Here is a 144,179-nt window from a genome sequence, read left to right on the forward strand (position 1 = left end):
TGGAGGAGGATTAAGAAGAGATAAGACATGTAACCTGATCTCCAACGGGGCTGAATAAAGTGTACCTTTATACTTCATATGCCTGGAGTCTCTTTGTGGAACACAACAGAAGTGGCAACAAGATTTAGCCTTGGCAGAGTACATGCGCAATGGCGTGCAACAGGGAAGTACTTTGGAGTCTATTTGGTGTCCTCAGGCCCCTGGACGAGACATCAATATCGAAATTACTGGCGAGAGGAGAATGTGGCATTGAAGCTCACTACGAGCATGGAGATTTCCCCTTTAGAGGATACAGTGAAGGCAAGTGGGGCAACCCGTGACTCAAGTGCACACTGCTCTACAGGATAGTTGCATGTGCACCTACATATATTCAAAGACCCTTAGCGGAGTGACATCACATGGAAGGGGACACTCTGTGTGACCCCAGAGGAGGCCGTATTGGAACACACGTTAGGAAACAGATGCGTCTATTAGCGGTGCAGCGAGAAAAAACAGGACAAATTGTGTCTGATTGAAAACTACGGTGAGGTATTATATGAATTTTAATATAAGCACCTATGTTTTATAGCCTCACGTATAGAGAAAAAATGTACTGAAAGTGACTGTACTTCCACATGCCTCCATGTAAACATATGGTAACATAAGTGTAACACATTTTGCATATTTATCTACAGGAGGTTTACAAGAGTTTACACTAACTGGCCTAGTCAGCTACATAATTACATAGTTACAATGTGTGTTTCTCAGATTTATTCCTTAATGCCCCCACAGCCATTCCTGCCAATACCTAGAGACAAAACCTTTGAAATGCAGGAATGGAAGGAGTACTTCTTAAACTACGGGTTGATGAATTAAGTCAAACGAAGAAAAAGAAAATACTACTACATTTTCTTGGTCCACAAGGATTAAAGGTTTACAACAGGATTGCAAAAAACAAAGGCTCTGGAAGAGGGAGATGTGTTTGTGAATGCTTTTCACTGATCTAGACAATTACTATGCACTATTGCAATAGACAGATTTCCCTTCTTTCACAGAAAACAGAGTAAATTCGAATCCATTGAGATTATGTAGCATATTTAATTTGTTTAGCTATTAGCTGCAAATTCGGTACCTTGCATGACAAAGTTATAAGAGGCCAAATTACAATGCATCTGAACAACAAAAATGTTCAAGAGAGACTGTGGGCACATGGAGATAATGTATTGGGGGAGGTGATTTCAATAATGAAGAAAGTTGAAGTATCTAATAGATGCGCTAAAGCGGCACTGCACATTTCAGGAAGTAAGAGTTCTGATGAGGTGGTGGCAAATAAAAAGCAGGAAGGAAAAAAATGGATGAAATAAATAATTACAAATAACCGATAAAGATGAGTACTAAGAGGAGTGTTGGGGGCCAACTTGAGAAGAAAAAGATATTTATAAGATGTTTTGGGTGTGAAGTGTTGAACATCATACATACAGTAAAAATTATCCTGCTGTTGATCAGAAATGCTTGGTATGTGGAATTAGAGGGCCTTTCACCAAAGTATGCAGGAGGAAAAACAGGGACCCAAAGGTGAAAGTCAGTAAGGAAAATAGCAGCTCAAATTCTGACTCAAACTCTACAGAGGAAGAAGTTGAATATAAAAAAAGGGAATGTGTATGTACTAAGGCCCATATTTATACTTTTTTAGCGCCGCAATTGCGTAATTTTTTTACGCAAAACGGCACAAACTTACAAAATGCAATTGTATTTTGTAACTTTGCGCCGCTTTTGCGTCAAAATGCGATGCAAATGAGGCGTTAAAAAATTAAAAATATGGGCCTAAGTATAGTAGGGCAAGGGAAAGTTCCTTCGGGGGTCATAAGCAGTTTAAGTAAAACATGTAGGAATAAACCTGCATGTGATATGAGGTTAGGAGGGGTACCGATTTTGATAGATTCAGACTCAGGATCCTCCTACACTATTATTGACAGTGAAGTGTGGAAGAAAAGATTTGAAGATGTGCTGGCTTCTCATTTTTTGCAAGCAGACATTGCCCTGGAGAGCTTTATGGGATAGCCCATACCTATGGTGGGCTATAGAAAGGTCAGTTTTGAGTTCACAAACAGGAAGGCTTGGAGAATTGTATGTTTCGGAGGAAGGTCCATCCGTCTTGGGGTGGATAGAACAAAGAGTTCTTGACATAATACTCCACCTCAACAGTCCCAAGCAAGTTTTAGTGTTTGAGATAGAAATAGAGAAATGTAAAGAATTCTTGAAGGAATTTCTTGAAGTATTTTCCAGACGAATAGGAGTACTAAAGGCATTCTCTTACAAGGTAATTCTTAAAAAATGATGCTAAACCCAATGTAAATGAAATGAGGAAGTTTCCTTGTAGTGTGAGAGAGGAAGTGAATACTAAAATAGAAAGAGCATTAGTGGCTGGCATTATTGAAAGTGTGGAAGCATCTAAGTGGATTGCTTCCATCGTAGTGGCAAGGAAACCCATTGGGAAGATTTGGCTATGTGTAGATCTGAGATACCTGAACGCGAAAATTGTGTTGGAAAATCAATAAAATGTTAGCAATGACTACCAGTATCAAATGGTATCTACAGTAGATATATTGTCAGCCTACAATCAGGTTTATTTGCACCAAGATAGCAATAAGTTGACAGCATTCATGACACTCTCAGGGTGTCATAGGTGTGTAAGGATGCCATTTGGCTTAGCTTCGGCAGCCACAGTACTCCAAAAAGTCATGCATAAAATGTTTAAAGGAAGTGTAAGGACCCTGCTTTTTCAAGATGATATATTGGTGATGGGAAGAGACAAGAATTAACATGGTCAGCGATTGAGAAAGTGTTAAGTGCAATTTCAAGAAAATGGGTTGTTGGCAGAATTTGCACAATGCAGTTTTAGAGTACAGCGCTGAGTTACTTGGGGCATGTGGTGAGCAAGGATGGCATAAAACTAAAGAAGGAATTACAGCCATTCAGGAAGCTCCTGTACCAATAAACAAGGATGAGCTAAGATCGTACCTAGGCCTAGTCAAGTTTTATGCAAAATTTGTAAACAGTTTTTCAGAGAAAACTTATGGTATTAGACAACTGTTAAAGTGAAAGGTCAAATTTGAATGGACAGAGGTATTTCAAAAAGAGTTGGAGACCATTAAGAATGAATTTTGCTAAACTAACCCGCTACATGGGTTAGATCCTAAAAGGGCATGCACCGTCACTACTGATGCAAGCTGCAAGGGAACTGGAGGGGTGTTATCCCAAAGGGATGGGTCTGGCAATGAAACAACTGTGGCCTTCGCATCCCGGGTGGTTTCTTCTCCTGAGGAATGTTCTCAGTGGCAGAAACTGAGGCATTAGCAGTGGTGCGGAGTTTGGAACGCTTTAAAAGTTTTGTTTGGGGTTTTAATGTACTGATAAGGTGTGATCATAAACCGTTGCTTAAATTATTTTCTACAGAAGGATTAATGTCCACACCTAGTATCCCTATGTTATTCATGGGACTTAATGCTTACAACTTTAAAGTACAGCATGTACCATGAGCAAAAAACAAAGAGGCAGACTGCCTAATTCGGTTACCCTTGCGGTTGTGTGAATAAGTGGCCATAAGTAGCTTTTGTAGAAATAGCACACCAAATATGAAGAGGTCCAAATAAGATAACTTCCTGTGTAAAATGTCAGTTTATACCGCAGTTGTGGGAGCTGAAACCGGAGGACATGGACCCAGGTCCTCCTTTTTTAAAAGTGCACTACTAAATTGCGGTAAGGTCCCACTGTAAGAGCGTGTCTTTTCAAGCAACGAATTGCGATATAAGGTATGGTTCATAAGCAAGGACTGCAAAAGGGATATTTTGTTCCCAGTTCAAAATTTATTGATGAGAAGTGGATAATTCCAAGTAAAAGTACACTAGGCTGAGTCACAAAGTACAGCAGAGTTTCAGCCAGTTTCAGCCAACACGTTTCGCCGCACAGGGAGTATGCGCCAGGGCTTTCTCAAGGCTGCAAAAGAGAAGCAACATGAGGCTAAGGATTGTACTCATAATAGAAGAAGAACACCGAAGGGTGAAAACCCAAGATGCGTGAAGGAGGACCATGTACCTCATTTACTGTTCTTAATTTCAAGAAGAATGGCACCCCGAATAAAAGGTGATCTGTAAAGGAAAGGATAGTACCAGCTAATAGTGAAACATAGTTCCATTCATTATTGGTATTCTATGTTAAAGAAGAAATGCACTTAGAGATATGAAAGTTGTTCCATGCTGCAAGGATCTGACTAAAACAGGGAGGAAGAAAGGAAGATACATAGGTGAGTTAGATAAGTATTATTAATGATATTAGTTGAGCTGGCACCAAAATATAAGATTAGTAAATGCAGACTGTACAGTATTGCTAATTAATGCTGTGCAAGAGAAAAATTGCAATGTGGGAAAGTTGTAGTCCAGAATATGACTGGTAATTATTACGTACCACGTTATTTCAAAAGCATAATTCTTCAGGCAAATTGCCGTAATTGTGTCAGACAATCTGTGTATAAAATATGCATGAAACATATAAAGTGTGTGACATAAACTAAAGTCAATACAATTAGGTGAGCAAAGGTATCAATACTATCAAACTGATTACCAATGTCTAATTCATAACCATCATGTATAATGGGACATGAGAGTAAATGGCCCGTAAAATACGAATTTACCCTAAGAATAAAGTCAACATAGCACTATAAGATTCTAGTCAAATATCTGGGGATAATATTGTGAGTAGAGTTAAATACCCCTTTCGGAAGAGTCTAAAGAAGCAAGTGTTCCCGTTTAAAGGTGCTAAAGCATAGTGCTGATGGACGGTAACACGTACAAATATCTAGGGGAAGGTACAAATGGTCAAAAAAGTCCTGAATGTACATTACATTACGGTTCTTTAATTGGTGGCGAAGTTCTCACCTGTTTTTTCGATGTCGGTAGAATTTAAGATCCTGACGCGTCCATCGCCTCTTTTCGGGGGACGCGCCGGGACAAAAACGCCACCTTTTATGTACTGAGGTTGGTCCTACCTCGATGTTATTGGTGCGAACACTGAAAAAGGACTAGAGAATCAGAGAGGATCAATGAAGCGACGGCAGCGCCATTTAATACAGTAGATCGGCGGCGCCATTTTGTTAAGATATAAAAGTCCTTCCTAGATAAGGGCCGACTGATTAAAGAGGTTATTGTATTAAACATGAATAAACTAAAGAAGACTCAAAATGTATATGGGACCATATTGTCCCAAAAATTAAAAAGAGACTGAAGCCTAAGTCATGTGAAAATAGAAGTGTCACCAGGGGCGTATGTATAACAGACCAACATTCGTAGTGTTTCAGTGTCTGTTATGGTAATACTCTTATCTTCCACCACTAAGTAATTCATTGTTACATAAAAGCAACATCAAAAGAGAAAATAAGACATACTGTTATGTTATTACTGAGAAAAACAATAATAGCATTAGGTAGATGCTAATAATAATAAGGGTCTAGAGTCTAATAGTGATAAAGGACTAGGCAGACATGAACATGCATTAATATTTGTCAAGCCTCTTTTGAACGAAAATAGAGTTTTCCTTTTGAAAAGTCGAATTAAATAAGAAGAAAACCAGGCTGGCTCTTCACATCAGCCAGTAATGCCACTCATGGTCTTTGTTAAGGCCGTGATTAACAGTGTCATAATGGATTATCAGACGACTTTCCTCCTGACGTAAACACAGGGGTAGGTTGCCACCCCTTGAGGACATAGTAATACGTCTAAGACCACAGAAAGTAAAGATACTTTCATGTGGATGACATTCATTAAAATGTTCCACTAGGGGTGCCTTGGCATCTGATTTCTGAATGTTGCGATAATGTTCTTGAGTCCTTATTTAAGTGGACGAGTAGTGCTACCAATGTAGACTTGTTGACAGGGATAACAGATTATGTACACGACGTTGGTACTGTCACAGTTGATGAAATCATTGATATGGTCGTCTTGGCCTTTGATTGTTATTATTTTGAATTTTGAAAGACCTAATTTGCAAATGGAACATTTAGTACAAGTATAGACGCCTTTTGGTTTCGGAGGTAAGAATGTTCTCGGGGTGTAGATTGAAGAAACGAAGAACATAATTTGTCCCTAAGGTTGGGGGCTCGACGGAAGCCTATTTGTGGATAGTTGGTAATGTATTTGTTGATGGAGGAATTATTTTGTAGTAAGTACCAATGTTTTCACAAGTATTTCCGAATAAGGTGGTGGCCATTATGAAATTCTGTGATCAAACGAATGGCTGTATTTTGTGTAGACTGATGAGATGTATTGACCATCCTATTACGATCCATATTACTCAACTTTTCATTTGTTGAGTTCAAGATTTTCCTATTATAACCCCTGGCTGTGAGTCTCTCAGTCATTTGAGTAGAAGTACTTTCATAATCCAGAATGTTAGTTCAGTTCAGTCTTGCTCGTCTATATTCGCCTTGTTGAATATTCCTGATGGTGCTCGGCGGATGGCAACTTGTTGCATGAAGAATTGAGTTTGCCGCTGTCATTTTTCTAAAGAACCTGGTCTGTAGTTTGCCATTGTCTACAAAAATCAAAAGATCAAGATATTCCACCCCCGAGTTGGAGATTTGATATGTGATGTCAATTCCCCATCTATTGGGTACTAGTGACTGCAGAAATTGAGTGAGTAGATTCTTCTGACCTTGCCAGATTAACAAAATGTCATCAATGTAACGTCCCCAGTAGATGATGTGTTGAGAGAAATGTTCATTTTTGTCATTCCAAAGCCAATAGCTTTCGACCGCACCCATCAGGATGCAGGCATACGGTGGTGTAAATTTTGCCCCTTTTGCTCTCCCTTGAAGTTGCAGGTAGTAATGTCTATCAAACAGAAAGTAATTGTTTTCTAAACAGAATTTCAGTTTCTCCAGTATCATTAAATTATGTGTTGTGTATGTCACTGATTTGGTTGAAAGACATTTTCTGACGGCTTCTAAGCTGTCACGATGTTTGATAGATGTATACAGTCTGACTATGTCAATAGTGACTAAAAGATAGTCCGGTTGCCAATCAATGTTTTGTAATTTTTCTATAATGTCTTTAGTGTCTCTAACAAACGAAGGTAAATTAGTCATAAAAGGTTGTAGTTCATGATCAATTAGGGCACCCAATTTGGAACATATTGAGTTTATGCCAGATATGATCGGTCTACCCTTGGGTGGGTGGCCTATTTTGTGTATTTTTGGTAAGAGATATAAAGTAGGAACGGTAGGGAAAGGCAGAAAAAGAGCAGTTTTTTCTTTGCTAGAGATGATGTGACGAGAGTGCCAGTAGTCAAGCAAATCTGACAAGTTTTGTTGAATTTCTGCTGTTGGATTGTGAGTAAGTTGTTTATAGCAATTTGTATCTTGAATTTGTCGATATGCTTCCTTTAGGTAGTCCTTGATGTTGAGTATGACTATATTCCCTGATTTATCTGCTTCTTTAATGATGATATGACGGTTGTTCCTTAGTTTTGACAGAGCTGTTACTTGTTGTCTGTTGATATTAGAAGATAGATATTTCCGTCTACCGCAGTAGCATTTATACTCTCTGTCTAGATCTCTCAGTACTGCTGTTGAAAATAAATCTATGGAGTTCCCTGCTGGGAGAATCGGGGTAAAGGTAGCTTTAGTTCGAAGATCAGAAGGATGGTATTGGTTAATTTCCAGATCTAGATCATGCGCAACGGAGGAGAGTGGAAGATCCAATTCATCAATATTGGACAGATTTCGTAATAATCTAATATCTTCCAAGTCTTGAACTGAAATATCACTTGGATTAGGTGGGAGAGGTGGTAAAAGGGGAGAAGGAGTAATTGTAGAAAAGAAGGATTTGAGTTTCAGCTGACGGATAAATTTGAAAAAATCAGTTTTGGTTTGTGTAATATTCCAGTGATTAGTGGGACAAAAGGACAGACCTCTGTTCAAGATGTATTGATCTGTTGGAGAGAGCTCGTAATCAGAGAGATTAACTACTAAGTGGTCATCAAGTTTTAAGGTCGTGAGACTTTGCTGCAAGCTCTCGTTTGTATACCTGATACGCTTGGTGTTTCTGTTGAAGTATCTGGTGGTTTGACGCGAATATCTTTTAGAGTTCCCAGACGATATCGCCTTGCTTCCTACAAAATAGCAAAAGGCAGAAAATGTCCTTGCATTTCTGGATGACCTATTCCAAAGGTAAGGATTTCCAAATAAGGTAATCACTTACAGTGGTCCCAAGTTTAAAGCAGCAGAAGTTGAGTTGCTCTTCCAATGCAATGGTGTGGAGCATAAGTGTACTACAGAATATCATCCTGAATGAAACGGAGAAGCAGAGAGATCTAACTATGTATTCAAAGGTGCTTTGCAGATGGCTAATAATAAAAAGAATAATTGGATGTTGGAGGTAAAAAGAATGGTTTGGATGTACCGAATTACTCCTGGAATTACTGGATATAGTCATTTTACTGTGATGTGAGGAAGGGTTCTGTTTGCTAAAGATACTCACGGGTGGATGGAGAGTTAAAAGCAAGTGCAATGGTCACTGGAAGTGGTCAGGAAGAACATCAAAGGGGTGCAGGATATGTATAACGGGTATACAAAAGTACAAAATCTGGTGCCAACGATTAAAAATACATGTGGGGGAGATGGTGCATTTAAAGAAACCACTAAAGGTGAGAAAGGAGGAGAGTAAGTTTTCAAAACCTTTAAAAATGTGGTGAGCCTTTATGTAAATGCTGCTAGGTTGAGTGGTGGTAGTGTGAGGCATATGAGTAGGATGGTGAGGTGGAAAGAGGTTGGAGTGGAAACTGAGAAGGAAGTAAGACTTATGCAGTATGAATGGTTGAGTGACTACAACAATGAGAAGGAGAACAGAGTGGAAGAAAGGAATGGGCAGGAGGTGATGGATGAATCGTACAGAGAAAAGCAGGACAGTGGGGAGGAAAGCCTGCAGGATGTTGGGGCAGAAAGTCGGTTGGGTGCTGGGGGTAACCTGTTATCTTATGTAATTGGGGTGGTTTCATTTTGTATTTTTAGTGGTATAAGCATGTAAATCTTGTAGTTAGTTGGGGGTGTATTTGGGGGTAAGTTGTTTTAGTTAGTTTCAGGACTGGGAACCACAGTTTTGACTTCTGCTGCCTGTCTCTTGATCTGATAAGTCACTCTGGAAATCATTGAGAAGGTTGGAAAGGTATAAATGAGCCCCAACCAGTTCTGAAGAAAGGCACCCTTTGCTAGGGCTAGTGGAGCTGGCCTTCGTCTGTAAAATATCAGTGCCTGAAAAGTCAGTCTAGAAGCCAAATGGTCTGTTTTGCAGGATCCTACTTGTCCATTAAAGTAGAAAATAACAGTGGATAATGTTTCTACTCACTGGAATTGCAGAGAAATCTTGAGTTACAAACCACAATGTAATTGTTCTTGTTAAGAAGTTAAATGGCCAGGACTGAATGTTGTTGGTCAGGAAGAACTGCCAGAACTCTTTTACAGTGTCCACCAAGACTTGAAATCCTAATCCCCCAAGTAGTTCATGTATTGAACCGCTGAAACATTGTCCATTCAGAGTAGAGTGAAACAGTGAGAGTTCTTGGAGGTGACACAGCAGAATGTAATGGATCCTGTCAGAAGCTTCAGGCAGTTCATGTGTAACTGTTTCTCTTTTGGGGACCATCTGTTTCTGGTGGAGATCTCCCCACATTTTACTCTACAACGTATCCTGCTGGCATCCAATTGGATTATTACATCTGGTGTCAATCTGAAGATAGTTTAATCATTCCAAAGTTCCATGTGGGCTAGCAGTCACTGAAGCTCTTGTTTCATGTCTTAGTCCCTATTGAAGTGGTTCTGGAAAGAACACTTGAATGGAGGATGAAAGGAGGCCCACCAAACAAACTATCCAATGTAGAGTGACTGTGTCTTTCTCAATCACTCGGTGAATCTTTTTTGTTTGGAAGAGAAAGGGTCGTTCAATTTGAGTCTATGAAGAACCCCAGAAACACAATTTGAGTGGTTGGGGTTAAGAGGTGTTTTGTTCTGATTAATCACAAATCTGAAGGCCTCTAGAAAAGACAGAAAAAGATGATGTAAGAGATCTGGGTCCTGTGTAACAGTCAAGATATCGTTCAGGTAGATTATTAGGCAAATTCCGTGTTCACTCATAAACTGAACAACCGGTTTTATCAGTCTGGCAAATCATTAGGGGGCTATCCCAACCAAAGGGGAAGCACTAAAAATTTGTAAGTAAAAATCTTCCAGTGTAGATGGACTAGAAAGAGATCTCTTAGGAGACAGACACTCTCCACCTTGAAATGTCTGTAAAGTATGTATGTGCTGAAGTCTTTGAAGCTGATGGCTCGCCTCCTTTTTTGTCTACAATAAAGATATTGCTGATAAAGCTGTTGGGAACATGTGACGTGAGAAATCACTTTCTTTTCAAGGAGACATTAAATCTACAGACCTTGAAGGTACTGTTTCTCCAGTGTTAGGTGTAATGAATGTGGGAAGGTGGTTTTTCATGGTGTGACTTAAAAAGTCTAGGTAGAACCCCTGTTCAGCCTGAAGGACCCAGGCATCCAGTGTAATTTGACACTAGTTTTGAAAGTACAGGCAAATTCTCTGTGCCTAGTTCTGCTGAGGAATAAATGTGGTGTTTCAACTGAGAACGCAGAGGTGTAAGTTCCTCCTCTAGCATGTCCATGGAATCTACATCCTTTGCAAGCGCCCCCCTAACTCTGCTGACCTTGTTAAAAAAGTTCTGGTTAAAGACCTTCTATAGTGCTGCTTGTGCTGTGTTCAACGAGGTGAAAGTCGGACAAACGTCATCTCTTTCTTCACATAGGGTTCTTCAACTGAGAGGCCACCAGCTGCCATTCATGGCTAAATCACATAATTTGGGATCAATATGTAAGAGAATTGGCCGGCTCCTCTCCGCAGTCAAGAATGCAGTGCACATTTCCTAAAAAGAAATTATCCTGTTGAGCCCAGCCGGCCAATAGATCTGGATCAATACAAGTCTCTTGCTCCTTGACCAAGAAAGCAAAAATCCATGAGTTTCAGGATGCCCTAAGAGGTCGAGAAGCTTATCTTGACATGCCCACCAGGACCTGTACATGTTCTTCTTGGGTCCTTGACATACTTTCCAAGGAAAGAGGATACCTCTGGGTCAATTTTTGGGATATTATCGGGATCGACCCTGCCTTCTAGCAAGGACATTCTGCTGTAAGCAGCTTGTGCACCTCCTTCAGGAAGGCTTGATTGCACATATGCCACAGTTTTTGCAGGAGGGAGACAATCTGCAGAACATGGGTGAATATTTTTTTCTGGATCAAAGACGTTGAGTAAAAGATTGGAAGAATGAGTTGGGTGCAAGTGATACCTTCCCCAGCCTCCTCCTGAAACCTAATACGTTTAGACAGAGGTTGCCATGGGTGCTCCAGATCCCATTCAGAGATATCAGATTCACCCGTCCTCTAGGTCATGCATGTCTGACTCATCTGAGTATTTTTCATCCTTGTCCTACAAATGTGTTATTGGGCAAAGAATCAAAATAAGATGTTTTAGGCTAAGGCAGGGTCTTTGACTTAAAATGACCTTATTTTCCAAGGGAGGTGCCTCAGTATTGGAAGGCAGAAGGATAGGGTTGTCAGGCACCGTTCAGAGTGAGAAGAAGGTCTTTAACTGGTCCGCTAATGGACCTGTGAGGAGGAGACTAATACACTCACATAATTTTGAATTGACTGGTTGAGGACTGACCAGTCCCTATCAAACACTTATTTTTCGGCTCCCTCCAGAGGAGGTCGTGTTAGGCCTGGCATCTTTAGGGTGGTCTTACTCCATACTTTTTGCCTTTACCTCCTGTTTTGTTGCTATATCTTTTTGTTGGCCTTAGGACTCTGACCACTTTACTACTGCTAACCAGTGCTAAAGTGCATGTGCCTCTCCCCTAAAACATGGCAACTTGGTGTATCCTCAATTGGCATATTTAATTTACATGCATGTCCTTTGTAAAGTAGAATACCATCTACCCAGGGCCTGTAAACTAAATGCTACCACTGGGCATGCAGCACTGCTTGTCCAACTTAGGTACCCACTGAGGTAGCCTTATAAACATGAGTTAGGCCTGACACTTCAGAGCCTGTGTGTGCAGTCTCACTTCCACTCCAACTGGGCAATTAAAACTTCTGCCAAGCTGTACACCCCCCTTTCCTTGCATATAGGTCACCCTTAAGGAAAGCCCTAGGTAGCCCATAGGGCAGGGCACCATGTAAGTAAAAGGCAGGATGTACTTTCAAGTCTTTCGTGTTCTGTCGTTTTTCATTACTGTGAGGCCTGCCCTTCTCAGAGGCCATTGTGAATTCCTTATAATACTTTTAAGCTTTACTTCCTGATCTGAGAGGAGTAGCTGCATCATGTTTAGTATCATTGGAATAGTCATGATAAATCCTCTTTACTGGTAAAGTCGAATTTATCATTACTATTTCTTAAATGGCACTTTTAGAAAGTGGGCATTTATGTGCTTTCACTGCCTTGTATGTCTATAACCTATTTCCAATATACGTCTGGCCCGGGTTAGGTGACAGCTACAATAGTGCATTCCCTTCAGGAACCCACAACACAGGATACCTAACTGCACCTGTATACTAATGGGTCTTCCTGGGGAGGAGGTTGGGAAGGGCTCCACTTGTATCTCAAAGGGTAGTGGCCGGAGCTCTCACAAAGGAGCTGATTACCCCACACAGTCTGGAGTCAGGGCTGAGCTGATTTTTCAATTCTCCCTAATTGGCCTTTTTGGATTTTCTGCTAAAGTATGTCTTGCTCTGGAGAAGCCACACCTGCACCTGCAGTAATTGACCTTGAGCTGACCAGGTTAAAGTCTTACACTGTGCAACAGCTAAATAATTTCTGCAAGGACTTTCAAGTATCTACAAGGGGTTTCACCAGGAAGGAGGAACTCAGAAGGCTTTGAGGACCTGTGCTGAGGCCCAGGTTGCAGGGGAAGACATCCCAGAGAAGAAGCAGGAAATTCCTGAGGAGAAGGATGACCTGATTCTGAATTCCAATAAGGAAAGGGCCTACAGTTTGCCAGGAGCAAGAGTGGTTTTCAGAGCAGGGAACAGTGTCTCTTCCAGAAACCTGTCAAAGAGGAGTTGGCAGACAGGAGGGAAGAAAGAAAACTTAGGCGGGATCTTGCTAGATAGAAACAGGCTCACAAGGAAAGACAACTAGCTCTTTAGGAGAAGTTGGCCCATGAGCTCAGTTTGAGCGAGCTGAACCTAAGAGCCCTGGAAGTAGGGCCCCGCAATGCAAATGGCGTCAGCATACCTGCAGTGTCTTCAAGTGAGTCTAAAATCCACACCACAAAATATGTGGTGCCCAGTTACAGAATGGGGGATGATATGGATAAATGGTTGGCAACCTATGAAGTGGCGTTAAGAGTGCACAGGGTCCCAGAGGTGTTCTGGGGAGGTAGTCTTGGCGATAGATGCTCCCTGCTAGAAATGGGGTCTCTAGTTGACAAAGGTATACACCCGTGTCCAAATAGGGACCACAGTCCTAGTCAAGATAAGTCACAACACAATCCAAATAATCCTATGCCCACCCTTTGGTAGCTTGGCACTGAGTAGTCAGGCTTAATTTAGAAGCATTGTGTGAAGTATTTGTGCAATAACTCATACAGTAACACAGTGATAACACCACAAAAATACACCACACAGGTTTAGAAAAATAGACAATATTTATCTGAATAAGATAAGATCAGAACGACAAAGATCTAAAAGCACAAGTTGAAATATCACTTTTAAAAAGTTTTAAAGAGTCTTAATCCTTAGAAATCAATAGTTGTTTCTTTGCAACATACAGTACCTGGGTTGCATCAAAAAATAACAACACAGAGGAGGAGATGCGTAGAAAAACAAGGTGTTGTGTCACGCAGTCTTGGTTCCTCACTGCCATGTAGGGGTACTTTGATGCCCAGGGATGTAGAGTTGAAAATCGCTGGTAGGAGGAGCAGGCGCTGTTTCGATCTGGTAGGTGATGCGTCAAATTTTCCATCGCAAGGCAGGCGCTACACCAAATTATCCATCGGGAAGCTGGTGCTGCATCGCTCCGGTCGTCCGTGCAGCAGTTTTCTAGCTGCGATGCAGGCTTTGTATCAATTTCTGCAGGCGTTGTGTCAATTTTCAACGCACAAGGAGTTTCTTGAAGAGGTGAAGTCTTTGTTGGCCCGGAGACTCCAGAAACAGAATGCAAACTCAATCCAAGCCCTAGGAGAGCACTTCAGGAGGAAGGCAGAGTCCTTCAAGCAGAGTCAGAGGCCAGCAGGGCAACAAGCAGGGCAGCAGTCCTTCTCAGCAAAGCAGACCAGATGAGTCCTTTAGGCAGCCAGGTAGTTCCTCTGACAGGGTGCAGGTGTAGGTCCAGAAGTGTCTGATTTAGCAGGGTCAGAGATCCAGTTTATATACCCAAAAATGCCTTTGAAGTGGGGGAAACATCAAAGAGTGGTTTTGAAGTGCACAGGTTCCCCTTTCAGCCCAGTCCTGTCCTGTCTGCCAGGATCCCTGTGTGGGGGGGGGTATCAGTCTTCTGTGTGAGGGAAGGCCACTGTCTTTTGAAATGTGTGAGCCCCTCCACCCTTCCTGCCCAGGAAGACCCACTCAGTATGCAGATGAATGCAGATGTGACTCAGTGCCCTGTGTTTATGGTTTTCTGGGTGGAATGCACAAGGGGAGATGTCACCCAGCATAGACCAGACGTGGATTGTAGACAGGCTGTAAGGCACAGATGGCAGTATGTGTAGAAAAATGCCCACTGTCTAAAAGTGGCATTTCTAAAATAGTAATATTAAATCCAACTTCACCACTAAGCAGGATTTTCTATTACCAGCCTGCAATACCAAACAAGACATAGCTACTCCTTCTAGATCAGAATCTACCACTTAAGAGTATATGAGGGCAGTTCTAATGCTAGTCTGTGAGAGGAGCAGGCCTCACAGTAGTGAAAAACAAATTTAGGAGTTTTCCATTACCAGGACATGTAGAACACATACGTACATGTCCTACCTTTTACCTACATGGAACCCTGTTCAATAGGGTACTTAGGGCCTACTTTAGGGGTGACATATATGAAGAAAAAGGTGAGTTTAAGGCTTTTCAAGTAGTTTTAAATGTCAAGTCGAAGTTGCAATGAAATGCACACACAGGCCTTGCATTGGCAGGCCTGAAACATGGTTAAGGGGCTACTTATGTGGTTTGCATAATCAGTGCTGCAGGCCCATTAGTAACATTTAACTTCCAGGCCATGGGCACAGGTAGTGCACTTTAATAGGGACTTACAGGTAAATTAAATATGCCACTTGGGTAGGAACCAATGTCACCATGTTTATGGGAGAGAGCATATGCACTTTAGTACTAGACAGCAGTGATAAAGTGTGCAAAGTCCTAAAACCAGCAAAAACAGTGTCAGAAAAGTGGAGGGAGGCAGGCAGGCAAAAAGCTGGCAGATGACCATCCTAGGGCTCTCAGGTCTAACACCCCTGGTATGGAGGACACCCATCTTACTTTAGAAGTGGAGGACCAGACCAACTACCCTGCTATGAAGACCATCTTACTCAAAAAGTTTGGTCTGACACCTCAAAAGTATAGGCAAAAGTTCAGGGCCAGCCGCAAACGCAACAGAGAAACATGGATAGATTTTCTAGACTGTGCTGGTAAGGCAAAGATGGGTTGGGTGAAGGGCAGCAATGTTTATGATTTTGATGGGCTGTACAACTTGTTTTTGAAGGAGCACATGCTTGATAGTTGTTTTTACAGAGCTGTGCCAACACCTCGTGGATAGCAAGCTGACTGAGCCCTGGAAGTTTGCTGAGGAGGTGAACATCTTGGTCAGTACCAGAGTGTCCATAAAGGTATATGGGGGGACTCCCGAAAGGGTGGCTAGGTTTCCCACCAGAAGAAAGAGGGGGGAGAGAAAAAGAAAGAGTTTTCTAGAGGCCCTAAAAACAACTCACAAGGGAAAGGGTGTGGTTCACATTCCCAATCTGGCCATCAGGAACCAAACTACCCTGACAAACTTCAGCAGCCCACAATGCCCAAGTCTTCTGAGTGCAGCAAATATGGACACTACAATGGAGACCTCAAGTGTCCAAAAAGAGCACACCCTTCCATTGCAGGTGGGAAACCAGGGGTGACTAGCACATATTGCTGGGGAGAAGTGTGTCCCAGTTAATGGGAGGGGAGTTTAGTGGGGTTGCTGTAGTGTTTCCTGTGTGACAGTGAGATGGGTTCTAAGGTCCGTGTGCCATCAAATACTACCAAGTATGTGCAGTGGGTCACCATCGATGGGCAAGGTGCTGAGAATCTAAGGGACACAGCTGCCAGTATGGCTATGGTAAGGAGCCATCTGGTGTCCCCAGAGCATGTGATTCGCAATGCATTCCACTAAGTTGTGGTGGCTGACAACAGGGAGGATCACTATCCAGTGGCCCTTGTTCCTTTTGAGTGGAAGGGTGGTCAGTACTTCTGAGGGTTGCTGTGAGCCCTGCCATGCCTATGGTTGGTTGTTAGGCAACGACCTAGAGACTTCTGCCTAGAAGGAAGTGGAGCTCAAAGCTAATGTGGAGGTGTTGGAATTACCAGAGTGGATCTGTGCTACCACAAGATCCATGGCTACCTGGGAGAGAAGTCACGAAGGGCTGGAACCTAGAACAATGGCCCAGACAGCTGCTAATAAGGGCAAAGGCAGAGGGTGTGGTAAGCCAGCCCCTCAGTGTACAGATGGATAGGGCACCTGTGGTAGCCACCCCGGAGTCCACTGAGGAGTCCACTGAGGAAGGCACTGCCTCCCTTAGTGACCTGCTTACACCTGCCAACTGGCATGTGAAAGGAGGACCAACCAAGGAGGAGTTCTGTAGGGCACAGAGGGAGTGTCCAACCCTTAAGGACATTAGGCGACAAGCCAAAGACCAAGCAGCAGGTGATGTCACTGGAAGCTATCACATTTACTGAAAGGACAACCTCCTTTCCAGTGAGCCTAAGGCTCCTGTGCATGGGACAACAGGGCTCTGATGGTCCCCCAGTGCTGTAGGGCCTTCCTACTGGAACTGGCTCGTGAGATACCCCTGGCAGGACATTTCGGTCAAGACAAGGCCTTTGCAAGGCTTCTCCTCCACTTTTTTTGGCCCAAGTTGGTGATCTCATCAGACAAGTTCTGCTGAACCTGTGTGACCTCCCAGGCCAATGGGAAGACAGGGCAGAAGCTGAAGGCTCCCATGGAACTACTGCCAGTCATTAGCACTTCCTTTGAGAGTATGGGCTTCGACATTGTTGGGCCCATGGATCCCACAACCACTTCTGGTCAAACATTTATCCTGGTTCTGGTGGATCATGGCACACGATAAACAGAGGCCATCCTACCACTGAACCTGTAGTGGCAAGGGCCCTAATGGGGATTTTTATCCGATGAGGGTTCTCCAAGAAAGTGGTGTCTGACAGGGGCATCAACTTCATGCCTGTTTATATGCAGTCCATGTGGAAGATGTGTGGAGTGACTTATAGGTTCTCCACCCCTTACCACCCCCAAACTAATGGGCTTGTTGAAAGGATCAACAAGGCCCTTAAAGCACGATCAGAAATCTCCCTGAGGGTCTGAGTAATATCCTCTTCACCTACCTGTTTTCATACAGGAAGGTACCGCACAAGAGAGTGGGCTTCAGCCCCTTTGAGCTTCTGTACAGGCACCCTCTCAGTGGACCTCTTAGTTTGGTGATGGAGGGTTTGCAGCAAGCTCCTAAGAAAATCCCCCAGGTTGTAGTGAACTACATGCTGGCCTTCCGTATCCAAATGGATAAATTGTGGAAGCAAGCTTCTGACAACTTACAAGCCAGCCAGGTGGTAATGGAGTGGTATGGCTACAATTCTACTGCTGTGGAATTCCAGCCTGGGCAAAAAGTGTGAGTGAAGGAGCCTGTGGAACCTGGGGTCCTCCTGGATTATTGGGCAGGGCCCTACGAGGTGATTGAAAATAAGCAGAAGGCCACCTATGTGGTGGACCTTAAGACCCCCAGGCAACCCCACCAGGTGCTTTATATCAATCACCTCAATCCACACTTTAAAAGGTCTGAGGTCACCATGCTGCTGGTGACTGATAGAGCTGAGGAGGAGGGGAGTGAACCTCTGCCTGTCCTCTTAGTCTCCAAGGAGAAGGATGAGTCTGTGGAAGGAGTGATCCTTACCCCCATTCTGACTCCTTAACAGCAGTGGGACTGTTGCTAAGTATTGGAACAGTCCCCCTCACTTTTTCCCCCCACTCCTGGGATTATCCACCTGTGTACCCATGATGTGGACACAGGGGAAAACCTCACTGTCAAGCACAAGTCTTACAGGTTTTCAGGTAAGGTGAGGGCCAGCATCAAGAGCGAGGTCACTAAGATGCTGGATTTGGGGGTGATAGAACCCTCAAGTAGCCCCTGGTCCAGCACCATGGTGGTCGTACCAAAAGCTGCCCCACCGGGTGCCCCAGCTGAACTGAAGTTCTGCAAAGATTACAGAGGTCTCAGTTCTGTAACCAAGTCTGATAATCATCCCATCCCCTGGGCGGATGAGCTGATTGACAGGTTAGACCCTGGTATCTTAGATCAGGGTACTGGCAGAGCACCCTAACTGAAGGAGCCAAGAAGAGGTCAGCCTTCTTCACTCCAAAGGTTCACTACCAGTTCAGAGAGTTGCCCTTTGGGTTAAAATACCCTCCAGCCACCTTCCAGACGCTCGTGAATCAGATACTTGCTGGGTTTGCGGCCTTCTCTGCTGCTTACTTGGGCGACATAGCTGTCTTCAGTAATAGTTGGGAGGTGCTTCAGGCCTTTCAACAGGCTGACCTGACTATCAAGGCCAGTAAATTCCAGATAGAGTAGGGGTCAGTGCTGTACTTGGGACACCTGCTGGGCAAAGGTAATGTGTAGCCCCTTCAGGCCAGGATTGAGACTATAATGGCCTGGAAGCCCCTCAAAACCCAGATTTGGGCCAGAGCATTCTTGAGCCTCACTAGGTACTGTAGAAGGTTTGTCAAGTGACATGGCACCATTGTTGCCACCTTGCCTAAGATCACTTCTAAGAAGCATCCCAGGAATGTGACTTGGACAGAGGCATGCCAAAAAGCATTTGTCTCCCTGAAGAAAGCAATGTGCACAGCTCCTTTGCTCAAGGCCCTGACGTCTCCAAATAATTTGTTATACAAACTGATGACTTGCAGCATGGTATAGGGGCAGTATTGTCACAGCTCAATGAAGATGGCCTGGATCAAACTATAGCCTTCATCTCTAGGAGGTTACATCCCCAGGAATAGAGTTGGAGTGCAATACAAGGGGATAGTTTTGCTGTGGTTTGGGCCCTGAAGAATTTGAGGCCATACCTGTTTGGCACTCACTTCCTGATTCAGGCTGACCACAGGCCCCTCAGGTGGCTAATACAAATGAGAAATGAAACCCCCAAACTTTTGAGGAGGTCCATTTCTCTACAGGGTATGAACTTTAGGGTGGAACACAGACCTGGAGTAAATCACGCCAATGCTGACAGTCAATCTAGGTTTTTCCACCTCAATGATGAGAACTCCCTCGAGGTAGCTTTGCTCTCCCGTCTTTCAGCTGGGGGGGGAGGGGGCATGTGTTAGATCTGGCATCCTTATGGTGGTCTTACCCCAGACTGTTTGCCTTTACCTCCTGATTTGTTGCTGTAACTTTATGTTGGCCTTATGTCTCTGAGTACTTTACCACTGCTAACCAGTGCTAAAGTGCATGTGCTTCTCCCCTAAAACATGGTAACACTGGAGTATCCAAAGTGGTATACCATATACCCAGGGCCTGTAATCTAAATGTTACTTGTGGGCCTGCATCACTGGATGTGCCACCCACTCAGGTAGCCCTTTAAACATGACATGCCTGCCACTTCAGAGCCTATGTGTGCAGCCTCACTGCCACCCCAACATGGCATTCAAAACCTCTGCCAAGGTTTGAACTCCCTTTTTCTTCATATAGGTCACTCCTGAGGTAATACCTAGGTAGCCCAAAGGGCAAGGAGCCGTGTAAGTAAAAGACATAGCCTGTACTTTCATGTCTTTCATGTCCTGGTGAAGAAAAACTCCCCAAGTTGTTTTTCATTTCTGTGAGGCCTGCCCCTCTCATAGAGCAGCATTGGGAATTTCTTAGAATGCTTAGAATGCTTTTAAGCTGTAATTCCTGATCTGAGAGGAGTAGCTGCATCATGGGTAGTATCATTGGAACGGTCATGATAAACCCTCTTTACTGGTAAAGTCATATTTATCACTACTAGTTTTAAATTGCCACTTTTAGAAAGTGGGTAGAAAGTGGGTATTTCTCTGCTCTCATTGCCCTGTATGTCTACAGCCTATCTCCAATATAAGTCTGGCCCGGGTTAGGTGACAGCTACACTTGTGCATTCCCTTGAGACACCCACAACACAGGATACTCAACTGCATCTGCATAATGATGGGTTTTCCTGGGGAGGAGGTTTGGAAGGGCTCCCACTCACATCTCAAAGGGTTTTGGCCAGAACCCTCACAAAGGGGCTGATTAACCTCCACTGATAGTCAGGAGCCGGGGCTGAGCTGAAAGGGGGACCTGTGCATTTCACAGAAAACCTTTTGAAGTCATTCCCCATATCAGAGGCACTTTTTAGTATAAGTACTGGGCCTCTGACCCACAAAAATCAGTACACTTCTGGACTCAGGGAAACTCTGCTGGAGTAAAGACTCCTGTGCTGAAGGACCACCAATTTGCTGTGTCTGACAGTTTCAAGGAACTGCTGCCCTGGCTTACTGAGTTGCCCTGCTGGTCTCTACCTTGCCACTCAAGGCTCAACCATCGCCCCCAGAGTGACTCCAAGGGGTTGTCAACTTGCCCTGGTTCTATACCAGGTTTCAAGGACAATAAGGACCTCAAGCATGTCTTTGTTGCAGTTTGCTGCTCATCTAACCAAGATTTCAATCCATCTTTGTTGGAGCTCGCCACTCATCTAACAAAATTTCATTGCGGCTTGGTTGCTGCCTACTGCTCGCCCTGTCAGGACTTCAGAGCAGCCTTGCAGCAAGCCACCACCCATCTCACCAGGAATTCGGAGCAGCTTCAGTGTGGGTGGCTGCCTGTGTTGCCAAGTGACTGAGACGGCAGATACACACTGGCCTCCCCAACCGGGTGACAGTAGTGGATGGCTTAGAGAGAATAGTTGACAAGTGCTGTGAAGAGCAACAACTGATGTAGAGTGTCGTCTATGAGCTGCAGGGCCAGAACATAGAACTTCAAATGAAGTTTGAAGATTTAGAAAATTGATCTTGGAGGAACAACATATGCATGGCAGAGGTCTGCCATGAGGTGCTGAAAAGGGGAACCCGGACCGGGAGAGTAGTAAAAAAAGGACAGCAAGTGGGTCAGCATAACCATCTTGGAGATGGCAACCCTTGCCATCAATGATCAATGTAAAGACCTCCAAAAGGATACATATCCCTTAAGAGAGCAATACATTCTCCCAAGATTCCCCTCCCTTAGGTCCTCAATGGTGTGGTACACCGGGATGCCCAAATATTTGAGAGACTTAGCCACCTGAAGACCTGAACGTATATCTCACAGGCAGGGGGTGCCTGATACGCAGGGAAACCAACATGTTTTATTACGGTTCAATCTTAGGCCAGAAACTCTCCTGAAATCCTCGAAGCGTGTAACTGATGCCTGTGCCCCTCTAGGTCCCTCCTTCAAGTAAAAAAGAATGTCACCTGCATACAGTGATATTATGTGCTGTTCTCTATCTATCACTATGCCCTCGCCTGCACCCTCCCGTCTAAAGATGTCCACCAGCAGTTCTATTGCCAGTGCGAAGAGTAAGATTGACAGCGGGAATCCTTGTCTGGTTCCACGTAAGATGTCATAGGGGGTAGATATTGTGAAGCCCGTCCTATCGCTGGCTCTTGAGGAGAAGTGTACAGAAGTGTGACCCAGGTTATCCAGCCTCTTCCTAGCCCCATCTTCATCATAACTGCCGTACGGAAGTCCCACCTTATAGAGTCAAATAATTTTTCAAGATCTACTGGCATTAGCATTGCATCCTTCTGGGCCTGCATTGCAGGGTGGTACAATACACAGAAACTTAATTTAAAATTGTGGGAGGTACTGCAGTATGGTATGAACCCGTTCTGGTCCTTATGAACAAGCTTTGACATGTAGGAGAGCTAACACGTTGCTAAGGGTTTTGAAGTCTATGTTATATATAGCGGACGAAAAGCAGTAGTGGGTGCACCTGTATTCATTGTTGTGAGGAGTGGTATCTCCAGCGCGCTTCTTGTAGAGTCTGGGAGACAACTGACAAACGTCCTAACCCATAACAGCACTCCCCTTGCAAAAGCAGAGTAAGAGGTGGCATATATTTGTCCATAGCAACACAAAAGGATGATGGACGGAGTGCTGACAATGCAAACACTCACCCCCAATCACAGATCTGGGTTTAATCCATCGTTCTTTTGCTCACCATGCCACCCCAGTTTGGACCCAGCCATATACAAATCAGTCTTGACCCTGTTCCTCATGGGAACAGTCCAGCCCGAACTGCCAGGCCAGGTCCTCCCTGGACCGGAAACAAGCATCCTGGGACCGGTTTCAGGGTTTCACCCCTCATCAGCCAGGCTAGCTTGACTCCAGTGGCACAGTGAGCAAGGGACCCACGTCTGGGCATACACTTCCCACTTAGGGTAACTTTCGCAACACAAAAGGAAGATGGGCGGAGTGCTGACAATGCAAACACTCACCCCCAGTCACAGATCTGGGTTTAATCCATCGTTCTTTTGCTCACCATGCCACCCCAGTTTGGACCCAGCCATATGCAAGTCAGTCTTGACCCTGTTCCTCATGGGAACAGTCCAGCCCGAACTGCCAGGCCAGGTCCTCCCTGGACCGGAAACAAGCATCCTGGGACCGGTTTCAGGGTTTCACCCCTCATCAGCCAAGCTAGCTTGACTCCAGTGGCACAGTGAGCAAGGGACCCACGTCTGGGCATACCCTTCCCACTTAGGGCAACTTTAGCAACACAAAAGGATGATGGACGGTTTGCTGACAATGCAAACACTCACCCCCACTCACAGATCTGGGTTTAATCCCTTGTTCTTTTGCTCACCATGCCACCCCAGTTTGGACCCAGCCATATGCAAATCAGTCTTGACCCTGTTCCTCATGGGAACAGTCCAGCCCGAACTGCCAGGCCAGGTCCTCCCTGGACCGGAAACAAGCATCCTGGGACCGGTTTCAGGGTTTCACCCCTCATCAGCCAGGCTAGCTTGACTCCAGTGGCACAGTGAGCAAGGGACCCATGTCTGGGCATACCCTTCCCACTTAGGGTAACTTTAGCAACACAAAAGGATGATGGACGGAGTGCTGACAATGCAAACACTCACCCCCAGTCACAGATCTGGGTTTAATCCATCGTTCTTTTGCTCACCATGCCACCCCAGTTTGGACCCAGCCATATGCAAGTCAGTCTTGACCCTGTTCCTCATGGGAACAGTCCAGCCCCAACTGCCAGGCCAGGTCCTCCCTGGACCGGAAACAAGCATCCTGGGACCGGTTTCAGGGTTTCACCCCTTATCAGCCAAGCTAGCTTGACTCCAGTGGCACAGTGAGCAAGGGACCCACGTATGGGAATACCCTTCCCACTTAGGGCAACTTTAGCAACACAAAAGGATGATGGACGGAGTGCTGACAATGCAAACACTCACCCCCAGTCACAGATCTGGGTTTAATCCATCATTCTTTTGCTCACCATGCTACCCCAGTTTGGACCCAGCCATATGCAAATCAGTCTTGACCCTGTTCCTCATGGGAACAGTCCAGCCCGAACTGCCAGGCCAGGTCCTCCCTGGACCGGAAACAAGCATCCTGGGACCGGTTTCAGGGTTTCACCCCTCTTCAGCCAGGCTAGCTTGACTCCAGTGGCACAGTGAGCAAGGGACCCACGTCTGGGCATACCCTTCCCACTTAGGGCAACTTTAGCAACAGAAAAGGATGATGTACGGAGTGCTGACAATGCAAACACTCACCCCCCAGTCACAGATCTGGGTTGCTCACCATGCCACCCCATTTTGGACCCAGCCATATGCAAATCAGTCTTGACCCTGTTCCTCATGGAAACAGTCCAGCCCGAACTGCCAGGCCAGGATCTCCCGGGACTGGAAACAAGCATCCTGGGACCAGTTTCAGGGTTTCACCCCTCATCAGCCAGGCTAGCTTGACTCCAGTGGCACAGTGAGCAAGGGACCCACGTCTGGGCATACCCTTCCCACTTAGGGCAACTTTAGCAACACAAAAGGATGATGGACGGAGTGCTGACAATGCAAACACTCACCCCCAGTCACAGATCTGGGTTTAATCCATCATTCTTTTGCTCACCATGCTACCCCAGTTTGGACCCAGCCATATGCAAATCAGTCTTGACCCTGTTCCTCATGGGAACAGTCCAGCCCGAACTGCCAGGCCAGGTCCTCCCTGGACCGGAAACAAGCATCCTGGGACCGGTTTCAGGGTTTCACCCCTCTTCAGCCAGGCTAGCTTGACTCCAGTGGCACAGTGAGCAAGGGACCCACGTCTGGGCATACCCTTCCCACTTAGGGCAACTTTAGCAACAGAAAAGGATGATGGACGGAGTGCTGACAATGCAAACACTCACCCCCCCAGTCACAGATCTGGGTTGCTCACCATGCCACCCCATTTTGGACCCAGCCATATGCAAATCAGTCTTGACCCTGTTCCTCATGGAAACAGTCCAGCCCGAACTGCCAGGCCAGGACCTCCCGGGACTGGAAACAAGCATCCTGGGACCAGTTTCAGGGTTTCACCCCTCATCAGCCAGGCTAGCTTGACTCCAGTGGCACAGTGAGCAAGGGACCCACGTCTGGGCATACCCTTCCCACTTAGGGCAACTTTAGCAACACAAATGGATGATGGACGGAGTCCTGACAATGCAAACACTCACCCCCCAGTCACAGATCTGGGTTTAATCCATCATTCTTTTGCTCACCATGCCACCCCAGTTTGGACCCAGCCATATGCAAATCAGTCTTGACCCTGTTCCTCATGGGAACAGTCCAGCCCGAACTGCCAGGCCAGGTCCTCCCTGGACCGGAAACAAGCATCCTGGGACCGGTTTCAGGGTTTCACCCCTCATCAGCCAGGCTAGCTTGACTCCAGTGGCACAGTGAGCAAGGGACCCACGTCTGGGCATACCCTTCCCACTTAGGACAACTTTAGCAACACAAAAGGATGATGGACGGAGTGCTGACAATGCAAACACTCACCCCCAGTCACAGATCTGGGTTTAATCCATCGTTCTTTTGCTCCCCATAATTGTCCATGCCACCTACTATGTAGGCCTTCAATCTCTACCCCTATAAGGTGGGTCACCAGCAACATTGCTATTTGTGCCCCTCTAGGTCATAGGTGTCTATGGATTTTATGATGCTTTGTAGCGGATCCCATCCCCCTGACATTCCATGTTAGACAATTGATCTCCTAGGACTTAGAGGCCATATTTGTAATTGCAGTGCAGACGGGGCAAGCAAGCCCTGCAGAGACACTAACACCCCCCCACCCAGACATCCCTCTGAGACACACAGAAAGCAACAACTTCCCAACTTTACACATCATGAATAGTTTGAATAGCTATGGTTGTCTGCCCAAACTGAAAAACATGTCCAAAAAGACAGTGCTGTGTGTAAAGCTCCATCTGGCTCCTGTAAGGGGTCAGATGGTGGTGTTTGTGGTCTTATAGGGCAGTGTTCCACATTTCACCTCAGCCCACAAATAGAATACTTACACGAGGAGAAAAATTTACTGTGGTCAGACTGCCAGTCGAGTGGAGGACATCAATTAACACTTCTAGAGACAGGAATATCATTTTCTACCTGTATTACCATAGGAAACTCCCAGCTGTCCACAAATACCAGGTAATGAGACATCTTGTTGTAGAGGTTTGATACCAGGGCGAGGTATCAAATGATGTCATCAGCTATCTGGGGGGCTTCCAAGGGGGGCTCATCTTCATCTCAAATGGATTTTTCCAAGTTTGTGTCCTCTGTAGTGTCCTAAGTTTGAGCCATGCTCCAATTCTGATCCAGTCTTTTCAGCAGTTGCAACTGCCACCTGGAGTGCTGCTGCCTTGTCCTGAGTATTCTGTGATTTATATGGTCTCTGAAAGAGGCCTCACTCTCTAGGGCTGCTGCGTAATTGTTTTAGGGTGTTGTCGCCCCTCTCCTCGCCTCTGTTGATTCCATGTCCAAAGTGTTCCAGCTTTATAAGCTTCCAGCCACGCCCATACTTGAGATGGCTCCCCACAGAAGTGCATTTTTCCATCTAGCAGGATTTTTAGTTTGTCAGGGAATAGCAAAGAGTATTGAAGACCTTCTTTTCTAAGGGCTCTTTTTACTTTGATGAAGGATGCCCTCTTTGTCTGGACTGTAGCCGTATAATAGGGGAACATCGTGACATTTCCATTGTTGATTTGGTACGGACCTTCCATGCAGGCTTTTTTGTAACAAGGTATCACGGTCTCTAAAGTGTAATAGTTTGGCAACCACCAGTTGTGGCGGCCTACCAGGGGCCAGAGAGTGGGCAGGCACCTTGTGTGCCCGTTCTAGGGCAAAGAAGGGAGTTAGACTGTCTGGGGCTACCATAGTTTTCATCCAGTTCTCAAGATAAGATACCATGCCCTCACCCTTGGTCCTCTCTAGGAGGCCCATTATGCCAACATTATTACATCTGTTCCGGCCTTCTGCATCTTCCATCTGGGATTCAAGGATGCTCACTCTGCCTGCCACAGTTATTATTTGCCTCGTGAGGTCTTTCTGTGCTGGGAATACTTCTTCAATCCCAGCCTCAGCCTCCCACACTGTGTCAGCCGGTTGGTGATGTTCTGCCCTCAGCAGGTCGAGTCCCACTGAAACCGCACTTATGTCCTACTGGAGAGCCGACAGTGTCATTGATGCCCGCCAGGATTTGGTCAAAGTGTATCTGCATATGTGAAATCTCGTTGTCCCTCACTCTGCCCTCCCAGATGTTGCAGTCTGTGGATTCAGCGCATTCCTGGGAATCTGGGATTGTTTAGCTCGAGTTTTTCCATGGTTATCGCTGGCATAAGACTGATATCTCATACACTTGGAACAACGATCATTGAGGCAGCGGCTTATTCTATATGGTCAATCTCATTACTCTGTATGGTCAATCTCAGTACTCTAATGGAGGTCCAATATGCACCAAGGGACTCAATCTCCTTTGGCCCGAATGTACATGTATCTTACTCTGGGTCTCCAGAGTCCGAAGAGTTTCATCTGTGTCTTTACTGCTCAGTACCTGCCTTCAACAGTTCACCCTGATATGGGCTGGTTTGGCCTCAGTTAATCCATCTCAGTCTATAGGGTTCCCTAACTGTAGGACCCCTCTCTCCAGTCTGGGGGGAGGTGTTTCCACTGTGACAGTGTTGTCTACCTCCCGCTGACACCACGGGGATCAGTATATGTACCCAAGCAGCCATTATTTACTTCTTTCAGTCTGGGTGCTACTTCTTGTGCTCCCTAGGTCGTATATGTGCACCAGAGCAGCAGTGTACTTCAGCCTACCTGCAACAGAGCACATGTACTTACATTCTTAGTTAGGGCTCATCACTCCAGCAGATGTTGTGCATAGGTTCCCCCATAGGGCACGTGGATCAAACCAAACGAACAAGTGTGCCCACACAGCAGGGCCTGTGCAAAGCCCCAATGATCGAGGGATAGAGCTGAGCACAGGGTCCTCTTGTGCAGCTCAGGTAATCAACACTGGTTGGGGGCTTCAGCATTGTTTGCAGTCTTCCGCCTTTTCACACAATAGTGGAGGTAGCCACCACCGCAGTGCTGATAAATTGTTAGGAGTCCCCAATCTTCTGGAGGCCCTGCTAGGAGAGTTTCAATGTCCCAGGCCTCTGTTCCAATCCACTTATTTTGCCTTGTGGCCTGCAATTCCCCCATTTTCCTTACCATCTCGGGCCTCATGTCAGCCTGGAAAGGGTTTTGCCACAGGGGTGTGCCAGGGACAGGTCACGCTCCCCTATAGCAGATGTTGTGCAGTGTGATGGCCCTGGGGGGGTCCATCTAATTACCAAAACTCATATGTCACTGATGGGACCGCTGTTCAGCAGAGTCTCTCAGCCACCAGTTCACGTGGCCGATGCTGTGCTCCGCTTTAGTCAGCACGGGTCCTCACCACACTAGCCCCTCTTTGCCTAGTCGGAGCCCTAATCCGTCACCACAATATCTCCTGCCACATCTCCAGAGGGCCTCAACCTACTCTGCTGCATTGGTCTCAGCCCGCTCGTGGTGCGCTGCTCACAGCCCAGGTTGGCTCCATCCTCTGTCTTCGAGAGCCTCCTCAGTCAGCCACTGGTCCAGCCTCTCCAAGGCAGGTGGGCACAAAAGCAGGTCCTCCTTCATTTTGTACCACTGATGGAGGATAGCCGCTACGGTTTCTCTGCAGCTCCTCTGGTCAGGCACTCCTCCGTCGCAGCCTAGGCCATCACATAGGCCTCTGGCTGGTCTATTCATTCAGCTCCTCTTGGTCTTCGACAGCTCCCACTGTCATTCCATTTGCCAGCTCTGCCTCCTGACTTGATTACACTGTAGCTGTGTGGACAAATTGAATTTGGAGCAATTCATTTTGATCTCTCAGTTGCCCGAGTGAAGGCGAGCACAAGCAGTAGACTAGCAGTGTGTGCCTTTGGCACATCTGTGGAAAGATCTGCATTTGGATATTTGATTAAGGTTTTGGCTACACGAGTTTCCATTCTGGGGTGTCCACTTGTAGATTCCAAATGATGCAACCCACCTAAGTATAAAAATATTTGTGATAAAGTTGCCACCTGTGAACTTTGCACACCTATTATCATGGGACCACTTAAGGGTGAATAAAAAGGAGTGTGTGAAAAGAAGGGTAAGCACTATCTGTGATCGAAGTGCCTGCCTCAACAGGTCATACCTCAGCAAGACAGCACTTTCAATATTAACACAACTTATTGAAATCTTTTATTCTTAAGTATTTTGGAGCATTATCTGCCTCTAAACTGAACGTATGAATGTAGGACAAATTTGGCTAATAGCACAAGGAGTCTATTCTCCCTGCTGCCTGTAATTTAGAAGTATGCTTGCCCTGGAGGCAAAAGTCATTTTGATTAAATGCCCTTTTTGGGGAGAGGATAATACAGCTCATGAGGTATTTGCCCGAGATCAATGCTGAGTAATTTCTTGATCAAGAATGGTACTACAGCACACTGTGACCTTAAACCAGGCATGAGCTGCAGCCGAAGAAAAATAACTGATTTGATGACACCACTTTCCTGGGGTGAGGTAAAAATATATTAATAGCTGAATAAACTATATACATTGATAATGGTGCAATACTTACTCTGACCAATTACCTAATGTGAAGGTTAAACATGAATTAACCAATTGGTTTGTATTTGTAGATTCAAGTTTGTGTCTTGCCTGTGTGCAATCATGACTGCAGCATGTTTACCACCAAAGCGGCACCATGATTTACCTATGGTCGTACAACCATGCTGGACCATCTAATCTAGAGGTAGTAGGCTGAGCAGCCAGATGGCCGCTTTTTCCTCCAGTATTATTCCTTATTGAGTGCTTTATAAGTCACTGAACTGAAGGACAATGGCATGACTTGCATGTTGTGGTAGATGGAACATGACCCTCTGAACAAGAGATAGATGTACGTTAGGTCTGCACACAAAACTGAAATATTCTAACCCCTCCCAGTCGTGCGAGAAACTACTCAATGCATGGCCATCCTGTGTACCCAATTCTCCAAACACAACTCTGGAGGCACTATTGAATAATACACAGCCCCAGTTTATTAAAAAAAAATATCATATATGGCTCAAAATCACACATGGCTGGTGGTCAATCACATGACCCATGCAAAAGATCCATTTATATGCTCTTCTGTGTTAAGACCATTGGGGTCCCAACGTGTGCTGGAAGCTAGGCTTCTTTTGCTGCCAAGTCCTTGTGGGTGGCTTCTGACCTGGCCCGCAAGTGTGGTGCCCACCCAACCTTGCCCCCTTTTACCAATTATTGTTTGCCACTATCCCCCCCTGCCATCAGGCATCCCAAGGGCGCTACCGGGGTGCACCTTCTTTGAGCATTGTTTTTCTAGGCTAATTAACCCTTCTGGCTGTTGCGACTAACCCTTCATGTGCGACTGCAACACCCATGGTCAGGTGTGGGGAGGGGGTGGGTTGTCGTCTGGATTTCCTGAAATGCTCCTTATGACCATTCGCCCCCTTTTACTGAAGGGCTCAGCCAACAACATTCAGTCTGATTGTCAGGTTTGAATCCTACCACCAATCCCGATTAAGCCTGTTTGCGGGCTTTTTTGAGGGTTTTCAGGCCTCCTGCTTCCCGCTGCCGAGAGGTGCTTGCCGTGGGCCTCTCTTAGGTCCAGCTTCGCCTCCCAGCCTACACTCTAGTCCCTCATATTCGTGCTAAAAACCATTCAACTCACAGCCATCCTGTGTACCCCCAAACAACTCTGGAAGCATTGTTGGATAATACACTGCCACAGTTTATTACAAATCATACATGACTCAAAATCACACTTGGTTGTCAGTTGATCATATGACCCATGCAAAAGATCCATTTATATGGTCTTGGCTGTTATGACCATCTGGTCCCAGTATGAACTGGCGGCTAGGCTTCCCTTGCTGCCAAGTCCTTGTGGGCAGCTTCTGACCTTGCCTGGGCTGCAAGTGCTGTGCCGGCCTACCACTGCCCCTTTTACCAATTGTTGTTTACCCCCACCATCAGGCATCCCAAGGGCACTGTCGGGGTGCTCCTTCTCTGAGCATTGTGTTTTAAGGCTAATTGGCCCTTCTGCCACGTTGCTCGTGGTTTCACAGGCTGCTCCCTCCCTTTATTCATGAGAAATCAAGGCGCTCCAATTCCTCAACTATGTTAAGTAAAAACATGTCAAATACCAACTCCTGACAGATGTACTCTATCTGCTGCTCGATACCCTGGTGACCTTAGATTAATGAGAGCATGCCTCACAAAACCCCATGAGTTAGCCCTGCAGTTTTTAGACATAGAAATATTTAGTTTCCCCCTAGACCCCTCAACTAACCCAGTATCCTGTGCCCCTGCCTACCTCTCTGAATATTATTTCTGACCATATCACCTTGGCCGGGTGCACAAGCCTTGCTATCGCTGTCAGTCTTGCTACCATGGCCCCAAACAGCTCCCTTTTACCCATGCAGAGGTAATTCCCACCCAGATGCATTGAGAGGGGGGCTTTCCCTGTTGAGTGCGCTTTCAATTGTTGGCAACAGCTGCTCCCCCCCATGCCTGGCTGGCCTAGCCAAGCCACTCTTGTGTTGCACAACCATAGCCCCCATGCTCTGGTTATGAATGAGTGGCCCAAGATCCAAACCATGCAGCGTGTCTCACCAAGGTCTGTCAGGAGAGCAATAACATTGTAGGCGCTCAAAAGCCTTATGTGAAGCTTGAAAGCCCCAGACTCCCAATGCCCTATGCGCTTTGTGTCTAGCCCGTGCACCACTGCTGTAGCTGCAGCACCTATTCTAAATGAGTGGGAACCAAAGCTGTTGGGGTTAAGGCCTGCTTTCTCAAGTGTCATTCTGCAATAAATTGGAACCGGCTTAGGTACGAACCATCTTTGTGACTGAATAAAGGTTTGTCTGGTAGGGCGCTCCTCCCCACACACTGGGCAAACATCGCTATTCAAGGCAATTTAGCCGTGACCTTTAACTCTTGCCTAACTGATCAGTTTTTGACTTGGACCACCACCCAGTCTTGTCCAAATGTTATGTCTTTGCCCAGAAGGCATCTTGTTCCCATATTCACTTTTGACAGAGCTACTACCTCACCCACTCTGTATGCCCCAAAGAAGGCCAGACTGAAGTCTGCCCTAAACAGCAGCCTTTCGTGTTCATCCATGCAAGCCTCAGTGAGCATTGCCAATAGTTGTTTTAGAATGCTAAACTCAATTGGGCACTTTTGGTCCTGTTGCTTGGGCTATAGTGTACCCAGCCCTTCATGGCAGTCCTGCATATGAAAGCATTGGTAGGGTCTCTCTCCCCTGCCAGCTTAGCATAAAAGGCTACTGTGCTTGGGGGTGTCTGTGCCCAACTTCTGCTGTGGCCAGTTGCGTATGCCTTTGGTTTGAACCCTTATACATCCTGCTTGGATACTGCACTCTGCTCTGGCACCCTCGTTGCCCAACTAAATGTCTCCCAGCATCTTGCATTGGTTTTCAGGGCTAGGGCATTAGCCAGTAACATTGTCAGCTCGGGTCCACTAACTCTCAAAGGTGGCCAAGTATGTGTGTCATCTCATTGTCTGCACCTGGCACCAGCTCTCTGAATCTCTGCCATTGGAAATGAGATAAGGCATCAGCAATGCTGTTTTCACAGCCCGGGATATGACTTAGCCTGACTCCTATATTACCTTTCAACTGTCAACCCATGAGGTGCAGTAACAGGTGCATCACTGGCAGGTTCTGCGCTATACCCAAGTTGATAGCCTGAACCACAGCATGGTAGTCGGACTACAACATGACCTACTTGCTGGATAACTGTCAAACCCCAGATCGCAAAAGCCACCAGAGTGGGGGGACAATTTCAGCAAGGTAATGTTATGCATCACACCCTTCTATTCCCAGCTGAGGGGCCACCTTGCCGTCATTCAGGCTGAACCCCCTCTTCCCCACCCAACCTCCCTCAAGATGCATCTGAACAGTTCCAGTTGACTGGCAGGCTCCCAGGGCTCTCTCCACATAGGACTCCTGTTGGACATCACTTCTCTGCAGGGTCACGGCCAAACTTTTAGCCTTCCGCCTCTTCTTTTTCGGACCTCATTTTTGCTGGCTTTAGGACTCTGGACACTTTACATGGTAACATTGGCTCACACCCAATTGGCATATTTAATTTACTTGAGTCCCTAGAAAAGTGGCAACCCCTACTGTTGTTACTGCATTGGTTGAGCCCTGGCTCACTTGAGCCAATTGAAATAAAGGGCTTCCAGGGACGTCGGAGAGCCGGGGAAAGACGTTGGGACGGAGACAGCTCCCTCCGTAGCTGCGCAGCAATTAAAACGAATACCGGTGCACCGCGTGTTTTGTGTAGCACGTGGCGCTGGTAATTAGCCCCACAACTCTGGCGACGAGAGTGGGCGCTGCCCATCTGCAAAAGGAGGCCAGGCACGGTGCTCGTGCCTAGATCACACCCACGAGGCGGCCGTGCACAGGAAAAAGGAACCGGCTGTGACCCCCAGCAAAGAAAAGACCTCCACACGCGAGGCACACTTGGCAAAGCTGTGTGTGCCTCGCCCAATAATATTTAAAGGCACAGGAGCAGGCAGAACAATTTAGGAAACAGTAAGCAGAGTTTCAGTTGTATACACCACAACCTAAGGAGAGAGACAGTCAAAATAAAATAATACAAAATGAATACGTTTCCACCCCCTCCCCCCCCCCCCCCCAATCGAGCCATTCATAGTGGAAGATGCCCCATCTACACAGGCAGTGCGATGGAATGAATGGGTAGAGTGTCTCATGTTTTACTTCAAAGCCACAAAAACAGACAATGAGCAAAAACAAGCAATGGTGGTACACCTAGGAGGGAAAGACATACCGCATAGCGAAAACAAACGAAGCAGAGCCAAAGACGCATCTCACACTCATTGCAGCGCTCCGAACGCATGGTGCACCCATGGTCAATGTAGACTATGAAAGGTTTATTTTTCGACAAGCTCGACAGACTGCTGATGAATCTATCGATATGTTCTATTTGAGACTGAATAGATTCAAATAGAACATGCGCATTCCACAATGAGAATGATGAAATTAGAGGTCAAATCATACAGGGTTGTGCGTCCTCCAAATTAAGAGAACGGATCATTTAAGAGTCAGGGCGACCCTTGCAAGACATTCTCACAATGGGGAGAACCAAAGAGCTATCAAAGGTAAGAGCGTCCCATATGGAAGCAGCTCTTCAGAACCCAATCAAGATGGAGCAGGTAGCAGCATTGATAGGAGCGTCCTCCAAGCCAAAGACACAAAAGACACCACTATCGAATAAAACATGTGGAAGGTGCGGAGGGACAAACCACCCCCTTATCAACTGCCCTGCCAAAGGAAAGCAATGTGTAGGGTGTGGAAAATTTTATCATTTCGTCAAAGTATGTAGAACGACGAGGGGTACAAATTCTCAAACCACAGTAAACACAGCTATAGAGACACAACCCAGAGGCAGTGACATGGATGACGATGAGGAAGGAGTACAAATAGTCCACTCAATTTTCACCATCAGTACGGCCACAAGTCGGCAGAGAAAACTGCCCAAGTGTCAAATACAAGTAGCTGGATGCCCAGTGCAAGTCATAATAGACACTGGAACGTCCATTAACATCATGGCACAAGCGACGTACCAAAAGTTAAAACCAGTTCCACCACTCATACCGACACAGGTCAGAGTAATTGCATATGGCCAAGTGCGACCGCTGACGATGAAAGGAAAGTTTTGTGCTATGGTATCTCAAGAAATCCAATCCTATATCTATGTAGCAGAGGAAGGACAGCGAATGTTACTAGGGTGCCACACCACAGAAGCCCTAGGCATCGTCACCTTCACTTTTGAGATACACATGGAGTCCCTGAGTGACATATTAGAGTCCTACGCTCATGTTTTTGAAGGCATAGGGTGTCTAAGAAACAAAGAAATCACGCTACACATCGACAAGTCAGTTCAACACCATAGCTTTAAGACACAGAAGGATAGAGTTTCACTTACGCCCCCTAGTGGAGAAGGAACTATGCAAGTTAGAGTCAGCAGGAGTCAGAGAAAGTGGAGGGCCTGACACCATGGGTATCTCCGATTGTAGTAGCCAAAAAAACCAAACAACCTGGAGAAGCCAGGATCTGTGTTGATACGAGACTGCTAAACGTAGCCTAAAAAAGAACTACACATTACACCAACCATCGATGACCTAATAGGAGAACTAAGTGAAGCCAGATGGTTCTCGAAACTGGACCCCAGATCAGGGTACCACCAACTAGTCCTAGCAGAGGAGTCCAGGTATATCACAACATTCTCTACCCATATTGGACTCCGCCGCTACAAGAGGCTGAACTTCGGAATTTCAAGTGCAGCTGAAGTCTTCCAAAACACGATAAGAGAGTTGCTAATAGACTTGAAAGGTGTTATGTCAGTGATGACATTCTCGTATTTGCAAAAAACATCCAGGAACACCACGACATTCTCAAAAGAGTTCTCCAGCGGATCCATGAGTCGGGACTCACTCTCCATAGAGAGAAATGTGAGAGTCTCAAAGAAACGATACAATTCTTCGGATACACCTTATCACGCGGCATTGCCCCTGATCCGGAAAAGGTGATAGACATCAAAAATGCAAAACCCCCGACTGTAACTGGAGTCCGAAGTTTTCTGGGCATGGTAAACTACTGTGGCCGTTTTATAAAGAACCTCACGTCACTGACTAAACCGTTGAGACCTCATGAAAGCAGCATCAACATGGTCCTGAACATGAACGTGCCTTTCAAGCAACAAAGGAAGCGTTTTCAGACGACACCATCCTATGATATTTTGATCCCCGGCGAGAAACATCCATTGCAGTAGATGCCAGCCCAACAGGGTTAGGAGCCGTGCTCCTCCAAAAAGTCAATGAGGAAGATTGAGCCCCGGTTGCATATGCGAGCCGCTCACTAACAGACAGAGAGAAGATATTCTCAGATTGAGCGAGAGGCAATTGCAATCCATTGGGGATGTAAACACTTCCACCTATACGTCTACGGACACCCGTTTATTGTCACCACAGATCACAAACCTTTAATACCACTGTTCCAAGGCACAGCATCCAAGCCACCTCCACGCATTGAAAAGTGGATGCTTCAATTGCAGGAATACAATTGTAAAGTGGAATATTGCCCAGGATCAAACAACCCAGCAGACTACCTCTCAAGGCACTCCAGACCCGCCACTCAGAGAAGAACACGAAGCTCGTGAGACCGAGGAATATGTCAAATGGGTAGCAGAGATATCACGATCACTACCCATCACGATGGACACAATAAGACAAGCCACGGAATCAGATGGCAACCTCCAAAGAGCTATACAAACGATACAGAACAATAACTGTCGCACTGGACCGAAACAGTGGCAGTCCCTAACCCTGGAGTCGAGGATGGTCATGTAAGGACTACACCGGGTGAGGCAAGAACCATCAGTGAAGACGGATGTCTCCTCAGATCACAGGCTCGTGATCCCATCCAGCCTCACGAGTAGAGTCGTTCAGCTAGCACACGCTGGCCACCAAGATATGGTGAAGACGAAGAACAGATTGAGGACAGAGGTGTGGTTCCCACAGATGGACGAAAGTGTAGAGGAGTCAATATGGTCATGCCAATGGTGCAAAACGACTGGAACTCCCAACACCCCAGTCCCTATTGAGACTGAGGAACGACCCCATAAGCCGTGGGTGTTGACAAGCCTGGACTTTGGGTGCCTGCCTAATAGTAGTCATCAATCAGGACCATCAGATGATCTCCCGAGGTAGAAATAGTCAGAACCTTGACAGCGTCTGAAATCATATCAAAGATGGAAAAAAAAATTGCATCTCATGGGCTAGTACAAGAGGTCAAGACTGACAATGGGCCACCGTATCGTGGGAGCGAATTCAGAGAATACCTACGGTCCCTGGGCATTAAGCACAGAAAGATAACTCCTCGCTGGCCTCAAGCCAACGGGGAAGTAGAAAGATTTGAGGACACTAAATAAAGTGGTTCGGATTGCGATGGCTAAGAATGAAGCAATAGAGAGCTATTTACTCTTTTCTCCGTGATTACTGTTTGACGCCACACTCTACCACTGGAGTAGCTCCTGGTCATCTATCGATGGGGCGAATAGTGACTGATGTCATACCCCATCATGAGTCCTGGAAGCCCAGTCCAATAAATGAAAGAAAAGAATATGCCAAGAGGAAAAATTCAAATGATGGAACAAGCAGGCGTAGGAGAGCGCGCCATTCGGACATACAAGGAGACGCCGTGCTCATAAAGGACAGATTCCCCGGAAACAAGTTTCATCTCCCGTTTGAAGACAAGCCGTGGATAGTTACCAGCTGTCAAGGATCAATGATTTTGGCAAAGAGAGGCCCTGAACAAGTTGCGCAGAATGTATCATGGTTTAAGAGATTCCACGCTCCATCAGAAGTCCCCAGTCCAGACATGGTTCCTTAACAGAAATGGATGGGGATGAAGAACTAGAGCACCAGTTGAGGGATCCTGCTCCTGAGAACATGGAACGTGTCTGTGACAGACAGGACAATGACTGACACTAACCCCAGAGACCCCAGTTCACGAGGTGGAAGAGATCTCCCGTCGAGATACCACCTGAGAAGCAATCCTGCACCCTCTACGATGCTGCGTGACTTCTTACTACGAGTCGATGGAGCTAAGTCGTTAATGGATACTGTTCTACCATGATGGTGTTATGTTTCATTTATTTGTTAAATTTTGGGAGGGATGTAGTGTCGCGCCCGTAGACTAACTGGACGCGGGCACTACCAAAAGCATAAATGTTGTAGGGGTGTTGCCACGGCAACCCCTACTGTTACTGCATTGGTTGAGCCCTGGCTCACTTGAGCCAATTGAAATAAAAGGGCTGCCAGTGATGTCGGAGAGCCGGGGAAAGACGCTGGGAAGGAGACGGCTCCCTCCGTAGCTGCGCAGCAATTAAAACTAATACCAGTGCACCGCGTGTTTTGTGTAGCATGCGGTGCCGGTAATTAGCCCCACAACTGGCAACAGCTTCCTTGTGCATTTCACCCAGACAACCACAAACATAGGATACTCAGTCACACCTGCACTCATCTGCATACTGAATGGGTCTTCCTGGGCTGGAAGGGCGTAGGGCCTGACACCTACATTTCAAAGGCTAGTGGCCTGCCCTCACACAATGGACTGCTAAACCCCCTACTGTGACCCTGGCAGACAGACCTGTACTGGAAGAGGACCTTGTCCACGTCAAAACCACTCTTTGAAGTCTCCCCCACTTCAAAGGCATTTTTGTGTATATAAGTTCTGACCCCACCAAATCACACTTCTGGATCTGAACCTGTCAAGAGGAACTGCCTGGCTGCCCAAAGGACTCATCTGGACTGCTTTGCTGAAAAGCACTGCGGTCCTCTGACTTTGCTGAGAAGTGCTCACCAAGGGCTTGGATTGAGCTTGCCTTCTGTTTTCTGAAGTATTAGGCCCAAAAAAAAAAAAAAAAAAACCATTACAAAAAAAAAAAAACTACTCTTCAGGAAACTTGTGCGCCGAAAATCTATGCACAGCCTGCTGGAAACAGCCGTTTTGCAGCTGAGAAATCTACACACAGCTGAGTTGGAATGACAGCCCAACTTCCCAAGTGGAGAATCAACGCAGTGCCTGCCTTGCGGCCAGAATTTTGACGCACAGCCCTACCGGATCGATGTACATCAGAGCCAGAACGATGCAGCCAAACTTCCTGAGTGAAGAATCAACACAGTGCCTGCTGTGCAACAGAAAATTAGACACATCACCATACTGAATGGACACCAACACCTGTGACTTCTTCCTGCACGCCCAGGATTTCCCCGCATCGCCCCTGGGCGTCAAAAAGATACTCATTGCAGTGAGGAGCCAACACTGTGCGCCAGAAATCAATGCAAAGCCCCTTGCAACATGGAAAGAAACAACACATTGTCTGTTGTGCACTGGAAAATCCAACGCGCACTCCATTTTTCTCCTCTGCAGTCTCCATACGTGTTATTTTTGACGCAATCCAGGTACTTTGTGCAAACAAGAGACAACTGTTGATTTCTAAGATTTAAGACTTTAATCTTACAAAGTGATCTCAATTTATTGAATCTTTATCCTTTTGATCCCAATTTAACCAGATAAATATTTTTCTAAACCTGTGTGGTGCATTTTTGCGGTGTTCTCACTGCGTTCCTTTACGATTTATTGCACAAACACTTTACACATTGCCTTCTAAGTCAAGCCTGACTGCTTAGTGCCAAGCTACCAGAGGGTGGGCACAGGATAATTTCGATTGTGTGGGACTTACTCAGACTATGACTGTGGTCCCTCTTTGGACAAGGGTGTATAACTGCCAACTAGAGAACCCATTTCTAACAACTTCCATTAAAAGTAGTCCAAACACTCTAATCATTACACCATATTCTCTTTCACCCCCTGGTCAACCTGACCCTATGATGTTTTTTCATCAGCCCTCTGGTCAGCCACACTAGGCGCCTAGTAAAATGGCCTACTCGCTGGGATAACCCTGTTGGCAAAGTTAGGCATCCCCAGCAGCTGTTGCAGCTCCCTCAGTTTTGCTTTTTTCTTCCTGCTTAGTGTCTCAATCCACTTTCTCAATTCCACCAATTTTGTCTCAGTGAGCTGGCACACTCCTACTGTGTCCAGCTCTATTGCCCAGGAATACCAGTGTCATCACAGGGCCTTCTTTTTCCTCTCACCCCTAGTTCTTTAGCTAGCCCACTAAACGATTACACTAGGGACTGACAGTCTGTTGTGCCCTTTCCCCCTACAAAAAAGGGGGGGGGAGGGGACATCCAGATTGTGGGTAAACCCACCCCCCTGTGATTGCACAACCTAAGAGCCCATTCCAAGAAACTGCTGAATGCCTCAAAATAAGCATAGGATATGGAAGAGATGGCAAACCCCATCAGGAGACATTGGTCATAAGGAGTGGTCCCCTAGCTTGAATTCCAGTAAATGATACCCGTCTGGGTGTACTGGAAGGAGGCAGAATGCGGATTAAATATCCACCTTTGCCAATAAGCCTCATCCTCCTCTTCCCCTTAACTCTCTCCCCTCCCCCCCCCCCAAGCCTTTAATCGGCTCAACTGCATCATCTGTTGTGTAGCAAACTGAACACTGGTCTTGCTCCAAGCCACCATTTAATGATTCACCCAGTGGATATGAAAGATGGTTTATTATTATTATTTTTTTTTTTTTTTTTTTGACTAGGCCCAAAGGGGAGGAGATTACTAGATCTAAAAGGTGGGATCCAAAAATGGGCCTCCCACTCTACCCAGTGAAACTTAATTGTCAATCTTTAGCTCAGCCAACTACAAGTGGCCCCTGCCTTCATGTTTCTATACTCGTGGGGGGAGGGGGTCAACGCTGTGTGCCAACTCTTCGTGTCCTCCCCCCCCCCCCCCCTTGCAGACAGAAATTAAATTACTGATTAGACACACCTTCTCTGGCAGCTACCATGTGGTTTGTGTACCCAGCCACATCTTGCAGAACCCATTCAGTGACTGGCCATGTCTGCATCTTGTCCCAAAACCCTTCTTCATAACAGCCATGTCTTGCCCTGTTATTTTTGCTAGGTTACATGCTTTCGCTGCTCATGCAGAAACAATGCTGGTGCACTCTCCAGGAACTTTTCCACAAAGACACTAGCCAGGATCCTAAAGGCCCATAGCCAATTATCAATTGTTTTTTCAACGCTACACTTTTCTTAGTCCCATTTGTCTTCTTCCTTATCCTGCGTTGTCAAATATAGCCCTGCTTTGCACACCTCCAGGAGTGGAAAAATATCGATAAACTCCTTCCGCCATATCCTCGCCTTTCCTCTATTGGGTTGAGGCTGGTCTCTTGCCATTGTCAGATCCCCAAGGGAAGGCTGAATACATGCACTTGCTGGTTTACTTTGCTCTACTGCTTGATTTGCCCTTTAGCACATACCTTAGTGGGGTGTGTGCTTGCTCTTTGGCTGCCCCAGTTTCAGCTTCCTTGCCACTGTCCAGATTTTTTTTATGGCTCCCTTTTGGTCCCAGTGCCCTCTTCAGGACCACTACATGCTCCTGAACTGCTCCCCTTTTCTTTGTGTTGAGGGAGGCACCATCCCGCCACCCCTTGTGTGCATCCTGACCCTGGTGGTATGCCTTGCAAAAAGAAAAGGAGGGAACCCCCATTGAAAAGCTGCTCCTTGGTCACAGCCAAGCCCACCAATGAGGATCCACCTGCAACCAACTCCCCTGTGCCAGACTAAGCCAAGGAGTCCCCTCCCCCACCCAAGGTCCAGCCTACTGGTTTGGCAGCTGGTTCTGTGCCTCATTGTATGGTTGTGGGCCCTGCTGGATTGTGCTTACTACCCCATACTGTATCCCCAGGTTGGTCATTGCTCCATTAGCCCTCCCTGCACTTGCTTAACTGCCCCCCTTTGCACTGCACAAGTAACTCACCATGTCCATTAGACTGCTGGCTTCCTCCTTGATCTGCCACCGAGCAGGCTACAGGCAATGCAGTTTGCTCATCATCACCGGAGCTGCGCTCATCGCTGCTGCTCTCCAGAGTTGCCAAAGTGTGAGGATCCAGCAACTTGCTCGTTTGACAACATGCTCTGCTTTGCCATCCCCCACACATGCCCCTTGCAGCACATTGCTCTAGTTAGAGGTCAACGTTTTGGCTACAAGCCCCTTTTCACACCGGGCTGAGGGTGGCTCTGTTGCTCACTTGTAGCCACTTTCGAGGTTGCCTGGACTTCCGAGGGCTGCTCCTGCTTCCCTGGTTTCAGGGCTTGTGCATTATTCCACACTTTTCCTTTCTTAGCCATCAGCCTCTCAGCTGCCATCAACATCGCATACAAGTTATCTAGCTCAGGCGACAAGGTCAAAGTTGCTTTTATTTGGGCCTTCCGTTTTGGGGCTAGCTTGCTATCATAATCTGCCAGCCTGGTAGGGTGTTTCTTTTAACACTTTGCCATGTTAACTACTCCTCGTCACTGCCAAATCAAATTGAAATAAGACCTACTACAGTAAGCTGCCTCTTCCTCTGCTCAGCTGACCCTTGACTTGCACCGCCTCCAATATTTTGCAGCTTAAATGCACTGGACAAATTTCAGCCCTACTATAGCCAACCCTGTGCATATGTCGTGGGTGTCCTTGTACACAGTCCTCAGACAGAGGATCAGTCTGTTCCGGTTGTCCCGATTATGCTTGATCTATTTTAGAAGCCACAGTACGTCCAAGCTTGTGTGTTAAGTGTTTACCTTCAATCACCACTGCCCTGCCAAAACGCCTCTGCTCCACTCAGCTGAAGCCCGCCTGCTGCCACACAGAGCTGCCTGCCCCACGCCTTGCTTTCCTCTCCCCCTCGGCTTAGACCATCCCACTGGAGCACCACCTTGCTCAACAAGGTGGTAAGGCAGCCTGCTTCCACATGACTGGGCAGCTTGCTCTGTGCCCTTTGCTTAACTCTGCGCTCGATCTTCTGCAGGATGCTCCTGCTCAGCCACAGGTTCCCTCTATCATGTTGGTGAGCCTCCTCGCTCTGAAGTCTGAACCCACGCAACCTGCTGCAACACAACAGTGTGCTTGCGCCATACCCCACGCTCAACCCAGCATTTTGGTTTGTTCAATAAGACCACTGCCTTGCCCCACACCCATCAGATGGCCTACTCAGAGGCCCTCGACGCAGATACAAAACCCTTCAGTGCTTCCAAAGCAAAATGGTCTAGAAATCCCCATGTCAGGTGGTCATCTATCCTCGTAGCAGGCAGTCCTGGTCTTGATTTCCTGCAATGCTCCCTACAGCCATTCACCCCCTTTTACTCCAGGAGTCGGCCAATGACATTAACTCCGATTGGCGGATTCAACCTCCCCTTCCCTCTCTAGCTGCCCGCGAACCCCCCCCCCCCCCCAAGTCAGACTAAGCCCATTTGCGGGCTTTTTTGTTTTGCAGGTTTTCAGACCTCCTGGTACCTGCTGCAGAGGTGGTAACCGCATGTCTTAGGTCCGGTTCACCTCCCAGCCTGCACTTTATTACACTCCGTAGTGGTCTGACCAGATCCTCTAGAATCGGAGACACTAGTCCTTGGATGTTCTTCAGAATCTCATGGTCAGACCAGAACTTGAAAAGCATTTTACTACTACAGAGGAGTACCTACACCTTAGCCAGATAAAAACTGTTTGCAATTCAAGTAGATTTTCTCTGTGCTTTAACTGGCAGTTGAGCGAGCTCCAAATTCATCACCAGAGTTTGTTCAGGAACACTTTAGTGTTATCACCACTAGACAGCTTTGCTGCAAGTTTACGGGTCATATGGATTCCATATCTGTTCAGACTACTTAACACACTGACATATAACTGTCATTGACTTACTGGTGATAGGTAGAAGCACAGGGAAAGCGTGTTACCCACACCATCATTGAGAGCACTCACAATAAATATCCCTTCCACTATGGTTCACTCAATGCCCATTATATAAAAAAAAATAAAGCAAATAAATACAAAATAAAAAAAATAAAAATAAAAAAAACACGAACGAACCACACTTCTTAAGACTTTAAAGAAAATATTTTACTTCAGACCCTCATGAACATTTATCAGAGCACCAATTAAGAGTATTTGGTAGAGCAAATGCTACAATCGCAAGCTTGTTCAACAGCTTTTATTTCATTCTAGCTTTTACTACAGTGCTTATATCTGTTCCTCAGTATACTTTAAGTACAGAGTGTGTCCAAGTCCATTTAAATTATTCCATCTTTAGTCTTCAACAGGGGGTGGCTCTCATTCTTTCGGTTTATGAAAACAGCCTTCATATTGCCGAAATAAACCCCAAGACCCTCACTGGGTGCGTTGTCTCCAGCACTTTCAATGGGCTTGTATTGTTTGTACCGTCTGTAAGTAGAAAGACAGACACTTACTGTCACAAGTCACCTAGAAACTGCATTGACAATTTACATTCTGAACATATGTACAAGCAGCACTTACTTGACCAGTAGGGCAGCTACTACTGTAACCAGAATTGCCAAGAAGCCTAGTGATACGAGAACAGCCACCACTGTTCTTCCGCTGCCAGACCCTGAGACAAAATTACATTAGAAATTAGTTTAATGCGGCAGTCATTCAGCTATTACATTCTTCCCACAATTCATTAGTGAGGTAACCATCTTGAGTTAATCAAGGAGGCAGAGCTCTTCCTCAACCCTACATCAATATGGCTGACCTTGCATCAAATTCAGTCCCAGCCACTGCTGGCCTCACCCACTAGTCAAGAAAACAATGCTATTACGATTGATAAATCTAGCGCACTCACCGTCATGCACAGACACCATTAGACCTCCAAGGACTAAGCTTGCGTCATCACTTAAGCTTATGTTCACGCAGTATGTTCCAGGTGTGCTGAATGACCGCCGTAAAGTTAGTAGACACTCGTCAGTGGTGGGTGCTACCTGGTCACATACTGTACCCTGAGGAACCATGCACGTGGCATCAGAAACGACAGTGCAGGCATCCTTGGGAATACTGCAAAAAGCAAAACACTAAATTAGATATGTTCATTATGAATGCCCATGTTCACAGTTATGAGAAACCGCTCTCCATGATGTACATCAGGATAGACATGGTGATACTGGCAAGTCACTCCATCAACAGCCAAAGAGTTACCTGCATGTGCCAGGCTGCCAGTCCAAAGAGGCAATCAGTCTCTTGTCAGAGAGGTGGCAATGTTAAGTGTCAGGACTTTTCCCCCAAGTTGCCTTGAATCAGCACTTACCTGCCTTGGCAGGTTACAATGAAGTCAATATCAGAGTCAACTAGTGCTGTAGTCACTTCTGCTCCGGTCCTTTGAAGTATACTCAATTCAAGAAGTCCCTCTAAACAGAAATAAGACAGACAGTCTCATGAACAGACATTAGGGGAAACACCAACTTGCAGCGAGCGCGAGCATTCTTTAAAAATGTGAAACCCAGAAATGGAATATGGTCCAGAATTCACAAAACCACTGCATTCAAGAGCAACGCTCATGCTTTATGCTCAGTTTTATAACATGAGCTCAATGCAGAACAAACAAATTAACGTTTCTTTACATAAGCTAAACACTTACGGGATTGAGGCACCTAGATCACTTCACTACAAAGGTAGGAGAATCTGAAACTTGTGTTATGAATGGGGCACTCAAAGTAAAATCTAAAATGTGTTAGTGTAATCACTATTTTCCAAGGTCACCTACATTTCTATATATCAATTCCATCATACAGCCACCCACTGCAACACAGAATTTGCAAGAAAGTAGCGCCGGGGGAGGGGGTGTTAAGAGGAATAAACCAAATTAAAAAGCAGCTACAGATGACCAGCCAATGGGCAGTTTAATGCAAGACACGGTAACGACAAAGTGAAATGACGAGTGCAAGGTCAGTGTCTTTCTGGACAGAGGAAGGTGCAGTCCAGCTTGTATGTCTGATGGAACCCATTTGGCCCAAACTAAACAGTATTACCATGTGGTATGTTTTGGTATGCCTACGCCCAGTTGATAGGGTGACCAGATTTTGAGGAGCAAAAAACTGGGACATGTCAGACATACAAGGACTAAAGTCTTTACACTCACTTTTATATCTGACATGTCCGTTTTTGCGTAGCTTTGTGAATGTGTGAAGAGAGAAAACAAAAAAAAAAACAAAAAACACACACACACGACTGCACATAAAATTAGCTATGCCTTAACCTCCCACCCTACACCCCCAACCCGCCCCCCACCCCGCCCCCCACCCACCTCTCTGCTCCCCACTCCATCTCTCTGCTGGGAGAGGACAGGGGACTGTTGCCTGGCAGTAACAGAATAAGGGCCATATGTACAAACACTTTCCCCATAGACACAGAATGGGTAAAAACCTTTGCTACATCTGGCCCAAATTAATTATAGCATACTTTGTAGGCGTCTGTTAAAGGAGAGCATACCTTTAACGTATGCTTGTAAATAATCGGACCTTTGTCCCAAAAACCGGGACATTTGTTTAAAATTGAGAAGCGTCGGGACAGTGCTCTAAAAACCGGGACTGTCAGGGGAAATCTGGGACGTCTGGTCACCCTACCAGTTCACTTACCTCACCACCTGCGTAGCTGTGTCCACTATAATAGTTAAGCATCAGGTATATTTCAGGTCACAGGGACCTGATACTAGGGTTTAGGGCACCATTTCTCTTATCCGCAGTTTCAATTAAAGAAATTAAATCAGTCAGTACAGCTTTAAGAACCTCTCTCTATCCACCCTCCCCCCAAGGCTACAGACTGGCCCATTTAAAAGTCCGGTTTATATTCTGTAGCCAATGAAAAACTAGTGACTGCTTGCGACAGCCCTTAAGCAGCACTATACCGGCGCGGGGGGCTGACGTAAACTAGTCTGACTAATATTCGTGCCAGCAGCAACATGCAGTGCTGGACCATTCTCAAAGTGCAACTATTACACCCCCCCCCCCCGCCCCCCCTCCCCCAAAAAGTCTGGAAGCCGTACCTACAATGGTGATATTGCTCTCGTAATACCCATAACTGTAGATGACGCATTCAACAGCAGGAGTTGAATGACTGGTTGTTTCATCTGGTGCAGTCACGACTCTCTCTAGGTTTTCCACTTCAAGATCGAAAATACATAAACAGAAAAAAACGGGAACATGTTACCAGCAATACAGGCAAGCGTGGCACTTCCATAGGAAGCCTGCAGCAACAAAATATCAAATGGCACCTCCTGTATTAAAACCTGAATGTTCTATAAGAAAGTTTCAGGTGTGCATAGCAGAACCCTCCAAAAAGTGGAAAAACAAAAACCCACACAACACACAAAACTGACAAACCTGAATTTTAAATATTAGCAAAGGCACATTAAAATGAACATTACCTTCCAGGGCGATGGGTGGGGTGGGGCAGGGGGCGGTCCCAGTCGGTTACCCAGGACACCCAATTCCCCGACCACCCGAGCCCCAACCAGTTAGGCCTCAGTACATCATAGGAGTCAAAGTGGACCGATAACTTTGGAAAGTGCAGTACTAAAGGACAGTAAATGAATGCTTATAGAAGTAATAACACCAGAACATAACACTAACCCTTAGAAAGGTACTTGTGCCCAATGACCTGCAAAGCTGTCATTGCCCTGGAAACGTATCCAAAGTGGCTTTGCCCATTTCCCAATTAGAGCCAAGGTATACAGCCAGCCTGAGCAGGTCACCAGCTCATTTAAATTGACATGACGTACAACATAACTACCAGTCAGAGCGGTGGGGCCCAAACGATGGCAGTACAATGAAACAGGTCTCTGGAGCAACACAGTGGTAGGTTATCAATAGTCAAATATCAATTTCACTATCTTGTAAATAACTGCTATGTACACAACTTGCAATGATTCAGCAGTCACAAGCTCATGGCTTCGCTCCTACAACATTTAGATTCATATGTGGCGTCTTTAAAAACAGGAAACTAGCATGCACAGTGACAAGTAATTTTATAAGCACTCATCCAGAGACTTCATTACATGGATATCAACTGTTGGCAATGTAGTGCACCAAGGGTTGGCCAGCTGCAATAGTTTGGTCACACAAGAGCTAAAGCCTTAAGGTCTGCCCAATTGCCCAGGCACTAGCACTTTTTCCAAACTATTAGGGTCTTGTAGTATTTCACATGGTGCTCTAATTTTTACCCTTCGATCAGTTTTACAGAATGCACTTTATGTAATTATATCCTGAAGATGTCCAATTTTAAAAGTGTATTTGTTGCGTATATGGTATGGCCAGTCTATATCAGGCTGGCACAACAAATAATCTTGAACCTGGCCTGCTAGGATAATGCTATGGTACAGGTCACCTTCAGGACAGCTACACGACTTCCAATCCAAATAGATTTCATGCTCCTGAATACAATACAGTGCACACCACTCTGGACAAAACATGGACATCCATGAACTTGCTGCAGACCAGACTGCGGACTCATGATTCATCATAGTCATAAGGCATAACCCTGGGCAAGTCAACAGCTCTTCACAGCGGCAACAATAGGGAGCTTAAGTTGTACTGGGGCAGAGGGGTTGGGGGTATTGTCTGCACTAACTGCAGCAACTTGCTGTACTGGTCCGAGTTAATCAATTCCTTTTCTGTAAATCTCCTTCCACCAATTAAATCTCAAGCATTAATAATCCGCAATTACATTTATCAGAGCTGAATTGTGCATCTACAACCTACCTTCTAGGTCTACGAAGGTTATATTGGCAGTGGTTGGCTCAAGCAGTGTAGTGGTTGGCATAGGCTTCTCAGTAGTTGGCATAGGCTTCTCAGTAGTTGGCACAGGCAGCGTAGTGGTTGGCACAGGCAGCGTAGTGGTTGGCACAGGCACACATGGTCCTGGAACAGCAGCTTTGATGGTCAAGTGAACGCTGAAATTCCCTGGAAGGGTGTAGGTGTGCATTGTAAGGGGACTATTAGAAACAAATGATCCACTGCCATCTCCAAAGTTCCAGTCATAAGAGATAGCCGAAACATTCAAGTAATGGCTCGGATCATGGACATTCACAGTGAACGATATCGGAGAGTCCTTAATAAATATGTGGTCTGTTGCATTACGGTCATTCTTCTGAGAGAGATTCACGTAGAAAGGAATTTCGTCTGCAACAGAAGAACACATTGATACAACTTAGTTTGTTCCAGGGGAAACTTGAAGTGGCAGTTATCTGCAAGTAGCATGGGTTATGAATTCAAGTTACACCTAACTATTAGCAAAACCAATACACGGCCTTGGCAAGCTGGAATTGCAAATCTACGCCACAAAAAAATAAACCAATAAAATTTTAGCAGATGAATTTACATTTTAAAGAGGAACTTAATGCTTTCCGGGAAGCAGGCAAACTTTAAAAAAATATAGGGAAGCATCCTTTACACTAAAATGTTTATTTGTGCAAAAAGAGAGGTTCTATTGGCTTGGAGTTTACTGTAACCCAAAAACAGTTTACCCACAGGAAAAACAAAGGAAATAAACAGGCATTGGCAGAGTAAAGTAGTGGCTTACCAAACACAGAATTACGTAGCTTTAGCCTGGTGTGCACGTGATCCTACAAATTGCCTCACTCACAGGTTAAGCTAGCAAATGGTTGAAGCCTTCTGGCTGTCCAATTCAATAGTCAGTGGAAACAATATGAAGATGGCCAACCCTTGATCCCTCTATTTTTGGCTGATTTTAAAGATTATAATGCTGAGACCAGTCAGTATCTAAGCAGGCCTAAAAGATATAAGGTCAGTTGCTGTGAAATAGTTACCATACGGCTTGACAAGTAAACTAATGGTGTCAAATCCGTTCATCAGCGTGGCTCTAGTACAGCGACGGAAGCATCTGGAAAATTCCAGTTGGCATGCCCTACATTTTATTCAATATTGAATAAAGGTTTTATCATGCATGTCACAGGGAGACCACGACCTGGTAAAGCCCGACACCGAAAGATTGGGCAGAAGCCGGTATGAAATAACGCTTCACCAAAAGCCTTAGTTAAAAAAGTTTCATAATCGAATGTAAGTGGCCACTGGTCAGACAAAGGCTCGTTTACGTAAACAGTCCTAGTTGCAAGCAAATTGGTCTGCAATTGCCTACTTAAAAGCACACATATCCATATGCAAGATCCAATTGAAACCACACCCACCCATTGCATGGTATTGTGAAATAAGTTGCAAGAAAAGAGGTGTGTCAAAGCAAAGAAATGTAGAATGTTGGTGCAAGTAAAAAGGTCAGGTGGCACTTAAACTGTCACACCAGACCTAAAAGGTCCATGTATGTTCATCCTGGCTCAACTTGTGCCTAACGCCAGAGGGGCTCTGCTCACAATTGTCTGGCGACAGCAGTGCTGTCAAGCCAGACCATAAAAAGGGTCATGCAAATTTTATACTATTTAATGTGAAAGCAGTCATGAGGTGAAGCGGCCAACAGGCTTCTCAAACTCAAAAAGCCTTAACATTTCATGTAGTAACTCAAGGTAAGAGACAAATGTCCCTGAAAAACTGCACCAAGGTATATACACACACACGATTGTTCCACCTCCTCTCCCCCCACATTGCCTTACACTGGGAGGCATTAAACTTAAACTACCAAAAAGGATCATCTACACACCATAATGTAAGTCCCTGCTGTGAGAAATTGGGTTGTTGGTTGACTGGGGTTTGAGCTCTGGTGAAGCAGTAGCCACAATCCACTGCAGGGTGAACCACAAAAGGTTACTAAATTAACCAGTGCTTAACTCTGGGTAGCTTGGCACAAAACAGTCATGCTCAACTTAGAGGTAATGTATTAAGTACTGATGCGGCACACAAAACAGGAAAAGTGAATTCACAAGAAAGTACATGGATACCAAAACGATAATTCTAATCAATACACCCAGAGCTAGGAATTTTTAAAGTTCAGGGAGAACTGGTGTCTAAAAAGACCAACTGCAGCCATCTAGTTGCATGAGGCCGAGCCAGTCAAAAAAATATGGTGAACTGCGATTGGGCCCAATCCACTTGTATTTGAACCGCACTCAGTCAGCGCTTACATTTGGACTCGAAAGAATCGGAGAAAGTGTTAGATAAGGTCAAATTCAGTAAGACATGGCTACAGGAGGCATCCGAAGAGGGAGCGTCATCAGATGGCCTTGGGTCAAAGGTGCAGGATAGATTTCTATGTTTGGACTTAATTGTCAAAATGAAGTCAAGTCTCCAGCTGGACAAGAAATTGGTGCTACAGAGAACATAGGTGGGAGCAGGCGTTAAGTTGATCCGATTAGCGATGCACCTTGTTGAGGGAGGGGGGGGGGGGGTGGAATAAGCAAACGGTTTGGTCCCGGTCTCCTTCTGGCTAAGGACATTTTGGCCAAATTCTCAGTTTTGAGACTTGCCTATCTGGACACTTAAAACCACAACCAAGGGCCCAGGGCTGGTGGGACACCTCTTGGGGCATCAGGGCTCACTTAGGCAGGGTCCCAGTGCAGGTTAAAGATGGTGGGAGCCTGTTCTGTCCCGGAGGCTCCGAAGAGAAGACCAGCAAACTAGCCCTTGGACAGTTCTGGTAATACTAGGAGCAAATGTAAGGCTCAAAAACAGGGCTCACCTCTGGGGGTTCAAGGTAAACTTTGGGCAGCAAAACAGTCCTTCCAGGTACATCAGTTGTATGGTAGGGCTCTGAGAACTGCCTGCTGCTGTGACCTGTTGGGCACTCCACAGGTCCAGTAGTGAATGGAGTAATTCTGAAGGTACTGTTTATATTCTGTGCCTTTCTTCTGGAAAGTGGAAGAAGCTTCTGTAAAGATTCTTTGAGGTGCAGGGAATTTCCATTGCACCCCCACCCTCAACTCCAACTCCAAGCTGGCTACAGTGACAATACACAGGGTCATTAAGGCCCGTGTGTGAAGGCAGAGCACAGACTACTCAGTTGTAAGTGGACTGCGCTCAGCCCCACTCCTCATGCAGACAGATTGGGGCACACTTAATTCCTCCATTTGGGGCTGTCCGGGAGGCATTCACAAAGTGCCAGTTACACCTAGTCACGTGACCCAGGCCAGGCCGAAGGCACAAAAGGACAGAAAATGCCCCTTTTTTTAAAGTGGCATTTTTAAATCTTTGAACTAATACCCAATCATTAAATAGGGGTTTTCACAACAATTGCAAAGACAAACATGACATATCTACATGCTCCCAGTGGAAAATTGCAGCTTATTAAATGCAATAAGGAATCTCCAATGTTATCTTATGGGAGGATTGGGTCTCACAGTAGTGACACATATGTAGGAGTTTCACTACCAGGACATAAAACATTACTATATGTCCAATCTTTAATTACATAACAGTGCCCTATGGGCTACCTAGGGCCTACTTTAGAGTTGGCTTCTTCATAATAAGCATATTTAAGGCATAGCAAAGTGGGGGGTGGAGAGGGGGGGGGGCGGGGGGTTTTGAAGGGAGTTAATGCCAAGTTGACCTAGCAGTTTAAAATTGCATTCAGGCTGCAGTGGCAGTCCTGGGACATGTTTTAAGGAGCTACATAAGTAGGTGGCACAATACATGCCGAGGCCCACTGGTAGCATTGAATGTACATGCCCTGGATATGGCATACCACTTTACAAGGGACTTGTTGGTAAATTAAATATGGCAAACAGCCAATAACCATGTTTTGGGGAAGAGCACTTTAGCAGTGTTGAATTACACAGTCTTAGGGATAAGAAATTCAACACAACTTGCAGTGAAAAAGGCAAACTGTTTAGGGTGACCATGCAGAGAAGGCCCCGTCCAACACCTGCCAGTTCATCAAAACTGGCCTGGGCATTTGTCCGCTATAGCAGCGTAAAAAAGTAAGGAAAACATTTTGGGATCCTCTTTTCTTTTCCCACTTAACTTACCAAATCACCATAACTTTGTATCATCTGCCATTGATTAAAAAAAAAATATAGCAATACTTCTGCAAAGTTGTGGAGACTTGTTTAGGGGCAAAATTATAACCCGTCAAATATCTGAGAAATTCCTCTGGGAATCCTAACTACAGTGACAACTGGCCCGATATGTACATGGATGTGTTCCACTGAAAAGTGAACCGAGTTTTGAAAAGTGAACCGAGTTTTGATAGTCAAACAACTGAAACTGGGCATTTAGGAGTTACGACACCATAAAATTTGCCAGACAAAACTCCAATTTGCTAACGGTACAGAAACCCGGGAGGGGGGGGTAGGAAGAGTAACAAAAACGTGGTAGGCAGCAAGAGTTAAGTGTTTTATGTGCATTGGTAATCTGGCAAATCTGTGGTCTGTTGAATTGGACCCAGAACCATAAGTAATTTTTATTTTTTGTTGAATTTTCTGTTTTTCAGACCCACAGAAACCCTGCCTTTCGATGAGTGTTTAAAAGGTTTGTTGAAGGGCCTGGATGCATCCATGCACTATAAACACCCAGCTTTAGAGCTGCAGTAGGGTGGACACAATTAATGCTTTAAGGAAGTAAGCAACACTGGTTAATAGACAATGGACAGGATTATGTAGATTGAAAGGAAAGGTGAAAGTAAGGAAGAGTGAAAGTAGGAAGAGAGAACAGATGGGGGTTTGGGGAAGGATGGCATTGTAAATGGAAAGTGGAGTGGATGGCAAGACAGAATTGTTAAATGAAATCCTTCATTTCTGATGTGCAAGTCAAAAGATGAATGCATGGGTGGTTGTGTGAATGGGTGGAATAGAGTAATATGGATGACAATTTAAAGGTGACATTTGGATCGAGGGTGGGAGGAAAGGTTAAAAAAAAAAAAAAAAAACACACACACACACACACACACACACACACACACACACACACACACACACACTTGGATGAAGAGACAAGGGCACTCTTCTAGGGGAGGGTTGGACTCCCTTCCTGCTCGATGACAGATTTGGTTCATAATTATGGAACATTAATGGTCTGCCTAATTCTTTGCAGACAACCTCTGAAGCACACAGCCTTTAGCAAAGCAGCAGTAGATGTTGGGTGCCAGTGCAGGATCTGTTGTGGCATCCAAACCCCGCTGCACACATTCCTAGCACTCTGCCTTACATGCTTGCTTTCTCTTTTTGGGAAACTCACATCAGTATCGATACTCATGAAGTGAAGAATGCATTCATTACTGACAATGGGCCACTTACTAAAGCAGAAAGATCATGTACGTCAATGTTTTTCTGTGTGTCCTGGTGTAGTACTACAGCTGTCCACACCTCTTGGTTTCCTCCCTGAACCTATTGCTAAAGGCATTTACCCTCCACCGTGTGAAATTACTGATCTGGAATAGTCATTTTCAGAGACAAGAAAAAGACCACACATCCTCTTCTCCAACCAATCTTATTTCTCCAAAATAGTAAAGTGACTAATAGGAGTCAGGAATGATAGCTTGACTTTAAGCACAGATCTACAAAGTCTTATGTCTTTAAAGTCAGCTTAGCAACTTTTAATGCTAGCTCAGACAGTGAATTTTATTCCAACCAACAAAAACATGGCATGAAAGTAGATCTTTATTCTGGGCAAGTTTGGTGTAAATTATTTTATTAGTTTGGGCTGTATGAGAGCACAAATTACTATGGGAGGTAAAATGAGATAATTTCAATACTCCACAACCCTTTAATGCCCACTCCCCCCACAGCACAGATTTTCATGAACCTTCGCATGCTGTACGTTAGCTGCAAGGCCACATTTAATTTTTCCCAAAAACTGATTTTTTTCCTCCCATAAACCAAGTTTGGTTTGCAATATGAGTAAAATATATGTTTTACGCAGTCAACCATTACATTAGGTAGAATTTTATATACAATAAAATCAACTCTTTAGTATTTCATCCAACACAATGTGTCCGCCACGCTCCCCAAATACTATCTTGTTTCCAGGAGACAACCCTTAGCCTGGAAGATTGGGTATTCCAATTTTGCAAAGTCTACTCCCACCTGACATTCTGATAAGTGGGACAGAGGTCACCCATTTGCATGCAATGTCTTCCTTCACTACCACCTTGACTACTCCTTTCATTGTGTGTTCACCTCAGGGACAACCAACATCCTCTGGCCCAGGAGGGCCACACTGGGTGTGAAGTCCACATGTGAGCATATATCTCCCTCCCCCCCCCCCCAACCTCACCTCACCTCACCTCGGCCTTTTCTTTCCAGAACCACTATGCAAGGACATGTCAAAACCATATGGAAATAAAACAAAACAAAAACGCTTCATGTGTACAAATATGGCACTTGGACTAGGGTATCAGGCCAGCTCCCCATAGGCAGTGAGGGGGATAAAGTAGGTGAGTGCAGGTAGTTCAGTTAGCCAGAGGCATGCAGAAATGGCCAGTTTCTGGGGCACCATCCGAGCATCTGTTACCAATGGGTGGGACCTCCAGGTAAAGCCCACATTCAAGTTTTTTGGAATTGGGTTCTTGGGAGGGAGAACTGGCTTTGAAGATCTTGGAAGAAGCACATCTGACAGTTATACCAAACATTCTCCAGAGTAGAGATGCCGATTATATCCAGTCACCAAAAGCCCTCCAGTCAAGCTGTGTGTTGGCGCAATCTCCCGTTATCACAACATAAGGTGAGTCGCATAAATGTACTTTCCCAGCTTATGTAGCACAGGGTCATTCACCACTGACTGCTTTTGTGACATCTGGGATGTGTGATGGATTGGTCTCTAGAGTATACCCATAAACGACAGTTAAGCTCTAAGAGCAGCCCAGTAGTACAAGCAGATGTTGACCATGCCTAGTTGTCCGTTGTATGCAGTCTGCTGGCATTTGCTCAAGGCTATAGAGGAAGCAGGGACGTCCCGTCCAAATAAAAGGAGTGGATAACTGAAGTTAAGTTCTGGAATCATGCGTTGGGGCAAACAGTCTGAGGGAATGTGTTTGTAAGGCATACAAGAAGCACAGGAGTATCATTTTAATAAGGGCTACTCTGCCTAGGCAGAGATTTAGGTTTTTTTTTACCCCAGTGTAAACAAATATATCATTCTAGCAACTCCATGTGAGGTGGGGATCCCACAAAATATGTGCTCCTTGAAGCTCAGACATTTAAGAGTCATGTTGGTTTGTCAGATGGGGACCTCCTGGAGACGCAACAATAGGAATTCGCACCAGTTGATTCTCAACCCAGACACTTGTGCACACAGCATGAAAATCTAGGCATTGGGTCCACAAAGATAGGGGTACCAAAAAAAAAACAAAAAAAAAAAAAAAGTGTAGAGTGCGATTTTTTTTCAACCATCCACTTCAGCTCTGTTTACTCAAGGATCACATCTGATCAGGCTTGGCTTGCAAGAGACTAGTTAAGGACACTCCTGTCCCAACTCTTACCCTATCAGATACCTCCTCAGATGGAAAAGTAATCGGAGACTACTCCATTTGTCCTACCCTGCAACAGGGGGGATGGGGGGGTGGAGTGAGGGGGAGATTGCAACACCCTTATATAGTAGAAATCTGTGTCTGAATGCCATCTTAAAAGGACTCCATTCAGGAAGGACCAATCTACAGAGTAAAATATCTTAAAGTCCACTAGTAAGAAGTTACATCGGTACTGCAGGGAGACCTGTATGTAATGGGTGCTGTGACCAGACAGTCACATTGATCAGGGTGAACCAAGAGATCTATGTCCGAAGTCTATACGCCAGAATCGTAACAAAAATCTTGACCATTAGAGATGGTCTAGGAGGAGCAGTGCTCTGGCAGCTGGCTCTCTTTAGTAAGACTACAACAGGCCATCAGTTTTCAGCCATAAAGGAGCTTTTAACTATAGCTTTGGAGTAGGTAAAGGAGTAGGGGGCTTTAGGTCTCCGTACTTGCAGTAGTACTCAAGGGGGAAGCAGTCTGGGCCAGGCGTCTTGCCAGTTTTCATGCCCAGCACAGCTTTGCTCATCTCTGCTACTGTGGTAAGTTCCTCTAGTTCTGAGCAGTCTGGGAGAGACTTCCACCAGAGGTGGGTCTTACAGGCTTAGGTGATCCCATTCTCATGTTGGACATGGGTTCTCTGCTTATAAGGAGCAGCAGTAATCCACAAACAGCTACGATTTGTACAACTGAGCTCCGAGCCTGCCGTCACCTGTGATCTCAGGGATCACCCTGGACATTAACTCATTTGTATCCAGCCAGCAAAGAGGTTTACCAGTTTTGTCATCACGCCACCATCAATGCTACCTAGCAAACAGGAATAGTGTAGGAAGTTTGACATAGGAATTTTCTTGCCAGGTGAAGCTGGTAAGGGTCTCAGATGCCTCCCTTTGGTACCAGGGTTAGGATCCGAGCCTCCAGGTCAGTCATCGGTTACCACCATTCTTGCTTTGTCACATATGAATGTTTCTGCCAACTCCTGTATGATTACTTTAGCCTCTGTGGGCACATTTTGGCCAGCTGGTAATGTGTCTTGGTTTAGGCCTGTAGTTCAGTCATGAGGTATTCAGCGCACTGGTCCTCCAGTAGGTACCACATGTTGAGACAAACAGGCTGCTGTGTATGGCAAGGGAGCGAGCTGTTTTCAGCAGGTGGTTTGAGATGCCACTTGGACACTGCAATTATTCCTATTATGTGGATGACCTCTGCGGTCAGGAGTAGCAGATCCATGCATGAGTGTTTGGGCTGCCGAGGTGTGAGTATTTTTTAATGGCCTCTGCACCACCTGGTGGGTGTCAAGGGGAGCAAATCCATCCAGTAGGTCAACTGTTTGGCCTTTGCCTGACAGCTAGCAGGAGGGAGGGAGTTTGGTTGCATCCTGGAGTGGGTTGGGTACTGCGTCAGATTACTCTCCATTTACAGTGACAACCTGTAGAAAGTAGTAGAATTCTCTTGACGTCATCTAGGATTGACAAGACATGGGGTGGGATGTACAAACATGAAATGTAAGTATTTCCCTTCACACTGCACTTCCACCTCCACTTACTGGCACATAGGGTCTGCCTTGGCAGAATGTGTCAATGGGAAAGGACATGCAATAGGATTGCCACCACATGGACCCTTTTGTGGATTCAGTGTTAAATATTCCATCTTGGCAGAACGGGGTAGTAGGAACTCACGGTTTTGGTTAATGGCTCTTTAATACAGACATTCCATGACAAGAACTTAGTTTTGCATGTGTGGGTTTCGATTAAAGACCCATGTCAGCAAATGGGGCACAGGTGAGCATCTCCAGATGCCCGAGAGATTGTATTGGTGTCTTGCTGTTGGTGTTACTGTCCCTCTATTGCCTGCATCCGATATGGACCAGGAAGGGTGTAAATTAAACTGAAAAACAATCTACCTTCCTCATTCCCAACCACCACTCCCTACCCTCATTTCTACCCCTGAAGCATGTGTTGCTCATGAAAAGGGGGAGGGAAAAAAAAATAATTCTTAATTATCAGCCACAAGGTGTCCCCCTATACAGGATTGTTTGCAGAGATATGGAAAACCCCTTTGAGACAGTGTGGCTGCCCAGTGATGGTACAATTTCCAGGGCCTGCTTATAGTTCACTCCCCTACCAGGTCAACTGGTCTAGTCTCAGGCTACTGCCTGGGTCTGTCCATGCTAGTGGGAAGCATGGTCCCTGCCAAATCAGAGGAGATGGTCTCCTATTTCAAGGGACACTGAAGCCTCTGGAATGGTTGGCACAGGTTAGCAGGGGAGACCCCACCCCTAAGGTCTTGCTGTTTGGCAGCTCAGGCCTGTGAAGTTGCCCCCCCCCCCCCCCCCAACGTTTCATTCGGCTGCCCAGTCACAGGCCTTACAGGGTTTCTAAGTGGGTTCAGGATAGCACTCAATTTGGCTGGCAAGATAAGTGTGTACTTTAGTTTCATGGAGCTGAGCTTTTGTAACTTCAAAGGACTTGCAGTGGTGATAAACAGTTATAGCATAATCAAAGAATTTCATAATATGGGTATGATTAATGTCAGCTTGTTGAACAACCTTGCTTTGTGGAGAATCACATTAATATTGCTAGTTTAGGATGTGTGCCAACATTGGATGGGGCGCGCTCATGGTGTGGGCACTGGGCAATGGATTGGTGCACCCGAGCCATCACAAAGTAATGCGACAGGATTCCTTGGAGAATCCAGGATGTCAGCCAGTTCTCCAGAAATTTCTCTAGTCAATCCCCTTCCATACCTCCCAGAAACCGTAGCTGTTAGAGGTTACTACACCTAGACTGTTCTCTGCATCCTCAGCAGTGTTCAGGGTTGCTCTTGAAGAATTAAGTTTAGTTACCCGCTTATAAAGCATACCCATATCCTCATCCATAGAGGACACTGCCCTTTGCAACTATATTCCATGTGGAGGTCTTGGTTCAGCAGGGACACATCCACTTTAACATTTCCAATTTTTTTTTTTTTAAATCGCAACTGCTTTGTGGGATGCCTGGTTGTCGTACACAACGGCGTTCAAATCCATGTGCTGTGGGGAGTGTATGGGGTGGAGAAGTATCCCCTGCAGGTCCAACGCTGCCTGGGAGGGCAAACTTGTTTATTTCAACTTCCCCTTACAGTACTTATTAGCTAACAGTCTCACGCCCATATTTAGCCTTAGATTGAGTTCACCACCCGCTTTGGGCAGCATTCCCAAGCAACCCGACTCCGAGAAGACCCGACCCCGGCTCGTCAGGGGCTGCTATCGGCCTAATACCAGCCTCGGGGTGCTTGAACTCTTCAAAGTTGTTTATTTTGGTTTGTGCATATCCCTGTGAGCTTTTGTCCTGTGTCTGTTATGCCATTGTGTTTGACCATTGACTTTGAACAACTATATGCGCAGTGATGAAACAATGTTCACCAGTAGCACATTACATGTCGTATTTAGGTTAGCGGCCTATTGGCTTTAACGTGGCAGTAGACATTACATTCTGTATTCAGTATAGCTGCCTATGGGCTTTATCGTGACATTAGACATTGCAGATGAGCTGTGTTTTTCCACATGGTAAACCAAGCGGTGTTTTTCATTGTTATAACCGAACCCTAACGTTATAAGGGAGCTTACATTTTGTGTTTTCTCCTCTCTACCCAGCCTTGGGAAGGAGCGAGCTTTGGAGACTTGGCCACTCGCCAGCTTGTTCTTTTCCCATCGGTGACATACAGTAGCCAGCATGTTTTGATTATTAGAGGACAGGACCTCTTAGCAGGCTTGTTCATGATAAACGGTGTCCCTGGGCAGCAGCAGGGGAAATTTTCAGAGACTTCAGTCAGGAGTGGACGTCAGCTGCCTGACCTCCCGTTTGGGTGGAAAAAAAAAAAAAAATCAGTTGAACAGGAGTCATCAACTTGCAGGCATGAGAAAGATGAAGAGCAGTGATAGGCCCCATGGTGATGAATTTTGACTTTTATTCTTTGCTTTGACAGTTATGCTATAATGTAATCACATATTTGCTGTGTACATTGCAATTGAGAATCACTTTGCTGTGACTACTTTTAATTGTGTGCACCCAACCTACCAATCTCTTCTCTCAGGAACCTCATGGTGAAGTATTAATAAATTCCTTCTTTAAAACTAAGTGCATTCCAGAGAAGTTTTGTCAGCTCAGCCATAAGACAGAAAAACAAAAAACAAACAGTCTCGCAACTGGACAGCATGAAGCAGGGTCACAAGAGGACCAGCTGCCTAGTGTGATAGGGGAGAGTGAGCTGTATTGGAGAGGAACTCCTGGCTCTCTTCTGCGCAACAATTCCAACAGTCCGATAGCTTTCCAGTCAGGTCTCTGGGGTCCCTCCAGCACCACAGCAGTGCGATGGAAATCGGTCTCTGGTGCTAGTGGACATAAATCCCCCGCCCCCATACCTGTTCATGTAAAGGAAGAGGGGGGGGGAGGGGGGGGGAGAAAGAGAACAGGAGAATTCACCAGGCCATATGTGGGCGATAGGCAGGTGTTGTTGGACCAGCCTGAAACTGGGCAGCCGGAATATCACCAGTGGACCAGATTCCCTGAAGCAGGTCAGGAAATACTGCTACACACTCTGCAGGTGCAGTTCACCCGCTCCCACCAGTCTTTAAAACACGCCACTGCCTTCCCAATTCCAGGTCCATTTAACCTTTAAGCTCCAACAGCTGGTGGCCCAGTCCCATGAGACAACTGGTCCAGTTTGCTTGTTGGGGCCTTCTCCCTTGGAGGAGGCCCACCAGCCAGTGGCTAGGATTACAGAGGCACCAGATCCGTCAGCATGTCTGTGCCCACAAGGCTTCTTGCTCTATCCCCAAAAGATTGTTTTCCAAACTCTGGAGCAGCAGTTGGTGTTAAGGGCTACTTCTCTGGAGTGGGCCCATGGCTTGGTGTAGTGGGTGTTGCAGGGCCTCAAGGCCTGTCACAGAGTCTGCTCGCCACAGCCACTTCTAGGCTATCAAGCACAGCAGGAAGGGGGGGGGGGGGGGGGGACAAAGAGAGAAACCATGGCTGCAATACAGCAGGCTGGCCGAGGAGCAGATTTAAAATGCTGTCACCAATTTGGCTGCTCAGGCCAAGCGCCCCCACACTTTTTATTGATTCAGTCCTAGGGCACTATAGATATACAACCGTTTGCATAGGCAATAAAAGTTCTAGCATTCATCAATACTGTTACTACTGGAGTGTAGGTGAATCGATGTATAATGATATCCCATGGGTGGGCTAAATATTAACATGCAAGTAAAATTAGCACAGGGGGAAGGGCCCACATCAGCAAATCTGATTAGCCCATTTTTAGCTCTACAAGACAAACGGCCTGATTTAGAGTTTGGCAGAGGGGGCTGCTGCATTGCCAACATGAAGGATATCCCATTTGCTAGATTATGATTCCTTATATATCCTAAGGAAATCATATGGAGTATCCATCACGTTTGTGTGTGAGTAACCCAGTCCGCCAAATTCTAAATCAGGCCCTATTTGACTTCCCCATCACCCCCCACTCCCTTGGCAGGCAGCACAAACCACAACGATGGACAGTAGAGAAGGGGACACAAAAGACTTCCAGCACCTAAGAGTTTAACACAAGCAGGAGTGAGGTCCAGGAAACTAGTGGGGAGCCTAGGCCTTATGTTCAGGAGTATCCTACCCCCACCATCACTCAACAGGATGGCTCCAAAGGACTGACTGGCTGCTCAGTGAGTGTTGGACGCACCCCAGATCAGAGAAGTCGCAACTTGGTACATTCCCAGAGCATAGGAGTCAGATGGGCTAAGGCAGTATGGCAAAGAGGGAATTCTGAGGAGGCATATAGGAAAAGCTTTTGTAGTTAGAGTATGAAGGCATACCCCATGTAGAATGAAAGTTTATACAAACGTAAATTGGGTGCTGCATGGAATCTGGAGGATATTACAGCATGGCCTACCATTCTTAGTCACTGAAGAAATTTTGGAGCTCCATTTCCCACTTAAAGGGCCTGTAATGATACCCTTGAATGGTCCCCCGGAGCCCTTTATACAGCCAATTGATCTATTTCCTACGGTGTCCTTTGGAGTGTTTGTAATGAAGTGTGCATAGGAGCTTCTTTACACGAGTCTGCCAGGACTGTTGGATTGCAGGCTGTAACTTTCCATAAGCAAGGAATCCAACCTGATAAGACAAGTCCAAGAAAGCCCTCAAACAGATCCGAGGTTAATGCAGCATTCTATTGGGTCAGATCTCCTGATGCAAAGAGTCATGCTAATTAGTCCAGAGGGCTAACAGTTTTAATTTAAAGAAGCACCTTTTCAACACCGTGTTACTGAACCACTACATAGTGGTGAACTCAACTTTGTAATATACAAGAGTATTACAAAAGGTTAGGTATGTTAAAAAAAAAAAAAAGAAAAAAAAAAAGTTACCAAATGAGATTTTATCCATCAAGATGCTTCTCATACATTATCAGAGGGCATTAGTTCTGGGTGCTTTCCTTAGCATCTTCCTTGTCTTCGCAGATCGATTTTGACAATAGCTTCATGGCTCACCTTCCATGTGGGCACGGACCCTTTCTGCAGTTGATGGGCAGGTTTTTGACCTCTATGGCTAGCCAACTAGACAAACGTGCACAGGCTCCCACATGCACTTTAACCTTAAATATTTGAATTCGTTTTTATTAAGGACTTCAACGTTCATAGTAATTGAGTTCAACTTGCTCAAGGTCTAAATCCAAATACATGTGCTACAAGTCTTCCACCATCCACACATTACACCCCTGAACGTAAGGCGAGAGAGAAAAAAAAAAAAAAAAAAAAAAAAAAAAAAAAAACTACTTTGACCCATGTATGTTAAAGGGAGATTCCAGCCAGACAACCACGACTATGCCGATTGCTTCGGTGCAGCTGCTTATGTAGACTACAGGCCTCTTGCTCAGGTATGAGGGATGTCTTCCTAGGGGGAACCTGCAGGGCAGAATTCAAGCCTAATATGCTGTGCTCCTACATCTTAGGTAGGAACTATTCTAGTAGTGACAATATGGTAGCGTTATTTTTATGTTTTATTCTCCTTGTCACAATTTTAATGTGGTCATGCTTCATCGTCCTAGTTATTACAATATATGCTTTATTTAATATGCAGTTACTTCAATAAAACCTTATTGAACTATACTCTGCCTCCAATTGTCCTTGCATATGTGAGACTAATGTAACAGAGAGAAACTGATGAGATCTGAGTGACCACGATTTCCCTGAAAAGTCATTTGTGTCATGCACCCGCTTGCCCAATCATCCCTGCTCTTCGGTGGAGAGGCACTACTAGATAGCCCAACAAACCCTGGATTAGGCTGACAGGAGTCATCTGTAATGGGTTCCGACTCAGTCTCCCTGCAATACGAGTGATTCTGCCACCTGAATCCAGTAGTCTCATTAGGATAATGAGAACCTAAGCAATATGGCACTGCCAACGTTTGCATGCAGCGAGACAGATATTTTGGAGGACCCTAAATTAGTGCCTGACAAAGACACCCCAGTACTATATACGGAGACGTCGGTGGTATTGAGGATTTCCTCCTCAGCTATGTAGGGAGTACCTAACTAACGCTGTAGGTTGTTCAAGCTTGAACCCTAAAGAGATAATCCCCATTTGGTATGCTTACCTCTGAACAAAATTTACCATTCATCATGGCAAACCCGCAATGGGTAGCAATTGTAGTCAATATGCAACCACCCCTTACTGCACATTTATTGGCACATGGCTTAACAGCCCGGGGGGGGGGGGGGGGTCTGGTTACATTTGTTGAGGCTCATCCAGCCTATAGAACAGAAATGTTCTATTTTTGGGTTACATTTCCAGCAGCTGAGTACATTTCATCACTATACACCTGCAAACATACCTGCACAATATAGTGCATATGCAGATCTAAAAATACCTGTCTTATCAAGAACATAATTGGCTTGATGGTGCCCTAACACATACAATTCTACACGTTAGGCACTCTAAGTAATGATGGTCCTATCTGGCCTTTACAGGCCAAATACACCGCACCGATGCAGCAACCTTGATGGTAGCTGGAGTCTGCCGCTTATATACCGAGCTTATGGAACTATAGACGATTAGTACAGTTTGTAATGCAAACATTAATACAAACCCTGCACTTGCTGCCCCAGCACAACCACATGCAGTAACGCCAGTCATTAATCCTGTGACTACATATGATCATGGGTAAAGTATCCACCAAAAGAGAAGAGATTCCATTTTGGTTGGCTCAAATAATAAATTCACCAGACGCAGTATTTCACCCATACGGGAGGTCAGGATAAACATAGAATATTAACTATGTGCTTGCCATTTGGGATGGTTCCCACAGTAGATAACCGCAATACTTGGGGCATGGTATGTGCCACACTATACTACTGCACACAGTACACTGACACTTGCCAACCTACTGGAAGCATTAAAACAAATATAAGATGAATACGGGGCTGCCCCAGCCCAGGACTTTGGGCTAGAACTTATGGGCAATTTTGCCACTGTATCTTCAATCATTAAGTAACCTTAAAGGGGAAGCAGTTGCACTAGCAGTGTGCATGCGGCTCTGGGACATTCCGCCACAGGAGCAATGTGAGCTGCCAAAGATTATCAGAGACCAACTCTGGAATTGGTTGAAATAGTCTGGGGGCCAGACCCACAAAACCATGGTTTCAGGGTAAAGCCAGCAGTTGAAGAGGGCTCATTTGAACAAGAATTGGGCACTAGTTCTGCTAGACAGCGCGGCAGAGGTCACAATAGTTCACCAAAATCTTCAAGGGCTTCTGGAGGTGAAAGAAACTGATGACTTCTTACAAGTTGAAACTGCAGACATGTGTGTCTCCATGCTTGATAGGGTGTACAACGTAACATTAGTTAGAAGAAATTGAACGCACAACTGACAATCTTTTGGGACAGTGTCATAAATTCTATTCTACTGTCCGAAAGGGAGTAGCCACCTCAATTTGTCCATACTTACCCACATGGGAAAGATGTTATCAAACTTGTTCTCACCCCTTGTTCCAGATGAGCTCGCAGAATCCTACACGATTGATTGGGCATTGGCACAGGCACCCACGTTATACCGCAACCATGTGGGATGGGACAAAGATTTCCGCACCCCCACCCCCCCCCCCCCCAAAAAAAAGAAAAAAACAAATGTAATTCCAAGTTAAGAATCGACCCCGGTATCCAATAAAACAGGATGCTAAAGCACCCAGGAGGGAAATCCTCCCACAACTAGAGTACCAGGGCGTAGTTTAACGCTGTGTCTCAATGAATAATCCTTTATTCATTGTAGCTAAACTGGACCATTCGTGCAGAATAGTCTTAAATCAAAGACACTTAGTCACATGCAGAACTCACAGCACTTGTGAACATAATGTGCAAAAAATACAAAACACTGGACATTTCCAATGGTTTTCTGGCAATATATAGCACCTGAATAGAGTGAAGTTTCAGCACATTAGGCTCCAAGAAAAAAAATGTTTACCACAGGGATTTGAGTCTCGTGTGAATTAAATATTGCACAACATTAACCCTGAAGTACTGTCCAATGTGGATGACATCTACCTTACAGATGATGAATTATTGCAACATTTGAGATGGGTAGCCTGCACTGTTGTGGGATTTGCCTATAAAAAAAAAAAAAAATAATAAAAAAAAAAAAAAAAAAAAGCCTTCCTTAGCAGCCCGTTTCTGGGATTTGAGCTATCAAGTGAAGGGAAGAGCCTAGCACCACAATTCTTAGAAAAAATGCGCACAGTTAAAACCTCTAAATACCATTTAAAAAAGATAAAATAAAAAAAATTAAACACTCCAGTCACTATTGGGTTTCCTACATTTTGGCAGAACTTACATTCCAGATTAGGCTTCATGCATAAAACCCCCTATGACAGTGTTTCCCAAACTTTTTTGACCTGTGGCTCCCTTGATCTATTGGCTGTGAGCTGTGGCTCCCCATTATGTTACTTTTTTTTTTCGTGGGTGGGGGGGGGGGGGGGGGGGGGATGATGTATGCACGGCCTCGGGGGTACTCCTATTTTTTTCACTGGAAACAATACTAAGCACTTGACTCCTTGTGCAGAGCGATAAATGATATTTGGGTTCTTTACTAGAAAGGCCTTAATCAGGCTTCACTAAGATCTGAGCACGGCCTACTAATGCTGAGGGATTACTATACAGGTCTGTAAAATCTGTGCTCTCTTTATGCTCCCCACTAGTATACGTTACGTAGGCAGCTCACCAAGATTTAGGCTCCCTCCTACTGAGGCATCATATAGGTGTCGATTTGCTAAGTCACTTCTACAAAAAAAAAAAACATAACACCTTGAAATTCATGGTACCGAAGAGATAAGTGAAAGAGGTAGGGATCATTTGATGAGAAGAGCACCCACATTCTCACGAGTAGATTGAGCTGTCTCCTCTCCTTCAGCAACTTGACAAATATCTGATAGATATTTGTCCGGTTTTCTTCATCGTGAGGTAATTTCATATATTACACAATAATGATTGCCATACCATACATGCCAACATTGTAGAACTGAAAGTGGTAAATTTTAAGAACAAAATCGGGCAAATGTATTTTCCTCAATGATATATTTAAGGTGAGAGCAATTTCAGACAGGAGACAGATAAAAATAGTTAATTTTGCTTTTAAATTTGGGAGTATCTCGTCAAAATTGGGTTGGTATGTATGCAACAAATATTATATTTGTTATCTTTGGTTCAGTGGTTTGTAAATGTCTCAATAGTTTAAAAGTGGAAAATTATCACCTGAAAAACAGAGCAGATTCTAAAAAAACATATTTAAAAGGCACCTCGTTATTTGCCCACAGAATGATTAAATTATTCAAATCAAAGACCTCAGAGCCCTGTAAGATGATGCATTAGTGCAGTACGTGCAGCTGGTGCACAGGGATACTAGGGGGACTGTACCCCAAGCATGGTTATTTTTAGTAACCAACAGGGAGGAAATGGGATTCCCATTGTCTTGTTCGCATTAGGGCTAATTACACCTTTGCTAGGCCACTGCTTTTATTTAAATTTACATTGATTGAGCCAGTGTTCTGAATTAGCAGCCCAGAAAAGTGAAGCACGCCAGGACTATAGATGAGTTCATGGCCACTAGAGGGCGCTGCAGGATTTACTAAATAGGAGACAGTGCGTATATCCACCACAAACTAGTTTTCATTATTTAGGTCCGAATCATAAAATGGAAAATCAACGGAATGCAGATTAAACGATTTTGTTTTAGTGCTCGAAATCGAGCGAGCCTTCCTTAGTGGCTATGCCCCTTGCAAGCTGCTGATACTGATCTTCCACCGATACGTATTTTTTTTATTATTGTCATTTAACTCAATGTGGAGGGCAATATATGCATTGGTTCCCAAACTGTGTGCGGCGCCCCTGGCTAGTTTTGACGGCGCACAGGGGAGCCGCGGCGCACCGATTGGGAACCACTGCCCTATGACTTAATACGTCCAGACTTTGTAATTTTTGGATAATCAAACACACGCAATCTTTGCAAAGAGACATGCTTGCAGCACAACACCTACACACAACGGACAATATTAAAAAAAAAAAAAAACTGGTCAGAGTAATTGTTGGTGCCATTGGTTTCACCTATGTAACATTCAATGAGGGTGAGAAGTCCTGATTGCATACACATCACATTTGTTCTTTATAGCAGAACGTTTTGCTCCCACTGAGAAAATTCTCACTGCTGTTCAGATGGCTGACATTAAAGAGACCACTAGCCCAGAGGAAACATTGTCATATCTCCAATCCTAGCCTTTGAGGCTGTTACCAGAGCCAGCATTCCAAACGCTATAGCATTACATCCACATTGGATCCAATGGGCAACGTCTCCAACAGCCACGGATGTGGACTATATCTTCGACTGAAAGTTACAAACTCAAGAATTGCTGCAGTATTAGAGTACCCAGTTCCGGCAAATACATTGGCTATTGATCAATATCAAAGAGTCATGTATGCCAATGGCTCAGCACAACCTGCAATAGGCACCAAGCATCAAGCATCAAGCATCAATACTCCGCTGCTTGCGCAGTTTTAAGTGGCTATTTGGAGGGTAGTAAATTCTTAAAGGCTCTGGTGATGGCACTGTAGCATAAGGATCCTGCACATCTAACACGGATTGTTAGTGATTCGTACTATTGTGTCCAGACCTTCAATTAATATCTGCATTACTGGCGCCAGAATGGGTTCAGAGATTCCAAAGGTAACACCAAACAGACTTCTGTTGGGGGAGGTGGGGTGGTTTAAATCGGTTCTGAAGGAAACCCTACCAGATGTCCATACACTTCAACACCAGCACGTTGGAATACACATTGCTGGAAATACATTGGCTGATGAAGCAGCCAAATCAGCAGTACCTACGGCTTCTGTAACTTGTTCTAGAACTAAACCTGACATGACATATGGGCTGCCGTGAAAGCCAGGGCCGAAGGCATGTCTTTAGCAAAAGCGTTTCCTACTAAATATTCCTACCCAATGGGAGGAATTAGACAAAAGTAAAAATACCAGGCAAGGGAGTTTGAGTAATTCCCAATAAACACCCAAGACCAGAGTTGATTAAAGCAGCGCATGAGGGGGGTTGTCTCTGCCCATGCTGGTGTGGCAGCTACAATATTATTGCAAGCTAGTTATTGGTGGCCAGGTCTATACAAACAGACCAAGCAGTACGTCCTTTGTTGTGATATCTGCCTACAAATAAGGGGGGGTGGGGGAAATGTTCTGCAGACACCCCTCATAATTTTGAACAAACCATTACCATGTGTGTACTTGGACCATTGCAGTCCCCTAATCCCAGATAGTGCATACAAATACATCTTAGTCGCAGTGGACTCTTGCTCCAGATTTCTATGGGTGTGGCACAACACTCCGCTGACGCTAGGACTGTTAAAGGTTTGGAAGTCTTTATCGGAACATATGCAGTTGTGGCTTTCCACTCGGACCAGGGTACTACTCTCACCTCAAGGGCATTCAGGGACGCAATGGCTTTGTTAGGGGTCCAACTCCATTACTCCTCTCCATTTAATCCTGAGGGAAATTGAGTTGTGGTGCAACAAAACGAGATTTAAAGCAATCCTTAACAGAGTACTAGGTATGGTTCGTAGTGCTCTTAATCACCTGTATGGGGCCCGAAAGCACTTAATCTGCCTAGAAGGTCCAAGGGGGGGGGGGGGGGGGGGGGGGACCTACTTCATACAAGTGCCTGTTTGGAACTTAAATGTAGGTTCCTGATCTTCATGGTCCTGGCGTGGAGGTGGCAGAAACACCTTTTGACAAATGAACAGGTCACTGTCTTGCAGGAATTACAACAGTTCCGTGACAGCGCTTCTGCTAGTGCTGCCTCTGTAGGAATTAAGGATGTACCAATGACAACTAGCAGCTGGATTCCAAAGGTTGGGGGACCTAGTATGTGAAAAAGTTGCTGTGAAAAGGAGTTTAGTTCTTACTATTGTGCACTGGTTCCAGTCCTAGGAATACATTGTACCAGAACTTTTCTACCACAGTTGCCTGGTGCTGAAGAAATCTGCTTTGTCTCTATCGACAATGTCAAGATACACCATGTGGCTGATCCTGCACAGTAGACCAAGAGGAACAACCAGTAGTACCCAAATCCCTCTCACTACTGGTCAAGATGTCCCTCTACAAGTCTTAAGCAGCAACACTGACACCCCTCCGAGCATGGGGAGGGTGGAAGATGATCTTGCATTATTTCCACTAACATCTATTACAACAAGCAACACAGATTGCAGATCAATTTGATCCAACTTCTACACAGATGGATAGCATAATTTACAATGAACCACCACGGGAGACCCCTACCAGTTCACCTTCATATACGGCTCCAGTTTTTGCACGAACTGCTTCTGGATACTTTGCAGACAGCGACACGTTTGCCTCTTCTACACCTGAACTGTCAAAAACATGTACAGTAATAAACTGGCTTAAAACAAATTACTTTATTTTCCCCATGGAATTATCGGAGGCTTTTCTCCTTTGGATTGACTGTTATTACCATCTTACTATTAATACATGGTCATTACCTTCCTGAAAGGTCAGGAGTTGAGCTGGTGATTAGGTCCTAAAACCCAAATTATCTTCTCACAAGGTCCGCAGAGACTTGTCTTGTGAACATTTCCGCTATACCAATGGGATTATTTGGGATAAAGTCACATTTGATATATAAAATAAACGGCCTAGCAGAGGTCATTCAAATACCAGGTGTTTAAATTTTCTATGAAAGATGTAATACCCAGAGTTGTTTGATGACTGGGATGTAAAAACAGTTGATTCTATGATGAATAAACTGCAGTATTTTATTGTATTTGAAAGTGAGGCTTTTTATCAATCCAAAGAGAATTATGGGGACATGTTTTGATAGAATTATGGACACTATTTATTCACAGAGCAAGTACCCCAAAGACTATCTTTAATTACACACAATGGGAACATTGCCTGACTCCACAACAAGGGAGTTGTAAAACATTCTGAAAAGTTTAGATATTTTTCCTGGGCACAATGTTTTAAAAAAAAAAAAAAATGCTGAGTCCTTATTTCAGATTGCCTTTTATGGAAAGAGTACTTATATTATAGACAGATACAAAATTCATTTATTCAGATTCCTTTGTTTCCCGGTTGGCTATAGAAGACGACTATGAATATTGGTTGAAGTCTATGGACTTCAAAAGTGTGAGGGTCAAGAAATTGGCCAAAAGGTGAAAGGAAGCTTTAGAGCATGGCAGCTACCCGTTGAACTGATATTTTCAAAATGAACCTGTACAACAGACAATTTGCTACGCCTAAACAGTTTAAGTATTTGAATGCCCACAGTATTCCTGCCCCTGCAAAATTTTACAAATGGCAGAAGTTTAAGGCAACTGAAGATAAGCTTGCTGAATGGGTCCAAAATACCACATTTAATGCTTCACTTTCACATCTTGGTGGGTGGTTATTGTGGCCAATAAATACCAATGGGCATCAAACATTTTCTAAACTCTGTGGGGTGTTTTAGAACAACTAGGCCTGGCTCTCGCTCTGCATCATCTGAACATGCGGGTATAGTAAGTGTAGGGAAACCATGCCAACAATGGTTGAAGAGTTCCTCACTAGATGCTGTTAGAGAACAGCACAGTCTAATACTAAGACCACATTTCCTGCCAGGCCCTAGAAAACAATGTAGAAGGTGCTTCTTATATGCAATCTACAATGAAATTGGAAGCTCTCAACAAGCTGCTGCCCGGTTAAGGCAACTAGATCAGGACAATTTACAGAAAGCATTAGCTTTTGTAGATAACTGGATCAATACCCTGTCCAACCAGATACACCTTAAACAGTTTCTTCTGCAATAGACATAATACAAAGAGATATGTCCTCTTTATACCATGGACAGAGTCAAGTAAGGTCCATTATGCAGTTAGGTTGGACACTACAAACACTGAAGGCGGATTGTGTTCCCGACAACCTTAGCACAAGGAAATATTTTCCACAATTTAATCGCAACTAATGGCTAAGAAAGAAGAGACTTATGTCATGTTAAATATTGAGAAATTAGAAAAGTTATCTTTTACTATGGCTGAAATACCAACTGCTGAATGGTTAATATACAGTCAATCTGCCTATTTCAGCACTTCAATTCCCATCCTGCTTAAAACACATTCCAGTGGGCAGATATGAAATGCTAGGAGATAGTTACATCCACAAGGTGTGGGAGCTACCCTTCTCGTACAAATGTGTGGCATGAAAGGCGACTTTTAGTGGAAGTGAATGCAAGACTTCCATCAGCCATTCAATGGTTTGTAAATAGCTGTCCTTAAACTAGGTGTGCAAGGCTTTGACAGTGAACTTGGCTGGTTATCTGAAGGAAGTCCCAGTCCCCTTGATTAGACCTGCATTCCAGGTGCTCTTGAATGGCAGCTATGTCCTCCTTAATAGAGAAAACTTGTGTGATGCGGGCCAGAATGGTTTAATTAATTTCGGTCTCTAAGATGGTTACATGCTTCAGGAACATACTTTTTCCTCCTACACATCAAAGTAGCTGAGATTTGGCCCCATATCACTACTTCAAATGTGAAGTTTGACAAGTTTAGCAGACTCAAGCCTTAGTATCAAAAACATGCTGCTCTTACATCGGCACGCAAGACCTATGAACTTCAGGTTGCAAGGTCCTCTGCAGATACAGTCCCTTTTCATTACTAACTTTCCAAGACACTTTGGTGAGCTTGTGGGACAAATTTAATGCATCCAGCGCTACTGGAATCACAAATTTCTTTAAGGATATTGGTTCTGGTTTCTTTCACACCTTCCTCTATATTTCGGTTTAATACCTTTAGCCATCCACTCAATATTCTCCAGTATTTTCAGGGAATTTCCGATACCTTTGGCTACAATAGGTGGCATTTTGCAATGGCTACTTTTTCTGTGCAATGGATGTCCTGTCACAACAAGGAGTGAAAGCGCTTCCACCAGCACAGCTGTGTGGTGAATGCATGATGCAGTACTTTGGAGCATCACTCCTGGAGTGATTGGAGTGCAACTGGTCTGTCACTCAGACCGGTTTTGCATTGTGTGCAGCCTGCGTTTCAGTGCCTCTGGTGCTGGTTTGAACATGCACTGAAGGTTTGTCTTCCTACGCAGTGCTTGCTTTCATTGGACGCTGATCTGTTGATGCTACAAGAAGCTGCCCTTCGTGGTTTATGCAGCTCTAAACTCATTGTTGGGCACACCACTGAATGTTTCTACCTCGGCTGGAACTCAGGCTATGGAACACGAATGCTACTTGGTTTTCCTTGGCAATGAACTTCGTAATTTACCACCTGCCGAAGAAGATTTCCTGTCTTCAATCATCCTGTATTTAATTGGCAACTTCCAAAATAACGGACTTCTGAAAATCAGCTTTTTGACGCCACACTTGAATTTGTCCCTTTAATACATGCTCACGTGTCTTGCTATATATATCTATCTATTTATTATCAAAAGGTAATCCTGTGTTCCTTCCAGCACTCGCCTATCGAGGTTGGTGCTCAGTAAATGGGCACAGGACCCATTTTAAATCCACGCCAAAAACAAATCAAAATCTGGCACTCCTTGCAAATCAATGGCCTTCATTTATTTCAAAAATCCATAAAAACAGAACATAGGGCAACGCATTTCAACCTTCACGGTCTTCTTCCTTGGCCCTTCTTACAAGAAATACATAACAGCAAAGATGTGGCCCCTCCCATTTACTATATACACCCTTGTTTTGAAATTATTCTTGGACAATGAATGATTTACAAACTAGCATTTGATGGTTTAGGTTGAATTACTCAGGCTCATTTTTAAACGGTTTTGATAAAATATGAAGTGTTATTAGTCTTAGTTTTTTTATGCAACCTGTGCTTTGGGAAGTTTTAATGACTAAATGATTAAAGTGTTAAATTGATTAGGAAAAGGTACACTTTGTAATGATCAGGTTTATTGTTTGAGACTAGGGTAAAATTACTACAGCTATGTGCCCCAGTCGGATTCTTTTTTGTTTCCATTTTGAAAATTAGATGCTGTATACATCACAAGGTCAAGAACTATTGATGCCTCATATCAAAATTGAAATTCATTAGCAAAATACTGCCAAAGGCCTTTCTTTGGAATCCCAGGACTTGCTTAGTTACTCACCTAGTCCAGGATCAGGGGTCAAAATATCAGAGCCATAGAAGGCTCCCAGTAACAACGAACCTTTGGCTCTCCTGTGTCTGCCATTAGCAAAAAACAGAAGTTTTATTGAAAAAGGCAGGACCAGGCCCAAAAATAACAGAGTTAAGTATTCCTTTATGTTTAGCAAACAACTGACAAAAAGGGGTCCGTATGTTTAAAAAAAAAAAAAAAAAAAAAAAAAAAAAAAGTAAATTAGCACTTGTATAGCGCACTACTCACCCGTTAGGGTCTCAAGGCGCTGCACCGCTATGGAACCCCTCCTGGCTTTTCCCTGTGAGGCACCCACTCCTGAGCACCCCCAGGGTGAAGCCAGGCATCCAAGCGCTGTTGGGGCCGTTGTGGAGATGAAGCAAGCTATTGCCCAGAGTTGCAGAGTGGGACCCATGAATTAGATTAGGCACAGAGGAGAGAATTATCTGGTCAAGGGGAATTGAGCCCAAGACCTGCCGAAGCGGGACTTGAACCCTGGTCTTGAGCCAGATCTCTGCTTCAGGGTCTGCCGCTCTAACCATTGAGCCACACTTCTCCACGTATGACATGCCACCATCACCATACAAATTATATATGCACACACACTTTATAGTAACTACTTCAAAAAGAAAGGGGGGGGCATTTGACCCCCTGAGACAAGTGGGCCTAGATATCTACTGAAAAATTATATGCCTCAACATCCAAGCTGGTGCTGCTTGCAACTTTGGAGCACACTGTTCAAGGCTACCACCAAGCTGGAACAATGAAAAGTAGCCAATCTTGAAGTCCTGTTCAACCACAACTTCCAGCCCTGCCCAGTTTAAGGATTTCAATGATAGTTTTGTAAATGGCTTACTTGTACCTAACCCGTGTGATATCTCCATTAGAACCCTCGGGTGCTTATGTCCTGGTTCTCCATAGAACTGGACTCAGTCAGCTAACTGTATCAACCCTTGCTCCAGTCAGCCTTATACAGTGCTTAGTAATCAATTGCACCAAGTAGGATATAACTTGACTTGTAACGGTTTTGCAAACAGAAAGAGTTTAATTTCAACTTCTAAGAGTGTCACTAGGTTTTACATGCATTTTTTGGTGAGAAGCTTTCCACTTGTGGAAAAATAAGTGGTGAGCTTGGGATTACTCTGAAATAGCAATTCCTTCACGTTTGAAGCCTCAGGACTGATCCTGCCCCACCCTCCCAAAATTCAGTTCCCATAGCCAAGGAGTAAAAGTTACAAAATCATGGCACTTAATCAGGTCACATGCACTGCTACTTAAATTGGGTAGTTCTACATAGTCATATCATACCCCCCCTTGCACTCTGCGAAGGTGCAGAAACATTGGTACGGGCAGATTTAACCACTTTACTCATCTTACACAGTACCTCTCCCCTCGAAGATTAATATAGTCACCCATGACCCATAAACCGTTCTCTGCCACAATCTCAGATCCATATTCACCAAACTCCTTACCTCACGTGAGTGTCACTCAAGGAGCTACAACCCCTTCCCAGACACTATTCGTTCAGACAAATGGGGAGAAAAGCAGCCCCGCATGCACCCCATTCCAATACTGAGAGTTATTGTGTCTCCTACAATACTCTACAGAAAGACTGGAAATGCTTCAAGTTTTTCCCCCTTAAGGACACCTTCCCGCTTTACGTTTTTGGTCAACAAGCTCTAGTATTTCAATTACTCAAACTATTATCTTGATGATAAAACTGATCACGTTGCCCTTACTATACTGCCTTACTTACATATCACTTGCAACAGATTCTGGCACTAATATTCCAATTTAAAGACTTACCTTGCACTGTGGCTGCAAAAACTTCTCATCTGTTTAAGATTGATTACACAAAGGAGACCGTTTTTGTTGCACACAGGAATTATGGTGTGGCTCACCTGTTACAAGATAGAGATCACTTGCTTTTGCGACTGGGGTGTGCTGCCGGCGTCCCCGCCTATATACAGATACTTCCATTAGTTGGGTGCCAAGGGGTATATCTGTGGTGTTCAAGTAAAGGACTGCCGAAGACCCTCCTATTTGCTGGGAATATTGACCTATAACAAGACAGTTAAGTTAGTAAGAAGGCCAAAAGAAAGGAAACTTGGACTTCCAGCCATTTATTAGAGTCAGCAAGATTCACAAAACCAAACAAATTACCAAGTGTTTGGAAGATGTAGATGAAGTTGCTCCTTCGTCTGTCGTGGTGATGAGGGAAAGGCTTGCCATCTGGGAAATAGCCTGGAGAGCTGTAGTCAAGCCATTGCGTCCAATTGTACACAAGTACATCACTAAGCTGTGATAAATCTGCAACACATTCAAGAGTAGTTAAAACATAAGCAGGAGGACTCCACTTGGCTTGTGCCTTTATATCCAAAAAGGGACCCTCAAAGACCATAGTTTTTTTTTTGGCAATGTGTACATTTGTTACAATCCAGCACCAGGAAGAGGGCCCATAGGAGGCCCATCAAATGGGCTGGGGTGATGGCAGCCTCATAATCTTATTGACAATCAGTAAATAACTTACCGTTTCTGCATCTCTCACTGCGGTCATACACTATGTCTCCATTCTCATCTTCTTTTTGACATCTGGGAAACTCCAGTGAGACTACAAAGGTCACATTTGATCCCACAAGAGCTGGGCTGTCACTGGTCAAGCGTGCCACAACCTTTCCACCTATTGAGGAGAAAAGAAAAATTAAAAAACACACCCCCTACAACCATGTCTCGGATAGTATTTCAACACAGGTCAAGTAGAGGACTTTCAGCAAACTGCTGACAAATCAATTATCCAGTCATCACCTTTCCAACATTTGTCCCATCTCGAGTCCCCATCTGCCCATGCAGGATAATTCTTCTCATCCCAAGTGTTGCTGCTCGGAGACCAACCTTCTAGCTTATGGCTATGACCTGGAGAACAGGTTCTTCGCTGTTGGGACACATCACGGAACCCTTAAGAAAGGAACAAAATTATATTATAAGTGATTTGGTCTGTTTGAGGCACCGTTAATAGGCACAACAACTAGCAAAATTAAACTATCAGCATCCTATAGTTACTTGTATCGTGGAAAATAATGATGTCTGGGCAGTTTGAGTGACATTGCTGGCCGTGACCATCTGCTTCTCAAGCATGCAAATACTCAGCAGTCCTTATTGAGCCCAAACAAGGCTTTTGCAGCTAGTTTATGCACAATGTTTATGGGTACGTTAGCACAGGATGCAGAGGTAGTAAGTAACCTCTGCAAACATCTGCTACTCCACTTAGAAGTACCAAGGTTTAGCCACTTTTGGAAAAGTCAATAGGTCTGGCTTTTATGTGCCAGTGTCTGCAAACAAACGTGTGTAAATCAGTGCTAACAGATGAAAGCCAGACCCATTGATTTGACAATGGGTCTTTACAATTTGGAACGAAATATACCGTTCTATCCCTCAGTGCATTTATGCTACACATTCAGGCAATTCATTGCAAGACGTGGTTATCAATGAAAGCCAGGTGTCCCTATAGACTAAAATCTATACGCTCAGTACAATAATGTAGTGCACGTTTTTTATGACTTTAAAAGGAACTCCGTAGAACATGCTTATAGTCCAAATAAATACTGTCATAAAAAGGCAAATTTTAGCTCTCTCTGCTAGAGGTACAACATGTTTGTATTTTAATATAAACTAGGAGTGCCACACCATTGGCGGACACCCTTGACATCACAAATATTTCAGCATGCTTTAGTGGTCCTTTTGTCCTGCATCTGTCCAGGCTGGCAGAAATGGTCTACCAGTTTAACAACTTGCCCATTTTAAGCTTGAGGTTGTCCGAACTGGACGAGGGAACCAAAAGCAGTCCTGGCAAACATACTCAACTCAAAACCACCCCCGCTCCTCCGTTTCCTTGTACCTTTTTTCATGACGTCCATTCTCTCTCCTCTAGGCTAGGGAGGTGATAAAGGCGCCTGCAGTGGTCCTGGGCTGTCAAAACAGGCCTCCAAGCCCCCAGGGGAATTCCTGGTGGAATAAAAGGCATATCCAGCGCTGTATGTTAGCCTGTCCAGCAATTCAGACAGGCATGCACCCTTCAACATTACCTGGATTTTACAAGCTTCAAGCCACACAGCCAACACGGTGCATTCTCAGTATTTGCCAACTGAGGACACGCCGGGCAGAATTACACTGCTGCAGGGGCTTGTGGGAAGAGAGAATTTTTATTTTTTTTTTAAATCAAAAAAAATCATGCCCTTCTAGTAGGGTTTCATCGTTTAAACCTCTCAAGAGGGATAAAGTTTCTCATGACTACTGCAAAGAATGGCTCGTCTTCAAGACAGCAGATTCTCAATCTATTTCTGCAAAAACATGACTGGGAACCTGCAAGAGCATGGATTGGTTGAAGAATGACACATTTTTCTTGCCAAATAAAATCCAATATTAAAATCAGCAAGACCTTAGCGACCTAAAAAAAAAAAAAAAAAAAAAAAAAAAAAAAAAAAAAAAGGGGAGTGGTACCACTCTCGGAATTACAGGACGGAAAGAACACGGACACCTGAGATTAGGAACTGTGCACCAAGTTTGGTTATGCAGGCGTGCAATAGCACACCAATGCCAGGCCATTCCCTTTATGGGGAAAGGGATACTAATGTCCCCAAAAGCATAACTTGCATTTGTGGCCGCCGGCACCGATGGTACTATTTGTGTGGCATGTGCACCTTGTAAAAGAAAAGAATGCCCTCAATCAGTGAAGTTAGCCAGTTGCTGAAGACAGCTGACCCCACTGTCCCATGCCATAGTAGGGATAAAATGTGGAAGCCCCAATTGGCTGAGCATGAATGAAAAGGGTTGTCTGAAAACTCCTAACAATCTTGATATAATTTCAGAAAAAAAAAAAATTGATATCGATTCTGCCATTTCATTGCGCTGCAAAGCAGGTGCCGTTCTTAAAATTGTCATTATCCATTTGCATCCACCTTGCACAGGTAGAGAGGTAGAGAGGATTGTAATCTGCAACATTCTCGTTGTCAAGACCTTTGCAGTTAGTGCATTAACTAACTGACGCGAGTAGCGCTTAACACTAGGTGATAGCATCTACTCTTGATAACCTTGGGAGGGTCACCAACCAAGCACATAAGTTAGTTCTAGGCAAGAAGATGGGGACAAGAGTGATCTCCAAAATGGAGATAAAGTAGTCACAATTCCAGACCCAAGCACTTCACGGCCTCAAGCTTGATAGCAAAAACAATCTAGCCTTTGGATGTAAATTGGGCCTCTTCAAATAGAGTTCAGTTAGTAGAGGCAGCCATTTTCCTAACCCTGTAGCATAAAGAAGCTAACACAATGTGTGCCACAGTGAGGAGCAATGTATCATAGGGCACAAAAGTGGAGCAAACTCAATCACTTACTCCTCAGAATTCATTCTGAAAGGCAGTAACAAAATCAGCCTCAAAGCAGGATAGATGTAAAGCATTTACCAATGACATCAAGAGGTGTGGTGTTTTTTTTAAACGTCAGGCATATGAACCAATAAGAGATGGGCAAGGTTAAAGCCCACAGAATAGATTACATGTTGGAGAAGCACTTGTACACTGTGCTTGACCTTATGACAGAAAATAAATTACCACTTTAATTAGGCACCCAAAGTGCAGGCAAAGAAAGCTAGTATTTAAAATTAGTATAAAACACTTTGATGTAGTTGTCACTGAAAAGAAATGACCGTGAATAGATTTGACCAATTTGCTGTGGCTTTATGCAGTCACTGTATATTCTCTGGTAGGTGGAAGAATGACAAACAGATCAGTGGAACAAGCTTGCTGACCAAGAGCCACTATGTATATAATGTTTGTGTGATTTGAGAAAAAATAAACATTCTCTCCTTGGGAAAATAAGTCTTGTGAGACTAAGTGTTCTTGACAGCCAGACCTAAAAAGGCAGGAGAGGGCTTTTGCTCCTCCCTCATGACCTTCCACTCATGGTAGCTTCCCTGGCTTAGAGATTACTTTAACCAGCAGTCAATTAATGGTCAAGTCAAGTGGCACTATTGGTATTTGAACGTTAATACAGCATCCATAGCGTATGAAAAACATGCAGTCAGTGCTCTTACTGCCCCATACTAGCCACTGAACATGCACTACAGCTACCCTTTGAAAACTTTCCAAAAAAATGGTTCATCCATATTGGTGGCTTAAGTAGGTGCACACTCCTGCCTTGGAGTGGCCCGATTTCTGTATCAGACTGCATAGTCCTGCAGTGGAATGTTGGGGAGGTAGGGGGGACAGAATGCTTCTGATGAGCCCTGGCATCCTTGTGAGCATATTCAGTGCACACCTACCTAGCCGAGCACTGGCGTCTCTACCTCAATGAACCTGTGTCATGGATTTGACACCCCCCTCACAGCTACTGAGATCTGCAGGTGCTGTCTGAAATAATGCTTGACTAGCACTGCTTCCTGTTTGGAAAGACCCCACCTTGAGTGCCCCCCCCAGGAGCAGAGTGCTTCTCCATCACCCTCTGGACTCCTGTGTACAATGTCACAGCCAGTCTGCAGAAAGGAGTCAAAAAACACTCCCAAAACGGTGGCCTTGTCATCTCCTGTGGCAATAGGCCTGGGAGGGTTGCTGTGTCACCTGGCATATATCCACTACACTCTAAACCAACACACATAGGTAAGATGGTCATTGACAACGCCACTAGCTCCAACTCACAAATGCAAGACCTATTGCGTTGCAAATGCTTGTTTTTACAGTCATAACTATAAAGTACAAGACATGTCATGCTGTAGTGGCCTGCAGTTGGATTGCTTTGTTAGGTGGTGGCTTATCTCCTTCACAACTCAAATGTCTCCACTACAAGGTTTGTTAAATAAATAAATCCCCCCCTCTTTTAAAGCTGCTGCTAAAGTGTATATTTTATTTTGATTGCCAGTGTATGGCTGCCACATGTAGGTTCCCCCATCCCCCCTCTTGATTTGTGGCATAGGCCTGATTTTTTTTATTTTTTATTTATTTATAAATGTAGTCCTTGTTTAAGCATGCCATGCTAAGGCCAGACCTATTGGCTTTCTAGTACTAGTTTAAAAGGATGTGATTGCTTGATTTATGGCAGACAGCTGAAATCAACTGTGAGAAAGTCATCCTTTTTGCCCTGGCCACCCCCAAACTTGACCGATACTGGTGGTTACTGACCAACTGGGCACTGCGAGACAGTCCTGGGGCCAGTGCTCTGTAAAATGAGCATATGCAATTTAAGCATAATTGTAATTGGCTCCGACAACCTACCTATAAGTTAGTAGTATATGGAAGGATATATAGGTTTAGGGACCCCAGGGTAGCAGGGGTACCCCTTTGTGCACTGCTGTGGTCCCCAAAGTCATTGTAAAGGCAAGCCTGCCTTGCTGACTACTTTCAAGTTCAAATGAAACCCGAATTCAACTTTGGAATACAAAAAGTACTTCCAAAGTCCCAAATGACCTTATTTTTGTATAAAGGTCACCCCTAAGGTCTGCCCCTAGGTGCCCCAAGGGTTTGGTGCAGTGTAAATATAAACAGGACTTTATAGAAGATGTTTAATAAGCCCTGATGAGGGGAAGTCACATTTGTTTTTAGTCATTATAGTCAACTGGTTCCCTAGTTGAACATTGCAAGACTATTATTTTAAAATAAAGTCTTACATGTAGCTCCTCTGTCAGAAGTATCAAATTAAATGTTATAAATACAACTTACCAGGGTTGAATGTATTATAACTAGCACAGACAAAGTTTTAGAACTCTTTCTGAAAGTTACCAAATTCAGCCCTGTAGTGCCTTTTCCTGATTGGAAAGCCTCTGGCAGCCGGAGCCTAGCTACCCTAATGAGCTGTAAAGTGGCCTGGGGTGAGACAAAGGAAGCATTGGGTGGGATGAGAACTGCTGCAGAAGATGTTATAGCAGAATGAGGGAAGAGTAGCCAAACTCCTTCAAAGGAGGGAAAGCCACTGCAACAGAAAGTGGACCTCCCCCACTTCCTGCTCCCTCAGACAGATGGAAGTCCCAATGATTAGATTAGGAGGGGGCTGGAAGGGGTGCGTTAGGAGACTAAGCCACACCAGTGAGTGGAATCGGCAAGATCCAGCCTCAAAGGAGGAGTTCTATTTGTTGAATGTTTAGAGAATGTTCCCATAAGGACTGCACCAGCTGTACTCTGGGCTTAACCAAGTAAATTACTTGGTCTTGCTTCTGCAACTCCAGGAGTGGACTCCCTGTAAGCTACAGGTACAAAGGAGCTGACCAGAATCCCCTGCATCAAGTTCTGCAAGAAGAGCCCAACTGACCAGTGGTTATTTGAGGATTCTGACCAGGTGCATTCTGGGAACTGTAGTCCCAACTTCCAGGGACCAACTGAGCTTCTGGAACCTTGAATCAAGGTTATGTCCTCAAGAACCTAAAAAAGGTCTTCTTGAAAAAGATTCAGAAGTTTTGAGAACTTGTGAAAAAAATCTCCATAACTTGACCGACTCAATGACAGCCAAGTCACCTCTCTACCTAAAACCTGGCCTGGATTTCAAGTTTATGCTGCTGAAAGCTCTGGACCTCTGGGATTTTAACTGGGGCCTCGTTTGGAAATCAAGCTGCCAACATTGACTTGGAGCCCAGCCCGAGGACGAGCATTGCTAGTCAACGAGGGAAAAAGCACCAAAAAAGTGACTAAGTCCGAAGACAAACTGTTTACTGGGGCCTGCTGCACAGTGTATCTGACTTGGGCTCTATCGCAGTCTGCCTCAAACTTTGAATTGGCCCCAGATATCCCTGGTTGATGCTTGAAAGAAAATGTCTACATTTAATCTTTAAAAATTCATACCTCTGGTTCCCTACATTGGGTTTGTCGTTTTGGTGTCATTTTAATGATAAAAAAAAAAGTATTCTAATTGTATAAATTGGTGTGGGATTTGTATTGTGTTGTACTTTACTTATTGTTGATATTAAATGCTTTACACTCCTGTCTCCTAAGTTAAGCCCAACTGCTTTTGGGCCAAGCAAGTATTAGCTTTAGGTCACAAACCTGTCCTAGGGCCAGTCAAGTTCCCAGTAAATTAACTGTAGGTACCTACCTGCCCTTACTAATAACCCATAACTCACTTGCCAATACCAACTTTGGGGGAGTGGAACACACACACACCCCCCAACAGCCTAAAAAAAAAAAACTGTTATAAGAACCAGTCACTGGCAGTTTATTTGGACGTTGCTATGTGGTAGTCTTAAGAGAAGCATCTTCATACACCTCTAACCAAGAGTGCAGTAACAAACAAAGTGGAACAGCCATTTACAAGTCATTCAGAAGTAAAGAACAATTACAAGAGTTAGTAGGTAGCCTGCCAGAAGACACTGAACAAAGTAGTTTACTTTCATGGAAACAGAAATCTTATAAACACAAGAAGTGCACCTGTAAAGAACAAGCTCATCCCTTGGTTAAGCACCATGTTGACACAACTCAACAGTACTTGTTTTACCGACTTCAGAATGCCAATTAGACCTGCCAGGACCCCACCCCCCCACACCCCCTTGTGACAATAAGGTAACTGGTTCCTGGATTTGCAAGGTCCACTTACCAACCAGACCCAACTCCTATCCCTTCTGCTAAGTAGACCAGTAACATTCAGTTTACTGGATCTCATCTGCCACCTCTTTCAATATTAGGGTCACCTCATCTACCCCATTGTGGAACCAAGAACATTTATATAAAAAAAAAAAAAAACACCAGACTTCATTTCATTATCTACAGGGCACCCATCTCACTTTCCCTGGAAACCTGAACCTCCATGCAGCATTTCAAAGAGCCTATGCATTCCAAAGGCAACAGTTTAATCATATTGCCTCTTCCTCAAGCTAATGCATCACTTCCCATCCACTCTTCATGTGGAAAGATAAATAAAATAAAAAGATGAGCATGTGTTGTAGCATAGGCAGGCAAACTGGTTTGCTTACACTCAAGCCTCCACCTGACAGCATCTCCATTTTTTAATGGTCTGCCTTGACAGCACAACTGTTTCCAGATAGTTTTGAAAGACACGCAATAGGAACTTTGGGTCTGCTCACACGTTGGGAGCTTGAAGTTTTTGATGTTTTGATTGGGCAGATGTGTACTCCCACAAAAAGTGCTTGCCCTCCACACAACTGATAATTGTTTATTTCACAGCTTTAACTTTCAGGGGTGCACACACACCAATGCTTTTAAAGTGTCTTAGATAACTAGATAATGTATGTTTCTCTGGCAGCTGGGTGGAGGGCAGTCAATAGCCAACATGTTCAGGTCTGGCGTGAACCTGCAACTGTCACCTTGCCTTTTAACCTACACCACTATTCTACAGCTTTTTGCTCCCACACAAAAAATATCCATTCCCATGCGGTTTACTTGTAATACTTCACATTACCATACATCATTCCATTGAAGCCAGACCTGTTGGCATTGTCAATGTAGGTTCAGCTTTACGCATGGCTCGTTTAACCCTGTGGTTTGATTTTCTGCCCCTTTAATATTGGAAAGAATGTTTCAAAGTGCTTGACATCCAAGTGAGTAGTTTACTGCATTCAGAGTTTTAAAGTGCATTCCAGTTAGACTGACCCAATTTTCAAACAATCAATAACTGCCACATTTCACAGATGTCCTGAATTTAGTGCCATCTGCCAGGACAGATGAAAAGCCTTAACTGTCCTGCCAAATCCAGGTCACTAAAATTCCATTCAATAACACTTTCAGTGTTTTTCTAGTGGCATAATAGAATATTTAATGCATTTTTCCTATGTTTTAGCCTTGATGCTCTAAAAAGGTACATGTTCTTGTCATTTGTTGTATTTAATGATGCCAATCACCTGCATAACTATCCATTTCAAGCCTCCTATTTTAAGGGTAGTTTTTAGGTCGACCATAGCAGCACTCAAGTGCTGCTTTTCTGACGTATTCGTATGCATCTCCCCCACCAGCCCTGGAGAACTTCTACTTCTGCCATTGTCAGGAGTAAATTTCCAACCTCTCATTATGGGAAAAGGTTAGAGAGGAGCTGGTGAAAATCTATAAAGCATGCAACTTAGTAGGTTTGCAGACTCAAAGGTATTCCAGCCTGGAACTATTGCTTGCTGCTTCCTCCAGGCCCAGTACGTAGATCTGCAGAAAGGTGGCAAAATAAGGAAATTGCTATAGTAGGGATTGAAATTGCAGGTATTCAAGCCACACTATAGTAATATCATAATCAGAGAGGCTATTATCAGAGCTCTTACATAATCAGATTGCTGACAATTTGTCACCACACTACATGGCACCAAAAGGTACAAGTAGATTTAAGCAGCAACTTGTCCCATAGACAAGTAGCAATTTTATTAAATGCCACACCCCTGAAACACTGTCTTCACACATAAGAAATGTTAATCCTGCTTAGAGTTTTGCATCCTCAAATTGCATGCAGTCACATAAAGTAGCCTCTATATTCATAAAATCAAGGATGAAAAACAGATTCACTTCGATTCCAATTGCTGTCTCCTTTTCCCCTTTAAAAAGGACCTTTTGTCTCCATCCTCTGCATTTCTTCTCTCTATGGGCACAATGTCACTTGCATGTTTGCCCAAATGTCTAAGGCATTTCCACAATTCCCGCACAACTAGTTACAAATATCACAATCTATTACTTTGAAAGCCATACCCCTGCAACCCAATGACATCTTATCGCTCATCTATCAATTACAAGCATAAATTCCCATACAACCCTTACACTCACTAGTGATAACAGCCAACCCTTAATCTATCCAACCACATTACTTGAAAGAATGCATGGAATGCACGTTATGGTTTTCTTGCGTGAAAGAGACTAATTCCAAACCCACTGGACTAACCACCAATCTAGGATTCTGGAGTAGTGTGTGGCCCATCATAAAATGCTTCGGTGCCTTGTCCGGGTTAGTAAGGGATATAGAAATGCTATTAAAATGAATGATGCTCCACAATATTGCAGGTACAACACTGGGGCTTGCCTGAACTACTGTCCAGTTTAAGTGTTCTGGAAGCAGGTTAGAACCAAAAGTGATAATACCAAGATTTAAAAATAAGAAGTCAACCCCGGCCGTGGGCCACCTGGAAGTGAACCGAAACGTGCATTAAAGTTACATACTAACAAGTGCAATCTTAGGTCCATTGTCTTTTAACATAATCTTTGATAAGGTTTAGGAAGCATTGCTTGGCTCTCATTTCCAGCGTTGACGCTCACTGACAGCCAGTGATTATTGCAAGGTACATTCCTAAGCCTTTTCCACATGTAAATATGGAAAATACAGACTTAACTCCGATTTGTTTTTTAATAAACACTTTAAGGGTTATATGGTTCACAATAACCAGAAGAAAAAAAACAAGGTTAGCTCATAAAACCTGATAGTAGGATACAGGTTGGCACAAGCAACGTTATGACTAAAGTGCAAAAAGCCTCATCGACTTGAAAGGAGATTTAGCCGTTCCCCGGATGGTCCCCTTCAAGCAAGGGAGAGGCTTCATTTAGCCTAGGTGTAAGTGAGCATCCCATGACAGGCTCGGGCCTGGGTCAGAGGGCCCAGTTACACAACGAGAGCCTCGGGCGCCAGGCCACCGCCCCTTCTCCTACAGGTAGTTATCTGAAAGAGTTAACCAGCCAGCACTCCGCGACTGTGAGCAGCTGCAACATCGCACTCAGTATTAATGAAATGGTCTCTTTCCACTTCCCTTACAAATATAACTAATTGCAGAGGAAACGTTAAAATAATGTCCCATAGCCTGCACCCATCATTCGTGCAGGCACTCCAGATTCAGGCTGGAGGTGCCAGGTTTTAAGGTAGAATGTCATTTTTGTCTTCCACCCAACGCACAACTGCCTCCACTCTAATGAAAGCGGATGGAAACGCAAGTCCCATTTTTTGACTTTGTTGTGTAGTAGTTCCCAAATGTCGGTTTGCATTACCATAGAGTAGCCTGAAGAACTCTTCACCTTCTCTGACAGACTGAGCTGCTAAACTAGTTTATTACCTTTTTTGAGACGTGCGGATTACCTAAAAAAAGGTTGTGGGCTAAACTTCAGACCAGCAGTTTAAAGGTGTAAATGGACAGATAGCTGCTAAGCTCCGTACTAAATTTAGATTTTTTTTTTTTTTTTTTAACGAGTACATGGTTTACCGGGTACTTTCAGGATAACGTTTAAAAGGGTTCACAAAGTGAACTCTAGAAAGCCCGTCATTTACCGATAGCAATTTAGATGCTGCGAGTTGGGCTAAAATCTCAGCTTCCTTAGTATGTAGCGTTACACGGCAATGTCAGGACACCTGGGACATTACTACACGTCACGGCTAAAAGCGTCAGCTTGAAGTTAATCCAACACAAAGTGAATTTAAGTAGAATAGTGTCTTAAATCTCACCCAATAGCTATGGTGTAGCTTCTGATGACTGAGCTACTGTTTTGATTTTCAGGACCAGGACTCTTGGCTCGACTAAGTAAGAACATGGTGGTCTGCCCACCTCAAGAAGAGCAGAGTCACCCCGACTATTTAACTGCCGACTTTAAAATCCTACATCGCACATGTGATGCGGCGGGACCCTTTGTAGGAGCACCGAGTCTCCCGCCGTTCTCCTCTCACCGACAGGGGTCGCAGGGCCCTTTACAGCGGAAACTTAAAATTAGTGTAGCACAACACTATATTAATTTGTGTGACCAGGATATACTTTTTTTCCACCAGCTGTCCCACCAGACTTAAGCAAATTTAGTACATGTCCCGGGTTTCTGATTTTGTGGGGGGCGGGCTGAAAACAGCGGGAGGAGAGTTGTTATGTGTTCCAAGCAGGACGAATTAGCGGCTCTTATCAGAAAGATAGTTAGACAAGAAAGCAGAAGGCTGAGCTTAAAGTTGCACTAAATATTTACGCTTGGTGCCTCGTTTGTATTTCCAAGTGGATGAGAGCGGTCATTTAATTAATTTCAGTGACCTTACGATTTTTCAGTAATCACACGGGCATATCTAGTTAAAATTCTACAATAACAGGGCAAGTAGGGTATTTTTTTTTTTAGGGGTGGGCGCTTAAGGGGCAATGTTGTTATTAGGCAGTGGTTTAAATGGAAATAAGCGCACTATTTTGTTTGCTCCTGAGAAGTGCCGGTACTCGCCAATTAATTCTACTGCGGGAGAGCTGAAAAGTGCAGGTACTTTCCATTTCAAACGGAAGTGCGGGTACTCAGTACAGGATAGTACCTGCCTATTTAAAGCACTATTAGGAGTAGTAAGTGGTAGGGACCGTATTATGTTGTAAATCTACTAACATAATGTCTTTTTGTCTGTGTTTTTGTTTGAAAATCCAGGAGAAATCTGATAGAGAACGCACCATATCCGAATGAGAACACCTGTGCCGGACAATCAAGTGAGTAACACCCCCACCTTGAAGCTACGCCCCTGTTTCACTTGCCGCACCAGAGACAGCGAGTAGAAACCTCAAAGTTCACCTCCTGCCCAAGAGATTGCACGTTATCTGCCTCACAGAGTTCTCCTACCGACCCAGAGACTGCACACAGAGACCTCACAGAGCTCACCTGCCGCATCAAAGAATGCGCATAGAGACCTCACAGAGTTCACCCTCTGCATGTGCCTCAAACACACTCTGCTAACTACAAAAATAATGGGGGACCAGCCTGCACAGCCTTCATTGCGCTCTTCACCCGCAGTAGCAAATACTGCGCAAACCTGTCATCAGCGGGGAAATCACTCACTCGTGACAGCGTCCACGCCAAACAGCAGCTGCAGGACCCCCAGTAACACCACCGCCGGCTTCATGTTGAAGGAATAATGAACCCCCGCCTCCCACGCCCCCTTTAAAGCTCCGCTAGGGGCGGCAGCTGAGACTGATTACCAGCCTGCCCCCTCCCGCCCAAGCAGCGCCACTGCTGCGGGGCCCATCATGTGATGGAATTAGGCCGGGACGCAGCCCGCCTTTCCGTACCACCAGCTATGCCTCGCTCATGTGCTTCTGACTCATTTTCAGGAATCTGAAGAAACAAGCCTTTTTGGTCGGGGCTCGGGGATGCTCTAAGATGACTTTCAGATATGTTTTAGATTACATTTCGATGACACCTGCTTTCCATAGTTCACCTCTCTGGAGCAATCATAACGTATCGTCATAAATACTAAATGAGAAATCGTTAGGTACACCGCACTCCAATATTGTTTTTACAGTCTTATATAGGCTTGCTATAGTCTTCATGCGAGGGTGATGTCAGGTGTCTAGTTCTGGGCTTTCTTAAGTACTAATTGTTCATTCTGTTCTGGTTAGGTTATCCAGTTGATTGACATGGAGCCGACAAGACTAGAAGTCCCAGAGTGCTCCTGTTTATTATTCAATGAACTATATATAAGACAGTCAAGAAGTAAGAAACCTTCCAGTGAAATTACCAATAGATACAAAAAATCACGTCTGCTGCTGCGTTGCCAAAAGAGTATTTATTCCCTTAACAACAAGGTTTGTGAAGAAAAAAAACTCGAGGAGGCTGAAAAAGAAATGCCAAGGCAGATATTCTTTCTTTTCCTCGACGAATATGTGGAAGCCTCAAAAAACAAGTCGGCAGCATACGTAAAGCAAGTAATGTACCTAAAAGCATAGGGACACAAAAAATTGACCTGGGCTAAACAGATACCCCTTGCCTCTGAACAAGTGAAATATTCTTTCTTCTCAACCACTACTGTAACTAGATGCAAACCCAAAACAAATTTACTCAAGGTAAGCTCAAACTCCAATCACAGGACAATCTCAGTAAAGGAAAAGCAATGACCCAGACGTGGACATAAAGAGAAATCAATGAGAGAACACGGATTGACAAAGCCAATAGAGGCTGCATTTGGTGTGATTTCTTTTTAAGTATTTTTATTGCACGCATGTGCCGCAAACATAAAAACGATATACTACTGCTTAAATGTTCTGCCACATATTTGCAATAAAAATGTTAAGCTAAAAAACTCTTCACATAAATATTGAACAGGAGGTTTACACAAAGCAGGATGACATAGCACATAGTGCCGATATACCATAGCTCACCACACACATAGTTCCCTGGTTGAAATGCATATACCCATAGAGTGACGACCTTAATAAAAAAGACAAGGCCACAGCAGTTAGTGTTGGAGAGAACTTTCTGCAGGTTTATTATTTCATATGTAAGCAAAGCATCGAATGTCCACCAAAAGAGGATGGAGCCAGGTGGCACCAGATGCTTAAAACCCCTATCGACCACCACCAGCCCCAAGTGCCGAACAAACCCTGAAAGTGACTTTCCCTAACTGGAGGGGTGGTAGAGATAGGCCCTCTTTCCCTGCAGAACTTCCCACCCCAACCCTGATGGTAAGGAAAGGGGGGGGAGTAGGACAGGGAATGTGGTGTTGACCCCTGCCCACCAAAATGTTGCACTGCACGCAACATGGGCTGCTCCAGGTATATAAACCCCATTTAGTTGTAATGCACATCAAAGTAAAACATTGGTATTGGAACAAAGAAAAAGTGGTATTGGCTTTGAATTACTGTAATGTGACCATGAAGCTCTGAAACATGATATGTTAACTTTCTTTCATTTTTGCAGTCTTGCTATAGACACCACCAGCTACCTGTCTTTCGCAGACTAGGGCGGTACCCTGAGGCTGGACCGGGGTCAGAGGTGTGTCTCGTCCTCCCCTGCCCCCACTTCAGAGTTCCGCACCCCACCACTTGGAGAGTACCCCTAGAAGTCACACCGGGGGGATGATTGGGCAAACAGCCCCCCTCACCATCAGGCTAGAGTTTACCCCCTTAATATGACCATCCAGTTTAGGGTCTGTACCCTTAGACTGGACCATTGCCTGGCAAGCCAGGACTTCCGGGGGAGTCACCCTACCACCCAAGGGCACCACATTCTCCATGTGGTGGGTAAGAGTCTGCCTGGAGCAGGTCTCCAGCCTCCTGTCCATCTGACAGTGCATGAAAGCCCCCCAGGCCAGATGTGATATCACCAGGGTCATCTCTGGGGAGCTCTGACCTCAGAACTGACCCTCCAGGGTCTCCACTGGGAATTGCCTTCCCTTCTCACCTCCCTGTCTGGCCTCCTGTCCCCTCCTCTCTAGAGTGGTACTGGCAGACACCAGGACTGGCGGGATGCTGGTGACAGCTGCCCCACCCAAATCCTCCTGACACTAAGGGGTCCTCTTCAGCAGATGGCCTCTCGGTACAGGCTAGGGTCCCCCCCGGTGTTCCCTCATGGAACCCCACAGGCTCTGGGACTGGATTTCGGGCAACCTGGGCCTCTGTCCACCCCCACTCCCTCTCTCCTGAGACAGGACATGGGACCCCTCACCCATCCCACTCCATGGGACGTACTTGGGTCACTGAAAACCTCCCCACCTCCCTTGGTTGGGGAAAACCTGAGACACTCCCCTCAGGAGCACCCCAAATGCCTCTTCAGACTCTCTGGTACTCACCCAGAGTCTGCCTCCTGTAAGCTCCCTGGGGTCAGAGAACTCACACTTCACTTGGTGTTGGCAGAGCTCTGGGAAACAGAGACTGAACATATGCTCTCTAGCAATCACATCACACAGCCCCTCACATGTGTTAACCAAACTACACTCCACCTCACCATCCAGTACCCCCCATCATCCTCCTGAGACTAGTGAGGCAGTATCTGACAGTCCTTGACACTCACTGCACACTCTTCTGGGGTGTTTCCATACTTCACAACCAGGACGTCTACCTTGGGGAACTCCCCTCCCTGTCATTCTCACCTAGAGCCAGGAGAGTGTCCCTCTTACCACCAGGAATATAACTCCCCATGCCAGTTCCCCAATTCACTTCAGGGACCCTGCACACCACTGGAGTTACCTCATAAAACTGAACCTTCTGGTGTATGCCATCCCCCTCCTTCAAATTGGGCACCAAATCTCTGGGCATGCTTACTTCTTTCACAGTACTGGATGCAACACTTTTGCTGCCACCATCTGAACTGGGCTCAGTCCTCATGGTTTCCAGCTTCAGATCTCTAAAGCTCACTTTATGAGCTACAGACATTTATTTTTCCTTGGCTAAGGCTCTCTCAGTCTCAGCTCTCTCAAGCTCTTCATACAGCTTTCTTAGACTCTAATCACAAGCTACAAGCCATCCCTCTCTCTCTGGTTCCCTCTGAGGGTCACTGCCCTCACTTTCAGAGTGGTCCTCCTCCTCAGAATCAACTTGTAGTGTTGTCTGCCAGCATTTTAGCTCATAACAAAACAGGACTGAGTCCAGATCCTTCCTTGTGGACCTTCTCTTCACAGCTATTCCCCTTCCCTTGCAGAAAATGTTTGGCCCCCTCAATGTATAGATGAACAGGTGCCAGAAGTTGATTTCCATTATGCCAATGCCTCACAGGTGTAAGACCTAACCAGGGTCCCAAGTATCAACAATACATCCAGGAGGACACCGGAGAACACAAAAGGGGAAACAGTATGTGGTTTCATAATGGTCTGCACTGAAACAGTAGTGTACACCGAGAACTGTATATCAGGTACAAATACAAGTCCTAACCCACCGCTGTCACCATTGTTAGAAATGGGGTCTCTGGTTGGCAGTTAGTTTGCACTCTGTCCAAGCAGGGACCCTCACTCTAGTCAGGGCAATGGAGACACATACTTAAGAGAACGCCTGCTCACTCCCTTGCTAGCTTGGCACAAGCAGTCAGGCTTATCTCAAAGGCAATGTGTAAAGTATTTGTACCAAAACACACAGTAATACAGTGAAAACACTACAAAATGGACACCACACCAGTTTTGAAAAATAGCCAATATTTATCTTAATCAAACAAGACCAAAAATGACAAAAATCCAACATACACAAGTTAAGATATGAATTTTTAAATTAAAAAGAGTCTTACTCCGTAGAAAACAATGGATGCCTTAATGTTACACAAAGTACCTGGTTTTCATCAAAAATAAAGCCGCACGGGCAAGTGTGCGCCAGAAAAGGCAGCAATGTGTTGATTTCTTACTCACAAGTGAGGCAGTGCGTAGTTTCTTCTCCAGTCGGGTAGGCAATGCATAATTTTTCTCTCCCGCAAGAGAGCAGTGCATCGATTTTTGGACGGGTACCTCCGGTCTGAGCAGGTTCACATTGATTTTGACACCAAGTGACGATGCGTGCAAAATCCGGCCGCACAGTGACGTGGAACCGCGCTGCGTGGGGCTTACGTCAATTTCAGGAGCCACAATTGGGTGTTACGTCATTTCTCCAGCAACGATGCAAGTGATGCATTGATTTCCCAGTAGCGATGCAGGTGGTGCTTCAATTTCTCACCCACGATGCAGGTGGTGCGTCGTTTTTCAGAGCCGCGTTGCAGGTGGTGCGTCAAACTTTTCCCCACACGGCTCCTGTGTGTGGATTTCCACTTTGTTCTACCAGCTTCACCTTTCAAGGGCCCAGGGACTGGATAAGGCACCACTTGGAAGGGTAGGAGCCTCAGCAGAGAGTCCAGGTGCTCGAATGGGAAGCCTTTGATGGAGCTGATACTTCAAAACAGGAGGCAAGCTCAGCCCAAGCTCTTGGAGACTCTTCACAAGCAGGAATATACCACAAAGTCCACCTTTATCCTCTTTCAGGCAGAAGCAGCAACTGCAGGCCAACTCAGCAAAGCACAGTCACAGGCAAAGGGTGTGTACTCCTCCTCCAGCTCTTCTCCTTGGCAGGGTTTCCTCTTGAATCCAGAAGTAATCTAAACATCTGGGGTTCTGGGTCCACTATTTATACCCCTTTCTGCCTTTGAATTTGGCAAACTTCAAAGGAAAGTCTCTGTTGTTCACAAGATCCTGCCTTGCCTAGGCCTGGCTCCAGACACACCAGGGATTTGGAGACTGCATTATGTGAGGGCAGGCACAGCCCTTTTGCAGGGCAGCTCCTCCTTAAGGGCGGAGGAGCGTCGCCCCCTCCCCCTGCCAGCAGCGACAGCTGCAAACCTTTTCCACCAAAACGATAATAAACTTTGTTTATTATCGTTTTTTTATGGAAAGGAGGCGGGGCCACGGGTGTGACGAGCAATGAGGGAGAGTGCTCAGCACTCCCCTTCACTGCACATGTATGTTTGGCCGGTCGTCTCGAGCCAGCCAAACATACATGCACCGTTGCCTCTCTCAAGCCCGGCAACACAGTTGCTCCCATTCTGCCTCGGAGCGCCCTGGCTGGGTGCTCCCAGACAATCTTGATGCTGCTCTGAGCAGTGTCAGGATTGGCACAGGGCAGGGTTGGAGCCTGTGCCTGCAGGCAGAGGAGCAGGGCGGTTCGGAAGGCCGTGGAGGCGGCACAGGTACGTTTTTTTGTTTTTTTAAATTTAATCCTCCCCCCTTGCTCCCCTATTAATCCCTCCTCCCTCCCACGTGCGCCGCCCCGCTCCTTCACCGTTGTGCGAGCCGCAACTGCCCTTTTGGGTGTGTCAGCTCCTCCCTCCACTCTAGCCCAGATGACCCATGAGGATATGCAGGATACACCCCAGCTCCCTATGTGTCACTGTCCAGTGGAGATTCAAAAACAGCCCAACTGTCAGTCTGACCCAGACAGGGAATACACAAGCAGGCAGAGTCATAGAATGATATAAGCAAGAAAATGCCCACTTTCTGAAAGTGGCATTTTCAAACTGGCAATCTAAAACCTAACTTTACCAAAAGATGTATTCTTAAATTGTGAGTTCATAGACCCCAAACTCCATATCTCTATCTGCTCCCAAAGCGAAACTGCACAGATATTTAAAGGCAGCCTCCATGTTAACCTATGAGAGAGCTATGCCTTGCAAGAGTGAAAACCGAATTTGGCAGTATTTTACTTCCAGGACATGTAAAACACATCACTTGCCCTACCTTTAACATACACTGCACCCTGCCCATGCGGCTACTTAGGGCCTAGCTTAGGGGAGCCTTACATGTATAAAAAGGGCAGGTTTGTGCCTTGCAAGTGGGTACACTTGCCAAGTCGAATCGGCAGTTCAAGACTGCACACACAGATACTGCAGTGGCAGAGTTGAGACATGTTTACAGGGCTACTCATGTGGGTGACACAATCAGTGCTGCAGGCCCACTAGTAGCATTTGATTTACAGGCCCTGGGAAACACATAGTGCACTTTACTAGGGACTTACTAGTAAATCAAATAGGCCAATCATGGATAAACCAATCACCAATAAAATTTAAACAGCGAACATGTGCCCTTTAGCACTGGTTAGCAGTGGTAAAGTGCCCAGAGTCAGAAAGCCAACAAAACTGGTCAGAAAAAATAAGGAGGAAGGAGGCAAAAAGTTTGCGGACAACCCTGCAAAAAGGGCCAGGTCAAACAGGCACCTTTGCACCATGGTGCAGCATGCAGCACAGTCGCAAGATGATGTCTCTCTTGGGAAGGCATTCTGATGCATTCCCAGTTCTACAAATATTGACAAATCTGGGAATGCTTCAAAATTCAGGGGTGAATGCTTGGGAACACTGCAAACACACAAGGTGTGTGGTGGCTAAGGGGAACAGGTCTCTTATGGCCTATTCAATGTACGCCAGTTGGGCGATTGCCTTAGTGGGTATGGAGGGATGGGTGCGACAGATGGATAAACCTATGAGGGAGTTCCCTTTACGGACTAGGTGGTCCATGATAGCCTGGAAATGTACACAAGACTGGCTGATTTTGATCATTAAGACAGCAACCAGACTTTCTGAGGTCCTAGTAATCCAGATAAAGAGAACTGAAAATAACCTTAAAGCAGGATTGACAACAGTATCTTTAAAAAAGAAGTTAGAAGAATCAAATAAGGTAATTAATGAATTTAAAGAATATTTGACTCAACGCAAAATGTCAAAATTCCAAAAAGACCTGCAGAAATTTTCACTTGAAAGAATATACCCTTATATCAAGGAAGACTATGGGGGTCATTCTGACCCTGGCGGCCGGTGACCGCCAGGGTCACCGACCACGGGAGCACCGCCAACAGGCTGGCGGTGCTCCCGAGGGCATTCTGACCGCGGCGGTTCAGCCGCGGCCAGAAAGGGTAAACCGGCGGTCTCCCGCCGGTTTACCACTGCCCTTGTGAATCCTCCATGGCTGCGGAGCGCGCTCCGCAGCCATGGGGATTCTGACACCCCCTACCGCCATCCTGTTCCTGGCGGGTCTCCCGCCAGGAACAGGATGGCGGTAGGGGGTGCCGCGGGGCCCCCGTAAGAGGGCCCCGCAAAGTATTTCAGTGTCTGCTAAGCAGACACTGAAATACGCGACGGGTGCAACTGCACCCGTCGCACCCCTGCAACTACGCCGGCTCAATTCTGAGCCGGCGTCCTCGTTGCAGGGGCATTTCCTCTGGGCCGGCGGGCGCTCTTTTGGAGAGCGCCCGCCGGCCCAGAGGAAATGTCTGAATGGCCGCCGCGGTCTTTTGACCGCGGTGCGGTCATTCAGCGGCGGTACCTTGGCGGACGGCCTCCGCCGTCCGCCAAGGTCAAAATGACCCCCTATGTCCCAAAATCTTCTAACTCCTCCGACACATCTTCAAGAGGCTACACAAGCTCTGACTCAGATATCGACCCCGCACAGACATCACGCCCCAGACGCGGTCGGCAGGGCTCCCAAAGGAGCAGATGGGAATCACCCACATATGGTGCCCCAGTTCCCTCCAATGAGTAGTCAACCATGGGGATGGACCCCCATTACGGGCCCCCACCCACTTTCAACCCCCAATATACCCTCAACCACCTGCACCCTGGGCCTATTCCAATGCTCCTTTTTTAGAAAGAGGCCAGGGAAGAGGGAGAGGGAAGAAGAAGGTAGTCAGCTGGAGACCAAGGGAGGAACAAGCAGAGACCGAAACCCCCAGCACGAGCAAGATCTGACAAATAGGTTAACCACAGGTATTAACCTAAGCCAAAGGACGCTAAAGGACAATGAACTAAGAGCCCTGGAGAAGGGCCTTGGCTTCGTCCCCACACCTAAACTAGACATCTTCGAATTGAGAATCAAGGTGGCAGAATTTTTCAGGAAAATCAGACTCAAGACCTTCTTTTTAAAACACCCTAACTCCAACACTGGACAAGATTAGAATACTGGGCTACAACCCAAATCTAAATTCACTCTCCCAGTAATCAAATGCCACCTGAGGTATTAGATTTTGAAAAATCAGTCAGTCGGAAAATCGACAACCTACGAGAGATCCCCTCAGATAATTTCCAGAACATTAACACCCATGAACTAATAGCACTACGGGACCTCACCGCAGACACCTCGATTACTGTTAAACCAGCAGACAAATGGTTTGCAACGGTGATAATGCCAACAACAATGTACAATGAGGAGTGTTCACACCTGCTGGGTAACACCCACCATTACAAAAAAACTCTCCAGAGACTCCACCTACGAGATCCAAGAAGAAATAGCCTGCTTAACATCAAAAGGATTAGACAATGGATGGCTCACTAAACACGAGGCAGCTTTTTTAAAACAAGAGAATCCCAAAACACCTTACTTTTATGTATTACCCTAAAAACATAAAAACAAACACCCACCTCCTGGGAGACCAATAGTATCAGGGATTGGGTCGATTCTAGAGCCCCTCTCTTGCAATTTTGCGATTGGTTCCTTCAACCATTTGTTAAAAAGATACCAACATACTTAAAGGATGCAAAATATGTACTCAACCTGCTTAATGGCCTGGAATTTAATAGGGAAAAAGAGCTCCTGATAACCCTGGATGTTGAGTCCCTGTACACCACATACCTCAGGAAGCCACCCCGGAGGTGATCTGTGTCCTTTTAAAAAATAGTGCCTGGAACTCTATAACACCTCCCGAGTTTATTCTTGACCTTGCGCACACAGCACTCACGAGGATTTTTCTTTAATTTAACAACAGCCACTACCTTCAAGTACATGGAACATCGAGGGGCAGTACATTTGCCCCGAGTCTGGCCTGTCTCTACTTAGACCACTTTGAGAAACAATTTGTACTAAATTAAGAGAATCCTTACTATGAACAAATCAGGTTATGGAAATGTTATATCGATGACGTCCTCTTGATCTGGACAGGTACAACAGAAGACGCGACAACATTTGTGGAATGGCTAAATGCTTCAAACCCCTTCCTGAGATTTACATCAACTATAGGTGATACAGAACTCTCCTTCCTTGATCTTCTTATATCCAAAAAGGATGGCTTTCTTAAGACTGAAGTCTTCTATAAACCAACAGACAGGAATAACCTGCTCCAATTCCAGAGCTTTCACCCATGCTACCTGAAAAAGAACCTGCCAGTAGGTCAATTTCTCTGCCTATAACTGTTCTGAACTGGCAGACTACACCAAACACGCCAAGAAGCTCACTAAAAAACTCCGGGCAAACAGCTATCCAGCCCAACTCACTAGAAGAGCAGAAAAAAGAGCTTGTTTTAGCCACAGGGACCTGTTGCTGCAACCATCCTTACGAGCTGAAAAGAAGGACAGTTTAATCTGTGTGACCACCTTTAATCCATTGTCTAATACAGTCAAAAAGATAATTAAGGAGGACAGGAAGATCTAACATCCGGAGGATTGCCTTTGGATCCCCCGCTCAATGCCTACAAAAAAACAAAAAGCATCCGTGACATGGTAGTTCACACGCGCCCACATGATAGCACCCCTGTGAACAAACAAACTACATTATGGCACTTACTGCCCCCCCACCGGGCACTTCCAGTGCGATAATTGTAGTGTCTGCCAGTTCACAAAAAAACCCACCAAACTAGAACTTGGACTACAGACCCCATGGGAGCTGAGGTCACTCACAAACTGCAATAGCAGAAACGTCATCTATATGATAAAATGCCCTTGTCAACTCATGTATATCGGCATGACCACCAGGAGAGTGGGCACGTGCATCTGCGAACACCGAAATACCATCAGATGCCGACGGAATGCAACCCGTCTAACGGATCATTACACTCAGAGCAATCATGCTCCCGACAACATGGAGTGGTTTGTCATAGACAAACTCAGCAATCCTACTACGAATATGAAACAAAAACTGCTATACTATGATAAGAGATGGGTATGGAGATTGCATACTGACACCACATCCAATGGTCAACCCTGTAGGTTCGGTATTTCTCCCTCCCCCCAGTTCCTTTATTAAGCACTGAAATCTCGTCATTCTCTCTGGGCATCTTCCCCCCTTTTTTCTCCCCCTGTTTTTCCCTTTCCTCTCCCTCTCTTCCCCCCTCCTTTTTCTTCCCCCCTCCTTTAGCTTCCTCTCTCTCCTTTCCCTTCCCCCTTTCTCCCCCCCCCCCCCTTTGCTATCCACTTTCCCTTCCCACTCTTCCTCTTTTCCTTCTCTTCTGGGGTACATGCTTAGTCCCCTGTACCTCCGCTCTGCCCCTTTATTAGTAGTATTTTCTCTCTTGTCTGCTTCTTTCCTCCTCACTCCCTCCACAGGGGCCTAATCATAGGCACTTGGCCCTGCCTCCCTCCTCGCTGCCCATCTGCTCATCATCCCTCCTTCTCATCCCCATACCAACCCCCCCTTGCCATCCCACCTCTTCCCCCTCTCCAGATTCCTCCTTGGTATTTCTCAATTCTTCCTCTCCCCCTCTTCCCCTCCCCCACTCTTCTCTGCTTTCTCTCCCTATCTCCACTCCTTCCCCCCCTCCCAGGTTACAGGATCAACCTTTTTTTAAATATTTTATCTGGCCTCTACACAGTGCAGGGCACAGGGCACTTTGCCGCACGCACATGAACAGGCACTTCTTGGAGCACACGCACGGGCTCAAGGTTGCTGTAGCAACCTTTTCAGCGAGCGGCCCTCCGACCGATGGGACTTTATTTCCCAGCAGCCGGAGGCCCGGGCAGATGCACAGTGTCTCAAGTCCGTTCACGTGACAGCGCTTGTTTCCGGTTCGCCCGGCCACTGGGACTCGCCCTCCCGGCGGCCGGGGTACCCAGAAGTCAGGCGGCAATCGCTCCCCAGCTGAGGGGCACATGTGATCTTAACGCAGCACTAATGATCCCTCTGGGATTTATTATTTAAAGTTCACTGCACCCCGGCTTCATTGAGCAAGCGGCTGGGACGCGGACCACATAGGTGCATAATCGAGATGCTGCCTTTGAAGGAGTAAGTCTGTGACTCCCCCAGCGGGCCCCCTTTGATCCTATTTCGAGATAAGTACCTCTGCATGTTTGTCTATCTTATTTATGTATTCTAGTTACCCCCCAGAGGGAGGCTTCCCTCTAAGAGTAATACCCACTTTCTGTCTTGTATCAGATTGATAAGTCCTACCGCATAACAGCATTTTCCCTTGATAATGATGACGCCATAACCATCAGTGCCGGTTTGGTACACACTAAGCCATCCTAACCTACAAATTGAGTCTTAGCAATCCCCGTCCATTTTTATCTTTACCTGCCTTAGCCTTGTTGTGACCTGTTTATCCCTCATAGAGTGTGACTACAAGGGGCAACTCCCCTCCATCAGTTCCGAGACCAGATGCTAACCGCCTTGTTCATACCGGGTAAGACAAACAAGAGTATGCTGCCCTTGTTAAAGACATTACAACTTTTGCATGTATGTGTGTATTTCCCACGGCATGATGTTGACACTCTTAGTGTGATGTGGTTTGGAGTGATGTGGCACAGATATTTCACGATTTTGAATTCTGATCTCATTTCTTTTTTAGGCCATACCCCTTAATCATAACCAGGTAGAGACAATTTCTTTCTGAGCATTCACTTTTCCTCTACGAGCTTTTCAGACAATCTCCACACTTTTAGGGATCCTCTAGATTGCCCCAGATCATGTTGGCTCTTAGTGTGGGCAGAAAATTGTTGGTCCCCACCTTTTTAGACACCTTGAGCCATTAAACTCAAAGGTGTCTCCATTCCCCCTTTTAACCTTACCTACAAACACCAATATTACATTTTCAAACCAAACGGGTGATTTGCAAGTTATTTTATCTATCACTACTCTTAACTGGATCCCTTGTATTATCCAGCAAGATAACATTTCAGCACTCCCTCTGAAGTTCTTCTAACAACGAGGTTGAGTTCGCCCAGGTAGTATCATCTTACCTAGGTGGGGCTATGTGGTCATATGATGAAGCATGACACTGTAATGTGTGTGAGACCACCTAGTCCGTAAAGGGAACTCCCTCATAGGTTTATCCATCTGTCGCACCCATCCTTCCATACCCACAAAGGCAATCGCCCAACTAGCGTACATTGAATAGGCCATAAGAGACCTGTTCCCCCTACCCCACAACACACCGTGTGTGTTTGCAGTCTCTTGATATAACAGGAGTAAGTGTGGGGTTGGATTACTCCCGATACTCTCCTTTCGTGTTTTAATAATGCTTGGGAACATTCACACTCCACTCATAGAACGCCTCCTTGAGGAGAGTAATGCAAGGCGGTGCCTTGCATTACGTCAAATTTACCGAGCCATGCAGGACCATGGAAGGTGGTCTTGCATGGCTTGGTAAATCTCATTATAGGTTTTGCATTAATCTGCAATCCCTTGTGTGGTGCAAGGACGATGCAAAATCATAGACAAATATGCCCCTCAATATACATCTAAATTCACTGCCACTTCTTGTTCTACTGCAAATCCGCTGTCCTGTCACGGCAACCAGGGCGCGCTGCAGCGACTTGCACCAGAGCCAAAAAAACACACACAGGAAAAATGTCCATTGCAAAGTTTATACTTACATGTGTTCTAGGGGATGCTACACAAAGGCAAATATGGCATAGAATAATTTAATGCTCGTTTTTTCTGTGTGAACATCAGAAGATATGTAGAAAATCAATGTTTCCCACTGTTAAAATGTAAAAGACTGGACTATACTAGAGACAAAACTAGAACAATGTAAAATTAGTTTGCATTGATTTTTCTTTTAGTCAACTAGAGTTTCTTTGCTAACATCTCTATAATAATAATACGAATCAGCACAAAACTGTGTTATATATGTTTAGCAAAGCTTTCACAATCCAGTTTCCTAATATTTTGCCCTGGCACAAAACCTTGTCTGTCCAGCTGCACTTTTACTTTAATATTGTGCCACATCATTGTCAAATCAAAGTCAGCAAATCCCAAACTGGCGTTGCTTCTTTCTGACTCTGGGTCCGTCTGCAGCTGTTCATTTGCTCCTTTATAACATTTTGTCCAGATTTACAAAGATGTCACACAACGCAGAAACCGAAGTTGCTGCACTGCATTGCATGTGAGGTTGAGGGCGGGACAGTGCCATATCTATTCTCTACCTAGTGTGGACACACAATTAAGCAGCCTAGCACCACACACAAAACTGCATAATGTCTAGTGTAGGCTTTGTACTAGAAAGGTACCTTAGTATTTTATGTCCCATTATCACTTTGGCAGCTCATGACCCCAGAAAAGCTTCCCATATTAGGAAAACCTGGCCAGCTTGCCTGCAAGGTCTTTATAAAAAATGTTTCTCAATCATTTACATAACAAATTTAACTATATCCTCCCTCGGCTGCTCATTGCCATTCCCATTGGAGGACCTCCACCTAACTCCTGTTGCTAGACATTCTGGCCACTGTTTGCTATATGCCTTGCTGGTCGACAATGCCAATGAACCTTCAATCATTTTGTGGCGCATTGTATCTACAGGTCCTTTGATAATGACCTCCTGACCTGATCTACTTCTGGTGCCGGATCTCCCCAGCAGTGAACAAAACAATGCATCTGCAACATTTAATTTCTCTCCTGGGAAAAGATTAGCTCTAAATACAATTTTGTAAAGCACACAACCCTGGAACAAAACTCTCAATAACTAAAACACCTTCACGTCGCATGCAGATTGCCTGTGTACAATATTTACCATTGCCATGTTTTCCACATTAAAGAGCACTTTTTTGTTTTGGAAGAACCTACCCCACAACACTAGTGCTTCTCAGTACTTAATTTTTAAATAAAAACGTGCTGGTGCCCAAAGATCTCCTCTGAAACACACGGCTGCTGCAATTAAATGTGCCAGCACAGAATACCAAGGCAGCGTAATCCTAAAGTCATCTTGGGCCTCTTTAATCCATTTACAACCATTCCATGCCCCTTCAGCTCACAGTTGCAACTTTCTGCTTTTTCCCTTTGTGACACTTTTTCGTTTTTCTCTCCCTCCTTTCTTTGCCATATGTGTGTTTTGCTTCCAGTAAATGATTGAGGCAGAAAAATAAGTGCCAGCCCTCAAAAATAAGTGCCCTACGCCAGAAACCACCGGCACAAATTAAACACTGGTGCCCCTACTAACGGGAAAAATTCAAACAGGCAATACTGCACCCTTAGTACTTCCAGTCTTCTGACCATCGCTCTGTGTATGACATTTCTTGCCAAAAAGGCCAAAGCTGTTCCCTTCAGCTACACCTGAGGATATCACAATAGACTATTCAGCTTTCTGCCCCATACCCCACAGATATCCCTTTGAATTCAGTCAAAAATATTTTCCACATGCTCAAGTCTGCTCTTACCCTGCGGACATCTGCACACTATACTGCAGAAGGGTGTAAACTGACAAAGCCAAACCTAGTCAATGGCAGAACGTCCTTCCACTTTGCACTGCTCTGCATGCAAAATTCAAGTGTCCTAACAGGATCTGAACAGCTGAACTAATGCATTCCTTTTCAGCAACATTTCTTCCAACAAACCTCACTGACTCGCCTTCTGATCTTCGGGTGACCTAACCTCCATAGCTATCAAATCAATCTCTATGCCCAAAAACCCAACACTAACAATAGACCCACCATTTTCTCAAAGGCCTAAGGCACCCTACGTCATGAATCAAAAATGTAAAACAGTCCAGCATCTACTTGTAGCCACATGAATGACACAGATCCAAGTAGGGGGACCAATTGAAAACTGAAATTAAAAGTGAACAACCACTGCAAAAAACTGCTAAATGTCTCAAACAGCATATACGATACAAAATAACCCATCTGTATAGCCTTATCCACAAAAACCTTGGCCCCCATATTGCATGGCCAGCAGTCTAAAGTCATGTGGGTGAACTAGCAGGAGGCAAAAAGCCATTTGATATTACGCTTTGCCATCAAAGCTCCTCCCCTCTTCACCAAACCAATGGTGTCCTCCTCTGATGCAAACTGCACTGAACTCATGTCAAAGCCCAGCTCACCTGAGTTCTTGTTGAGTTCTGATGGAGGTTGAAGACAATCCGACCCCACCCTGAAACTGCTTGTTCCAGCACACTAGTTTTTAAAACAGTGCACTAAGAACAGAAGCTCAAGGGAAGGGGGGAAGTGGATAAAATAAAAAAAAGAGAGACAACACCGTTCTTGCGTTTCCACTGTTGAAGTGCTGCACAAATCTGCGGCCCTTTCTGACTTCTGTAGAAACTGGTGCCTAATGAAACATAAACAAATAACAGATAAGTGCAACCTATTCCTAAATGGGTTCCTGACTATCCCTTTATTTATTGGAAATTCTATTCTAAAAGTACCTCTTGGATCCTGGTCTCTAGTTTCCAGGTTTGGAATGTGTTACTGCTCTGGGATGTGTTTTCTATTACTGTTAAGCTTCTAAAAAATTAAACAAATACCGTTATCAGAATTACCAATATCAAACATTCATCATAATATAACTAAAGCCTAAATTCCCAATAGCAGACTCACTTTTCGCATATTTCCAGAATCTTTTATAAAACAAATACTGTACTTTTACATCAAAATACAGCATGTAATTTGTGCAAGTCCTTGATTTACTGTTTTCCTTGCTGTCAATGGTTTCCACTGTTCGATTCCCAAAAGTTCCATGAAAAAAAACAATGTCCGCTTCACAAAGTCCTGCAAAATAATCCTGCAACAAAGAGCCTTAATCACAATGCTCGTGGAAGGCACTTCGCCTCAAACTGTCTATACACGAATCCAGAAATTGCCGTCAAAGCTCCCTCAGGTAATAAAAAGTTTTGCACTTACTTGTTGCTGGCAAGAGATACTGATCAGTCTAACCTTGTCTTCTTTCTCTTTTGCAGGTTACTCGTAGGAGAGAGGCTGAGGCAAGGAGGAACCGGAAACCGGAAGAAGGAAGAGCCAGCAGCTGCGCCAATTGAAGTCAAAGAAAGTCTGTAAAGAGCAGGAGTGCCAGCGCCGAGGGATCTGTTCTCAGGTAAGCGGGAGGTAGACGAGCACAAGCACTGGGTGAGGCTCGGGGGATGCCTTTTATAGACAGGGCTGGGTGTGGTTCGAAGAGCTGGGTGTGGTTTGAAGGGCTGGGTGTGGTCCTCACATGCTGCACATGTTCTTGGAAGGTGTGCAGAGCTGGGTGTGGTTTGAAGAGCTGGGTGTGGTCCTCATATGCTGCACATGTTCTTGAAAGGTGTGCAGAGTTTCAGTTATTATGCAAATGAGTTGGATTAACACATGGCCTAGGGAGGAGTGTTTTAAAGAAGCCTTGGTAAAAGCAAGGCCCAATGTGTAAACAAAACAGCACATTAAACAACATACACAGAAGCCTAGGGGGGGGGAAGGTGAGATAACAAGAAAGGCTTTGAATAGTAAGTTTAAAAGGGAGCTATTAGAGAGCCCACTAGTGCAGTGAGAGGGGACATGCTCTTTGCTGTGTACAAACCCTAACAACTCAGCTCACCCTCTATGAAAATCATTAATAGGCTTCTCTTCTGACCAAAACAGCTGTTGAATAAACCTCCTTTCTCATTCTTCGGCACCACTCCTATGTATGAAATGATCAGCCTTTACAATGGGCAACTAAAAAATGCTATACATCCAAAATAAGTGAAGGGGAGGATTGCAACGGTCCATCACCAATGTTCCCTCTAATTCCTTTCCTCTGTGTGCAGCAGTCAAGGGTGTCTGTGTGCTGGAGCCAAAGCTACATACGCTGAAGACATAGAATAATTTACTAAACAAGTGAACAATCATCAAAATCTGTGACACAGACTACTCCAAAGACTTGTGTTTGTGTAGATATATATATATATATATATATATATATATATATATATATATATATCCTCCAATTTAGCCCCTCCTGGCGTTCCAGGTGCCCTTTGAAGTTTTCAGTGAGGTTGTTAGAAATGAGGCATCTAGTTGGCAGTGGTGTGCACCCTGTCCAAGTTGGGACCCTCACTCTAGTCAGGGTAAGGAAGTAACACAACTAAGATAACCCCTGCTCACCACCTTGGTAGCTTTGCACAAGCACGCAGGCTTTCCCAGAGGCAATGTGCAAAGTATTTGTACACACACACACACACAAAGTAACACAGTGAAAACACCACAAAAATAATCCACACCAGTTTAGAAAAATATGAAGAATCATGACGTTCTGACTCTTGTGTGTGCTGTTGTGACACTGCATGCACATGCTCCGTACTGCTCTCTGTTTCCTTTTAAAGAGGGCTCATCTCAGGGGTGGCCCCTCCATCTGAGTGGAGGAGCTTCGTCCTCCTAAAAAAAATGCCCCCAAAACTGAAAAATAAATGGTAATAGACTTTATTAATTACCATTTTATTTTTCAGCGTCCCATCTTGAACTGAATGTCAGGCGGGGCAATTGCTGTCAAGTGGTGGCAGGGAGCTGTGCACTTGTTTAAAGTGCGCATGTCCCTTTTACTGTCTGTCTTGCGACGGCCAGCCAGACATGTGCATTTTAAACATCTCTAACCCATCTGTTTTAAGACAGCTGGGTTAAAGAAAGCACCAGCCTCCGGCGATCTTGAGAGCCCTTAGAGAGGCCACTCCCATCAGTCCTGAGGATGCTTTCATGCTGGTTACCAGCATGAAAGGAGCACCAGGATTGGTTAGTGATGTTTCCTGGTTCTGCACGTTGGAGCTTCCAGGAGCAGGAGGACGCCGTGAGGAGGACACCTGAAGGTAAGTGACTTTTAAAAAAAAAATGTATTATTATTATTTTGCCACCCTGCCATAAACATAAGTCAGCCGCCACTGGTTCATCTATCACTTCAGTGATATCTGTAGACAGGAGCCAAAAAACATTAGTTAATTGCAGATGCAACCTCATGGTTTAGTAAGGGATTTACAACGGTTTTGCCCTCTTGAGTTTACATTTTATCTGTGATGGCATAATGTGTGGTCCAAATCTTTCTTGACTGCGAGCACACCTAGGCCTCACTCCCCTTGGGGCCTTTCGTCTTCAGTGTTAGGGTAAGCCAAACCTCCACGGTTATGTGTGTGCTTTTGCCTTTTTATACTCCAAGTGCACTCATTAATGTTTGGTTTCCGTCTAGATAACACCCAATGTGTGAGAATGCATGGTTTGCTGTGTTCACATGTGGTGATGATACACATATATTTTGAATGTGAAAAACAGTGAGTATGCTTCCCAACAACATTATCAAGGATCTTATGTTCGATTATCTTTACACAGGTGCGTAGATTCTCATGCATATTATGATTTAGTTTAACTATACTTGTCTATGTCTTATACATTTATACGTGTTTTGGTACAGTGTTAAAAACATTGTATTCCTCTATGGGGGTATATTTAGATTTGGGTTTATATCAGCTAGGTCCTAATGAATGCTGATGGCCCACATGGGCAATGCTGACCTTCATAATCAAGTACTTTAGGGATTATTACTTCCAGTAACTACCCTGTGATGGAGCAGCCAACGAAGCAGCCACAGAGAGTCCAGGAAGTAGCTGTGGTAGCGCAGCAGATACAGAGACTGTCGTCAGCGGGTTTCCCGGGGCATGTTGGAGTGGGCAATTGTCGCTCTAGCTGCTTCCCCGGACACACACTCCAGTCTGGTCGCTCATAGGAAAAGTGAGGGACTCCTGAAGGCACACAAAGGAGAGCTAGAGGGAGAGGACACGATACGGACAGACCAGAACGAATCACCAGGAGAATTTGAGGACGATGCGAGGACTGAACCAGGAGGCCACCGACACTGCGAGGCACCTCACCACATTCCTGGCATTAGCTCGCATATGGAGGCAGTTCTGGAGACTGGGGGAGGAACGAGTAGGACAGGTATCAGGGGACGCAGCCGGTTAACCTTATGGAAAGGGGCTCAACACAATTTTGATGCTTGCCAGGACCTGGGGGATGTCTGTGCATGCATAATAGCACAGGGAGCTCGAGCACTCATATGGTGACGAATGAAAAGGAGAAAATCAACGCACCAGAGTTACCCCTTTTGTCCCCCTCACGAAACCCTCAGAAATGAAAGCACCCAGTATCAAAACACTTACCTGAGTCCTTTTCCTTGTTTTGTTTTCCGAGGCGCCTACACCACGAGGTGGTCCGGAAGATCGCCTCACTTATCTGTTATGCTATAATAAAAAGAGAAGTACATTTCCTAGGGCATCTAGCTAGTTCTGTACGGTATTATCTCCCATATTTCCCCACAGTAGGCAGTATCTCACCCCGGGCCCCGCCACATTCCCATTCTTGTTTAAACCTTGCTGTGGCCAGTAAAAATCCTAATGAAAAAGTATCTTAAAACTATCCTCAGGTAATTTTAAACAACTAACTTTGCCCAATCTAAAAACATCTTAAACCACCATATTGCGGTGGTCCTTTGATCACAAAAGATTTCTTAAAACAGATCCTTATGTGGAGCCTTTCGGGTATGGAATACACCACCCAATGTCAAGCCCAACCTGATGATAAAGCACGCCACCTAGGTGGGTGAGGGTCAATGTACCCCGATAAGAACAGCCTTAGGGTCTGTAATAAAATAAATATAAAATGGTTAAGTATATGAAGCATCACATATTTACGTCTGCACCACCTCAGGATGTTCCGTCACTGAGCATAAATTCTCAGCCCACCGTCGTATTCTAATCTAAACCCAAATTAAAAGTCATGCAACAATAAGACAACATCCTTTCTTTATCATAGAACAGCAGCCAGTATTGCAAGTGTTCCAATTTAATGATGTATGAGCCCTCTCCCACTTGGTTCTTAGTCCCACTCCCTCTCCCCTATAATTCTCTCCTTACCAGGTCCCTTCTTACCCACTACCCAGTTGGATGCCGCATTTTGTGAATGGGTACCACCCCCCACACTTGGAGCATTCATGCCTAAATCTGCAATACCACATGTTACAGAAGCCTTCTTTAAATGCCCTTTTTTTCACCTGACCTGCTTGTCTCTCCCACCCCACTAGGGGTGGGGCGTCAAATCACTGGCAGCCCATTAACATTGTATGTTGTATGTGTCACCCTTGTAAGCGCTATTCACTGCAGCCACAAGTCTGTATCCAATTCTCCCCATTGCGCATCTGTGTCTTCCACTAGCCTCGCTCTGAACTCATCATCATAACACACCCAGGCCAATCCCTCAAAATGTATTTGGGGTTTCAGAATCACATCGGTGTAGGCAGTTGTTCAATTCTCTACAGACTCGGGCACCGTCAGGCACTTAGACAGCTCAAATTTCCTTGTTTCTTGTTCAATCTATCCTTCGCCTTTACCTCTCTGTGAAACTCCTCTTTCCAAAAGTTTTCTTTTCATGATGCCATTAGGTGCTCTCCAAGCAATTTTGTAATCCTCACTTATGGAAGTTTCTTATGTTTTATTATCTCTTTACTTGCTTTCTTATCTTTGTCCTTTTCATCATCATTGATGCTCCCACTTTCAGTGACGGTCCCAATTCATTGTTTGGTGTCCTCTTCATCTACTATCATAGCCTTTATATCTATATCCTGGTCTGCCACACATTACTCTTAAATAACCTCATCTCTTTCCTTTCAGTGACCTCTTCACAACTGACACCTATTAACCTAGAATACTGTTTGTGTGAGTTTCTGGCATACCACCAATTGAAGACCTACCTGGCCTCAATTTTGGGGCTTGCGCTGAAGCCTGTTGTCCTGGTACCGGCATTCTGACATCTGAAGTTGTCGCACACCTCTGAGAACTATTAGTGTTTTCACACTGTGAAACATACTGAGTCTGCCTATCAAGTTAGCTATATTTGACCCCTACCAACCACTCACATTCTTTGACCTCTGCCACCACTCTTCAACGTCATCCTATCTTCTTCCCTACTCCAATTCTATTACCTCTCCTTTCTCTAACGTCTTATCCACTTCTTCAAAATCCAAAAGTGTTTCCTTCACATGTACATAAGATCCCCTGGCCCAGCATCTACCAGTTGTGCCAGGAACCTCCCTGTCACCAACATCACTGTACCCAAAATCTTTGAAAACGTTGCCCGCCTTCTTCTGAAAAGTGGCTTCCCTAGACCTTCCCTTTGTCACATTGGTCTGTTCCCGGGCCATCTTCAAGTCAGCCACACTAGACGGTGTCTACAAATCATATAAGACTCTCCTGTGTGATGCCATCCACCTTTTTTCAGCCTCTTTCTCCTCTTGTTCCTTCTTCACATTCAGACTCGTCTGGTTACCCATCTCAACAGTGAAAACCCATTCTTCATCTATTTTCACTGTCCACCCAGACCCATAGACCTTTCCTAGCCTTGACTCTCTTACACTTTTCTGAATTATAATGATAGCTTTCCTCTGTCTCCTCCTTACTGGCTCAACCATCCATCTCTTCAGGCACTGGCCCTACGACTACACGTGGCAGTTTCAGTTTAAAGCCATTGGCATGTGGTTGGAACCCCTGGCTTTCTTAGCTATTTCTACCCCTTGTTTATTACCTCCTCCTAGGGTATTGCAGTTAACAGTGGGGCGGTGTGGGGCTTCTTCTTGCTAAATTATAGTTTAGTCCTGGTAGGGTGTAGGGTGAGAACACAAGCTCCCTCACTTTCCTTTAAAACCTAACCTCTTCTAAACGTCTTCACTTCTTTTCACCTGATAATTATATTACTTCCAAAGTATTACTCCCACAGGTGCTCATTGTGTTGTTTCATCCCAGCTGCACCTGGGTGAAGAATATTCTCTGGTCGCCTTTAACCTTGCACCCTGATGGGTTGCTCCTCATTTCTTTTCTTCCTTCCTCCATCACACTGCCAGATGCTGTCAAATACTTCTCAAATATGATCACAAACAATAAAAGCTCACTGTCAACCATGTATTTTCCTATACTGTAACATGTACCTATTGATAATGCAGTTCAGTGACAGACCAATGGTATGAAGCACTAAATAAAAACTACAATACAATACAATTTAATACTCTAACCGCCCTTAGCAAGTGCATTCCTGTGCGTTGCTGATCTGTCACTCCTAGGTGGACTCTAAAGAGTGAGTACCTTGACTATCCGTATCCACTAAAAACCTGTAGATTACTCTTCCATCGTTTTACCCACCCAAAAACGGAAACCTTTTCCATCTCAAGCATGGTTGGAAAGATCACATTCCCAGAAAGAAAGCAAAGAACAGTGGAACGGCATGGACAGATATGAGTTTGTGGAGTGAGTGGTGTGCAATGGTCTGGATTTGTCTGCTTACGTCATAGCCCTACAGATTTTTCGCATCAGCGGAACCCTCTTCTGTGCACAGGCTGCTAAACTGTTTAGAGTTCTCCCATGGACGTCAATTCACCAAAATGCCAGGGGTAGTGGAAGTGACATCACATGCCATTTCACCTTTACTTTTACTCACACACACATGCTTACACATACACACACATTCACTCATACACACACTATGTTTTACATAAGCACAATCTCATGCACATAACATACATTTAAATGTGTTTTTTACTTACCTCAGCTGCCAAGTAGGGTCATATTCCAGCTAACTGTACTCCATTTTTTATTATACTAATAGTGAATAATATATTATTATTCATCATATAGCCACCTCTGAGGCCAGGGGTCGCAAAGGTAGTACCAAGAGTCGCAAGGGGCAAGCTGGGGGTCACAGATGCGACCCCTGGTGACCCCTAAATGATGTCCATGAGTTCTCCCAGTAAAACCAAGAGCACAATGAATTAAGGTAGACAGTAAAGCTGGCGCTTCTCATGCAGGTGATTTAGGATCATACTCCATCAAGAACCATGGGAACCTCTCCCACAAAAACGCAGGCATAACCATCGGATGATATCCTACCAAAGAACCAACATCAATCTCCCACACAAGAATATCACGCACAGCCAGACAAGCCAAATCTGTCTTTCGCTCGCATTTGCTTCACCCACATATATGCGCAGATGCACAAAAGCAGCGTCGTGTTAAGAACAAATTGCTCATCATTAAAATCACCGAAACACTTGCCTTGTAGGCCACTTGCAACTCTCACCCTTTCAACACATATTTTCAATTGATAAACAAAAACCCTACGTCAGCTTAAGAGTTCCATCTATCATACCTAAAACAAAATAAGAAATCCACTCTGACCATTGAGGCACAAAACCAAAGCACTTTACACGTTGGCTCCACTACATAGTCACACCCATCCAGCCAAGGCCAGTCTACACAGTAGTGTGCTATACACCCAACAAAAACACGTTTGTAACTCACCACGCAGTGGCATAACAAAGGCCCCCTTGCCCTTGGGGTGTTATGTTGCAGGAGGGCTTAGTCCACAGTAGCGGAGACAGAGTGGGGGGATTTTTTAGTAGACCCCCTCCTCACTTTACAATTGTGGTTTATACCATCACCTGGGTGATAAGATCAGTAAATAGACTCGGGGACTTCCTCACGCAGGTCAGACAAAGTGACTGGATTTTGAGTGTTTTATTCACGAGCTGGAACCTTCCTTGCAAGAGCACACGTAGCGCGGCCCACAAGCATACTAAGGGGAACTGGCTTTGGCAATATAACAGCTGATGACGAGGGCACCGATACCCGACTGCACAGTCGAGCTGCTCAACGGTCTCCAGATTTTCAAGCCTCACTGCCGTAGTTCTCCGCCTGAGCTGCAGTGTGCACCTTCATGCCCCCGACACGGCCCTTGTGGCATCCTGAACCTGCTGCCCCTTCATTGCCGCTACACAGCCCTCCTCAGTGCCTGCCACATGCCTTTGCTGATTCTCTGGGCCTGCTGCAATCATCACAGCACAGCCTGACCTTGCGACTCCCCTGCCGCATTAACATTACCGGCCGCCGCCCTCAGATCAACCTATTTACGTGTCGTCCCAGTCACTAAGGCCTGCTGGCCGTCTTTACCCTCCCGGTGCACCACCACGGCCGAGTGGCTTCGCGGGGTATCGCATTCATCCAGACAGTCCCGCAGAAGTTGACTTACACCTTCCAGGCCTGTCTCCACGCCTATTTTCTGCTACCATATCAGAGGAGTGATTTTTGCATCCCAGGGAGTCTCATCAGCCCTCACTCCTGCTATGCCACTGCCCAAGCATTCCTGCCACCTTGCTCACAGCCATCCAGGCAGACCTGGCTCCTCTCCTGCTGCTGCCGAGCCGTGGGACCTCCCCTGCTCTGGCACCCCAGCACGCCTGTCGCTCATTGTATCTCCTTCAGATGCAATTTGAGGTGAGGAATCTGTGACTGCCCATAAGTTTGGAGGATAAAGGTATCGTGGCTTACAGTTTTGCAGTACCCATCAACAGTCTGGGGCGCCAGTCTCCTTGTCTCCTGCCCCACTGCAGAGATTGTGTCACCCAGAACATTTTCACTGCTCCCAAAGGCTGTGCCAGTAGACTCTTACCCCAACTTCCAGTGCCTGACCACACACAAAGATGGCTCCCATACCCACTCTTGAGCCTTTCGTGTGTGGTGGACCCCTATCATTTCAAGCGGCCAAATGGAAGGATTGAGTGGATTGTTTAGAAATGTGTTTTGCTGCATTGGCCCTAGAAAATGACAGGAAATGTCCTGTGCTTCTCCACCTGGGAGGCGCTGCAATACACAAAGTTGCCAAATCAGTAACCGAGGTGGGACTGCCTTTCACTTTCACAATTTTAAAGAATGCACTGACGGCCTATTTTGAATCACTTGCCAACCCAGACAATGAGCTTTTTCTGTTACGGCAAGCGAGGCAGCAAGCTGAAGAATCGGTTGATGCTTTTTATGCATGTCTCAAGGAGCTGGCCAGCACATGCACATTGCCTGATGTCGAGGATGAAGTCAGAGCACAGTTTATCCAAGGCTGTTCATCTGCAAAGTCAAGAGAAAACATACTCTGGAGATGTACATGGCTAACATACAAACACTCTCTTAGGCATGCACTGCACACATGGAGGCAACCCTGCAATGGCCATTAAAGACTGAACCCGTCAATGGTATAGCCACCCCCTACAACAGACAAGAAGAAAAACTTGTGCCAACATTCCAACAGCTCTGAAGGTCTGTAACTAGTGTGGAGGCCAGTACCTAGACCGAGGTACATTTACAGCACAAGGCAAGAGGTGTATGTCCTGTAATAAACTAAACCACTTTGCAAAAGTTTTCCAGTCTTCGACCAATAAGAAACCACAAAGACCAAAGTCCATAAATACTATGAAAGTGCTGGAGGCCACTGACGAAGAAGAAGACATGGATGACAATGATGTCGAAGGCATAGTACATATCATACATGCCATGCAACCAGACGAACATCGAAGGCGCCGTATCCCTAAATGTACTGTTGCAGCTGCTAGTCATCCTATCACAGCATTAATTGACAAAGGCACCTCAATCAATATCCTGGCACAAACCATTTTCAAAGTCTCTCATGCCAACTGGTGTTACATCCCACTGCGATGCAAGACTATGCGTTTGGTTGAATGAAACCACTACTGCTAACAGGTCTTTTCACAACCAACATCACCCATGAAGATTGCGTGACCAGAGCCAAAGTGTATGACACTTGAGGGGGCTGTGGAATGGTATGGTATTGAACTGCAAGAGGGCTAAACGACTCTAGTTAGTCACATTTGGATTCAGTGTACAGCTATCTGCCGTTGATGCTCCGGTGGGTGAGTTTCCAAATTTGTTTGAAATGATTGGACGTCTAAAGGATCGCATGATTCGTCTTCATATTATTGAATCCATTCAGCTTGTCACCCCTCGTCATCGCCAGGTAGCAAAAATAGAAGCAGCAGATATCAATGAGAAGGTCAATGGCCAACTCACCTGGGTATCCCCAGTAGTAGTCACTCGAAAATCCCCAAAAAAGGAGAGGTTTGGTTCTGTGTGAACATGTGCCTCCCCAACATGGTGATATGGTAAGAAAGACACTTGTCTCCTACTGTTGATGACCTAGTGGCAGAAGTAAGTGGCTCCAAGTGCTTCACAAAAGTAGAGCTCTGAGCAGGATACCTTCTACTAATGCTAGCATCAGAATCAAGGGCAATCAGAACATTCTCCACTTACGTGGGTCTGAGAAGGTACAAGCGCCTCAGCTTTGGATTGCCCAGTGCTGCTGAAGTGTTCCAGGACACCATCGGGGGAGAACTGGTGGGGATTCCTGGCATAATCAACTTCAGTGACGATATTCTGGTACATGCTCTGACCCTAGAAGAGCATCTCGAAATACTGTGAGCAACGTTTCAGTGCCTTCTGGACAACGGACTCACCCTCCAAAAGGAAATCAGCTTTTTTGGATACCGATTTTCAGAAAGTAGAGTCATGCCTGATCTAGTCAAGTTCTAAGACATTCAGTCTGCCCCTGCTCCTGTCAATGTCACTGGAGTCCGGAGTTTTTTGGGGATGGTGATTTCTGTGGCTATTTCATTCCAAACCTCACGTCCCTCACAGCTTCCTTTCGTGAACTGATCAAGGCCAACACCTTCTGGCAGTGGGGCCCCTTCCAAGAAAAAGCATTCCAAGCAACCAGGCAAGCACTCTTGGAGCACAATATTCTGGGGTATTTTGACCCATATCGTGAATCAGAGTTGTCTATGGATGCATGCCCCACTGGCCTCGGACGGCATTGTCCCAGAAACAAGACAATGGTGAATGGGCCCCAATAGCATACGCCATTCGGGCTTTGACTGAAACGGAACAGCGATACTCCCACATTGGAAAGGATGCCATCACAAGCCATTGGGGATGTCATTTCTATTTGTACCTCTATGGGCACTATTTCACGGTCCACACCAATCACAAGCCACTCCTCCTGCTTTTCACCAGCTCTTCCTCCAAGCCACCACTAAGAATTAAAAAGTGGATTTTTCAATTACACAAATGCAACTTCTTTGTGGTTTACCAGCCGGGAACCCAAAATCCGGCAGACTATCTGTCCTGCCATACCAGACCTGCCACCATCTGCGAAGAGCCAGAAGCGGAGAAAGTGGAAGAATATATAAAGCTGGTGTTTGTGAGGTTGTAAATGTTGCCCATTTCCCTCTTCGAGATCCTCAAAGCAACCAAAGAATATGGCTGGCGCTGTCTGCTGTATCGTCAGGCAGTTGGGACAAGATGAAAAATAATCTATCTTTTCACACCACAGAGGCTGAACAAACCCTGCTACACCTGCAGCATGTTTGAAATGAGTTGGCAATCTCACCGGAAGGGCGTTTGCTGAGAGGGCCTCATCTGGTGATCGCCAGAGGATTCCAACAATGAGTAGTGGACTTGGCGCACTCAGTACACCAAAGTGTAGTCAAAACAAAAGCCAGGCTCCAGTGCAAAGTGTGGTCCCTGGCCTCAACAGTATGGTGGAAAGAACTGTGAACCAATGTTCAATGTGCCAAGCAGCCGGCCCTGCTGAGCCACCACCTCCCATTGCTACCATGTTCATTGCTCCGATTCCGTGGCATCAGTCCAAGGCAGATTTTGGTAGTCTTTCAGATGGCAGACACATGTTGGTCATGATCAGCAATTTCTCAAAATACCCTGAGGTAGAAAATGTAGAGTCCACACAGCTAACCAGACCTTTTCTCAGTTGAAGAAGATCATGGCCACCCATGGTCTCATGGTCTCCTGCATGAGATTTGCACTGACAATGGACCTCCTTTCTCCAGTCAGAAGTTTGCAGAATACTTGAAATCCAGTGGCATCTGCCACAGGAAGACCACTCCCAGGAGGCCCCAAGCAAACAGGGAAGTGGAACTTTTTATGAGGACTGTTAACAAGGTACTTTGCATCGTGCTGGCCGGTGGCCAAAATTTAGATTGTGCATTGTATGCTTTCTTGCTGGAGTACAGACTCAGTCTTCACACCACCACAAGAGTCACCCACAATGAAATGAGCATCAACTGCCAGCTAGCAGATACCATACCTTATGTGGAACCGCCTTCTGCAACCTGGAATGAAGTGTCTGACACCCTACGTCAACGGAAAGGATGGAACGACCTGATGTCCTCCAAATGAAGAGCACGTCATTGTCATCTGCAAGTAGGCGATGCATTTCTCATCAGAGATCGACACCAAGGGAGCAAATTTCACCTACCTTTTGAACCATGTCCGTGGAGAGACACAAGAGTACAGGGGACAATGGTCACTGCCACCAGGGGTGAGGAGATAATCATCAGAAACATTGATTTCTTTAAATGTTATAAACCCTCAAGTCATCATGCACATGAGAACTCGTCATCATCATGTAAGGAGAATACTGAACAGGACATGAGTGGTCCTGAGGAAGTGCCCCATGATGATTTCAGTTTGCCTGGAAGTCTGCAAGGAGAACCCAACATGGCCGCACCAGGGCTGCAATCACCAACACTGTGTGAGCTGACCTTTGGTCCTAAAATTGCAGACAGACACCCTGAAAACAACGCTCCCAGTCAACGCAAGGGCACGTCAAGATTCCATCTCAGGCCATGTCCAGCCACTTCCACAAGGCTAAAGGATTTCATTTTGCACAGAACAGTACCAACAGTGACTATATGTGAGTGTACGTTTGTACCTGTGTTTTTGTTCATTCTGAGATCTAGGGGTGTCAGGCTGTGCACCCCATGGTGTTTCTTTTTGTTATGTGTGTCATTATTTTTTCTTTAGTTGGGAAGAGATGTTATGTTGTAGGATCGGTTACCCACACTAGCGGGCACAGAAAGGGGGGATTTGTAGTAGACCTTCTCCTCACTTTACCATTGTGATTTATACCATCAGGTGGGTAATGGTACCAATAAATGGAACCGGGGACTTCCTCCTACAGGTCAGACAAAGTAACTGGTGTTTGAGTGTTTTATTCACACACTGCAACCTTCCTTGTCAAATCACGGGTGGCGCGGCCCACTCGCATAGTAAGGGTAACTGGCTTTGGCAAAATAACAAGGGGGGTGAGCTCCAGGGGGCCCCCTAAGCACAGTATCTTGGCCTGAGAGCTCCTGAGTGAGTCTGGAGGGGGGCCCTCAATGTAGTTTGGGGGAAGCCTCAAGTTTCGTCATGCCACCAGGGGTATGAAGCACTATGTAATTGTAACTAAATTACAATGCATCATGTGTCAACACAACATGAGTGTCAGTCTAGATCCTTACAGGACCAAAACAAATACAAAACCAGATTTAATCCACACGCATCCCTTTGTTTCCTAGCGAGAATTAATAAAATGCTGTTTTACCATCGCTTGCAGGAGCTTTTTATGGAATCTCAAACTTAAAATGAAAGCAGCCAAGATATTTCAATGTCAGTTTTCTGATTATATTGGCATGATGTAGCAGGGCAGCGGGAGAGACCACACATGTCAAGCAGCTGGCTTCACATGATAATTGTTTAGACAGTATTAACTTAGCAGCCTGACCAAACAAAGGCCATTAAGCAGAGAACAGGATCCCAAAGTTCATGCACCTAACATTCTAAGGAACTCTATGACTCATACACACACCCAACTCAGCCAACAATCCCCTCACACAATGCCCACCACTGTGCAACTTCAGAGTCTCCTTTATAACATTCTCTCTCTTTCACCCCCACACACTCACTCACACACACCCACACACGCACAGACCTACTGGGACACTATGGTGCTCACATACATGTACATGGAGTTTGTCTGGCTTAATCAGTGTTTACTAACACTACGAGGACCTGTTTGGGCCCCATAGTGTGTGTTATTGCATGCCAAATCACCCCACCAGAAGCACACTTGAGCCAAATATTAAAAATGAGAAAACAGTATTTCAATCAAACGAGTTTCTGCTTGCTTTGCTCATTATCACTTAATTCCAAATGAATACCATCTATACTACTACTTGATTATGGCTTGCCTTAAATTTCTTTGCCACCTATCATTTTCTCATCTCCTACAAATGAACATACATTTCACTCACCCCTTTCCTGAAATTCACCCTATATGCCGTTTCTTCTCATACAAGTCTACTTGTCACAAATGTCATTCTTGAGCACTACAACTTATAATACAAGTATCCCATATTTCCTTCACTTTGTGGTTTTGAGAAAACTTTGTTGATCTGCTTCGCCATCTAGCCAACCTAATCCAGTCTCCAGGTTCCATCACCGGTCACTTACACATCAAATTAATTTTCTTCTTTACTCACTCCTTTCAAAGACCCTTGTCACTGCCTCCTGGACTCCCAAGAAAACCTTTCCTAAGCCAATGTGAAACCAATCTTGTCCCTGGCTTCCTTCTTGTCATCAGTCCTAAGGGAGTAAACAGGTCACAAAATCCTTTGTAAAGTGGTGCGCTATCAATGTCACTTTCACCACCTTTGACACATTTCATACATTACGTGAGGGCATTGATAAGCCTCTGCATGTTCTCTTTTTGTTTTGTTGCATAAGAATGCCTTAATATCCCTAATAGTGCTGCTTTACAAAAAGCTCCTGCATGGCCCTTGACACCAGCTGTAAGCCCTTATCTGTCACTGTAGCTTTGGGAAAACCTTGACTCAAAGGTATTTTCTCTGACATATTTATCATCTTACGAGTATTAATTTAGTAGGAACATTGTGGTCTTTACAAGTGAAGGAGCACCAGTGGTTCTCCATAATCAAACAAGCACAATTTAAACTCCTCACCCACACTTTAAAGGCACTACATAATACTCGCCCAGCATACTTCAACAATTGCATCTGCTTTCACAAACGTTCCAGACACTTGCGCTCATACTAGCACACATCCCACGCATATGGAAAACCAGATCCGGCGATTAAGCCTTCTCCTACATCACTCCTAAAGCCTGGAACGACCTGACAGCACACAAAAGAGCCTTGTCCTCACACCTGGATAGTGTGGGGATACCCATGCTTAATTTGAGCCAGTGGTTTCCGGTGAGGGGCACTGGCACTTACTTTTGAGGGCTGGCACTTATTTTTCTGTCTCAAGCATTTATTGCAAGCAAAACATACATAAGGGAAAGACAGAGGAAGAGAACAATGGAAAAGCATCACAAAGGGAGAAAGCAGAAAGCTGCAAGAGTGAGCTGAAGGGGCAGGGAGTATCTGAAACTGGATTAAAGAGGCCAGAGATGGCTTCGGGATTACACTGCCTCAGTATTCCATGTTCGCATATTTAACTGCGGCAGCCGCATGTTTCACAAGAGAGGGTATGGGTAAGGTAAGGTATGGTGAGGTAAGGTAACTTGGTCCAAAAGCCTTCAGTACAGTGCTTGAAATAGAAATACAGAAGTGGAGGAATTAACTATCCTAGAGCCCTGTTTGTTACTGAGAAGTGGCAGTACTCTCCCATTAAAAAGTATTGCTCTTCAGTACTGCAGTACACCTTGAAAAACTTCACAAAGCTTTTTTAGTGAACATGCAGACTTTTTACCTACTAGAACTGAAAAAAATCCGGTCTGCTTTCCTATGATCCCTGACACCCCTTCTGTATCTACGATTAATCATATTTCACACTAGTCACACATTTTGGTAACTTTTTCTCCTTTCTCTGTTACATTAGTGGAAACCTAAAGTCTATCCTTAAAATCTGTTTCTCTATCACAACTAGTAGGTTGGTGTCAGAGACTAATCTGCAATGTTCAATGGAATATGCAATATTTCTCTGGCATTAGCAAAGGTCCACACTCGTTGGAAAGAAGATTCCCAACAATGATCCCAGATTTTGGTTAATTATCAGCCTGCATCGCACCTCTCATTTCTTTCCAAGGTGATTGAAAGCTCAGTGATCCACGATCCTTCTTGTTTTCAGGAAGACACCCCTATCTTGGGTATAGGTCAGGAAGGCTTCTACTCCGTAGGAAGGGCAGATGCTGTTGTAATCTTTCCTCTAGGTGACCCCTGCATCATGTTGGACCAGGGTGGCTCAGGGCTCCTTGACATCTCTGCAGCTGTTAATAGGCTATTTCTGCTATGGGAGGGAGAGACAGGCCCTCGCTTGACAATCTTAGGTTTCTACCTATCTTGATTGCTGTGCTGAGGTCATCTTCATCCCTCCTTTCTCTTCATCCATAAATCTTTTCATTGTGGTGTCCCACAGTGCTTCTTACGCAGCCCTCAATGTATATGTTGTGTCCCTTCTGTTATTCGGGCCTTCGGATTTCTCTATTGTTATGCAGATGGTACCGGCTGGGTGGAAAGGCCTTTGCATGTCTTGATAAAGCTATGCTTCCTTGCCCTTAAATGGGTTTGGACAACCCTATGTCAATTTTCCCTCAGTGAGCTTGACAATTATGTGAGCTCCACAAGGGTTCTCCTGTTCACATTGACATGAACCAATAGAGCGGGGTTCTGATGCTGTGAGGGTACCCAAAGTGATGTCACTAGACTTGGGTAAGTCTTGCCTTCTCTGCGCAGGTTGTGAGATACTGATAGTGGCGGTAGCAGTATGTATAGGTCAGGGTTACAGACCTTTCTATCTGAACTCCTACAGAGGGAATCCTTCGGCTCCAGAGGTAGAAATGAGGGGGATCTATCTTGATCACAGATTCGGCAGCTGTTATTGAGCTGGCAACCAGGGCGTCCTCAGTGACAAATGCTGACTTTGTCCCCATGAAATCTGTCAAAACCAGGCCTCGTTCAACTATGTCTGCACTTTGTGTCCTTTTCATTCAGAGCAGCAACCTGAAGGGCAAATGGGATGCCACTTACTATCAGATCCAGCTCGGCCCAACCCAAATGCCACACCTCAAGGGCTATCAGCACTCCTTCTGTTCATGTTTCATACTGGGTGGGAGCTCACTGGAGATGAGATGAACACTTCAGTGCCAATAACATTGAGGAAACAAGGACATTCAGCTTGTCACTTCACGTGTTTTAATTGATCTAGGACTTAAAGGGAGCCTTTTTTTGAGTTTTGCAAGTTTTGTATGTAAGGTATATAAAAGCCCTGCAAGAAGGTCGGGTATATCTTTCTCTATAGGTCGTTACATTAATAACGTTTTATATAGCACTTGCTCATAAGTCTCCACTACTATCAAAAAACATTTTAGCAACTTTAGAATAACAAAGGATTGAGAAAAACAGCCTGGTTCTACACTTACGCCTCGAAATTTGCATGCAGCTCCTTGATGTGGGTTCTGACCTCACTGAATAATCTTACAAGGATTTTAACTTGTGACATGCAAGTAACACAAGTATATCTGCAGCAAAAGCAGTGACCCCCTGAGCATGCCACATAAAATAAAAATGTGTGACCTGCATATTACAACCTGTGCTTCACAGCAGGCACAATAACACTCTAGGCCATGTCATGATGAGTTAACCCTAGTACTAGACTGCACACAGATTTCTTCATCAAGTGCATCCACTACCAGAGTTACCTTACTGTGGTCATACCCTGAACATTGAGGGGTACACTAACATCCATGTAGCATGGTCCTTACCACGTAAGATAATTTAAAGTGCAGCTTTTTGTGACCAATTTAGTAGGTGTAATAGATTCACTATCATATTTGTCCTTGTTTCCAATTTATTTGGGGCAGAGATTAAAAAATAATAATATGTAAATTGACTGTCAAACTCCACTCCTCATGCCTTTGCCCCTTGTGACTTCCTCCCCCTTTCTTGCTGCCACGCCTTGACACCCAATTTGTGTGATTCCTGGGTAATTTATTTTCTTTTACCGTCACTGACTGGCGTCCTGTGAATAAAGTCAGTTCAGTCTACCCCAGATGGGGTTCTTAGTCTCCATTATGTTTCGGGATGTATGCATGGTGCAGACACAGATGTGTGTGTGTACATGAGTAGGTATTTAGTTTCTGGAGTGCTTGCCTAACTTAATGGTGGTGCCGATAGGACGTTTTTATACACCTATAAGATCATGGTTGGCTTTGTGTGAGGCTGCTAAAGGTCCATCTCTGACCAGGGAGCCTGTATGTGCACAATGTCCCTTCCCCTTCCAGAAACCATTTGCCTCTGTGGGACGGAAGAGGTTGTGTTCCAGGTGTCTCGGAGTAACTGCAATTTCCATTGCCAAATAGGAACTTCTCCACCCTTCTATCCTCTGACATCTTCATCTACCAAGAATCTGGTGTCTTTCACCTAGACAGGCTCAGAAGGGGTAGCTGTGCTTCTTGACTCAGGCTTGAGGTGATCAGGCTGCGGTCGTCAATCCCTAGTTTGGAGGAGCCTTCACTATGAAGAACACCTGACTGCTGAACCACTGGAATGAGGATGCAAAGATGAGTGACCCATCTCCAATGAAGGACAGCGTCCAACATCCAGGAAGGACTTGTGCGGGAAAACCTGATGGATTGCATGTGACATGGAGAACACAGGGTCAACTCAGACTCGCTGACCAGGAATAGGATCGAAGACGGTATCAGAACCCTGAATCAAAACAATAACGACATCTGTGCCCCAAGAAAGCTTATTATCTTCAGACATCACTGGGAGTGGATCTGCTTCTCCTCTGAACCCCCCACCTACTTTGCAGTACAGAGCTTCTCTTGCCATATTAATTTTCCCCCTGAGTGTGCTTCAATTTCAACTCCAGGTCAGAGATACATTGGGATTTCTAGTGGAGGTTGCCTCGATTTCAGGCCCGTTTTGTGTCTAGCCCAAGCAGTTCCGAAGATATCATCATTTGGCACTCCTCCCTACTCATCACTATCTCCCACCCATGCAATCAGGACTCAGTGCCAACCTAGTCTCTGCATTTGCAGAATATTACAGACTCCTTGACTCAAGAGCTACCAGCTCGGGCCCTACTGCACTCAGAATGAGAAATGCTCGACTTCCTGCGGACCTAAGAGCAGACTGTGAAAGTGATAGGTAATATGCAATCCCCGATCTAGCGCAAATTAATGGAACGTTTATAAAATTGTAAAGTTCAGGTTTACTTTATCTAGGCCCTCATCAAATTGGGGCAGTAGTACCAGAGTCTCTTGTAAACATCTATGCACTAGAGGCCAATGGAGAAGGTTATAATCAGGATTTGTCCTCTGTGTTATACGGGGGACAAACGTAACTCTTGTTAGTAGTAGTTTGAAATGGAATCTTCTGACTGCTGTATTGACCATGTGGTCATGGAGGAAGAAAGTCACATGTGGGGACTCATGACTCTCATCAGTTAACATAACAGTGAAAAGGCTAATCTCTGGCGGTCTCGTGTAAAACTAGTACAGAAAAAGAGGAACATGGGACATTGTTTTTAAGTGATCTCTGTGTTCCTTATATTGATGAGTAAAGGGCACAAGAGTGTTGCAGCTTCTCTGGAGGTTCAATGATTTAACTGGGTTAGAACAGCTCCTTGGTTACCTGACTCAAACCCCACTGGCATGCCTTAGGCACAGCTTGGATGGTGACTTTAAAGTATGCAGAATCACAGCAATAAAGAAGATCTCATGACTGGTATCCATACGTTCTGGGCTGAAGTTATCAACAAATACACTTGCTGCAGGGCATTGCAACATACCAAGAAAGTCTCAGCAGTGGCTGAGCGTGGGAGTGCTACCGTTTACAAGTATGAGCAAAGTGGGTTAGTAAACGCTGAAAATAGTCTTTTTGTATTATTGAGATTTAGGGGGTTCCCCTCCCTTGAAATGTTTGAAAAAATGGTGCCAAGGTTTACACTGGGCTAACGAATTGGCTAAAGAAATATTCGCATCAGAAAGGGCTCTCCGCAAGTAGGACAATGAAGTAATGGTGGTTAACGGGGAAATTTTCAGGACAATTATCTAAAAGGTCATATATATATTAATAGTTTAAAGCAATATGGGTCTGCAATTTCACGTGACCTATCATTTTTCAAAGTGTACGTAACATATTTGTTCACTTAAATATTCAATTTCTCTCATTCTTTCCATGATTCCCTTGCCAAGTAGATTCTCAGTCAATATATGACTGAGAATCTACCTGTATGGCACGGTAGAAAAAATAAAGCTCATACAGCAGTATGGCCCTTCAGGTCACAAAGATCTTACAGTTCAGAGCGCACACAAGTTACAGTAAATATATATGCATGGAGCCCAGGCAGCAGTAGAGATCATGTTATATAAAGAATCAGAATTGAAGGCGCAGTCTCTTTATAATAGAGATGAGAAAGTTATAGCTGGACGTTTCCTTTGGTGCAAAGAAAACAACAGAAGCAACAAGTCTTCCGAACACAACATGAATTATCACACAGGTATTGGCTTTAAATATATTTTGGAAACGCAATAGTTTTGCCTCCAAACAACTGAAAAACCCACATTCTGCTACAAACACAAGCGTTGTTGGACTGCGTACAAACAAGCTAAATTTTCCACAAATAAAAACATGTTTTTTCTTGTTTTTGTTCCAATATACCAAAAGTATACATGCTGGTACCTTGCAAAGGAAGAAGACACAGAAAGCAGCAAAGCATTACCCAGGATATACCCTTCCCTACTCCAAACGCACTCAAAGATCGTTCCATGAGCTAGAATGTTGTGGGTTGAGAGGCTTATTTACCTAGGGTTTGTCTGTGCTGTTTATATGATAGCGCCCAGGAAGACTGTCTTTATGCAAAGCATAATGCAAGAATACCTCAACCCTCAGCAAAATTGATATTTAGATGGGTCAGATACCCGTCACAAACCCAAAGAAGCCTACCAAAGACCACTATCACCGGTATCTCCCAATAGACATGACACTGAGTAATACCTAGTTTAGCCTCTTCCTATTTTCCTTAATGACCATTATATGACAGTATAAGACCATGACCAAAGGACACCACACCTGTTCCAATTACACTTTCCTACACATACTTGTACCCCACTCACTTGACACTGTCTACCGACTGCTTCACTAAGTACCCTGCTTAACACACCTTCATTCCAGCTCCCACTACCTGTCCCAAATCATGCAACAGTGGCTGAAGGACAACGAGGTTAATCTCACCTTCTACCCTTCTAGTTGGTATGGCTTTCTGTATCACAATACAAGAAAGAAGAGAATTCCTGATTCTTAAAAAGGGAGGATGGTGTGTGTGTGTGGGATTAAAGAGCTAGAGAGGCACTCCGTGTCTGCATGATGGTTGGTAGAATATATGGACTGGAATTTCTAAGATACAGGGATGGCACAGTGTAACAATGCCACTCACTCCCAAGACAAAAAAACAGAAGACTGTATGAGCCAGTGGAAGAAAGATTATTTTAACAAATAAGTTCTGTAGAAATATTCAAGGTGGTTTACCTGGTGTGAGTTGACGTGTTGCTAAAACTAGCCCCCAGAAAAACCCAGAAACATGTCAGAGAAGTGTAAACAAGTTGCATCCCACCCACCAGAAAGCTGACTCTAACACTGATCTAATGCACAGCTAACAGGCAGAAACTGTGCCTGTGTGACAGTCACAAATGAGCAGTTCGAATTTCTATGTACTCTGAAGATGTGGTGATGTGTGACATCGCAGCAGCACCACACAACATCAGATTTTCAGAAGAACCAGAATTTCTGATGGGGCTCTGTCACAATGCTCTTGAGGGCAGCTTGTCAGAGTATAGGCAACACAACTGAACAGCTGGGACTGCTGCAATTTTACATGACTATAAAATGTGTTTCTCCGCTACATCAGCTTCACCCTCTAAAATGAGTCCCTCGCACTGTTGCCATTATTTGCTGCTGTGATAGTGAGTTGATGCAAGAGCTGCAATGGACACCACCTAGACAGAGGGGAGAAGGAATGCATGCTTGCTGGGCCTCATGAAGTCAATGCAGACCAAGGGGGGAGGGAATGAGATGCTACTGGGCTTCAATGAAGTCTGTGCAGAAAGTGTAAGATAGTTATCTAGTGTTGTGTGGTGTCCCATTCTCCCTATGTGGAGTGTAGAGTATACACACTAGGTGGACTGGGCACATATGTACCACTTCCAACAAACTCTAAATATCCCTATGTGTTTTGATAAAAACGTCTCTACCGATTTAAAATAAATGAATAGGGGATGCTACTTGCATTGTATGAGCACACCTGACGTACGTACCAGGCCAGAGTCCAGGGCAGCCAGAGCTGGGCATGCAGAATATCTGGCAGTGAGTGACACTCAGAGAGAGGAATGAACAATACCTGGCAGTGAGTGACACTTGCATGCCCAAGATGGTGGAGTCTCCTATGCACTCCCATGGACGGCCTGAGTCTTCCACCTGTTAATGTCTTGATCGGGGACCTGTGGGCTATCAGCCCAAGAACTGATGTGCTGTAAATGTTGGTGTCCCAGATGATGTTTTCAGCATAACTGCTACAACAGCAGCTATGGTGAGGCCTCTGAGACATCTGCTTCCTGGCTGGTCCATCAGATAGCACTTTGGGAGTGGGGGATGGATGCAGATGGGTTAGCTGCTGGCTGCTAGAGGCAACCCATGTGGGCTGCAGGTGGGGTGACAGCCCGAACGACCTGGGAAGCACCAGTCTTGAGGGCGTTGCTGGGCATGAAGGGGTACCAGTGGCGTACCTCCTGTGGTCTACAGAACCAGAAACAGCATTAGTTAGAGAGCGACTGGGGAGAGCGGGTGGATAGAGGATCATGCTAGAGGAGACAAATAATGACAACTTCTGTTTCTTTGCTTGAGGGTGATGGGCTAAAGGGAACAGTGGTGGGACTAATCGTTGATGTCTTAACAAGCTTATGTATATGACTGAACTGATGGTGTTGCAACTCAATTGCTCTAGCACTACTTTACCCATCACAATCTGAAAGCCATGTCTGAGAGGAATTGAAGAAAGGTAAATGTATTTAAATCCCAGGAGCAGGCCACGTCATAATGGTAAAAGTCATCAACTCGCAGAGAGCAAAGATGAACTGGAGATTACACCAGGAAAGAGAACCTTGTTATGGTCCATTGTTGCAATGATCTTGGGGAAGTCTGACAATACAAATAACATTGAATGCGAAGTAAGAGGTGGAGAATGAAGTGGGGGGATTCATCCAATGAGTGGCAAGCACAAAGACAGGACTAAACAAAATAGAAAGGCCTACAGATGCTCCCGGCTAGAGCTAGAAAACATCAGATGCAGTGAGAGAGCTGGAAGCTTTCATAAACAATATGACTGATAAAGTTCCATAGCTGGATGCCACAATCAGTTGCCTAAATGATCTTTCTAGAGGAACCCAGGTGAGAGTGCTGGGTATACCAGAAATGGTGCAATCCATCACATTGCAATAGGAACTGTCCACATTGCTGGGAGAAGTACTGAATATGGAAATGGAGGAGATAAACTCTTGTAGGGAGGGCAGAGGGTATTTTGTTCAGACCACCTTTCAAGCAACACAAGACAATAGTACTAAATATGGCATAGTGATGGTTACCCTGATGTCTGTCTGATATCTGTGGACTAGAGAGAAAAAATACTAAGTGCAAGAATTAAGAAGGGGAATGTAATGGGTTCCAGGTTCCTTACTTCCCCTTAGAGATTCAGACCAATAAACAGGACTTAGAGGCAGTAAAGGACAGCTTGATGTTAAGGGTACCACAGCGACAGTGACTTTTCCAGTGAGAATGAGGATGGGCTTAGCTGGGAAGAAATGTGTGTTTTCACAGGTGGCCTTGTCTAACTACTTTCTGAAGAAATTGCCTTCAGATGATGTGGGCTGAAGAAGAGTTGTGTGGATACTGTTTATGGGCTACTGCTCTAGTTAGGTCACATGACTTTTACTGACGGTCCATAAGTCTACCTCCGGGAGGATACAAAGGGGATGGGACTGATGTTGTGATTAGTTAGATTGTGCTTTTTTTGTTTTCTCTATTTTTCTGCTTTACCATTTGCCCTTATTGGCCCTTTCAGGTAGCCGTCACTACGACAAGGGCTATTAAACTGGAGTTGATTATTGTTCATTGTCAATTTTCGCTGATTTTGTTTGTTACTGATGCAGGGGTCCTCCTGGTATACGTTATGACACAATACAAACATATATATCTAAAAAAACAAAAATTGACTTTATATCGCTGTTGATGTCATTGTCTTGAGGCTTTGTAGTGCAATAATACAAAAAATAACAACTTCTATTATCCAAAACAATGATATATCCACCGCATCACCCTGAGAAAGGTTAGTAGGCACGTCAAGGGTTTCAGTCTGGCCTTCAGGTTGTGCACACATGCATTTACTCATTGATCAATGTTTTGGCTCTGTATTTTGGATTTTTAGAAAATGTATATTATTGTTCAAATAAGTGGATTTTTGATTCTGGCGCGAAGCTACAGTTCAAACACAAATCACCTTTAAAACAAAGTGTACGGTAATCTAATCAGGTGTTTACTAAAGATTTAAAAAAAACACAATTTATAAATTGATCAGCGCACAAGACACATTTTGATTTTATAATTTTGCTGTGTCATGGCAGAAAGCATTGTGATAAGAAGTGCTGAGGCTAACAGTTTTGCCTCACCACGAGGCAACTGTTAAGAAAGAGGCGGAGGAAGCCCTCCAGCGTGATGTTACGCAACTGCACAGAGGCCGCAATACAAGCTGCCAGTCCTTGCAGGGATGCTGAAATTCGAACGGTAGCTGCACGCCATGCACCCCGATTTTACAAGTAATTCCTCCATCAATGAGGAATAATGTCGCCCATGGGCGTAGGAAGTGTGGGGGACGCGGGGGATATATCCCCCCAGATATTGGAGTGGGGGGGACATGGGGGACAAGGGTGGGGGGAACGAGGGGATAGAAGATTTTTCCCTTCTCTTCTGTAATTCGCAGGGCCATTAGCGCATGAAAGCGCTACCTATACTGGCCCTGCACTTGACCGGTGGCCTGCCTTCAGGACACTTGCCATCCTCCCTTTTGTTGTGCTGCAGCACACAAGGTATTCTTTCTCACCTTGCCGCCACAGCTGCCTGCACTTCTGAGAACAAAGGGAGACGAGAGGCCCTTTGTTGATTGCTGTCTGCATCCCATCCCTCCTGAGCCCTTCCCTTCCCTTCCCTTGAAAATCGAACCCTGAAGACAGCAGCAAGATCTGAGAAGATAAGGAGGTTTGGGTAATTAAATAAAGTATTGCCAAGTAACTCCCTTTCTTTTTAAATACAGTGCTGCGTTGCAGAGTATCTCTCTTTCTAAAAACAGTATTGTTGAGTTACTGTGAGATATGAGCAGGGCAGGCTTTAGCGTGCAAGTGGCACCCTGTGCGCCAATGTTTGTTAGGGCCCCCCTTTCTGTCGCCTCTCTCTCACTCTGTTCTCTCCTCTGTCTCCAGCTTGCCTGCCCCAGTGCTAATTACTGTCCCCTAAGTTGACATCCTGCCCCCCCAACATTTCGGTCCCTCAGCCTTCCTGGTATTTGTGAGAGCCTGCTCTAAAGGCCAAAGGCTGTCTGTAAATATTATTTCCTGCCAATGGGCTGTGGATGCGAAGCCAGCACTGGGGCAGCTCACATGCTTTAAATGACTTCAGAGGCTGTGGTGGAACAGAGCCTGGCACTGCTGAATAGACGGCAGAGAGACTAGCACACAGCATGGGTCCCAGGAAGAACCAGATGGCCTGAGAGATGGACAGGGCTAGTAAGGCAGCCGGGCCAGCTCCAGGGCGATGCAATCGGTGCCGCTGCACTGGGTGCTGACATAGGATAGGGGTGCTGTGCTTGGAAGTATATTGTGACTTTAAAAGCACCTGCTGGGTGTTCCTTGCCACCAACAGTTTCGGGCAACAATAAAAATCTCAAGATAATTCCGGTGATTAATGGTGTTCCTGGAGAGAGATTGAAGTTTTGTCTAGTCAGAGTTTTGACTCATCATAACGTTCAGGGTTACTATGCCTCCTACAAAGAACATCTACATGCAGATCACAAAGTGTATATAATGTGAATAGGTCAGTGGGTTACTGCTTTTGTCAGATGCACGAAAGTACCCTCTTTTTGGCATGGTTACCCCGCTTTTTGCCTGTTGTCAGTATGTTTTGACTGTGTTCACTGGGATCCTGCTAACCAGGACCCCAGTGCTCTCTCCCATTACATTTTGTTGCTTGGACCACCCCCCCCCCCACATTTGGCGTACTGGTGCCCCTTATAATTCCCTAGTATATGGTACCCAGGGCATTGGGGGATCAGGGGTTCCCCATGGGCTGCAGCATGTATTATGTATTGTGCCACCCTTAGGAGCCCATGTAAACTGTGCCTGCAGATCTACCATTGCAGCCTGTGTGAAAAGGTGCTTGCACCCTTTCACTTCAGGTCACTGCACCAGGTCACTGTAAGTCACCCCTATGGCAGGCCCTCCTAGCCCAGAGGGCAGGGTGCACATACCTGTGTGTGAGGGCACCTCTGCAGGAGCAGAGATGCACCCACAAACTCCAGCTCCATTTTCCTGGACCTTGTGAGTTCGGGGACCCCATTTTACGCGTGTACTGGACCTATCACAACCTATGTCCAGCTTCATAATAGCAACTATAAAACCTGGGCATGTTTGGTAACAAACATGTCAGAATCATACGCCAATCCTATTGTCAGTATTGATTGTATGATTCCGTGCATTTTGGGGGCTCCTTAGAGGATCCCCAGCATTGCTTCTATCAGCTTTCTAGGATTTTCCGGACAGCCCACGCTGCTGCCACCCCTCAGACAGATTTCTGCCCTCCTTCTGCTGCTTGAGCAGCTCATGCCCAGGAAGGCAGAACAAAGGATTTCCTTTGGAAGAGGGAGGCAACACTCTCTCCCTTTGGAAATAGGTGTTACAAGGCTTGGGGGGGGGGGTAGCCAAGCTACTGGTGTGCTCTGAAGGGCACATTTGGTGCCCTCCTTGCATAAACCAGTCTGTACCAGTTCAGGTTCCTCAGCCCCTACTCTGGTGCGAAACTGGACAATGGAAATGGGCGTAACCACTCACCTGTCCATCACCACCCCAGGGGTGGTGCCCAGAGCTCCTCCAGGTGGCCACTTGATTCTGCCATCTTGAACCCAAGGTGGTCTGAGGCCTCTGTGAGCATCTGGGTGGCCAGGTCAGGCAGGTGATGTCACAGCCCCCTCCTAGGTGGTCACCCTGCTAGGTGACCAATCCCCCTTTCTGGGCTATTTAGGGTTTCCCTCTTGGGTGGGTCCTCAGATTCAATGTGCAAGATGCCAGCAGGACTCCTCTGCAACATTTACTTTGACTTCTGGCCACTGGAACCGCAACTGGACTTCACAGGAACCTACAATCTGCAGCTCCAGCAACGACATCGCCCTGCAACATTGTTTCTCCGGCTCCTTCCAGCAACTGCAACATTTGCCCGGCTGTGCTTCCTCTGATGGCAGCAAGTCTTCAGTCTGCATGAGAAGAAAGAAGGAAAATTTCTTGGAGTGAAGGAGTCACTTACCTGCATCCACAGGCACCAATTGCAACAATGACCGGCTGCTTGGATCTCCTCTCCCCCTGAGCTGCGTGGATCCTGCATCAGGGGTGGTAGTCTGGAGTGGTCTCCTTGGTCCTCACTACCAGCTGTCCAACTTTGGAGTAGGTAGATCCTTGCCTTCCCATGCAGGACAGTACCCCCATGCACCGCGTCTCTTGCAGCTACCAAAGCCTGTTGTTATCTCCTCCAAGGGATATTCAGGCTCCACGTGGCCCCAGCCCCTAGCACTCTTCTCTGTGAAGCACAGCCCTCAACGCGCTTCACCTGCGATGTGGGACCTCTCTTCAGGTGTGCTGCGTGGGCCTCTCTGCAGCTCCTGGGCTCCTTGCCTGTAAGTCTTTTGTGGGGGCTGCCTCTCCTTCTCCAGACTCTCTGCCTTGCTGAGGGTCACCTGGGACTCCCCTCCATGGGTTGAGTCCCCCTGGACCTTGCTGGTCCCCGGCAGCTCCACTTTTGTCCTACTGTGACATTTGCCTTTGCCAAGGCTTGCTGGTGGGTTTTCCACACCACAGACTGACTGCAATTCTTCATCCGGAGTGGGACGTCGACTGCATCACCTAGGAACTCTTCATCTGCTCCAGTGTTGCATTGCTGACCGTCTTCGTCTCCCCGTCGACCAACTCCTGCATCCACAGATGGGTGGGTAGTGGCTCCTGCCACGACCGGACACTCCTACGTAAACTGGATTTGGCCCCCTTCTTTTCCAGGTCTTCCTCTTCCAGGATCCACCTCTAGTTTCTTGCAGTCTTGCCTGTGTTTTGCAATATCCTTCTCTGAAGTCCTTTTGGTGGGTTGGGGAAAAACCAGTAACTTACCTCTTTTCTCCTGGTCGCTGGGGGGCATTCTGGTACTTACCTTTGGGGTTTCCTTGTTCCTGCAGCTCCCCTCTACTGATTACACTTCCTTGCATGGGGACCCGGCTTTCGCATTCCACTTTTTAAGTATATGGTCTGGTCCCCTCTATGCCTTCAGTATTGCCTATTGCTTTTCACTGTTTCTATTGCTTTTTATGCCAATATCTGATTGCTACTGTACATATAATAGTGTGCTACTTACATCCTATTGGAGTATTGTCTATCTAGTTTTTTAGTGTTTGTGTTATTGTAATAAGGAACCTTTATTTTCGTAACACATGTTTCTTTCATGTGTGTAAGTGCTGTGTGACTACAGTGGTATTGCATGATCTTTGCATGTGTCCTAGATAAGTCTTGGCTGCTCATCCACAGCTATAGACACTGTCTACACTTCACTAAAAAGGGGATACCTGGACCTAGTATAAGGTGATAATACCATAGGTACTCACCACACACCTGGCCAGCTTCCTACATCAGAGAGCTCGCTTCTTTTTTGTCCCCTGCAATTTATAACTTAAAACTGAATATAGAACAGTGAGCAATGAGCTCATCAAAGAGCTGCATGCAAACATCAAAGTATAGATTAGTGCGTTATGATTTCCCCCCACTTTTCCATTAACTTAATGTTGCAAAACAAGTTAATTTGAGCGCAAATCTATTCTTAATATTAAAGAGAACCCCCAACCTTGGTGTTATGTTTTAAATTCTGAGTTTGTGCTTCTCCAGATAAAGCACTCTTACACTATACCTGCTACCAGTATGGATGACCTATGACACCTACACCTACACCTTGTAGTCCTCTGTCTTATGTAAAATTTCATATAAACTGATTTAAACATATATGATGATTGTCTCTGCGTAATGTCTGTGTGATGTAAAGTGCTTTGACACCCTAGACTGGTATGAGGGCTGAATGATGGAACAACACAAGTGTATATCATGCATGCCTTAACATCGCGGTCTCAACAACCACCGTGTCTTTACTACTCATGCCTTTACAATGCATTTCGCTGTAAAAGAATGTTTGGTAAAGGAACACGCATGGTGAATTCTCCCCGCCCTGCCCTCTTACACCGGATACCATACTCCACCCTGCCCAATCACTTAAAACTGCCCCTGCCCTGAGCCCTAAAACCTCGCCCTGAGCCCTATAAGTAACCCTGCCCTGTCCTAAAAACTACCCCGTCCCCACTCTGAAATGTAAAACCTACCCTGAACTGCCCTAAAAACTACCTTGACGCCCCTGCCCCCGAACCCTAAAACCTACCCCGCTCTGTCCTAATTACGACATGACCCCCACCCTGTACCCTAAAACCTACCCCACCATGCTAGCCCCATATTTGTGGTAATGTCAGCGTGGTCAATGCATTGCATTGCATTGATTGCGTTGTAAGGGATATTTCCCGGTATGAGTGGTGCTATAAAACAAATGAAATGCATGTGTGAGAGAGTGGTGATGGATTGTAGTGAGGGAATCCATGGCGGAGGTGGTCACTGGGGGGGGCCAACAAACAATGTCGCACAGGCAGCCACCAGCACTAAGGCCGGCCATGTCAGACAGCACAGCAGTTCACAGGGAGGCGGCAGCACAGAGACTGCCACTTGACAGTCAGACAAGGAGCTAGCAGCAATCATAGGCCTTATTGGCCTTCACAGGCAGGTGGGGGGGCCAGAGACTGACACAGCCTGACTAGAAAGAAAGCTCCCAACAGGCAGCACAGTGCATTGCAGGCAGTACAGGAATCGACAGGAAGCACTGCGCCCAGCAGGCAGTACAAGCCTCTTAGGTCTTCACACAGGCGAAGAGCAGCCCAGAGCTTGTCGTTGCCTAAAAGGCAGCCAAGGGCCCAGCAGACAGGGAATTGCAGGCCGCACAGGACTCGACTGGAAGCGACCACCCCCCCCACGGCAACCCTTCTGGGTGCAAACTTTGTGCAGGGGGCCCACCTCAAGGTTGTCCCTGTCCCCCCCAGAAATGTTGTGTCTCCTACGCCCCTGGTCGTCCTTGCAGGGATGCTGAAATCACAAGGTACAGAATTACTGATTTCAGCAGTAGTCCACATCATACACCCTGCAACTACAAGTTATTCCACCACGAATTAGGCACAATATCTGGTTCTTATTTTCCCAGGTCAAAAACTGCTTGGGGATTCCCATCTGCAGGGCAGCCGTCTGGTGCTGGGGGGCAGAAAGCAGAGAACGGGACGCTCAGCCCATACCATAGTAGGGGGTTCAGGCAGTGGCCAGGCTGTGCTTGTGCCGTCAACCGCTGCCCAGACTTGCACGTTTTACTGGTTAAGGTTTTCACCTGGTAAAATTGTATCAGGTGTTTGAGCTGAGCTACATAGAAGCACCAGGACACGTGGCTGGGTGGAGCAGTATCTATATAGAGGTATTTGCCTGACCCGTCACCTCCCCACAAGCTATTCCATAACCTACACTCCCTGCTCAAGTGACCATGGCACTCAGGGGCAGATTTATCAGAATGTCATGCAGTGCAACAAGACACCTTGCTGTGCTGCGTTGCGAGGAAGAGGTCAGGAAAGCACCATATTTAACATCATACATTTAACTTCCTGATCACGTCCACGGCTAGCCAGCTGCTGGCTGTAGAGCAGAGCCTCATCCCAGAGGCTCCTGAGTTCAAGCCTGCACTCTTCTGGCCCCTGTCTCTTTGTTACAGTTTTGCACTTTTTCGTTTCCAGGTATTCGTAATTGGTGCCTTGTTGTTGTCTCAGTTGGTTATTGTCAATCTGTACTTCGTTTTATCCCTTAGTCTGTCATTGTTAATTTGTACCTCGTTTTTGTCTTGGTCTGTGACTGTAATTTGTGCCCGTTTTTGTCTCAAGCTGTTATTGTAATTTGTGCCTTGTTGTCTCAGCCGGTTATTGTTAATCTGTACCTTGTTTTTGTCTTAGTCTGCTATTGTGAACTTGTACCTCATTTTACTTGCGCTCGCCATTCTGCAATCTCTCTTTGGGCTACAAACCACGCCCATAGCACGTCAGTCACTCACATTGGTTTGTAGGCTTGCCTTTTAAAATCCGCTTGCTTTCATTTGTGAAAGACATGCATACGTCATTTGTATTGGTGTTTAGCTCACCTACACAGCACCGGTAAACTACTAAAAACATCCGAGGCTCGATGTTTTCAGCCTGGGGCCGGACTACTTTATCTGTTTATTTTTGACGCAGGTTGATTGCGCTGCATTTTACATAGTGAGATCGCGCTGTGTTTTTTTTTCTTTAATCGGCTCGCTTATGTCAACTGTTTTACTTTTTATTTTCAGTTTGTGTGGCAAAAAAAAGTCCAGTTAGTCATTTTCAATGCAAATAGCTCTAACTCGCGCAAAAGCGAGAACCATTGTAATTTGTGCCTCGTCTCTCCCATCATCCACCGATATTCCAAAAGAGAACTCATCTCCCTCAATGCCAGACCACCCAGCCGGAGGTGTTGCTTCACATCTTCATGCACCAAAACTGCCCCCTTCACCTGCCATTTTTCCTGCTCCTCCAGTCTATAGCGCACTCCACCAAACGGCGCCTCCAGCCACCACAACCACCCACCAACTGAACAGCATTCTACTGAATGTCTGCTCACGAGCCAGACACAAAGTCAAGCTATGGGACCCCATCACCATCTTTGCTCCCGACCTAGCCTTCCTCACACTGGCTCAACGATACCTCAGCAGCCAACATTGCCACAGCCCTACCTGGGGGCTGCAAGATTGCCCACTGTGACCGCACCAACAAGATTAGAGGAAGTATCACAATAATCTACAAAGACACTATCCACTACGCAACCACATCAACATTAGCACACCTATCATGGAACACTTCAACCTCCAACTCAATATCATCAACACCATCAAAGACACCCTCACCTACAGATTCCCCAGACCCTGCCCTAGTTTCTGAAATGAAGCCTCAGAGATCATCGCCCTCAGGCCATCGACGTCAAACATTATATTTTTCTCAGAGACCTTAACTTCCACCTAGAGGACAGCAATGGCATCCACACCACCAGCTTCCTAAGCAGCAAGTGAATCACTGGACTCTGACAGATAGTCACATACCCACTGAAAACCGCGGGACACACCCTCAATGATATTTTCACTTCTAGTAATAGACTCAAATACAGACACACCTCCAAGCTCACCTGGACCAACCATGCCATTGTCCATTTCAACTACCTCCGCACACCGAACAAAACACCCAGACCTCACCCCCACGTCACAACAAAGTTGGATCAAGATAAGCGTGCATCAATGGACCAATGCCCTCAACTCCTACCTGCTGGACATTAGTCACGAGTCAACGGACCACACCCCGGACATAACAGAGACGTCAAGCACTTCTCCGCCTGGATATCACACTGCAGAGACATTGTCAACCCAACCAAACCCAACAAAACCTCCATAGAGGCAAGCTGGTACACACCGAAGCTCCGCACCACAAAACGCACCTGCAAACAACTAGAGAGACAATGGCCCCGTTCCAAACTCCCCAAAGACCAAACGACACTCAAGAATGCTCTCAACCACTACCACAAGCTCATAAAAATCCACACAAAGTAAGCCTTAGCCACCCGCATTCATGACTGTCAACCACAGTAAAGAGCTCTTCACTATCATCAAAGAATTTGCCAACCCCACAGCACTAGAGAACACCGTACACCCCTTGCAGGAACTGTGCTACTCCCTCCTGCCTATTTTCACAACAAAATCACTACTATCTACAGGAACTTCACACCTCAGCCCTCCACAGCAGACACAATCAACCTCCTTAACCTCCCGGACACTTCTCTCATGCGCTGAATCTGCAAATGGAATCAGATCACCATCCAGATGACCACCAACGTCATGAAATCCATCCACTCAGGATCTCCCACTGACCCTTGCCCTCATCACATGTTCAACCTCAGCAGCAACACCATCTGCAACAGACTCACAGACATCCTCAACTCATTCATCAACACAGCCACCTACACTGATGACTGGAAACATGCAAGAATCAAACCTCTCCTCAAGAAGCCCTCCGCCAACACCAACGACCTCAAAAACTGCCTACGTATGTACCTGCTCCCATTCTCAGCAAAAGCACTAATGAAAGCATCAACTGGCAACTTGCAAATTACCTAGAAGACAACAACCTGCTAGATTCATCACAGTCTCGATTCCGCCCCAATCACAACAGAGAGACCACCCAGATCACCGAAACAGACAATATCAGAATCCTCTTAGACCAAGGACAATCAGCCGCCCTCATCCTCCTTGACCTCTCAGCGGCATTCAACACAGTCTCCAACCACACCCTGCTGCAGAGACTCCACCAGGTCAACATCCAAGGAAACGCTCTGAAATGGAAGGCTTCCTCTCTGAAGCAGGATGCAGACTATCCACTTCCCCTGCATTAACCTGTCAACCAAAGCACCTTATCTGTGGAGTTCCCCAAGGATCCTCCCTCAGCCTGACCTTATTCAACACCTAGATGACCCCCGATCAACATTGTAAGACAGTGTTTCCTACGCACACAGCTCATCCTCTTGCTAGCCAAAGACCACACCAAGTCCAAGACTGACTTTGAACTCTTCATGAGCAGCATAGCCGACTGGAGGAAGGAGAGCTGCTGCAAGCTTAACAGAGAAAAAACACAAAGTACCGCTACTCGGAAACTCTAACTCTCCCTGGGACAACTCCTGGTGGCCATAAGACCTAGGAACCCACCCACCCCAACAGCACACGCCCGCAACCTACGGGTCATTATTGACAACAAACTAAGCATGAAGAATCAAGTCAACACAGTCTCCACTTTTTCCGCACCCTCCGTCTCCTACGCAAGATCTTTAAGTTGCTTCCCACCAACACCAGACATACTGTCACGCAGGACCTTATCACTAGGCGCCTGGACTATGGTAGCGTTCTTTACGCAGGACTCATGACACTACTCACTAAAAAACTCCAAGTCATTCAGAATGCAGCAGCAAGGGTCACACTTGACCTCCTAAGATGCAGTCACATATCCTCACACCTCAGGAACCTCCACTGGCTCCCCATACACAAGCAATGCCAATTCAAGCTGCTGACAATCTCTTACAAAGCACACAACCAAAGACCTCCCTGCCTCAACCACTGCCTGTACTTTCACCACCTTGCCAGAGACCTCTGATCCACTGCCCTCTACCTCACCCACACATCCCGCATCTGCAAAAGCAGCCAGGGGGGACGCACTTTCTCCTACCTGGCTGAGGTCCTCCCCCTCCATCCTGGAGTTCAGAGGACAGCTCAAGACCTGGCTCTTTGACTGAGTCCGCCAGCTGGACCCACACAGCATACATGGCAGCTGGATACCCTCACAGGTGAAAAGTGTGCCCTACAAATCTGATGACTGATTGATTGACATATGGTACATTCCTGTCCTCTCCTTATGCTGGCACACTGTGTGCTGCTTTGAACAAATGGAGGAACCCTTGTACCTGTGTTGCAGGCAGAATTGTTTTTGTGCAGGAGTGGATGCCTTAATACAGGTATATATTTTGGTGGTAGGTTATTGGAACTGGGACTTTTGTGGTAGAAATTTGTGTGTTTCCTGGCCAGTAAGATCGGGTAATCAAGCTAAGGAAACTCCACCCACACCCCATGGGTCCTGGGCATGCTAGTGGGACTACGGATTTATGTTGCCTTCTTAGTACAGGCCAAGCTGAGGTTGATGAGTAGAGAATGCTAATGAGTGGCATTTGATCCTAGGGAAGTGAGAATATCCTTCCAAAATTGGTAATTTGATTGAGTTCCAGGACCCACGCTAGCTTGATGTAGGATTAGGCCGTAGATAGTCTTGGTCCCATAATACATAACTGCTATAGTTAAGGGGGAGAGAATAGGTTCTGCATCTTCATTTGTTTCCTAGGTCAGGAGGGAATGATTACATCACACTGACAATCCAGTAGTAAGTAGGCTTGAGGTAATTACAATGTTCTCTCGTTCAGCCCTCTGTCGCCCTCGGGCATTGGCTGGCTATCACTCAAAGTGAGTCAGACAGCAAAAACATGTAGACACTTGCTGATAAGGCTCTGAAGTTTTCTGAAAATGACCCTTGGAGAGAGAAGACTCTGTACTTGGATTTTTTCCTTCAAGACTATGTATCTCAATGACTTCCATCATACTGATGGTGGATTTTTGGGAATTTACATTTTGTTATCCAGGCTGTAGATATTTTTAATGCAGCAGGTGGGGAGGCACCTGGCCCCAGGGTCTTGAGAGACTCACTGCACCCCAATTATTGATGCTTCTGAATTACTAAGTGGGTGGTACGGGGACTGTTTTCCTACTTTGTATTAGAGCCTATGCCATCATTCCTTTGACAGTGGTGCTGTCAGCATGTAGTGAGGCACTGCACCTTAGGCAGTCGGTGTCCCATCGGACAGGCAAGACCGTATATAGTCCTTCATATCCCCTTCCATAGTTTCTGTTTGGTACCCTATATTGGTACAATGTCTTATGTCCTACATTTTGGCTGATGGCAGGAATTATATAATTTTGGGGCCAGTAGATGGAGCCAAAGGTGATAGCCATTGCTTCAATGTAATTTAATTTACAATGGCCTTGATAAACAAGGGCCCCGTGCATTTATGTTTTTTTAACAAACCGAAATATTCATGACCATCATGTGCCTCTGGTTCCGCTAATTATTGCAAGTATCGAAATATGTACTAGTGGAGAAGAGTGTGTGCTCATCTATAGCACCCCAATCATTAGGGATACCTAGAGCTCATTGTGAACCCATCTTTTTGCATATGATGTGTGCTGAATGAAGGGTGAAATATTGCCACAACAAATTGACAAGTAAAGACCATTCTTGCATGTGGAAAATCCCTTGAGTGGTGACGCCAGTGCCTGCAATGCATACCAGGAACAGGGTAAGTCTGCTCCATCCAACTTCATCTTCGATGATTGATCATTTTCTCAAGCCTTGGACTAATCCTAATGTCTTGCTAAAGCTCTTCTGGTGTCCCTACTGCTGCTGTTGACCATACCTAGATGAAAGCCCAAAGCCAGCTGATGGGGAAGTGTATGGGAACTTACAAGTCTTTGGGGAAAGTTACGTCATCCAGCAGATACTTGTGTAATAGTGCTATGGGGAGTTCTTACAAACCCAGGCACACGAGATCCACATAGCAAGCCTCTTTGGGGCAAAAAAAAAGCAAGTTACATTTTTTTTTTCAGTTTGGATTTGACGAGGAGGAACTTCATTTTCTCTGGATATAGGACATTTTCTGGTATCAACTATTCAAGTTTCAAGAGGCATGACAAAGAGTGAGAATGTATATGCGCTGTGCTTTCAGAAGAACGTCATGGCCTGGTTCATGTATGAAGCTAATGATAACCTTAAGCAGAGCCAGTGACAAGATCAGCAGACCACACCCTAGGTACCAGAAGGGTCAAATCGTTCTGATCAAGGAGCTCAAAATCCCACAGTGCAGGTGATTCAAGTAGTGACTGCATGGTGAGCATACTCCTTTCCTAATCACAATTATTGTGAGAACCACATCTCTGCCCTTTGCCGGTAATCACAAGCCCCCATCCAGTGAGACAGTGAGAGCAGGTCAATCACTATTTTGAGTGGTCTGGAACAGAAGGCTTGGCCCTCAGGTACGCCTAAAGGAGGAAATAATGACCTTACTTTACAGTACAGAGTGATAGTATTAGGCTGCCTTGCTTCCTAGCCGGATTTAAAACTTGTAAAAGTTCCTACATAGTCCTTCTGTGTCTCCATTGTGCCTGTTGATCCACAGTGAGGGTCCCAACTTCACAGCACTGTTCATATCCATGATGTGGAGTGTGATCAAACAGAAGCTGGTAGGCACCACCTTAAGCAATCAGGGACAATTTTGTGCTGCACTGCGTCCAGCACACAACAGTGGGGACTCAGTCCACTCTATAAAACGCAGTGATGTTCTGAAATAGAAAGCACCCAGAACAAGCTACACGCTGAAATTATGGACATGGTTTAAGACATATGAACATGACTGACATTCTCACGATTAGTGGCTAAACAATTTCATGATACATTTAGGTCTTCTCTGTCAATTTGCCTAGAGCCCCACCACTTGCACCAACGCTGCAAATAATCCCTTGTTACATAAACAAAGAGTTTGCTTTTGAAGTGTCTAGAAGTCATATGATTTTAAGTGGATTCATCCCCTGCATTAAGTTAAATAAAGTGAGGTCTGAAGCAGGTCTTCTGAAGCTATTTCAAGATTCAGGTTCATAAGGTGAGTTCAGTATCTCTTGAAACCATATCTGGATAGAGAAGGGTACTTCTGGGTGGAGAAGGATGAAATCTGCTTTAATATGCTTTAGTCTGTGAGAGAAATAAGCCATCTAGCTGCCCATGCAGGCCTGGTAGTGTTTTGACCTGCAAATGCAGCACCGTTTGTTCTCATGTCACCTGAGTGATATTTGGCATTTGGTTACTGGGAGTAGGTGTAAGGGGTTTGATTTTCATGCATTTAGGTTTCAGTGGGCCAAGCAATATTTGGGTTCGTAGGATACCTTAGCATCTTCGTTATTCAATATCATTTTGATCGTCAGCCATTTGGTGAAACAAATCAAAACTATCACTCACTCAGTGTGAATGTAAAGATTTACAAGCAAGCTTTGGATAATTTGTGTTGACTGAATGAAAAGCAAGAGGTAATCTTGCATCTGGTGCAAGGTGGTCTGGCCAGTCTTCTTCGAGGTGGGAGATGGGTGGATATGATCATTTTGGGTAAAAGAGTGTACTGACGTCTATGTGTACAGAGAAAATGCAGTGTAAGGTTATTCCAACCTAGTGAGAGGTATCCAGTTTGTATTCAGAGGATGCTGATAATATCTAAACAACTACGTCAAGAAGACAACAATATCTGTGACTTTTCTGTGAAGGTGTCGGTATCAGACAGTATGAAGATTGCTGGTTTGGAAAGTGGATAAAGTGGGTGTAAGGTGAGAGTGATATAAAAGTGCAAGTTGTTCTTTATTCTTTGATTGGTGTCTATGGAGTATGATGTAGTCTTTGGCGATTAGGATGCTGAAGATTGGTGTAGGTATTGCCCAAAGGCCATGTTTCAGTTAGGAAGAGAGAGAAGGTCAACATTATATTCAGATTTATTTTCATTATTTCTGAGAGTAAGCCAGAGATGGGCAATAAAGGTTGTGCAAGGTAATTAATTGTGTTTTTCCTAGAGACGTTGGGTTTCTAGGGAAGTATGGACATATAACTGAGACTTGCAAGGCAAAAAATGTGCCAAGTAGGGATCATTGATCCCTGCACGTAAAGGATTATGAAATTTGCATAGGATTATTACATCAATTTAATCTTAACACGATTTTTGGAATGGCGGCTTACCATTGAGAGACCATATACTGCAGGGAACCTGAGGCTCTAATATGAAGAAGAATGGCTTTGTTTGAACATTGGGGAGGGCGGAAGGTTGAATTTGCTAGATTTTTTCCCATAGTGTCTAGAATACAGATTACTTGTAAATTTAGAGGTTTTCTTTTTGAGATGGTCACTGTAGCTCATTGGGAAGACTAACCCCTTGAGGTGGAGGGAAGAGCCCAATGGAGAAAACACGTTGGCGATAGCGACAACACAGTTTCAGTTTGTGTTATATATATGTTTTTTTGCAGTTACGTGGTTTGCTCTTTAGTAATACCTATAAACAAGCTAAGAAATATGCTTACTTCTCAAACAACACGGAAATTATATAGATGTGGTATTTGCCAAATCAATAATAATTTCCAACTATAGGTTTATCACAAGGATCATTTGTTTATGTGAATTACAGAGAACCGCCATGTCCTCTGGACTGTAACAAAGTGCCTTTTTTTATACATCTGTAGAATTAAGAATAACCTAATCATAAAAGCGCATGACCGGGCATGCCAAGCAGCCAATGTTTCACATGATCAAGTCATCAAAGAGAGGCTCACGAAAGAAGCTTGAAAGGTTTTCAAAACATTTCTCAACTTGTACAAAACAGCAGGCAGCATCTCCTTTTTCATAACAACAACGTATTAGTGTCTATAAAATAGAGAAACTGGATGTGCATGATCGCATGATTGCTGCAAGACCAGTTCAAACATGAGGTAAATGTACACATTAAGAGCAGAGAGCTGACAATCCTACCCACCTCTTCACGGAGCATTGCGACCCTTCATGTTTGGAATCTACATGTGACCTGCCTAGTTGTAAACATTCTGGTATCATTCCCCGGAGCTTTTGCCATTGTTCAGATGTGTGCTGCCACCCAGTTAGGTAAATGATATACCAGTGGCACATCACACACTCACAATGTGATCTTCCTGTGCTTTTCAAGTAGATGTGAATACTACTTGCACCCACCTCCTTCACCATCATATCTATGGAGCCAATAAATTCAGGGATCCTAATAACTCTCAAAAGGTGTCGCCTTATAAGAAGGCCAAAGGTCTGTGATCATGAACCTCAAGGAGGGCTACAAAGGAGTAGCAGCTTTTCCCCTCCT

At 45.3% G+C, this 144,179-nt stretch overlaps 1 protein-coding gene across 2 annotated transcripts; it reads right to left on the minus strand.

Annotated features, from left to right (window-relative positions):
* Positions 1–43,446: 43,446 nt before the first annotated feature.
* GPNMB (glycoprotein nmb) lies at positions 43,447–88,332 on the minus strand. Of its 2 annotated transcripts, none has more exons than XM_069211530.1 (11): positions 88,176–88,332; positions 76,261–76,410; positions 75,986–76,135; positions 75,619–75,765; positions 75,357–75,515; positions 48,118–48,537; positions 46,404–46,520; positions 44,670–44,769; positions 44,211–44,419; positions 43,886–43,976; positions 43,447–43,792 (listed from the first exon to the last, which is right to left on the minus strand). In XM_069211530.1, exons 1-11 carry the CDS (start codon positions 88,237–88,239, stop codon positions 43,642–43,644), a joined length of 1,758 nt encoding a protein of 585 aa, XP_069067631.1. In that variant the 5' UTR covers positions 88,240–88,332; the 3' UTR covers positions 43,447–43,641. The 2 variants fall into 2 exon arrangements, with proteins under 2 accessions (XP_069067631.1, XP_069067632.1); XM_069211531.1 differs by having other exon boundaries at positions 88,150–88,259.
* Between the last annotated feature and the right edge of the window lie 55,847 nt (positions 88,333–144,179).

The sequence above is a fragment of the Pleurodeles waltl genome, chromosome 10, assembly GCF_031143425.1.
Source record: "Pleurodeles waltl isolate 20211129_DDA chromosome 10, aPleWal1.hap1.20221129, whole genome shotgun sequence".
NCBI classification, from domain to species: domain Eukaryota; kingdom Metazoa; phylum Chordata; class Amphibia; order Caudata; family Salamandridae; genus Pleurodeles; species Pleurodeles waltl.

Bases quoted from the DNA above. Each gene is read 5' to 3' on its own strand.
- GPNMB (XM_069211530.1), bottom strand. From the start codon at position 88,239: ATGAAGCCGGCGGTGGTGTTACTGGGGGTCCTGCAGCTGCTGTTTGGC. The intron at 75,516-75,618 runs GTAATTTGTTTG...GTCTTGTTATAG, and splicing joins CTACATCTTCCAAACACTTG to GTCAATATTCCCAGCAAATA. The intron at 46,521-48,117 runs GTAGGTTGTAGA...TCGATCTTGAAG, and splicing joins AACCTTCGTAGACCTAGAAG to TGGAAAACCTAGAGAGAGTC.